General features: G+C 42.6%; 2 protein-coding genes across 2 annotated transcripts; one reads left to right on the plus strand and one right to left on the minus strand.

Annotated features, from left to right (window-relative positions):
* The first annotated feature begins 7,984 nt into the window (after window positions 1-7,984).
* On the plus strand, window positions 7,985-59,235 carry LOC147610403 (uncharacterized). Its single transcript, XM_086786312.1, has 5 exons — window positions 7,985-8,923; window positions 9,053-9,111; window positions 9,304-9,432; window positions 9,532-9,667; window positions 58,729-59,235. Exons 1-5 carry the CDS (start codon window positions 8,219-8,221, stop codon window positions 59,074-59,076), a joined length of 1,377 nt encoding a protein of 458 aa, XP_086642438.1. The 5' UTR covers window positions 7,985-8,218; the 3' UTR covers window positions 59,077-59,235.
* A 56,702-nt stretch (window positions 59,236-115,937) lies between these two features.
* Window positions 115,938-118,055, minus strand: LOC147610404 (uncharacterized). Its single transcript, XM_086786102.1, has 2 exons — window positions 116,685-118,055; window positions 115,938-116,424 (listed from the first exon to the last, which is right to left on the minus strand). The coding sequence occupies exon 1, from the start codon at window positions 118,044-118,046 to the stop codon at window positions 116,862-116,864; it is 1,185 nt and encodes a 394-aa protein (XP_086642228.1). The 5' UTR covers window positions 118,047-118,055; the 3' UTR covers window positions 115,938-116,424; window positions 116,685-116,861.
* Window positions 118,056-144,179: the final 26,124 nt, after the last annotated feature.

The raw sequence follows: 144,179 nt of genomic DNA on the forward strand, positions 1-144,179 counted from the left end.
GATGTAGATCATAGGACTTCTAACCAACCTACATGGTATGTGTAACCCGTGTATAGGTCAGTTAGAGTCTCTGTGTGTAGATCATATTCCCAATTTTCATTGAGAAATATCCCATCTAGACTTGGTGTGCCAAACGGTTCTCTTGAAGTGGACGCAATGTCACTTCTTATGGATTGGCTTCTAGGGACCTCTACTTTAGGAAGAGCATCAGAATGTGGTAGCTCAGTAGGGCCCGCATTAAACGAAGTGGGTAGAATATCCACATGGACACTCTGTGGGAGGGTAGGGTCTACATAAGATGTGAATGGCGAATCCACTACCCCTCCTTCTTCATTTACTTCGCTTGTCGCATGTTCAGAGCGTGTAGCTCTACTAAAGGTCTCTATTAAACGACTAAACATGCTAGATCCGGGTTGTGGGACCCACACTGGCATGTTTTGGCTTGTCTCCTCAGGGTTCTTGGTAGGGTGCCCTTCCATGGCTTCTGAGTCAGAGGACGAGTCACTTCTTGGGTTGCACTCCCTTGGGTTCCAGCCGAAGGCCAAGATGCTAACGTGGAGGGATGGTGTGAGCTTGCGTAGACTGAAACGCTTTCTAGTGGCTCAGACTCTAGCACCCGACCAAAACGTAGATGCATGTGACGTGGGTACCCTACGTGCGTTGGTAACTACCCTTGAAACTCACACAAGTGGTTTCTTAGGTGTTTCGCACCCCGTTTTTACTTGTTTTTAGATTGTTTTTAACTCATTTTTGACCCCCTTACTTACGGTCGAACTTGGACTAGGGCGTGTGATAGCTCGAAACGAGCGTATCGTTCAAAGGGTCCTAGCGTGCTTTACAGCACCGTGTTTGCCTATCCGGAGCTCTCATGGTCCTCAAAACAGTCCGTTTCCCTATGGGGGAGGGGCAAAAGCCTATTTGCTTGTGGAGGAAAGGGTGAGGGCTTTATCCCACATGCTCACTTTACTCCTTGGGGAGTGGGCTACATATAGGGCACGACTTCCCATAAGCTCTCACTTGAAAGAAGGCTATGGAGGCTCACTCTCATATATATATATATATATCAAAAAATCGAGACCGAGGCCGGGGTCGTGGGTCAATTGGGGTTCTTTCTTTTCAAAAAAAAATTTTCCAATTAGAAAATCTTTCCTCTCCACACGTTTGGTTCTTTCTTTAAAAATAAAATTTAATTCTTAATTTTTTTATTTTTCATATTTTTTTTATATTTTTATTTTTTTTGAGATAAGTTTTCTAGGGTTTCTTTAGGGTTCGGCCTTGGCCGCGGCGCGGTTCGCACACAGCACAGATCTGGGGATTCAGAAATCTCCCCCACACGCAGAAAACCAGATAACAGAACGCACGCCTATACGCGGAGCGGAAAAATAACAAAGGAAACAGAAATGCAGAACACAAATTGCAGAAACAGATTGCAAAACACAAAAACACCTCAACAACAAACACACAGTCGCTCTCCTGCAATGTAGATTAAACTTCACGCAGCAGCCGAGCTGCAAACTGGAGCTTGGTGCAGGGCAACTCCCCGGCAACGGCGCCAAAAATGTGCGCTTTTGCCGCACAGATCGTAGCTAGGGACTTGCCAAACACCGTATGCGAGCCACGAATGGCTGCAAGCATACAACCAGGGAAGCAAGCTCAAAACAGAATGCAAAAGGTGTGTCACTCACCGCTTAACTGCCGCCTTGAAGGATTCCCGTGTCGCAGCCATGAAGGAGGAGCCGTCGTCGCCGCTCTACCGCCTCGCCGCCGCCGCCTTGCCGCTACACAGTGCTCGATCGCTCTCTCACTCTCTCTCTCTCTCTCTCACACACACACACGCAGGAGAAGGAAACCAAGGAGATAAGGCAAGAGCACTCTTGTATTCACAACACATGAGAATGAGGATTTTAGTGTTACATTTGACTCTTATAGGTGACTTGGCCGTTCACACTTGGACGCCCATACATGGCCGGCCGATCCTAACCCTTGCCTTGCTGATATTCAAGGTGCGCCTCTCATCGGCGATCACCCAATCCCTTTATCCTTAACATATGGTGCCGACAAGCCCGGCCCATGACTTAGAATATTTAAATTAATGACGTAAAACATAGTACGTCTCAATGTCCGCCATGGGTTAACACTCCTTGACACTACCCGCGCAGCACGCAAGGAGAAGAGTTTAAAAAAAAAAGAATTCAGTGCACGCCTCCTGGAATTTTTGCGCAGCCTGAAAATTTCTGCCCTCCCTGAATTCGTAGCGATCACCGTCGGGTACGAAGAAGGGAGAGAGAGGGAAATTATATATATTATATATATATATATTACTCTAAGATTTGCGCCCAGTGCATCAACTGAGGAGGAGAGGGAAAATAAAAATTAAAAGTAAATTTTTTTTGAAAGCAACTCTTAAAGAATTCTCATCCCTCTATTATAGAAATTGAGCAAAGGAAAGGTTTAGCAATTCTGCTTATGGCTCTCCATGCTCCTCTGCTTGCTCTTTCAATCCGTATGGACAGATTAAGAAGAGGATTAGTGAAGAAGAAGGTGGTTTTATGGTTTTGGGAAACCCACTAATGGTTTTCCACCTAGTTTTATCCTTTGGACAATAGATTGATGGAGATTGATTACCCAATGGTCAAAAACAAGCTTTATTTCATCCATACATAAATAAAAATCCCTAAACAAAAATCCCTAAACGTGTTCTTCTTCAATTTAAATTCAAGAAAATTACCAAAATCACCTCTGTTTTTGTCTCTTTCACCTCTTTTGACCGCCTTCAAGAAAATTAAATTACACCAAAGCTCTGATACCACTGCAACCGGACCCTTTAATTTTCTTGAAGGGAATAATCAAAAACTCATAAAATTTATATCTAACATCAAAACAACTACTTGAATTAAATTGAAAATTAAAACATATAACAAAACATAAGACAAGAGAAAGAAATACATCACCATCAACACAAGGCAACACAAGACTGGGTGCAATCTTCCCCCCCAACGTGAGTGGCTTCTTCTCGCGTGGGTATTTGTGTTATATTCCAAAGTAGGCTTTCAGCCAAAAATAAAGTACACATCCATATTTGGACTTTGCCATTTAATTAGCCTTTGTCCTCAAACCTTCTAAGGTTTGCACAATTTTTCTAATTCAATAATCTAACTTGTGCACATATGCACATTACAAAATAAATCAACTAATGCTCGTATGCACACTGTACAATAAATTGACGTGTGCACACACACATATCACACTAATGTCAAAATAATATCAAATGCCATAATATAGCCACAAAATATTGTGAGATCGGTCCACACACCATGACTCAATCCACCATCCGTGCGACACCTAAATCGGTACCCTCCCACTGTACAACACCTAAATCGGTACCCTTGCACACCTCATCACCTAAACTCATAAAGATAAACCACGTTAGTAGTAACAATCAATTGACATCGCATCAATCAATCCTAAATTGTTCATGAGAAATAGGCATCATAAAAAATATATAAATCAAATATTAAATGACCATGATTATCATTCGTCAAATAACATGGGTCATAAAACTAATTGTTCTAATTCTTTCCAACCCACCTCAGTCACATCCCAACGATCATCTAGCTTTTTCAAGCCCCTGTTATTCAACCTCTTTGCAGAATAAGTATCCAAAAGTCCCAATGGTGGGTAAGACCTATGAGACCACCATAGGCTTAGACTAAGTAATGAATTTCTTGAGGCCCTATAGTTTCCATCCCAATTCATTAATCTTAGAGCCTCTTTCCAATTGCTACACATCCTCTTACACAAGGAAGAAGCTATCACCTTTAAAGAGGCATAAGAAAATAATTTATCTTTCCAGCTCAAATCCAGCCAATTGCCTTTATATAAAACCAAGGAAGCCTCTACCAGTTCTCTTACCATGACAGTCCATGTTTCAACCTGAGCTAGATATTTTGGAAGAAATTGAGCCACCCTTGCCAGAGCCTAAGTAGGTAAGTGCACAATGCCTATCCCCCCTTCAGTCCTTGGCATGGCTAATTTATCCCAAGCTAACCAAGCTAAAGCTTTCCCATTACCTTTACCATTCCTCCACAGAAAGTCCCTTATAGGACTCAAGATCCTCTTCCGTTGACTTTTGTCAAATTCTAACACTGGGCATAAAAACATTAAGTAGGCATTCAACAATGTATTGTCAATCACCACTCTGTCATGGAAATGCATTCGGACTCCTTCCCACTTCTTCATCTTTATTAAGAATCTGTCCAAGGCCAGTCCAAGGCCCAATCAACCAACTGTTTATTTGTGACATCAACCCCAAGTTGAGCTCCCAGGTGCCTTACAAACTATCCTCTTTTAACAACCTCACATTCCCATCTTTGCAAGTCAAAATCATTATCTTCAGTCAAGCTGATGATTCCTAGATTTCTGTAAATTGCATCTGGAGCCAGAAGCCTCTGCAACAACAAACTCCTGGATTATGCTTAAAGCGTGTCTCAAGTTCTCATTGTCTTTCAGAAATAGTAAAGAATCATCAGCAAAGCATTGGATTATTAGCTGCTCACTGTACCTCAGTTTTAAACCAATAACAATGCCTCTTGAGCAGGCATCTTCCAAGGCAACAATTAATGGGTGTGAAGCAATAGCAAACAAAAGAGTGACCAAAGAACAACCCTGCCTAACAGATCTATTAATGGCAAATCCTCCAACAATTCTACCATTTAGTAGAACATTAAAGAAGCTTTCCCCAGTGAGAGTATAGATGCATGATGCCATTCTGGGTCCAAACCCTAACTTCTCCATCACTCTAGCCACAAAAGACCAATGTATTCTATCATAGGCATTTTCCAAATCCAGCTTAAGCATAACACATTTTTGTTGAGTCTTCTCAGCAATATCTTTTCCTATCAAAGTAGCAAAAATGTTATCATAAATTGACCTCCCCTTAATAAACCCATATTGCCTCTTAGATATCACCTTTTGTAACATCGGGGTGATTATGATAGCAATGACCTTAGCCAAGATTTTGTATATCACTGTTAACAAAGTGATTGGTCTCCAATGACCAAACTTGTTGTAAGTAACTTGCTTAGGTATCAGTTTCACCAAACCTTCCTTGAGGTCTTTATCCAAGTCTCTAGTCTTGAAAGCCTTGTTGGCAAGCTTTCCACACAATCTCCTTCAGGGAAGGCCAAAATAATATAAAAAACTCAACAACCAGCCCATCCCAACCATGGGCTTTTTCTCTTCCTAATTTAAAAAATGCCACCCAACACTCATAAATATCCAAATCTCTCTCAAGCGAATTGGATTTATCAGGCTCCACACTGTTATTAATTAACTCAATCAACTTGTTCTCAGCCTGAACTCTCCTAAGAGATTGGTCTTCATCAAGACTAAGAATAGAGCCAACAAGAAACTCAACCCATTTTTTTGCAATCAGATCAATACCCTCTATCCTTTCCCCTTTTTCATCTAGGATCTCCCCAACTACCTCATTACTACCCTTCCTCCCTACAAGCTTAAACAAAAATTTTCCGGCTTTCTACTGTTGTTGAATGTTTTCTTTCTAATCCAATTCAATTCCTTCCTACGCTCCCACTCCCGCCTCTTCTCCTCAGCTCTCAATTTCCCTACAGCCCTAATGACCCCTTGCATCTCATTAGCAAATTTTCTCCATGACTTTGAACCCATTCCTCTATCTTTAAGTCTCTTGATGGCTTGTTCAGTATGCTCCACAAAGAGCTTATCCTTTAACAAAAGATTGTTAACTCTCAATTTCCTAGTTGGGAACTTCTCCAGACCAGCCCTTCTAGAGTCTTCACATACCCAACTCTGCTTCAAAGGCATACGTCTGATATATATTGAATTGAAGTCAATATCCACCCTTAAAGTGTGTGGTACCCAAGTAGCATGCTGACTGAAGAATATTCTATCAATCCTAGAGGAGGAGCTCAAGTATTGAAGACTAAAATAAGTATGTCCTGGGTTATCTCTCTAATCCCCTAAAGGCCATCCATCCACCAGACCCATTTTACCTCTCAACTCATCCCATTTCCCTTTCTCCTGTCCCATCAAAATGGAGCTCCCTCCACTCCTATAGACCTGATTCTCCACCATATTAAAGTCCCCCAAAATAATACAGCAATTTAACACATTCATCTTACTAATCCACTCCCACATGCTACTCCTAATTTTATAATTATGGGCTCCATAAATATTAATTATCCAGATTTTCTCCCCATTGACCACAATTTCCACCACCAAAATCCTACCATTAGGATGATTGGCTATAATAGTCGAGTTTAAATGACTCTTAATCACACACATTACACCACTATACCCCGAATTAACACCCCGTACAGCACCGACCAATCCCTAAACCTATCCTTCCTTAGAATTTTGGCCCCAAAAAGATTATGTTCTTGTACTGCATAAACCGATAATCCCCTCTCTTTAACATCTCCCCAAAACAAGGCATTTTTCTTTTTGTCTTTAATGCCTTTGACGTTCCAGGTACACCCCGAAGAAGCCCTTTTGAAAACTCATGTAAGAGCTGTTTTTGGCACCATCTCTTCCTCCTCTTCTCCCCCTTGAATATGCTCCTCTCTCACTATTCCCTTCTAGGCCTCTTTAACTTGCCAGTTGAACTTTTGCACAGAAGAAGTGCCACTATCACCTGTAACCAATTGGCTATATGGATTTGAATATAGAATTGGGCTTAGGTTACTCTGATATTTCTCCCCTCTGACCCCCTTCTTCGATTGGCTTGTCCTCTATCTAGCTTCCTCCTTAGTTTGTTTGAGATTTAACTTGATCCACTTCCCCCCCCAATGACCCTTCCTCTTTTTAAGTAATCTTATGTATACCTTTCCCCACTTCTCCTTGATCAGGACAAGGTTGAGCTTCTTTAATACTCTTTTCTCCCCCTACATCATCAATTGGTTTTCTTCACCTTTCGGAATTTCAGACCCAGGGTGTACGCAGTTTCTAGCAATATGGCCAAATCTCTCGCATTTGAAACAAGCACCAGGAAATGGACCAAACTTCAAACCTAAATCCAACTTACCTAGCTCACCTAGATCAATTTCAATGGACTTAGGAGTCTCTACCTTTGTATTTCGTGAGACACACACATTGTTCGCATGTCTACCCCCCACATCATCACCAAGAAGATACAACACACAGCCCAATGTTTTAGCGCAATATCTCTAAGAGCTGCTAGGAAGGGAGACCCAATACTTCTACCCAGACCGGACAAGCTTCCTAAAGGCTTTTATCCACATCAAACAATGGGTCAAAGGGGAAGACATGCACCATCTTATGGCCCATGAAGAGAGGCGCCCTCAGAAACAACTCAGAAACAGATTGTGCCTTAATGAACAATATATTGAAAAAACCTTTTCCTAGATAAAATACATTTGATACCACCCTGTCATGCACAATCTCTTCTTGCAACCACCTACCTATCTCCGCCTTTGTAGGAGGTTTGCCAAGATAGAACAGAATGGCGACGAACATGTGACATGGCGAGCGAGCGAGTGCTTTCATCAATCTTAGTGGTGTAGTGGGGAGTTAACTCGACACGTGTGAGGATGCATGTCCTTATACGTAGAGAGGGCCTGCTTGTGCGTGCATGCACGTTGGGGAGAGTGGGGTCTCGAGGATTCGGAGGACATGAAGAGGTACCGGGGAAGAGGAAGCTAGAGAGAGGGAGAAGAAGAGAAAAGGTATGCATGATTAAGCGTCCTGTTCTCCAAGTGTAGTGTGGTTGGTCCTTCTATGAAGAGGTTGACACTTGAGAGAGAGGAGTTTTTTACCCAATGGGGAAGGGCTCTTAGTAAGGGGAAGAGCCATTATTTCCACTTAACCCTCTCTCTCCGTCTCTCTCGCAGAGAACACGAGGATCTCGCCGCGTGGAAAGTGTAAACGTACATGGCACGCGGATAGAGGGAGCGGGGTCGAGAGCACTGCAGCAGAAAAGTACGGGAACAATCCACGCGAGTTTCTACTCACCTTTCTTGGATTGCTGCTTGGGCCTGCACGCAGCCTTCACTTTGTGTATCCTTTACTGCAGATTCCTGTTTTCATGTTTTCAGTATGAGCTGATGTGGACTTCACCCTGGTCGAACCTGGTTACGATTGCAGAAAACCACGCTGCTTTCTCCTTTGTTTTGACGTTCTGGCTGCTCCCAAGTGGTGAAGGCCAGGAGGGGGTTTAGGGGCCATGTCGCTGGTCCTGGGTGTGCCTGTCCTGGAATGTGTTTACCTGCTGGCATGTGCTCGCTGGGCTTGGAAACGCTGTGTCCACTCCGGCTCGCAGGACAGTGAGCGCTGGGGCATTGCCGAGTCTCCGGACTTTGAGCCTGTGCCCCGCATGTGCAGACTCGTCCTCGCTGTCTATGAGGAGGATCTGAGCAATCCCCGATGGGCCCCCCCCGGCGGCTACCGCATTGACATTGCCTGCGTCCAGAAACGGGCCGATTACAAGTACACCCGTGGACGTGCCCCTCCTTACCTCATCTACGTGGATCACCAGGCACAAGACATTGTTGTCGCCATCCGTGGCTTGAACCTTGGGCGTGAAAGTGACTACGCTGTATTGTTGGACAACAGACTGGGGCAGGAGCTCTTTGATGGTGGTTACGTGCATCACGGCCTGCTTGAGTCGGCTGCTTGGCTCCTGAAGAAAGAGTCAGAGACCTTGAAAAACCTCCTCCTCAACCACCCTTCCTACACACTCACCTTTGCTGGACATTCTTTGGGCTCTGGTGTAGCAGCCATGCTTACCATGCTGGTGGCAAAACATAGGGACAAACTTGGTGGCATCTCTAGGGAGAGAGTCCGTTGTTATGCAATCGCTCCAGCCCGGTGCATGTCTCTTAACCTAGCAGTTCGCTATGCAGATGTGATCAATTCAGTGGTTCTACAGGTGAGTCTCATCATCTCATTGAATGCTTCACATGATCACCCTTATTCGCCTGTGTCTTCAGGGTTACTGATGTGGCTTGTTACACACTGTCCACCTGAAGTGCGTTTTAACAAGCAACCCCCATTGCAGGATGACTTCTTACCTCGGACTGCAACACCCTTAGAGGACATCTTCAAATGCATCTGCTGGTGAGGTAGTTATTTGTTGATAAGTGTTTTTCTGTTTGTTTATGTTTTTCAGCACATTTCATCTCTTCTCCAATGCAGTATTGTCTAAAAGCAGGTGTAAGCATGTATGGGTTTTCTGCACTTATTGTTAACGCTCTTACCTTCAGCTGCATGACTATGGTCATACATACGCCCTTCATGTTTGTTGGACAGCTTACCTTGCCTGTTATGTGTCCGTTGTATGAGAGACACATGCATTTCTGAAGAAAGGATGCTAAAGGATCCAAGACGGTTGTACACACCTGGCCGCTTATACCACATTGTAGAGAGGAAGCTTTGCAGGTGTGCATTTTTGAGTAGTACATTTTATGATTGCCAGGAGTTTTAAATTGTGGGTTTTTGGTGCTGGTTGCTGAAACTGAGAGGCAATGCTATACGTAGGTGTGGGCGGTTCCTTCCTGTGGTGAGGACTGCAGTACCTGTCGAGGGCCGCTTTGAACACATTGTCCTTTCTTGCAATGCTACTACAGACCATTCTATTGTGTGGATTGAAAGAGAGTCTCAGAAAGCATTAGAGGTATGTTCAAGGCCTACTTGTTGCCATGGCATTTGTATTTTTAAGCTCTTACTAAGTTTTGTGATGCTTCAGTGGCCCCGAAGTATCCTTTTTTTTTCTTTCAAATAAGGCTCACAAGTCTCAAAGCTAGCTGCTTTTATCTCTCAGAATAATGTTCACAATGCTGGGTTTAAGCAATCATTCTACTATGTAAGGTCTCCAGACGGTTCTGGAATTATGATACACAGATCATATAAGGCACTTGAGAATAGATGGCTAAAAAAGAACATAGCAGCATTACAAATCAAAGGACCTTTAGGTGGGCTCTCGTTATGGCTCAGTATTTTGCCTCCAAATTAATGATTTTAGACTAGTATATTGCTCAAGAGGCATGCCATGCAAAGGACCAGATACAGGCTGGAGCCTTTTGTGAGAAATGGTTGAAATGGGTGTTCCTTGCTTGTGGGAGTACTGGTCTTGGGTCCTTTCACTTATGTGTTTAGTCTACTTACTGGGCAAAAGAGTTGTCACTGCTGGCGTATCCGAGCTTAGAATGTGCATCTTTCCCTTATGTGTTCAGTCCACTTACTGGGCAAAAGTGTTGTCATTGCTGGCGTATCCGAGCTTAGAATGTGCATCTTTCCCTCAACAATACCCTAGTTCTCCTCAAGCTCTATCTTTCTCTCAATGATACCCTAGTTTTCCTCAAGCTCTTCAACAAGCCTACCCATCCCTTGGGCATCTCTTCTCGAGCAGCGATAACTTGGTTCTCTAGAGCTCTCATTTCCCAAGCCTTGGGCATCTTCTCTTCAGCTTGGATAGCTTGGTTCTCCAAAGTTTCGATTGAAGGATCAGTTGGGCAGCTCTATGCAACTTGGAAGCCCAAAGCCCAATGGTTTAGACGATTCTTCAAAGGGGCTTTAAGAAGCTCTCCAAAGCTTCTAAAAGTTTTTAAGGGCCTTTATTGAACTTCTTCAAGAGTTTTCAATGGTGTTCACCCAATGCACATGTGCAGTCCTAACACATGGATCTGCTAGAATATTGTGCATCTCAGTGTATTGGGGCCCGGGGATGTGCCCATTTATTGGGTATTTATGCTTTTTCCCATGATTATTTGGGTCGTGGAGGAGTCAGCCAGCTCCTTGCTTCCCTATATAATGGGCCTCCTCATATTCACTTGTTTCATGATTCATCCATTCCTAGCACATTGTGCTGCTCTCTCTTTGCTGGTCTCTCTTTGCTGGTTGTAAAAGCCTCATGCTATAATAAAGGTGATCTTGTCAACAAGTGCTCTCTCTCTCTTTACTGGCCTATGCTTCTGCTTGTGCATACTCCAACATGGTATTAGATGACTAGGTCCCGGCTGCCCTCTCTGCGTTTTGCTTCCCTCTCCTATTGCGTTTCTGGCTTCAGAAGGTGGCTGTGTTTTCTTCTTTGCTGGCTGTGTTTTCTGCTGAACCTTCGTTTTTTGCCTCTTCACATCAGCTCTTTCTTTTTTGGAGGTGCTCTTGCCCTGTGCAACCCTTGTAAGGTGCCAAGATGCAAGTCCAAGTGGCTGCTGTTTTTTTACAGTCAGGACAGCTTCTGGAGGCGGTTTATTCGCATGTAGTGCAACCCGACAAGCGGCCCCAACATCCCTACTACTTCCCCAGCTTACCCTCCCTCCGGTTGGGAGTTTCCGGCATGTTTTGGTGGATTGTTTTGCTGCCTCCAGCCTCTTTCTCTCTCAGATATGAGATTACCATTCGTGATAAGTCGACTGGTAGCATCTTGGCTCAAGGAGTCCAAGACAGTGGTCTCTACAAGTTGACCGCTCTGCTTTCTTCTGGTGCTTCTTCTGCTCTTTGGCATGCTCGGTTTGGCCATTTGAGCTATCAGCGTTTGCAGCGAGCTTCGAAGGATGTTACAGGGGAAACAACACTGAGGCGACACACAGATCTTTGACATCACTTGCTCTCATTCATGCAAACTTATGTGGTCCTATGAGTACCGCGTCTTTGAGTAAGGTGTTGTACATGCTCGTGATGGTGGATGATTTTACCAGATATACTTGGGTTTTCTTTTTGAAGACCAAGGATGAGACTTTTCAGGACTTCTGTGATTGGAGAGCTGAGGTGGAAAAAGAGACCGGTCACTCGGTCAAGACTCTCAGGACTGACGGAGGGGGTAAGCTCACATCCCAGGAGTTTAAGCAATATTGCAAGACCCATGGCATTCGGAGACAGCTTACTACATCATATACTCCATCACATAATGCAGTTGCCGAGAGGAAGAATAGGACCATTATGGAGATGGCCCGTGCTATGCTTGAGCATTCTTCATTACCTTGACGTTTCTGGGTTGAGGCGGCTTCCATTGCTGTCTACATTCAGAACATGTCTCCTACTGTTGCTCTTCTAGATAAAACTCCATATGAGGCTTTCCATGGTGAGAAGCCCTCTGTTGTTAATTTCCGGATATTTGGGTGTACGGCGTATGTTCATGTGCTTAAGGAGCATTGCTCCAAGTTGGACTCGAAGGCTCAGCGCATGACTTTTTTGGGATACAGCACTGTGTCCAAGGCATATTGTCTTTATGATCCTCAGGCCGGCAAAGTTGTTGTGAGTCGTGATGTGGTGTTCGACGAGACTCCTACATCTTCAAAGGGGGGTGGTGAGCTTCTTCTTCCTCCACCTCCGTCTCCGTCTCCTTCTCCTCCTCCTCCTACTCTCGCTGCTTCTGTTACACCTCCAGCTGAGGATACTCAGTCAGATGATGATGACCCTGCTCCTCCTCCGGCGAGTTCGAGCAGATCTGTACCTGGTTGGTATTATCAGACAGTTCGTGATACTGGGTTACGTGAGCTTCCTTCTGCTCCTCCACCTGGTTCTCTCTGGCGTTCTTCCAGAGTTACAGGGAAACAAATTCATGAGGGCAACATGTTTGTTAATTATGCTCTTATGTCTACTATCATTAATGGTCCTTTTGATCCCACTTCTGTAGGCGAGGCTCTTTCACACGAGCCTTGGCGTCGTGCTATGCAGGCAGAGCTGGATGCTATCGAATGGAATGGCACTTGGATTTTGGTGCCTCGGCCACTGTAGCGTAAGGTGATTGGTGTGCGTTGGATCTTCAAATCAAAGTTTCGAGCTGATGGCAGCTTGGACAAGCACAAGGAGAGGTTGGTTGCCAAGGGTTATGCTCAGTACCCTGGAGTCGACTTCGATGAGACCTTCACTCCGACGGCCCAGATTGTTATCCTGCTTGAGAGGGGATTGATTGTTATCATTGTGGTCTATGTTGATGACCTCATCTTTACAGGTTCTTATTCTGTGCAGATCCGTTCTGTTATGGATGCTTTGGAGACAGAGTTTGAGATGACGGATCTTGGCCTCTTGCATTATTTTCTTGGCTTTGAGATTTGGCATATCTCGAATGGCATTTTCTTCTCTCGGCAGAAATACACACGGGAGATTCTCGACAGATTTCAGATGACTAGGTGCAAACCAGTATCTTCTCCTATGGATATTGGTGAGAAGCTTTCTTCACTTGATGCTTCTCCAGGGACTGATCAGGGACAGTATCGGGTTCTCATCAGCTGTTTGGTGTGGTTGATCTACTCCCGATTGGACATATGCTTCGTAGTCAGTTTATTGAGTTCTTTCTCATCCAAACCCCGTCAGTAGTATTGGCAGTCTGCTCTTAGAGTTCTTCGGTATTTGCGTGGCACTCTGGACTTTGGCATCTTCTATGGCCAAGGATGCACTCTTGTTGGATGGTTTGATTCAGACTGGGCTGGAGATCCAGATACTCGACGTTCGACCATTGGTTGTGTTTTTACACTTGGGTCAGGAGCCATTTCTTGGAGCAGTAAAAAGTAGCCTACTGTGGTACTTTCCTCTACCGTGGCGGAGTACCATGCAATTTGTTATGCTGCATGTGAGGCGATATGGTTGCGGAGATTATTGGAGGAGCTCGGCTGTCCTCCTTGCTGGAGATTTGCATTTGGAGTATTGTCCTTCTGCGGAGAATGCTGCAGATTTGTTCACCAAGCCGGTTTCTCAGGCTTCCTTGGCTCCTCAGCTTCGGATTCTCGGAGTTTGTTCAGCATCTAGCACATTCATCCTCAGATTCTGCTCATTTATGGTGCCCATTTGGTCCCTTTTGCATGGCCCTTGCTTGTGGGCTGGCCACCCCTTTTTCCATTATTTTTTTGGGATTTTTCCCAGCTTTTTCGGCATTTTCCAGTCGGCCTGTCCAATAGCTCCAGTCGGCCATATTTGCAGCTCCAGTCGGCCAACTTACCTCTACTATAAATAGTGGGTGCTGGCCTCTCATCATTCATTCAGTCTTGTACATATTTTGCTGCCTCACTTATGAGACTTGTAGTGTCTCTTGCTTGGGACTGTTTTGCTTCAGTATATTCAGCATAGTTTGCTCCATATTTCTCTCTCTCTCTCCCTTGCACTCTCTGTTCAGCACATTCTAGTGCCACTCTGCTTCCGCTCTGTGCACTCTTTCAACACTATGAACCTTTCTGAATCTCTCGTTTAGCTTGGATATGGCTAATGACCGAAAAGTTAGGTATCCCTACATCACAATTTATGATCATGATAACCTTGGACACATTTCGGGTAATCTGGAACGTGTGATGTTGGCAGTCCAACATTTGGGGTAAACTTGTGAAACCACTAGACCGCTAAGATAATGTTTGCACCTACAAGAGGGGCAACCATGAAATCTCGCACAGTGCCCTAAATGACTAACTTAGCACGACGAGCTTCAAACTTCATGCTCGTTGTCATGTCTGTGCTAAAGCCCCTCATTTCGCTCATAATCCTCGCCATGGTTTCCCTTCTGCTTATCTTTCGAGCTCCCGACCAACAATGGCGCCAACCGTAGAAGTGGGAGATGGAGGACTAGCGACAACCTAGCGGGTCGGTGTGGGAGACAAGCTCACCACACAAACTGTCGAGGCCGGGGTAGTGGTCTATGTAGGGGTCTTCTTAGGGCATGCCTTGGAAGTATGTCCTTTTGTATAACAAAAGAAACATCGCCCCCCCTTATACTATTTTTGCTTACCATCTGGTCCCGGAAGGCGCGCCGCAAAGCATCCACATTTAAGTGGCCAAAACGAAAGTGCCACAAATCTCCGACCTGAGAGCCTGTCAGTGAGGAGAGTGCAGAGAGCTTGTAGATGCCGTTCTCCACACCGCCTTCCCAAACAACTTTGCCTGTCTCACGGTCCCTTAGAGCAACTGAATGCTCCTCAAATTCCACCCGAAAGCCAGTCTTGCATACCTCATGCACTGACAAAAGATGAAAGCCCAGAGCAGGGACATAAAGAACACGGGAAGCATGCTTGCCCCCCTTGCCGTCGGGAATGATCTCCATCCGGCCCTCACTATGAATCGGAATAGTGGAGTTATCGCCAATAAAGATACGACCTGACTGCCGTTTCAGATCTAGAAAGAAGTCACGGGATGGAGTCATGTGCCTGGAAGCACCACTGTCGAGAATCCATTCCCGAGTATCCTTTGCGGTGAAGCCAACTGCCTCCTCGCTCGAAGACGATGAATCATCGGAGTCCACCATCTCCAAGTGCACAAATGCCGGAGTCTTGGCAGCTGAGGCTGAGGACTCAGCACTCTTCCCTGTCCGCTTAGGGCACTTCCTCCAGTAGTGGCCTTTCTCGCCACAATCATTACACGATCTTTCGGCCTTCAGCTTCTCTCGTTCTGGATCAGGCTTCTTCTCGGAAGACTTATCTGGTGAAGCCTTCCCTTTGCCCTTGTTGGTATTACGGCCTTTCGACCGTTGGCCAGTTAAGGCCTCCGAACCTCCGCCGTGAGGCGGGTTCGTGAAACGTTCCTCCTGGTCCAAGACCATTGGCACAAGCTCCTCCCAAGTAATGGTGCTGAGCCTGCCACTCGTGATCAACGAGGAATAGAAAGCGGAATACTGACCAGGCAAGTGGGAAAGTAATGTGATGGCCATATCTTCGGACGATATCTCTTTCCCAGCTTGAAGGACTTCCCTGAAGGGCCTGCAGCTTGTTAATGTGTTCCCGCATTGTCGAAGACTTTGCAGGGTTCATAACCCGCATCTGCACTTCCAAGGATATCCGCTTCATGGGTGACACCCTGTTGTACAAAGAAGCCAAGTGCTCCCATATGCCTCTCGCCAGCGTCATGTGCTTCACATGGTTGATCACCTGTGGTGTGCAATTGAGGAATATAAACGACCGGACCCTGGCGTTGACACGGTCCCATATTTGTGCCTGTGCCTCTCGGTCCTTCCTCGTCGATAATAACTCCCCTTCCTCAGCTTCCGGCCTTGACACCCCTTTGATAATAAAATCAGCAAGATCATATGACTCCAGAACTGACTCCATCATGACCTTCCAGATGCCATAATTGGACCCGTCCAACTGCCGATCCACTGGGAACGTGGGGAGAGTCGGAATCTTCACGTGCTTCTCAGCCATCTCGAGTAAATCCGCCATCTCGGAGAGTAACTTGAAAGGGTGGGTGGGTGGGAAAAAATCAGAAAATCAGAAAATATGCAAGTGGCTGTCCAGCCCCTTTGCCCGCCTTCCTCTTGCACCTTCACTTCCCGTTCAGCCCGAAACAGTCCACCGATCAGCAACCTGTTGCTCCCCCTCTTGCTCAAAAAAACGCCCAAGATCTCCTAGAGCCTAGGGCTCTGATACCATGTCAGAATATGCAGCGGAAATGATATCCAAACTTGGGTAGACAAGAGCAAGTAGACTGCAGAAAATAATCAGCACAAGAAACACAGAGAGATGTGTGTAAACTCTTCTCTATACACAAGATCCCGGAAATACTGAATGAGAAAGTGGAGGAGGATGAGGGGCAATATATACAAGCCCATGAGGGCAGTCGGCCAGCACTAGAAAGGGCCCACGACTGCCCTCATGGGCTTGTATATATTGCCCCTCATCCTCCTCCACTTTCTCATTCAGTATTTCCGGGATCTTGTGTATAGAGAAGAGTTTACACACATCTCTTTGTGTTTCTTGTGCTGATTATTTTCTGCAGTCTACTTGCTCTTGTCTACCCAAGTTTGGATATCATTTCCGCTGCATATTCTGACACTTTGCACATGGGGATCTTCATGCAAAAACTTTAACTCTTGCTCTTGAGCCTGCAAAAGTTTTCTCATATGTTCCATTTCAGCCCTCATAGCATCAGGCTCTTGTTCAAGCATAACTGTCTTTCCTGGAGACAGTTGACTCTTTGATTCACTATCAATAACCCTTTCAAGGGGCTTGTGTCTTCCTCGCAGGGCATCAGACCCACGAGAGGCACTAGATGGACCCCTCGAATTTGGCACTTCCAAAGGGTTGCCTTGGCTGTCCATTGTGTTTTAAGTTTGCTAAAAGCGGGATGTCCAGTACACAGGTTCGTTTCCCCACTAGACAGAGGGAAACAACCGTGCTCTGATACCAATGAAACCGATCCCGTCAGGTGGGAAGACTCCGTTGGACACCCTCACGCTTAATAGCATAACTTTAAAACCACAAATTTGAAATGGACAACTTAATACAACTTGAAATTGAAATGAAATGAAATGGAAAGATGGACACTAGTACTGGGGCCGGAACGGGCCGACCCCCCCTCAATATATGATATATTTATTGGGAGTATTTAACAAATACAATGCTCCATGGGTTCCAAGAACCAGATGATGTCCATGTACATATGAAAACAGTACCAAACAAATAGGCTCGAAGTCGAAATTCGATGTAGATGCTCGAAGCAGAATGACCACTAGCGTGGTCCAGTCTCTACGGTCCTGTGCTTTCACTGGACTCTGCGGAGAGCGCCTCACTGGTGTTCCGAGACCACGCACAAACAGGCGCTCTCGTACTAATGCCTGGCTCTCCTGATCTCAGCACCTTTGGACCGAGGTTCTCCAATAGAGCTTGGACAACCCGGCACCGAACGGGTGTTGGCCGTATAGGGAGTCGGGAATCCCTTATCAGATTTAAACACAAAATACTTTACTTAAATCTGAAATTCACTTGTGGATGGCTGATAGAGAACCAATACCCGTGGTATTTGTGTAGAAGATGTAGCCACCCAGGAGATGTGAAGTCTTCTTGTAGTCACCAGTGGAGAAGATGTGCAATCTTGTTGAGATGACACAGCCGCCTTGTAGATAAACTTAGTGTTGCCACTAGGACAAGTACCACCGCAAAGATCACAGCCGCCTGCTGTGAGAGAAGGAGTACCCACTTGCAAGGGAGAAGAGGCCTGGCTGCAGCGTGGAGAGAAGATGGAATGGAAGAGCATAATCTGAACTGTGGCAGCCGCCTATGAGGATGGTGGGCAGCCCTGCAAGTAAAACAGGCGCAGCCTGTGAACTGTAGAAGGTGGGTAGCCTGCAGGTAACACTAGCGCAGAGGATAGGGCAGTGCAGCCTGTGGTTGTGCAACCGCCTACTGATGGAACCGCCTGCTGTCTGCCAGCCAGCCTCCTGTAGGAGTGCATGCGCGACCTGTTATGAAGAGAGAGCACACACACACGCCTGGCTGCTGAAAGGAGAAGAGATGCCTAGTCGACTGCAGTAAACAGGCGCAGCCTACTGGACAGAAGAGGCGTGCGTAGTCTGCTGAAGATGGCAGCCGCCTGTAGGAGAACGAGCGCAAGAGATGGTTGCCGGTTGTCTTACGTAAGAAAGTGGAAGCGGGTGATCATCACGCTTGAAGGAGAAGGTTTTTTTTATAAAATTAAAGTGGGGTTCAACCTTAGTGATTTCCACGCTTGCATGTGGGTGACCAGTGTGAGTAGGTGACCATGCCCACCCCCACACTCACTTAAGTGGGGCTCCCCACCTTGGCCCCTAAGTGGGTGCCCAAAGGGGGTGCCCACTGTTAAATGAATGTGAACACTTAACCTTATAAAACAAAAGGTTAGAACTAAAATATTAAAAACAACATGTGCAATATACTTACCACCTGTTCACATGCACCAAAACTCGTCAGAATACAGAGCAGACTTCACGACTCACTGACAGGCGTCCCCGCTCAGTAAGTAACACGTCAAGCAGGCAAACACAAAAATACATGTCATGCGAAAACAGTTTCAAACATGCAAATCATGTGTGCATGTGCAAATAGTAACATGGACATATCTCCCGTTCATGGAACAAGTACAAAATATCTGTCGGCACAAAACTGGCACGACATAAAAACATAAAAACCTGGTCTTCCTATGGAGTGACAGTCCCATAGGTAAGACACAGTTCCAGGCACGAGTCTCCCTATGGTGTGACAGTCCCATAGGCAAAACACGGCACGAATACTGGCTCTTCCATGGCGTGACAATCCCATGGGTCGAACACAGTCCAGGTCATACACGGGTGGCACCAGTTTGGCTCCCGTCCTGCTAACACACGGGTGGCACGAGTCTGGCTTCCGTCCATGTCAGCAAAATACTGGCCTCTTCACATTAGACACCGGCCTGGCCTCAAGTGAACGAGACGCCAAAATTGGAGATGGACCAAATGGTCGGCCAATTGGTGACAGGGTGTATGGTTTGAAAGCTAAATCAAATGCATTTTCAGCTTTCCAACAATTTCTCGCTATGGCTAAAAATACTTGCAGCCATAAGCTCATGACATTGCGTCCAGATCAAGGGGGGGGAGGGATATTTGTCACATGAATTTATAGCTTTTATGCAGTCACGTGGTATTTCTCATCAATGTACTACTCCTTATACACCACAGCAAAATGGTGGTTGAGTGCCGTAATCGTACACTTATGGAAATGGCCAGATGTATGCTTAAAAGCAAGGATTTGCCATCTAGATTTTGGCTTGAGGCGGTCATTTGTGCTAACTATGTGCTAAAAAGCGTTGAAGTCTATGACAGCCTATGAAGCTTGGAATGGCAGAATTCCTATAATTACTCATACCTATTTTTGGATGTCTGGCTTACATGCATGTACCAACACAACAAAGACAAACTTGAAGCAAAAGAATTGAAATGTATTTTTGTGGGGTATAGCAGTGAGAGCAAGGGATACAGGCTTTACGTGCTTCCACCAGGAAGATTGTTGTGTCTAGAGATGTCATCTTTGATGAATACGCATCTCAACCCATGCTTTCATGTAGGCTACAGCTATCAATTGATGCCCCATATGTCTTTGATACATTGTTGCCATTATTTGGTACAGGTGTTGAACCTATTGAGACTGCTTTGGCTCCAAATCAGCCTCCTGTTGTGCTGCTGAAAATCAGTAAAATCAGCAGCCCAACATTCCCCATAATGCTCTAGATCTACCACACTTTGACCAAGATGCCATGGGTGATGTAGTGGTTGAAGAGGATGCAGTAATTCGTGACTGCCCTGCTGGCTCATTGACACCTTGCGTGAGAGCAGGCTGCCTTCACTTCTGCCAAGTACACGTGCTGCCTCCATGCATCTCATTTTGTTGACATAGCTCTTGTTGCTACCGTATGTAATGAGGAGCCACTTTCTCATTTTGATGCATCGGAGAATAATAATTGGGTTACAGCCATGTGTTCGGAGTTGGCCTCCATTGAAAAGAATGCTACATGGGACTTATGTGACTTGCCTGAAGGCAAGTGTGCCATAGCCACAAAGTGGGTGTATAAATTGACACGCAAGTCCTCGATTGATTACTATAAGGCTCATTTAGTCGCCAAAGGGTATGCCCAGCAAAAGGGCATTGACTATGAGGAAACTTTTGCGCCTACTTCACGTATGACTACCATACTGACTATTGTTGCATTGGTTATGCATAAAGGTTGGAATGTGCATCAGTTGGATGTCAAAACTACTTTTTTGAATGGTGATTTGCAAGAGGAGGTTTATGTATCACAACCTCCTGGCTTTGTTCAGAAAGGTGCAGAACATAAAGTATGCAGATTGCGTAAAGCACTTTATAGTCTTAAGCAGGTCCCTCGTGCTTGGTATCAAAATATTCATGCGTACTTGATCTCTCATATTTTTCACAATAGTCCTACTGAGAATACTCTCTATGTTCACAAACAAGGGGATGATTTCATAATCCTAAACCTTTAAGTGGATGATTTACTAGTGACTGGCCCTGATGAAGGGCAAATTTAAGCTTTCATAGCTGAATTACAACATGCATTTGATGTTACAGACATGGGGCTTTTGCATCACTATTTGGGTATTCAGTTTATGCCAATTGAGGGAGGCATCATGCTATCTAAGGAGAGATACATTGAGCAGCCCTTAGAAAGGTTCCAAATGACAGATTTGCTTATGACTATCACTTGAGGACTCTTCCAAGCCATTTGATGAGGGATGCCTTATTTACCAGTGTCACAGTTGCCCTGGCACTAGGCAGTGGCAAGCAGCGAAGCGTGTCGTTTGTTACCTTAAAGGCACTCAAAACTTTGCATTGTCTTATGGCAATGCGTCTTATTTATACTTGACCGCCTACACTGATAGTGACGGGGAAAGATATATTGACACTCGGGTGTCAACTAGTGGTAACTATGTCCTTCTTGGAAGTTCATGCATTTCATGGCTCAACAAGAAGCAACCGACAATGGCCACTTCTAGTTGTGAGGTTGAGTACACGACAGCATTCAAAGCTACTATGGAGTTGTTGGAGGTGGCAATTCTCGTAGCTACTTTGGGGTTATCGCATGACTGGAAGTTGTGGTGGATTATCCCATATGCAAGAGCATGGAAAGTCGAAGAGCCATATATAGGGTGTGGTGGCATCTTGTCATAGATATCTCCTCTGGCCGGGTTTTTTGGGGGGACCAACGGTTGGGAGATGGGAGCCCAGCCACCGACGTTGCTCAGTGCCCTAGGGTGGTGTGCGTGCTGCTGCTACGTGACTTTGATAGGAGTGTGTATAGCTCCGCTGTCTATTGGCAGATCTTGGTATTAGACAGATGTCTTCTACCACCATTTTCATTGACACCCAGAGTGCATTGGCAGTGGCGCAGAATCCGGTTTTTCATGCGCGGACAAAGCACATTGAGGTGCATTATCATTATGTCAGGGAGATGCTCCATGCAGGAGAGAAAGCCTTGACTTACGTGCCTACATAGGCCAATGTGGCAAATGGGTTTCCGTTTACCAAGTCTCTTTCGAGAGAGAAGTTTGAAGCTTTCCACAAAGCTTTAAACTTATTATCTCTACCAAGGTAGTCTGCTACACCCTGTACACGTTCACACCATTCATCCTGCACGTATTGTACAAATATGTCCGCATGGCATCCAAGTACGGGATGCACATGACAATATTCATGCCTTCTTCACAAAGAGTCTTATACGTCTCATCCCGAAAGGGGGGGGGGGGGAAGACAAATATAAGCCAATCCGATTACATTGTGATAGGGGAGTCACACACTCACACTTGATGAGTTGACTTATCCCCACATGTCTCTCTCTCTCTCTCCCCTTCTTCTTTGTGTGTATGTCTCCCACATGAAACTCTAACCCTAATTCTCCTCCCATTCAACTGGTATCAGAGCAGCCAGGAGTTTTCTTGGGTTCTGCAGAGCGCAACAGGCAAGAGATCAGTTAGAAATACGACATCAACTCTGCAGCCTTAGAAGGGGCTACTTTACATTTTGAGTTATCGCAGGCAGGCGCCCTTAGCACGCCTCGTTTCCGTTGTTTGCCAGATTTCATGACAGGTCACGTGCATAGCGGAGCCTGTCAGCGATGATGAAGGCGAGCTCGAGCGACTGGGAGGCGTTGAGACGTGGGTCGCAGTGAGTGTGGTAGCGGTTGTGGCTGGGAGGCGTTGAGACGTGGGTCGCAGTGAGTGTGGTAGCGGTTGTGGCTGGGAGGCGTTGAGACGTGGGTCGCAGTGAGTGTGGTAGCGGTCGTGGCTGCCTCGATAGCGCAACTCGTCTCCCGAATCACTAGCGGTGTGGGGAGCCCTCATGTTATAAGGAGGCTTTACAGAGGGCAGACAAGGCTCTTTGGGAGCGTGCCATGAAGTCAGAGATGGATTCTCTGCACAAAAATGGAACATGGAAGTTGGTGCATTTGCCTGCAGGCAAGAAGGTTTTGCCATGCAAGTGGGTTTACAGGCTCAAAGTTGCACCAGATGCAAAGCCAAGATACAAAGCCAGGTTAGTGGCTAAGGGCTTCAAGCAAGAATATGGTGTGGACTTTGATGAGATCTTCTCTCCAGTGGTCAAAATGACCACACTTAGAGCTGTATTAGCTTTGGTTGCTCATGATGATCTGGATTTGATTCAGATGGATGTGAAGACTGCATTTCTTCACGGTGATCTCCATGAGGAGATATATATGCAACAGCCAGAGGGTTATGCAGTGAGTGGAAAGGAGAAGCTTGTATGCAAGCTGAAAAAGAGTCTTTATGGGCTCAAACAGGCACCAAGGAAATGGTATCATAAATTTGATACATTCATGAAATCCCAGGATTTCAGGAGAAGTGACATAGATCACTGCTTATACATCAAGAAAGCTTTGTATGGCAGTCTATTGATCCTCATCTTGTATATTGATGATATGTTGATTGCCGGGAAATCTCGTAAAGAGATGGATGCCTTGAAGAAGAGGCTGCATCAAACCTTTGATATGAAGGATTGGGGTGATGCAAATCACATTTTGGGTATGCGGATACTTCGGGACAGAAATCAGCATGTGTTGTATTTGTCTCAGAAGGAATACATTGGCAAAGTTTTGCAGAGGTTCAATATGGACGGGGGGAAGAAGACTAGTACTCCTTTGCCTCCATATGTGAAACTCAGTGCTATGGACAGCCCACAGTCAGATAGAGACAGGGCTGATATGGCCAAGATTCCGTATGCTTCAGCTTGTGGCAGTCTCATGTATGCCATGGTTGCTACTAGGCCGGACATTGCATTTGCAGTGGGAGTGGTTTCTAGATACATGGCCAACCCTGGCAAGAAGCATTGGGAAGCAGTGAAAGGTGTCATGAGATACCTGAAGGGCACACAGGATATGTGCATTTGCTTTGGCAAACAGGATGCATTAGTGCATGGTTACACGGATTCGGATTATGCCGGTCATCCAGATAACCGGAAGTCTACTACCGGTTATGTGTTTACATTCACAGGGGGTGCTGTGTCATGGATATCCAGGATGCAGAAGTGCACTGCCTTATCTACTATAGAGGCCGAGTATATTGCAGCCACAGAGGCTTGCAAGGAGGCATTATGGCTATCTCGGTTAGTGGTTGATTTGGGCTATACAGGGGATATTCCATTGTTGCATTGTGACAGTCAGAGTGCCATCCAGTTGGCAAAGAACCCTGTCTTTCATGCAAAGACGAAGCATGTGGATGTGAAGTATCACTTCATCAGAGAGGTGATAGAGAACAAGCAAATTCAGCTTGTTAAGATTCATACGGATGACAACCCGGCTGATCTGTTGACAAAGAGTTTGCCTCCGGAGCGGTTTGCTCATTGCAGACACTTGATGGACATTGGATGAGGCCAGTTCAGCCTTGATATGGCCTTGTATATTATCATGTACATGCTGATTTTTCTTTTCGTTTACTTAAGGGCACTTTGCCTTTAAGTGGGAGGTTGTTGGGGTAAAGGCATTATGCCCACCCTTTTAGTGTGTACAAGCCCATAAGTTATAGTACATAGTACACTTAGTACTTTTAATGTACTAAGTGCGCTATGTGTACTAGTGCAATATACATGTGTGATAGGGGTGTCACACACTCACACTTGATGAGTTGACTTATCCCTGCATGTCTCTCTCTCTCTCCTTCTTCTGTGTGTGTATGTCTCCCACATGAAACTCTATTCCTAATTCTCCTCCCATTCAACTTAAAAGTACTAAGTGTACTATGTCCTATAACTTATGGGCTTGTACACACTATAAGGGTGGGCATAATGCCTTTACCCCAACACATTGCTTAGGATTGCATATAAAATCCTTGCTTACATTGCTTAGGACTGCATATAAAAGCAGTTAGCATAAGGTTGCAACCAATCTTGCAAAATGTGATCCATGTCACTAAGACTACGTTCCTTCAAGGGAGGACATCTTTGATAACATTTTTCTTTGTTTTGGGAGGCAGTCGAATGGGCTGAGGCGAGCAACCAGCCCTTAGCTATCCTACTCCTTGATTTAGAAAAAACATATGATAGTGTTGATTGGGGCTTTCTTTAAGGAACTCTTAGACGCATGGGATTCTCTCAGTACCGAATCAGAGGTGTTTCATGCTTATTTAGAGATACTCATGGTCGTATAATTGCATGTGGTGACACAGGAGAGCGATTCCAAATCTCTCGGACTGTACGTCAAGGATGCCCCTTTGCTATATCTCATAGTTGTTGAGGCTATGATGAGTATATATCTTAGATCCGCCGCCAGAGTTTCTGGTTTGAGTCTCTGCCCTTGTGCTAAGAGGAGTTGTTGTTAGACACTCAGCTTGCACATGACGCTGCTATGTATCTCGATGCTTCTCACAACTGCCTATTCTATTTTCAGATTGCCTTGGAGCAGTTTTGTTTAGCAATTGGAGCTCTTTTAAATTGGCATAAGTCGATGGACTTAGTAACTCAGAGACAGTCAACTGGGGTGCAAAGCTTCAATTTACTTGGATTGAAAGAGGCAACACTGCAAGATATTTGGGATGTCAGTTGGCATTGATATACCTACTCAAGTCAGAGGCTTTTTCTTGAGCACTCAGCCTGGAGGTACTTCTATCTCTACCAGATCTCTAGATGTACACCTTGTGTTGGTAGAATTTGGATGCCCAATACACGCTTTATGAAGTCTACACGACACCCTCTTCCCTGCTTCTGTCAAGTGTTACCAGAGCTTGGATCGAATGCAGCTGCAACCAAAGATGTCCCTTCTTGAGGCAGAGGCTTCCGAGATCAAAGGAAGAGGCAGACAAACAGCCCATCATGTGGAATGATCTTAATAGAGATGACCTTGGTCCTCCCCTGGGTGCTTCTGATTACATGACAGTGGGAGAGATGCGCACCAGCAATTAGATCTTGGAAGATTTCCTATGGATCAAAGAGAGGCCTCCACTCTACATCTCGAAGGGAGTCACAAGAGGATTAAGCATATTGATGCAGTTATCCATCATGTGAATGGGAGAGTTAATTAGGGTTTCATGTGAGAGAAAAACACACAGAGAAGAAGGGAGAGAGAGAGAGAGTTGTGGGGATAAGTCAACTCATAAGATATGAGTGTGTGACTCCCCTATCACACATGTATATTGCACTAGTACACATAGTGTGCTTAGTACTTTTAATGTACTAAGTGTACTATGTACTATAACTTATGGGCTAGTACACACTATAAGGGTGGGCATAATGCCTTTACCCCAACAACCTCCCACTTAAAGGCAAAGTGCCCTTAAATGAAGGAAAAGAAAAATCAGCATGTACATGATAATATACAAGGCCATATCAAGGCTGAAACTGGCCTCATCCAATGCCCATCAAGTGTCTGCAATGAGCAAACCGCTCCGGAGGCAAACTCTTTGTCAACAGATCAGCCGGGTTGTCATCCGTATGAATCTTAACAAGCTGAATTTGCTTGTTCTCTATCACCTCTCTGATGAAGTGATACTTCACATCCACATGCTTCGTCTTTGCATGAAAGACAGGGTTCTTTGCCAACTGGATGGCACTCTGACTGTCACAATGCAACAATGGAATATCCCCTGTATAGCCCAAATCAACCACTAACCGAGATAGCCATAATGCCTCCTTGCAAGCCTCTGTGGCTGCAATATACTCGGCCTCTATAGTAGATAAGGCAGTGCACTTCTGCATCCTGGATATCCATGACACATCACCTCCTGTGAATGTAAACACATAACCGGTAGTAGACTTCCGGTTATCTGGATGACCGGCATAATCCGAATCCATGTAACCATGCACTAATGCATCCTGTTTGCCAAAGCAAATGCACATATCCTGTGTGCCCTTCAGGTATCTCATGACACCTTTCACTGCTTCCCAATGCTTCTTGCCAGGGTTGGCCATGTATCTAGAAACCACTCCCACTGCAAATGCAATGTCCGGCCTAGTAGCAACCATGGCATACATGAGACTGCCACCCACAAGCTGAAGCATACGGAATCTTGGCCATATCAGCCCTGTCTCTATCTGACTGTGGGCTGTCCATAGCACCGAGTTTCACATATGGAGGCAAAGGAGTACTAGTCTTCTTCCCCCCGTCCATATTGAACCTCTGCAAAACTTTGCCAATGTATTCCTTCTGAGACAAATACAACACATGCTGATTTCTGTCCCAAAGTATCCGCATACCCAAGATGTGATTTGCATCACCCAAATCCTTCATATCAAAGGTTTGATGCAGCCTCTTCTTCAAGGCATCCATCTCTTTACGAGATTTCCCGGCAATCAACATATCATCAACATACAAGATGAGGATCAATAGACTGCCATACAAAGCTTTCTTGATGTATAAGCAGTGATCTATGTCACTTCTCATGAAATCCTGGGATTTCATGAATGTATCAAATTTATGATACCATTTCCTTGGTGCTTGTTTGAGCCCATAAAGACTCTTTTTCAGCTTGCATACAAGCTTCTCCTTTCCACTCACTGCATAACCCTCTGGCTGTTGCATATATATCTCCTCATGGAGATCACCGTGAAGAAATGCAGTCTTCACATCCATCTGAATCAAATCCAGATCATCATGAGCAACCAAAGCTAATACAGCTCTAAGTGTGGTCATTTTGACCACTGGAGAGAAGATCTCATCAAAGTCCACACCATATTCTTGCTTGAAGCCCTTAGCCACTAACCTGGCTTTGTATCTTGGCTTTGCATTAGGTGCAACTTTGAGCCTGTAAACCCACTTGCATGGCAAAACTTTCTTGCCTGTAGGCAAATGCACCAACTTCCATGTTCCATTTTTGTGCAGAGAATCCATCTCTGACTTCATAGCACGCTCCCAAAGAGCCTTGTCTGCCCTCTCTAAAGCCTCCTTATAACATGAGGGCTCCCCACAGTTAGTAAGCATCAAGTAGTCAACCCCTGGAACAAACCTGTCAGGGGCTCCGGAGGGTCTTGTGGACCTCCGTACCCAATGACCATCATTTGCAGGTTGCTGTCCAGCGTGCATATCACCTATTGGTGGCTCCTGTTCCATGCCATAAGGTTGAAATATCATGTCCGGTATCTCCTCTAACTGTGGTATATCCATAGGGATATCTTCTGCCATCTCTGGCTGTCCATTTGGACCATTTTCAGCACCATTTAAGGGCTAGTTTTGTTGCTGTAATGGCTGATTTACAACCCTTGGATGTTGTCCATGATGTCCATCATCATCAAAGATGACTCTGCTAGGCTCTTGTTGCCTTGCAGGCTCCTTATACATGCATGTTTCATAAAAAATGACATCATTGCTGCGTATAATCTTTCTATTCACGGGATCCCAAAGTCTATACCCCATTTCACCTCTGTCACCATATCCTAGGAATATGCATTTGTGAGACTTAGGATCAAGTTTGGTGCGCATTTCCCTGCGTATGTGCACGTACGCAACGCAACCAAACACTCTCAAGTGCTTGTAGGACGGAGGCTTCCCTGTCCATACTTCCTCTGGCACTTTCCCACCAAGCCTCGTGTTAGGTGACCTGTTTATAAGATGAACGGCTGTCATAACAGCTTCAGCCCAAAAACCATGAGGTAACGCAGCATGTGACAACATAGAATGGACCTTCTCCTGAATGGTCATGTTCATCCTCTCTGCTGTCCCGTTTTGTGGAGGAGCATAAGGAGTAGAGAGCTCCCTCTTGATGCCTTTAGCATCACAAAAGTCCTGAAACTGTTTGGACATATACTCTCCACCATTGTCGGAACGCAAAGCCTTCAGTGTTTTGCCAGTTTGATTCTCAACAAGAGCAACAAACTTCTGAAACACTGAGAATGTATCACTCTTCAAACGAAGAGGATAAACCCACACCTTGCAGGTGGCATCATCTATAAAAGACAAAGTATTTTGCCCCTCCCAAAGAAAGCTGAGGCATCTCACATACATCTGTATGCACAAGCTCTAACTGAGCATCTTTCTGTCCAAGAGCTTTCTTGTGGGGGCACTGGAGTTGCCTGCCATATATACAATGCTCACAAAATTGAAAACTTGAGAACTTTAGAGAAGGCAAGTAACCCAAACGAGACAATTGCTCCATTCCTTTGACACTCATGTGTCCCAACCGGCTATGCCACATAGAGATTTCCGGCAGCTCGGTTGCATTTACATTAGCATGGTGACAAACACCTGCATGCTTGAAGTAAAGAGTGTCCACCTTAGAGCCTCTGGCAACAACCAGTGAGCCCTTACTAATCTTCCACTTTCCACGACCAAATGTGGTAACATAATCAGCATCATCAAGCTGTCCAGTAGAAAGCAGGTTCTTCTTAATCTCAGGCACATGCCTGACATCATGGAGTATAAGCTGTGAGCCATCTGAAAACACAAGCCTCACATCACCTCTGCCAAGAATCTTGCATGCATGGTTATCACCCAAATAAACTACTCCTTCATTGCCAGCAGTATACATGACAAACAAGTCTCTGCAACCTGTGACATGAAAGGAGGCACCTGAATCAATGATCCATGAGTGCATACCATGACCATCTCCTGTAAGAAGTGAATGGGCATCAAGTGAAGACGTGAATAGGACCTCATCCTCACTGTCACCTGCATGTGACACATTGATTTCTTCAATCTTGACTCCACTTTTGCCCTTTGGCTTTACATCTTTGGCTTCATCTTTGTCTTTGTCTTTGTCTTTTCCCTTTTCCTTTGGATCATTTTTCCATTTGTAGCATTGCTTTTTGATGTGTCCCTTCTTGCCACAATAATGGCATTCCAAGTCCTTTTTGGAGCGGGACTTGCTCCTTCCCCGTTCTTGGCTTTTACCCCTTTGCTGGGATCTCCCACGTGCATTCGTTGCATTGGACTTTCCAACAGAGTTGTTTTTCCTGTTCGTCTCCTCTTGAAGAAGAGCACCCTCAACATCTGCATATGACAGCATAGCATTTGAATTGCTAGTGGCTGTTCTGAATGTGTCCCAACTCTCTGGCAAAGTGCATAAGAGAAAGGTGGCTTTGAACTCATCGTCCATTGCCAACTTTTGATTTATAACTTGGCTGACAATACCATTAAACTCATTTAGATGGGCTGCTATAGACGCCCCTTCCTTCATTTGAAGACCTATGAGTTTCTTCAACCAATACACTTTGCTTGAGGCACTTTGCTGAGCATACAAGTCCTGCAATCTTTGCCACATTCCCCAAGCTGTCTTCTCTTCACGAATGCTGAAAAGTAAAGTGTCTGACACAAACAACATGATGGTGGATCTTGCTAGCTCATCCATATCTTCCCACTCTTCAGCAGTAAGAGAAGCGGGCATTACACCCCTTTCTTTGATAGGCTTGTGCTGCTGCTTCTGGAGCAACACATTATAACACTGGGTTTGCCAAATATTATAGTTATGTGAGCCTTCAAGCTTCTTGATGTGAAGCAATGAAGAGCTCTCACCTGTGGTTGCGATAGCAATATGCAACCTGTCAATGCCTGACTCCCTGCAAAATGTGCAAACACTGTACCAAAAGCACACAAAGTGCTCACAGTTGTTCTCCCAAAGTTTATCTCCCACTGCGGAAGCACAAATGCAACTCTACTGCCACTGTATGTGATGAAATCACAAAAATCTGGTTGCTGCAGATTTAGGACAGCACCTTAAATGTGCTCTGTTCCCCTTCCAAAGTACTGTACAACAGTACCAAGTGCTCACCAATGATGTACCAAATCTGTACCGACAAGTACAGCAGCTGAAAATGAACCTTTTCTTCACTCAAATCAATGTACAGTCATGCCAAAACTTGCACAAAGTTGTACCAAATCTGTACCAGCAAGTACAGCAGCAATAAATGCTCTCCTGGCTGTCCAAATGAGTGAAAATCAGACTTTTACAGTCCCTATCACTGCATACAACAGTCCCGAACAGAAATTGGGCAAAAGCCCCTTGACTGCAAGCTGATTTCTAAGGATTCAAGGCATAAAAGTCTTGCTTGCTCTTTGCCAAGCTCAACAAGCATAAAATCTTGAAAAGCCCCTTGATTTAAGATCAATTACTGATCATACATGGTACATTAACGCACATGAAGGCATCCAGAGTTTTCACAATGCTTCCCCCTGGCCACATATACATCCGATACATAAAAGCCCCTTGATTTACAGGCACGTTGAGTGCTTGACAGGCATCAACACGTTGCCCAAAGCATCAATGCGAGTGCCTGCATGCAAATCAATCCAATCGGCACAAAAGCCCTTTGATTTGCACATCAATTTCTTGCAATTTTGGCTTGAATGTGAGATTGCTCACATCATACAGCATGTATGAATGCCCAATTGCACAATTACATCAAAAGCCCCAAATTTCGACATCCAATTTCCTGCAAATTGACTCTGATTGTGACCAATGTCACCCAATTTTGCCAATTTTGCTCAAAAATTGAGCAATTTGGCACCTGTACCTGCTCAATTGATGATTGTACGTGCTCAATTGCAAATCCCAAAAAAAAATTGAAGCAAATACCTTGTAATTTCTGAATTTTTGTTGCAGGAAAAGAGGGGGGTCGTGTTGATGCTGCTACAGTATGAAAAACTGCTTGGCCTTTGAAAGTCGCAGGAGAATTAGGAAGCTAAGCTGTCTGCAGCTGTCCTCCGTCCATGCCTCTGCTCTGCGTGCATGTATTCGTGCAGGTCTTTGTAGTCGGACAGGTGCAGGTGTACAAGGTGATGTTGGATGTGCCGGGCGACACTTGAGTCTAGATTCTACCGCGCTGCCTCCTCCTAGCACAAATCGGCCGTCAAGCACGCTGACGTCGCCGATAGCCTTGTCAACGCAGTTTACATTTCCGTCTCGTTCCGAAGTACAGAACGTGGAGGGTCAAGCCCTCGACGGCCGTCATCAACTACTACAAGTTCCAGTTCCGGCAGAAGTTCCGGCGGCGTGTCTCTACCTATGTCGCCGACGGGACGGAGGCTCGGAAACTAGCATCACATGACCGTGCACCTGGTCTTGGTAACCGAGAGGCCAAACCGGGTGCCTGGGTGCTCTGATACCAGTTGAATGGGAGAGTTAATTAGGGTTTCATGTGAGAGACAAACACACAGAGAAGGGAGAGAGAGAGAGAGTTGTGGGGATAAGTCAACTCATAAGATATGAGTGTGTGACTCCCCTATCACACATGTATATTGCACTAGTACACATAGTGCACTTAGTACTTTTAATGTACTAAGTGTACTATGTACTATAACTTATGGGCTAGTACACACTATAAGGGTGGGCATAATGCCTTTACCCCAAAATCATGAGTGGCTTACTGGCACAGTCCATGATGAGTATCACCCCAAATGATTGGGTACTTTCTCCAAGACTGGTGTACCTCTTCAGGTACTAGCCATGCCAGATCAAGATTAGGACTCAGGAGGGACGCTTTGTATTCTACACTATCTGTCATGTGCATGCACATGGACATGCCTAATCCAAAGCTAACCCCTAATTTGCAGCAGGTAAAACATAAGGTTTAGGGTACTAGCCAGGCTCAGAAAAGCTCAAGTTGGGCACAACTCACATCGGTCAGACATCGCAAAGGTGTACCTCTGGTCAGGAAGGTTTATGAGATTTATTTGTCCATGGGAGCTGGCCAACAGCAGCCGGCTAGGTAGTCTAGCTGCCAAGAGCCTATAAAAGGCATAGCCTAGATCATTGTAGATTATCTCTCTCCCAAGTGGAGATTGGTCGTAGTTAGGCTTTTTGTTATCCTTTTTGGGAAGGCCAAAGGCCACAAAAGATGTACCTTTTTGTAATACTGAATATACAGCAGCCATCTCTCTCTCTATATATTCTCTGTCTATGTTGCTTGTTCTAAGCATCAAGTGTTCCTATGCAGTGTTTAGGGCTGAAAGAAGACTACCCACAACTTCCGCATGTTACACTATCGTGGCAAGACGGAGATTGATCAGATGCAGTACTCTTGAGTTTACTCCAGACAATGTCATCTATCCTGTGAGAGTAGTGGGTCGCTCAAGGAAGCCTTGGTCCAAAGACCAATGCTGGAAATGATGGAATGAAAGTGACCCACATGTTAGACCAAATATCCACGTTTAATAAAGGGACTTGTGGAAGCTGGGAAAAGCCTGGATCACCTCTTGGATTCTAGGAGGAACAGAGCACGGTCGAGTGGTGAAATGAAAAAGGCACATGATTATGGGGTATAGCTAATCCCATACCTTAATGTATCCCATGGCCAAGTCCTTATAGCTCCAATCCTACAAAACCCACCAAGCAGTAGTAAAGATCACATTTAAAGAAGATTGATTAACAAAAGATTGACAGCTCATTACCCAGCCATAAATCCAAGTCCATGGATCACCACAATCTCACGTCCCATAGCACAAGAACCCACCAACCCAGGTGTTCATGCACTAGGCATAGGCCTACTCTACGCCTCGGTGTCATAGGGATTCCCTTGGAACCATATAAAATGAGCTAATAACTCATATATGTAGGCACACCACTAGTGGTGCTCCATTCTTATGAGAGTTTCACATGGTTATAACTATTAAGTCACTTTATACCATCGATAATAAGTCCATGCTTGGACCTAGCCATATCATAACGCTAGCATCTAATATAGCCTAGAGTGATTACAATCTCCCACCGCAAAGAAACCCCCACAAGAGAAAGTTGTTAGCAAAATCATTGAACTGTCGTTGTCATGATGCCACACTCTGCCACGCATTATCATCATCAGATCTAGCTTTCCACTTTATCAGTACCTCATATACAGCTGGTTCTCAAAGGATATTTTCCTATGGCTTAGCACCTTTTGGTTCATGAGGAACATACACAAGTAGACCCTCTATGCAAACTAGTTCTTGGATACAAACTAAACTAGCATCAACTCCCAATTCCTCTCCCTTTCAATCACCTCACATCAAAAACTTGATATAGCTTCATACTTGTTGGGTGTTGGACTCACACACTCACACACACAAACCTGCACATTAGGGTTCCTTAAGATATCGAAAAATGCGTTTGATTGGTTGCCAATGCTTTGTGCCTGGGCTGTGCATGAATTTGCTCAACAAAGACACCCCAAAAGATATGTCTGGTCTCGTGTTACACAAGTAAATGAGGCATCCCACTGCCTGGTTGTAAATGCCGGCCTCAAAAGGCTCTCCAATATCATGCATAGTAAGCCGTACACCTGGTTCTACCGGAGTAGAAATGGGCTTACATTCATCCATGTGAAACCTTTTTAGCAAACTTTTTATGTACTTAGTTTGCTGCATAACAATGCCATCATCTGTATGCATAAACTGTATGCCGAGATAGTAGTGTAAAGGCCCCAAATCTGACATATCAAATTCAGCTTTCAAATCAGCTTTGAAATCTGAAATTTGTGCTTTGCTTGTACCTGTAATGAGCATGTCATCTACATACAAGATGACTATGAGAATATCGGCATCGGTTTTCTTCACATACAATGTGCTTTCAGCTGGACTATTCTCATAACCTTGGCTGGTTAGATGAGCATGTATCTTATCATACCAAGCTCTTGGAGCTTGCTTTAACCCATACAATGCTTTGTGCAACCTGCATACTTTATGTTCCTCACCAGGAACTACAAAACCAATGGGCTGATTTACATATACTTCCTCTTGTAAATCCCCATTTAAGAATGCAGTCTTGATGTCCAATTGATGCACTTTCCATCCTTTATGGGCAGCCAATGCAATCACTGATCGTGTTGTGGTCATTCTCGAAGTAGGAGCAAAAGTCTCTTCATAATCTATTCCCTTTTTCTGGGAGTAGCCTTAGCCACAAGTCTTGCTTTGTACCTGTCAATAGTACCATCAGACTTTCTTTTGACTTTGTACACCCACTTTGTTCCAATTACATGTTTGCCTTTAGGCAATTCCACAAGATCCCATGTATTGTTCTTCATGATAGAAGAAATTTCAGCTTGCATAGCTTGCAACCAATGCTCATTCTCATGTGCTTCTTCATAAGAAGAAGGCTCTTCTGAATCAAAGAGACCACCCATCGCGAATGCAGACTCCCCACGATGTACATTCAAAGCATGGTTGGAACTAGCCCTTGTTTTACCTGTGAGTGGAGCTGCAAGTTTGCTTTCTTGCAAAGTTTTCAGCAACCATCTTGGCACTGACTTGGCTGTATCTATGGCTGTTTGCTCTTCCCTGACAAGATCTTCCACTTCTTCCATAGAAGGGGGCTGAATGGCTGGCTGGTCCACATGTTCTACATGTGGATTTTCTTGTGTAGGGGCTGGCTGATCTGAATCCCCCCTAATTGCAATGGGTAAAAGTCCATCAAACATGTCTTGTATGCCTGTATCATTGCTTTTATACAAGCTGTACATGGGCTGTTCTGAATTTTCAGCAAATACCACATCTCTACTGACAAAAATCCTTCGTGTAGTTGGATTATAAAGACGGTATCCTTTGCTCTCATTGCTGTAGCCCACAAAAATGCATTTAATTGCTTTGTCATCTAGCTTTGTTCGGAGTTGTTCTGGCACATGTGCATATGCCAAACACCCAAATGTACGCATATAATCCACTGTTGGCTTTCGGCTATACCAAGCCTCAAATGGTGTTATGGTTTTCAAAGCTTTTGTTGGACACCTGTTCAACACATGAGCTGCACACATTATAGCTTCCATCCAAAATTTGTGAGGCAACTTTTGTGCTTTCACCATGCATCTTGCCATCTCCATGAGAGATCTATTTTTCCTTTCAGCTACACCATTCTGCTGGGGTGAATAAGGCACAGTACATTGGTGTTTGATGCCCTTTTGAAGCATATAATCTTTGAATGCATTTGACATGTATTCTCCACCTCTATCTGAGCGGAGTGTTTGGACTTTACATCCACACATATTTTCAGCCATTGCTACAAAGTGTCAAAAGCATGTAAACACATCTGCTTTCGCTTTCAAAGGGTAAGCCCAAGCAAACCTGGAGTAGTCATCAATGAATGTGACAAAGTAAAGATGACCCCCTATGGATGGTGTCCGCATTGGACCACATACATCACTATGTATGAGCTGTAATTTACTTTCAGCTCTAACAGCTCCATCTTTGGGGAATGGTTTTCGTTGCATCTTCCCAAAATACACCCCTCACATACATGTCTTGGTGGAGACTCAAGAGGCGGTATATTATCAACCATATGATGATTCTGCAAAAGCATCAAACTCTGAAAATTTACATGCCCAAAACGAGCATGCCATAGCTCTGCACCATGCATAGGAGGAGTGTGGGCAGCCACTGTATTTGCATCATAAGTGCGCTTGTCATAGCTGTCCAGCTTATACAAGCCTTTGTATCGTGTTCCAAAAGTGACTATTTCATAACCCTTTGATGGGTCTTTTACCAAACACTTCCCATCTTCAAATTCAACCTTTAAACCTTGGTCGTTTATGGCTGAGACGGAGAGCAGATTTTTCTTTATCCCTGGAACATACAATACATTTTTCATATATATATTGGCACCATTGGCTGCAATAAGTATGACATTACCAATTCTCTTTACTGGATATGTGGTATGATCTGCACATGATACAGTGCGGCCATTTGAAGCATAAACAAGTGCTGAAATACATCTTTGCATGAAGTGATGTGGCTCGAAGCACCACTATCAAAATACCATGATGCATGCTGTCTGTCAGATGCAATGCAAGACATATCAGTGTCTGAAGCACTTGGTGTGTCACTAGTGCATGTGACCAAAAAAGTGTACTCTTCGTGGATTACATTAGCTGATTGCTGTGCTTTGTCATCAGAAGAGTCTGCTACTGCATTGCCTGCTTCTTTCCTTTTCTCTTTTGCAATCCGCTTCCTACATTCACTGATATAGTGTCCAGGCTTATGGCAGTAGTGACATTTGCCCTTCTTTTTGGGCTTGTTTGCATCCCCTTTGTCAGACTTTTCACCACTAGAAGAGGGCTGTCCATGACCAGCCTTGCTAGACTGTTGTCCCCCATGCCTAAAGCTCTTTGCTTTACCCTTATCCTTGGCTGTAAATGCCTTTTCTCCACCATGGTTGCTCGATATGTTTGCTCTTGTTTGCTCTTCTTGCAAGAGTAAACCCACGAGCTCTTCAAAAGTGACGGGATCACCACCTCCTCTCATTGAGAGGTTGAGAGAGGTGTGAAAGCCCAAATAGGAAGGCGGTAAAGAATGAAGAGTGTTGGTGACCATCTGTCTCTCTGGGATAACCTCATCAATGTAACGCTAAGCAAACTAGAATAACACCAATCCTAATCATCTAGCAAACACACAAAAAACAAGAGATGTAGCCCTAATCTACTTGCAAAAGATGATGATACAAACAATAGTTCTTGGATCTGACCTTAGATCCTACTCATGCATGCAAATCTATTGATACATACCAAAAGGTACATGGCTGTGCAAAAAGTTCTTGGCTGTCCTCCACTTGTGCATGCTCTAACGCAGACGAGGGTTGCCGGTTCTTGCTGATTCACAGCTGCTTCTGCTGATCCATAAGCCTTGGCTGCATGCCCTTGGCCTTTGCTCTGCAACCTTTATCTCTGAACGCCCAAGAACAACCTTTGACCTTTCATCTAATGGTAAGTCATATTCAGGTCTGCCATTCATTTTCACGTCATAAAACATCATCAAAAAGGTTATTAAACATGTTCATCCCGACCATTGTGCATGTCCTCGGCACCTCCGCAAGCCTACAGGGATATCAAAACTTCCCAATCGGTCCATACTCTTCCTCAAATCTTGCCTTGAGGCAGCTGCAAGTAGGAAGCATGTCCATGTGGCACTCACTTGGGTGATGCGCATGGCATCTCCTCTTGCTGAACTTGGAGCACTGAGACAAGTCATGCACCTTTGCTTCACTTCTAATTCATTGCTCCACTTCTAATTCAATCCATCTTTAGGCTCCACTAGCTCTATTTCCAAGCTCTGGCTTGGTAGCCTCATCCTCCTCATTGGATTCAGAGAGACTCTCTTGAAGCTCCTCAAGGACCGATAGGGCTGTCCCATTCTCCTACTCTCAAGACTCCGAAAGATCCTATGGCTCTCTAATTCAGGTTCGATTTTTAATTTAGGTTTAGGTAAGTAGGAGCAATTTCTGCCTTCGATTCAAGCAGCACTTAATGACTCTTTTTCTTCGTCAATTGGCACGACACGGTGACACCTAACGAGGTGGCTTTTGGATGGTCTTTTTGGCCCTTAATAGCATGGATCATTTCAAAGGTCACACATGCCAATAAAATGACGAAGTCACCACCACGAGATTTGGAGTCTGTCAAGATGAGATTGGCCAAAGCGCTGACACAAGGCAAGCCAACAAGCATCGCAACGAAGTCAAATTTTCAATACAAGATTTCATATACCTCAGAATAATGAAGCAACAGCAAAAACAAGTGGGAAAGAGCTACCCGAGCTGTCATTTAGGAGCTTTGGTCCATTCCTGATCATACAAAAATAAATTCTCTTATGTAACTCCGGCTACCGCCTAGTTCAACAATGCACAATGTGTTCCACGTCATTTTATTGAGACACTTTATGAAGCCTCCACCTTTGGATGTAGCATATGAATCTCAAACAAACCTAAGCCTAATTGACAAAGCACTAGGGTGCCATGTGGACATTGTTGGAGTATGCACATGCGGAAGCATAGACAAGGAAACATAGAGAGAGAGCAAAGGAGAGAGCACTTGTTGGCAAGATCACCTTTATTATAGCATGAGGCTTTTACAATGGAAATAGCCAGCAAAGAGAGAGTAGTACAATCATCAATGTGCTAAGAATGGATGAAACAAGTGAAAATGAGGAGGCATGTTATATAGGGAAGCAAGGAGCTGGCCGATTGCTCCTAGGAGCCGGCCGACTGCTCCACGACCCAAATAATCATTGAAAAAGCATAAATACCCAATAAATGGCACACCCCCAATACACTGAGATGCACAATATTCTAACACTCCCTCTGCAACTCAGTGTGTGCAAGAGTTTGAAGAAGATAAGCCGCTAAAAATGCAACCATGGACCCTCCAATACTGCAGATATCGGAATCGCCTAGGAGACAGCACCCGCCAACCTGTTTTCTCGAAACACAATGCCACCACAAATAGCAAAAAACTTTGCTTGGCTCCGAATTCCCACATCAGTGTGCAATGAACTCTAAGAATAGAATGATAAGCTACCAGACACACCACGCCCATTATCCCCCAACAGTGGAATGTCAACACATCGCATCCCAAAACCTTTAACAATGAACTTGGAACAGATCCGGTCCATAGTCTCTGCTACACCAAAGCTGACGTTGTCCTACCAGGTTTTTAATGCTTGGAACTCCGACTCACGGTTCCCATGCACTAGAAAATGAAGCTGCATACAGCCCCCTCTCCCACCCACAAGCCTCCTCTGGCTAGAAGCACATGGGGGAAACTATTTGTATACTAGAGAAAAACACCATCTTGGTCCTCCCGAGACGGAAGCGCCCTGGAGTCCTAGAGGAGTCACTAGAAGTATAAGTATCATTGTCTTGTGTTGTGTCTTTTCCCTTCTTCTCATATGAAGACTTGCCCTTGGTCTTACCCTTCTTCTTGGACAAACAGTCCTTAGACAAATGTCCTCTCTTCCCACATTAGAAGCACCGACTCCGACCTTTCTTATGTACTGAAGCAAGTGCCTGATTTGAACTATTAAGTGACACCTTGATTTTACCCTGAGAAACGAGGACCAACTCTTCTTCCAAGAGAAGGGAGTGAGGTCATCAAAATCCAGTTAATTGGTTGTGACCTGGTACCTCAAAGCCCGAGAAACCACATCATACTCCGGGGGAAGCTTAGTGATGATAAGTGCAGCTAACTAAGCAGAGAACAAGCCGGCCCCCATTGCCAGTAACTGGTCATGGATAACCTTGGCCGTCATGAGGAAGTCGCATAGAACTGCCAATACGAAATAACAGACCACAGAGTTACCCTTGCAAAGCAACTGTTCGCATCAATGAATCTCGAGTATAGAGATCCTCTAATTTGGCCCAAACTTGATGTGCATTGGTAAGAGTTTGCACGGCTGGTGAGACCTCCCTCGTAATGGCCCTCAAAAACACTGAGTGCGCCTTCGAATCACAATCCTGCCAGTCTTGTAATTCCGCAAGGAATTCATCCTCCTAAACGTGGGTCCAATGCCTCGAGTTATGAGGGCGCTCACGATTCTTCTCACTGCCCTGAACAATCTCCCACAAACCCTTATGGATGAACCAGATCTGCATATTCAAATTCCAGTGGGCATAGGTGGTTCCGTCCAACTATGCCCACAAACCCTTATGGATGAACCAGATCCGCATATTCTGCTTTCAATGGGCATAGTTGGTTCCATCCAACTTGTCCTCCTTGTTCGTAAGGGGGGAGCCATATCCACAACAACAAAGTACACCAAACACAAATCTCAACACTCCAAGACTCCTCTTGAGCACTTTCCAACGAAGCGAAGCATGAGGATCATTCAACCCCCTCTCAAATATATCAATCTGTGCCTGAGTCACACCACCGGAAGCAAGGGTGGGAGGGGTGGCATTGGCCGGTGTAACAAGCCAGTCCCAAAGATCCACGCCACGCAAGGTCGATTTCACCTTCACCTTCCATAGGGTGTAGTTGGCACCATCCAGCTTGGCAGACTCTTCAAACATATGAAGAGAAGTCGGTGCAGCCATCACAAAAGCTTGGGCTCAATCTCAAGAAAAAAAATGCACAAACTTTGGAGTAGAAGTGTCCTCCACAGGTACCAAGAGTGCCACCAAAGCGTGCAACACCAAAGACCCCCTCTGCAAAGGAGCAAGCCCACGGGAGAGGAAAGCGCAGCAAAAGAAGCTGCTGTCCTGAAGAAAAACAGGCTGCCTATGTCCCAAACTCCATGTGGAATAGAATGAGAGGCCAGTACCCACTATTTATAGTAGAGGTAAGCTGGTTGACTGGAGCTGCAAATATGGCTGACTGGAGCTACTGGATAGGCCGACTAGAAAATGTCAGAAAAGCTGGGAAATTCCCAGAAAAATACTGGAAAAAGGGGTGGCCAGCCCACAAGCAAGGGCCATGCAAAAGGGACCAAATGGGCACCAGAATCTGGGGATGAATGTGCTAACAAGTGTGCGGTGATCTATGTTCAAACCACCCAGACGGTTACCTAGTGCTTTTGAGAAGTACAAGGTCTTGCATGATCCGTTCCAAAAGATCTTTCTAACCGCATTCCGAACTAAATGGGCCCACCACGAGTTTGTGGTCATGCCCTTTGGTCTGACAAACACCCTAGCTACATTTAACCGCACGATGATGCGGGTATTCAACGACATGATAGGAAAGTGTGTCTTCATCTTCTTGGATGACATTGATTTTTTCAGCTCTACAGTATTGGGTAGGAAGGAAGCTAGCCTGCACACACACTCCAATAGACATCACATAAGAGAAAGCGTCTAGCATAGACCAGCATAAGGGTCAACAAGCATAAGTGACCATGAGGCATCACCAACTGCATGTGGGCAAGTAGAATCCCCCCTGAAATGCATCTGCCAGACAATGCATACCATGGAGTACATACTATAAAGCATAGTCATCAAAAGCAATGGCATCAGAAGACATCTCTGCAGGCAATGAAGATGTAAGTGTCAAGGCTGATACATGTGTAGCCAAATTGGCCTGATCTGCACTTGTGAAAGAAGATGCTAGCTTCTTCTTTTTTTCACTCTCAATACGCTTCCTGCATTCCTCTATGGTGTGCCCTGTTTTCCTGCAATAGTTACAACGCTTTTTCTTTTCAGGCTTGTCCTCTGTCTTGGGAGGATTCAATGGGCTAGGTTTAGGCCCAGATCTATTCCCACGAAAAGGAGCAGCCGTTGCTGACTCAATAGACATCATGTTGTTCCTGTTGGAACGAGATTGCTCTTCACTGAGCAAGAGAGTCACAAGGTTGTCAAAAGTGACCGCATTAGGTGCATTGCCAGCCAACAACCGCAAAGTGGTGCCAAATGTCTGATAAGAGTCAGGCAAGTTGCGCAAAACTGTCTGAATAAGATTAGCTATCTGTCAAAACCTCATCAATGTTAATGAGCTGCTCTCGAAGGTCCTTCACATGCGTAAGGTACTGATCGATAGAGTCACCTTCAAGCATGCAGTCAGTCTCAAGCTTGCCCCGAAGGTAAGCTACACGAGCCTCATTGCGACCTGAATACAATGCCGCCAAGGTATCCCAAGCACCCTTTGCAGTGGTGCAAGATCGAATGTGCGGAATGATATGCCTGCGGCACGAGAGAGCAATCAATGCATGGGCCTGAGCATCCCTAGCATCCCAAGTACGCTGCTACTGAGTAGGAGGAAGACGAGGAGGTGGACCTGCAGGAGGATGAGCAGGAATCACTTCACCTTCCGCTGGAGCATGTGCGAGAGGACGCTCCTCAGTGCCATCCACATACAACCATACATTTTTGGCAACCAAAACATGACGCATCATATAAGCCCACATAGGGTAGTTGTCCCCATTGAGCTTGTCTCCTTGAGATAGCATTCCAAAGAGGTCATTATTACTGTTGGCCATTATAGGACAGCAAATCTGTCACAAGTCACCACGAGTATGCAATGTCCAGCAAAACCGTAAGAATGCGGGAGATAAATAGCAGGATAACCAATGGACTGAAAGGGAACTCCTTCACTAGAAGAAATACATATGCATGCCCCAAATCTGCAAGTGTACTGCACGTTGATGCTAATCTGTCAAAGTGTCCACAATGGCATACATATACTGCAGCAAACCACAAATGTATACATGTGCCGTGAAAAACACAATCAGCTGACACCTGTAAGAGCTGCAAGTGCTCAAATCCTAGCAGATCAAATGTAAATTGGTCGAATGCTCCAAAAATGGACTCAATGTAGAAAAGCCCTAATTTTTAGGCAACCAATTAGACCACATTTGAACCGGATCTGCACCTGTAAATCTGCTAATGCGATTGTCACGTGTACCAAGTGCTGCAATGCCCAAAAATTGAGGGAAATGCCCCAATGCCAACTAGATGTGTCTGTAATACCCAAAAATTTGGGGGAAATGCTCCAATGCCAACCAAATGTGCCTGCAATACCCAAAATTACCTGCAAATAGTGCCAATTTCTGCAAAATTCCCAAATTTCTAGTGCAATTATGCACCAAATCTGCTGAAATCAATGCCAATGTGTGCCAATGTTGCAATTGCAAGCTCAATGGTGAAAAGCCCCAAATTTCAAGAGGCAATTTGTGCAATTTCAGGTCAAAAATTTGCAATTTTGAGCTCAATGTTGAAAAGCCCCAAAAATAATGCTGTGTATTTAGCAATTTTTGAGTATTTGAAAAAAAATTGCAAAAATATCCCAAATTGTGAGCAACTACAATCGTGCAGGTAGATCTGAGGCAAGGGCATGCAGATCTGACAGATCTGAGGCAAGGGCATGCAGATCTGACAGATCTGAGGCAAGAGCGTGTAGATCTGAAGCGGCAGTACAGGGTGGCGGCGGCGCAGGTACAGGTCGGCGGCAGATCTGAAGTGGATCAACACCGTACAAGCGATGGCGGGTAGGCGACGGCGATGCAGGCGGTGACTGGCAGATCTGAAGGCGGCGATAGGTGCGAACGCAGATCTGTTGGACGACACAGTTTTTAGCGACGGCGGCGGCGGCAGTGGCGCACGCGGATCTGAGAGGCAGTGGCGCACAGCGGACCTGAAGGCAGCTACGGCTCACGACGGTGGCGGCGGCGGCGGTTGTGAGGGCGATGGCAGAGGCGGCAGCAGGTCGTGAGCAGCCGGGCAGTACAGGTCGGGAACAGCAAGGGAGAGAAGAACACGATTGTTTTTTTTTAAATTTTAATAATAAGAGAGAGTGTGGTGTGTAAAGTGTGCAATAGGCTGTAGCAAGGGGTAGACACTAACCCTAATGTTTGGGAGCAACAGGGTGTAACCCTAACCCTAACCAGGCTCTCATACCAATGTTGGGTAGGAGGGAAGCTAGCCTGCACACACACACACAAACACACACAACCTCAAGCACAGATAAACGTGAGAGTGCTGGAAAAGATGTACTCAATAATAATATGAAATGAAAGTACAAGTGAGTACCAAAAGGCCCAAGGCAAAGTGCCCAACACACATAAGTGTGTTCACACGGAGAAAAAAACGTGTGTCTAGTCACAGGGAAAAAGTGCCCGTGAGTAAGTTGGGTTCACACCTGAACTAGCCGGGAGTGGACATGACCAACATACAGAAGAGCAACATTGACGTAGAAAAAGTGATGAAATTGCTGGAAAGCAATGAGCTGTATACCAATGAGAAAAAACCAGAGTGCAGGTGGTCACCCCGATGCGATTAACATTGCTATTAGAGCGGTCTTGCAACAAAATGGGCACCGAGTTGCTTACATGTCTAGTAAGCTGATTCTTGCAGAAAAAAATTACTGGGTCTATGACCAAGAAGTTAGAACTCCTCGCGGTGATGCATGCTCTAAAGCATTGGAAGCATTTCCTTTATGGGTGCGACTTTGAGGCTCGCACAGATTGTTGGGATATATCGGTGCCTCAGTGTGTGTGAATAGCCCCTCAAAAGGCTTAGATGTGTGTCATAGTGTGTGAACCTACCCTTATATGGATAAGGATGCATTGAATAAGGGTCAAAGGGTTTGGCATATTGATGTTAGCAGTCATCTCCTATCTGTACACTATACCAGGGCCTCTGTTGTGGGTGTGCCCGCCCGTTTTAGTGTTTTCCCATTTTCCTCACTCTCCATGTATTTTCCCATTTTTCCCTGAGGTGTGGATGACTGTCGGCTGTCCTCAGAAGCTGGCCGATTGCAGTTCTAGTACCTAATCTATTCAGGTGTGTTGGCCGACTTCAGGCACCTGGCTGACTGCTTCATTTGCTAGTCGTGGGCATTCCAGGGGTGGTCGTGCTGCTGTCAGCATGTTTAAGACTTGCCGACCAGCAGCCTAGGGCCATATAAAATGGCCCTTTGCCCCCGCACTTCCCATTGTATATTTCCAGGATTTTCTCTAGTGTATATAGCAGAGTTACATAGCTTCTCTCTCTCTCTCTCTCTCTCTCTCTCTCTCTCTCTCATCTACGTTTTACTCTCTACAGCAGTTGTCTTCATTTCTGCTATGTATTCTAACATGGTATCAGAGCCCTAGGTGGCTTGAAGCTTGGAGGCAATGGGACGTCGAGGGTTTGCTGATGTGAGGTGCTGATTGGAGATTGTTTGGGCTGTACGGGACTTGAAGATCGGGCAGAAGGCGGCCATCACCGTTGGACAGCTACCTTGCATATTATTTGTAGCCTCTTCTTCTTCTTTTTTCCCACCCACCCTCCCTTCACAAGACCTTGTGAACCCTTGAGATGGCAGACTTGCTTGAGATGGCTGAGAAGCATGTCAAGATCCCAACACTCCCCACGATCCCGGTGGACCGACACTTGGACGGGAACAACTACGGCATATGGAAGGTAATGATGGAATCTGTTTTGGAGTCTTATGACTTGGTTGATTTCATTGTTGTTGGGGTTCCACGGCCGGAGTTGGAAGACGGGGAGTTTCCCTCTATACGGAAGGAATGGGAGGCATGGGCGCGGTTATGGGATCGTGTCAATGCCCGCGTTCGTTCTTTCATCTTCCTAAATTGCACACCATAGGTGATTAATCATATAAAGCACATGACGTTGGCCAGAGGGATTTGGCAGCATTTGGCTTCTCCGTACAACAGAGTATCACCCATGAAGAGGACCTCCTTAAGTTCTGATGTGGGTGATGAATCCTGCAAAGTCGTCGACGATGCGGGAGCACATCAACAAGTTGCAGGCTCTTTAGCAGGAGGTTCTCCAAGCAAGGAAAGAGATATCGTCAGAGGATATGGCCATCACGTTGTTGTCCCATTCGCCCTCTTAGTACTCAGCATTTTACTCCTCTTTGATCACTAGTGGCAGGCTCAGCACCATCAAGTGGGAGAAGCTTGTGCCAATGGTCTTGGACCAAGAAGAGTGATTTACGAACCCTCCATAGGGCGGAGGTTCTGAGGTTTGATTGGCCAGCGGTCGAAAGGCCGTAACAACAACAACAAGGGCAAATGGAAGTCTTCATCGGAGAAGTCCTCTGAGAAGAAGCCCGATTCAGATCGTGAGAAATTGAAGGCCGAGTGGACCTGTAATGATTGTGGCAAGAAAGGCCACTATTGGAGAAAGTGTCCCAAGCGGAATAACGGGAAGAGTGCTCATTCTTCGGCTTCAGCTGCAAAGACTCCAGCCTTTGTGCACTTGGGTGCACTTGGAGATTTTGGACACGGATGCTTCATCTTCTTCGAGCGAGGACTCAGGAGGCAGTTGGCTTCACTGCCAAGGATACTCGGGAGTGGATTCTTGATAGTGGTGCTTCCAGGAACATGACTCCTTCCCGTGATTTCTTACAGGATCTTAAACGGCAGTCAAGTCGCATTTTCATTGGCGACAATTCCACCATACCGATTCACAGTGAGGGCCGGATGGAGATCATTCCCGATGGCAGAGGGGGGAAGCATTCCTCGTGTTCTTTACATCCCCGCACTTGGTTTTCATCTGTTGTCAGTGCATGAGGTTTGCAAGACTGGCTTCCGGATGGAGTTTGAGGAGCATTCTGTTGCTCTACGGGACAGAGAGACATGCCAGGTTGTCTGGGAAGGCGGAGTGGAGAACGGCATATACAAACTCTCAGCACTCTCCTCTCTTACAGGCTCTCAGATTGGTGACTTGTGGCAGGGCCTTTGTTGTGGGTGTGCCTGCCCGTTTTAGTGTTTTCCCATTTTTCCTCACTCTCCATGTATTTTCCCATTTTTCCCTGAGGTGTGGATGGCTGTTGGCTGTCCTCAGAAGCTGGCCTATTGCAGTTCTGGTACCCGACCTTGTTAGGTGTGCTGGCCGACTTCAGGCACTTGGCCGATTGCTTCATTTGCTGGTCGTGGGCATTCTAGGGCTGGTCGTGCTGTTGTCGGCCTGTTTAAGGTTGGCCGACTAGCAGCTTGGGGCCATATAAAATGGGCCCATGCCCCCACACTTCCCATTGTATATTTTTGGGATTTTCTCTAGTGTATATAGCAGAGTTTTGCTCTCTACAGCAATTGTCTTCATTTCCGCTGTGCATTCTGACAATTGAAAGGGCTATATATGCAAAGACCTTGTACTTCATTTTACACATCAATCAATATCAAACGAAGCATTAATATTTGAGTCGTGTAACTTAGAGTCTTTGTCTCTCTACAGTCGTCTCTCTCTATCCCTTTTCGTTTCTCTCTCTATCCCTCATGAAGCGCTTCCACCCTCCATAGCTTTGATCCTACAAACCTTGGACTTTCAGTTGGTATCAGAGCTAGCCATTAAGGGTTTTCTGCGCTCTTGCCTGTGTGCCTGGCACCAGTGCTATCCGCCACGTCACTAGCCACCGTCGCTTCATGCGCCACCTCAGTCGCTAGAATTTCCTAATCGTTGCTCTTGCGTCTTGCCCATGTCCTTTCTCTCTGATGTGGCTGGCAATTCTCTGCGCTTGTCAACCACCTGCACGTTGCCTTTCATTGGAGCTACTTCCCAATGCCGTCTTCTTGCATCAACACATGCCCGTCATCTCCTTAGCTCCTGTGCTTCTGTCTCACCAGTCGACGTGTTATCAATTCGTGGCTGCGTAAAGGCTTAAAGCCTCACGTTTAGCATAAAAGGCTTTTCAAAGCCTTATAAAAGGCCTTATTTGACAACAGCTCATTTCGAAGTAGACAGCTTGTCCTCTCATCATTTCGAAGTAGGCGACTAGGTGAGCACCTGCAAACAACAAATCAACAAAAATCGACTCACTTTACCTCACATCAACAATTGGCATCTCCAACAGTAAGAAAAATTTGGGGCATTTCTGCATTTTTGCCTCTGTTGAAAAAATGAAGCCCAACACTTCAAGAAAAATTGGGGCATTTTTGATTTTCAACAAAATCAGCAAAATTGGTAAAAGTCGAAGTCTCTACAAATCCTAAAAATTGGGGGTTTCTCTAAAAATCAAAGAAGTTGACCTAATTGAAGCGTGCAATAGCCGGAGAAATTTAGGCTATTGTAAAAACTAGCCCCCTACAACAACATTATGGCTCTCAGCATTATGGCTCTATCAACCATTGCAATTGACAGGTTCTATGGTGCTGGGTTCCCTATCGGCAGACCAAGATGTAGCTTCTCTTGATGAGGGAGGGCGTCTGGAGCATAAGCTCTGGAGATGATGAATACCAAGGAGCCAACAAGCCAAAAAATCAGAAGCTGTGGTGACAATGCAACGACAGAGCTACTGCACTAATCTGCCTCAGTTTGGCAGACACTCTTTTTCATCACATAGACTCCACGCAAACCACCAAGCAAATTAATTGGAGACTCTTTTTGGTAACAAAATCACTAATTCTAAGGTTTTCTTGAAGTTGAAGTTCTATGATTTGAAAATGCTAGATAATGAAGAATTAAGTGATCATCTTTCCAAGTTCTACTCTCTAGTTCAACATCTCACTAGCCTTAAGACTGAGCTTGATGATGAGGACATGGTGGCAGTTCTCACTAAAAGTATGCAAGATGTTACCTAGTTTCAACAAACCATCGAAGTCATGCACATACCTTCAACATCATTTGAAGATATGGTAGCCTTGTTGCTTGAAAAAGACAGAAGAAACAAAGAAAGTCAAGTAAGCAGTAGTGTAAACTATGACAAGCTTTTGTGGGAGAACAGAAGTGGAGGACCAACAAGAAGATTTAGTGCAGGTACTGCAAGAGAGTGGGGCATAAGGAGGCCTGCTGAAAGACCAAGAGAAACAGCATGCAAATCTTGCTCTTGAAGATGAAGAGGAACCTGCTGAAGAGGAGAACATATTTGCAGCAATGGCCCAAGTTTTATCTCGATGAGGTAGATGATTAGTGGGCATTCTAGTTGCCTTTCAATGTGTGTATCAAATAAGGGTTCTTTGCCCTGGGTAGTCTCCCTAAAATTTGATTGTCTCTATGTGTGTTTGCCTTTAGTTATAAAAGGCTTCCTTTTTTTTCTCGCTATCCCAGTTAGGAACCAAGGGGGTGACTAAGTGCTAGCCTCGCTACCTTGGTCTTACCCGAACTACCATGGCACGGGAGGTGCAGACGGTGAGGTAGGGTGGATGGGGTAGGTGGTAGCAGCTTCTTTTGCTTTCGGGTCTCACCACCTTTGCTCTGAAGGGGGGATTGTTGGGATATATCGGTGCCTCAGTGTGTGAACACTGAACAGCCCCTCAAAAGGCTTAGTTGTGTGTAAGTGTTTCATAGTGTGTGAACCCACCCTTATATGGATAAGGGTGCATTAAATAAGGGTCAAAGGGTTTGGCATATTGAAAGGGCTATATATGCAGAGGCCCTGTACTTCATTTTACACATCAATCAATATCAAACCAAGCATTAATATTTGAGTCGTGCAACTTAGTGTCTTTGTCTTTCTACAGTTGTCTCTCTCTAGTCCTCTTCGTTTCTCTTTCTATCCCTCATGGAGCGCTTCCACCTTCCATAGCTCTGATCCTGCAAACCCTGGACTTTCACAGATCACCAAGCTTTGTGTTGGCTTTTGACGATGCAAAGCATGAATTGGAGTGACCCTCGGCACCGTTGGAGTGTGATTTTCGAGCAGTTTGGTGGAACGATCGAGTATAGCAAGATAAGTAAGAACAGGTTTTACCTTTAATATTTTATAAGGGCGTCATCCTCCCTGCCTGAAGGTAATTGATTGACGTAGTCTTACTAGGAGATTTTTGAGTCTGTGAAAGATAGGTTGGCTAAAGCGTAGGAGGCCTATACTTGACAGGAGGAGATTAGGTATACCTATGGATGTTGCATGCGCGGAAGCCTTTGTTGTACTGATGCACAACCGTAAGCTTGATTAAGAACATTGATGCTGAAATAAACATGATTAAGACAGAGGAGAGAAGCATGATAACAATCCTCTGCCTTTTGTTACATGGAATGCTGCAACTCACAGCCCCAACAGTGCAAAGAGTTTTTGAGATCCAAAGGGCATCATGGTGTTTTTCATGCTCCCACTCAAGTGCCGCTAAATTACACCCGATGTCCCTCTCATGGTAAATAACCTGTCTCCTCATGAGAGCCACGTGATGATTGAAGTCACTCTTCAACTGTATGCATAAGCCACACCTTGTGGGCCATCAGAAAAGTCGAGATCTCCAAATGTCAATCACTTGACGGGAGTGCTTGTCATATGAGTAAAAGCGTTGAGGAATGCGCACATGGTGCGAAGAGCCATGCTGCCAAGGCCCTTTGATTCTCAGAACCACTGGACAGTGGCCGGCTGATCAGCTGTAATGCATAAGCCACACCTTGTGGGCCATTAGAAAGGTCGAGATATCCAAATGCCAATCACCTGACGGGGAGCCCATCATTTGAGTAAAAGTGTTTAGGAATGCGCACATGGCGTGAAGAGCCATCTTGCCGAAGCCCTTTGATGCTTAGAACCACTGGACAATGATCGGATTCAGAAGTGCCATCTGCAGTGCATATAAATCCTTCGTGTCAAGAACCCAATCATCAACATAGAAGTGTGTGTATACTTTTGTGTGTGTGTTTTTATTATTATTTATCTTTTAAAGTTTCTTTCAATCATGTAAGTGTTTTGTTTTGTTTTCTTGTTTTTTGTTTTTTGTTTTTTTGTTTGTTTTGTTGTGTTTGTTTGTTTTTGTTTTTTGTTTTTTTTGTTAATGTCTTAATTAAAAGTCTTCGTTTGATATTATCTTTTGATTTCCTCTCCTTAGTAGCTAGGTTTGTTAGTTAGGTTATTTTTGATCTTTCAAATGCTTTGTTTTTGTGTTTGTCCTTCTTCATTATTATTTCTTTCTCAAATCTCTCAATTCGTACGTTCAGATTTTTCTGACCTTAAGAAGGTATATATATATAGAAGTGGTCTAGGCGGGCATGAATACATCCTGCATCTCTCCTTCTACTAGGGCAAATGTTAATGAGGGAGGTGGGCTTCCTATGTATGTGATCCTCAATCCAGCAGTCACTGCCATAGATTAGAGAGGATGTACCTTTCCCAAGCAGCTCTCTCAAGAAGGTGTACCACACACCCTGATGTCCACCTCTTCTATCAACCATATTAAAGTCTCCCAATGATTAGCACGAGGAAGCCATTTTGTGAGGATGAGATCCTTTTTCCCCTATGGTTACGGGCATAGATGTTCAAAAGGTCAAGTGTTGGCAACCTGGGCAATGAAACATGTGTTGGACTCTCCTCATTTGTGATAGCGTCACCTAGGAGCTGCTCTTGCCTTGGAAACTCCCCCTCACTCAACCCTAGGCGACTCCACTTTGATACTTGTTGATGTCAGCCATTGACATCAACACCTCATTTTCGGAGTCCTCTTGCGGTCTACATCCTTACTGGCAGGAATGGTTTCGTGTCCCTCTGCTAGTCTTTGTCCATGGGCTTTGCGAGTTGTCAACTTGGCACCTTATGCTTTGATCCATAGTTGTCTGTAGGATGCATACTACAGCACTGGTACTAAAGTACGGGATTGGGCGAAACGACAGGAGTAGAACGTTGGCGAAACGGTTTTTTGGCCGGCGGACGTTTCGTTGAACCGAAATGAAACGAAATGGTTGTTTTGTACCGTACGGTATGGTACGAATGCGAAATGGTCCTGAAAAAAAAACTGGCCGTTTTCACTGTTTTTGATTGTTTTTTTTTGCGCCCGTTTTTTCTCTTGTTTCTTTTGCCCGTTTGTTGTAGCCGTTTGGGCATGTGTCATGGCCTTGGATTCCTTTCACCTCCATGCTTGTATAAGAGCTCTCAAGGTCTCTCCCTCTCTCATCATTCAAGCTCAAGCTCTTAAGCTCTCTCATGCTCAAGCTCTTAAGCTCTCTCAAGCTCAAGCTCAAGCTCTTAAGCTCTCTCAAGAGCAGGGGGCGTCGGGTTGGACAGCAGCTTTGCCCATGCATTTCTCTCTCTCTCTCTCTCTCTCTCCCCTCCCTCCCGCCAGCAGCCCCCTCTGCGCCCTCTCTCCCCCACCCCTGCGCCAGCCCCCTCTGCGCCCCCTCCCGCCAGCCCCTCGCCCCCCCTTTCCCCCCCCTCCCGCCAGCAACCCCCTCTGCGCCAGCCCTCTCTCCCGCCAGCCGCCAGCCCCCTGCCCTCTCTCTCTCTCTCTCTCTCTCTCTCTCTCTCTCCCACTTGCGCATCCCCTCCCACCTCTCTCTCTCCCCCCGCTGCCCACCTCTCTTTCTCTCTCTGTCTCTCCCGTCGCCTTCGCATCTCTCTCCCCGTCGCCTCTCTCTCTCTCTCTCTCTCTCTCTCTCTCTCTCTCTCTCTCTCTCTCCCCCCCCGTCGCCTGCACTTTCTCTCTCCCCGTCGCCTGCGCATCCCCTCCCCGTCGCTTCGTTTTGGTTGTCCCCTGTGCTGCTGCTGCCGCCATGTGAAGCCCAAGTCCCAGCCCAATCTAGGTTATGTTCGCTACCCTTTCCTCATCCACCCTTGCTCAGGCCTCCAAGGCAGCAACATAAGTGTTAGGGTTCTATCTCTCCGAGGTACATCGACATGGCCAAGGGTGCAAGCAAAGAGGAGATAGTCAAAATGGAGGATAAGCTGAACATCTCCATCATAGAAAACAAGAAGACGACGGACTCCGCCATCAGCAACATCATCAATCGACTTTCCAAAGTCGAGAAGGAGATCAAAGCTTTACAAAAAGAGAAGGAAGCTTGGAAAAGGGAGAAGGAGACTTGGTAGAAGGAGAGGGAGAAAGAGAAGGAAGGAGGGAAGAAGGAGAAAGAAGCATGGAAAGAGGAGAAAGAGGGATGGAAGAAGGGACGGGACACTATGAAGGAGGAAATCGATATCCTCAAAGCGGAGGTGATTTCTCTACGGGACTGACCACCACGGGAGGAGGGGGAGATTGTGGAAGTTGACAAAGAGGCCATCAAAGAGGAACTCACCAAGGCAATCAGGAGGCAACAAGGGAGGGTTGGGTAGAAGTGGTGAAGAGGAACATCAGAAAGGAAGTGTGAGAGGATGCCCAAAAAGAAGGGCTCCAAATCGTCAACATCACCATTGAGGAGGAACGGATGCGATATGCTCGTAGACTCAATGTGAGAGTCACGGGGATTCCCGAGGTAGCCGACTCTACTCCCGAGGGGGATGGGCGGACACTATGCACATGACTTGGATACTCACATGAGGGACCCCCCCCCCCCCCTCCTCAAAGCTTGGAGGGCTAGGAAAGACATGACAAAGAAGAGAGCTCTCATCATACAGTTACGGGATGTGGAGGCACGCACCATCTTCATGAGAAAGAGGGTCATACTACGAGGCTTAGAGGGAGCTCCTATTTTCTTGGATGATGATCTCACGAGGATGCAACTAGAGCATAGGAGAGCTTGCATCCACGAGTCTTACACGCGAGGAGAGAAGGCAAGAAGGCCTTCTATCGAGATGGTCGGGTTGTCATTGATGGCCGGCCCATGGATTAGCGGTTTGGGGCCTATGGGACACAGACCAGGCCACTGACAGAGCTACACATGGTAGTATGGAACTGTAATGGTTCACTATGGGTGCAGCCTGGACGACTGGAGCATGGTGAGGAGAGACATCATACTTCTGACAGAGACACATCAGAGCCCAGAGAGGGGGCTACCTCGAGTAGAGGGATTTTGTGGGAGACAGCATATAGGAGGACCACACGCCAGGGTACCTCGAGAGGGTCGGGGGGAGTAGCAGTTCTATTCAGACGAGATATAGGGGAGACTGAGAGCGGTAGCACAGGATCCAGAGGCCAGATACATATGGATCAGCTTAGAGCTCTCACAGGACAGGGTTATATACATAGCCCTATGTTACTTTCCTCCATCAGGATCCTCCTATGTCATTACAGAGGACATGCCACAAGAGGAGGAGACAGGAGCCTCGCCATACACTTGTCTGTCAGAGGAGATTATGCATTATTCTACACTAGGGGAGGTATTTCTTACGGGTGACTTCAGTGCCCACACACAAAGCAGACAGTGTGAGGTGTATGACTATGATGACATGGACATCCTCCACCCTATGGATCCAAAGGAGATAGGGGCTAGTCGGGCATCAGAGGAAAATGGACCAGACAGAGGACATTATGGGGACCACTTACTAGAGTTGGGAGCCATGCATCGTCTCGTTATTTATAACGGGATGCTACAGTGGCCAGGATCAGGAGGGCTGACATGCTTCCCACATGGGGGTCATACACGGACCGGAGGCACGGTGGTAGACTACATTATGGGGTCTTTGGAGGCATCACGGCTTGTCACCTCATTCTCCATCCCACCTCGTCCTATTGGGGCAGATCATACATACTTGGCATTTTCACTAGCCGGATCACCAGTATCACCAGCCCCCCACATACTGACGCCACACACTACCATCTACTTCACACATGACATGGCAGACATATACACTGGCAGAGTATAGGATGGGCTCCTACTCATGGATCCCCTCGCACCTATGGATACCATTAGAGCCCAGCTGGCATCACTCCTACATAGGGCTGCATTACAGAGCTTCCCACATCGTGTCCACTCAGGAGAGCTGCGAGATCTGGGACTATGCCCCATAACAGATGGTATGATGACGAGTGCAGAGCCCTATACTCGTGGCTCCGCATACAGAGAGCCTTGGAGCCATCATAGATTTGGAGTCGAGGAGAGAGATGAGGAGACTTACTCGCCGCAAAAGGCGGGCCTTCGCAGAGTTTCAGGAGCTAGAGATCTTCCATTTCTTCATGAGTAGAGATAGCCCTATCTCATGGTGGCACTTCAGAGAGCCCCGGATACCCATTGCAGACCCACAGACATGGCACACATATGCAGAGGGCCTATACCACGTCCCACAGCAGCCACCTATACCTCAGCCACAGGAGCCTCGACCTACCACAGCTAGCTTCTTTACCCACTCGATGGTAAAGGAAGCTATCCGCCGCCTACAGCATGGACGGGCCGTCGACCATATGGGCCTACAGGGTGAGCATCTCATATATGCAGTAGATTCTTTGGCTTCTTTTCTTGCGCACCTGTTTAACAGGGCACTAGCAGAGGATTTGCTTGCGGAGTGGACGATGCACACCATTGTGCTGATTCACAAAACAGGGGATATGCTCGATCCGAGCAACTACAGGACGGTTATGGTTGGCCACGTGTTGGCCAAACTCTATGGTACAGTGTTGGAGCAAGAGCTTAGCTTATATGCTGAGCGAGCAGGTTTACGCTCATCAGGGCAGGCAGGCTTCAAGAGAGCTTTCTCTACCACTGACCATATATTCACTTTGAGATGTATGATTGATCAGGCCAGAGTGAGGAAGAGAAAGCTCTATTGTTGGTTTGTGGATTTCTGCAAGGCATTTGACACAGTACCACGAGAGAGGCTCTTTCAGCGCCTGCAGTCTCTTGGGATACCAGCATATATGACATGGGGCATCTATGCATTATATGAGCAGGTTTTTGGGAGAGTCAGATGGCGAGGAGGTATGTCCGAGACTATTGCTAGCACCATTGGTGTGAAGCAAAGGATGCCCACTTTCCCCCACGTTATTTGGGTTATACATTGATGAGGTGGTTGACTTCATTACACGGGGAGGCGGAGATGGAGTTGATCTAGCAGGTACCTTAGTACATATTATGCTTTATGCTGATGATATTGTATTAGTGTCTGAGTCTCCAGGAGGTCTACAACAGCATCTACATGCACTCGATGATTTCTGCACACAGAGGGGTCTTACTGTGAACCTTGGGAAAACCAAGGTTATGGTCTTTCATACATCGAGACAGGGCACGAGTCAGCTGACATTCACTCTCGCAGGACGCCAGGTGGAGGTGGTGACATCATATGTGTACCTGGGGGTTACCTTCTCTGCAGCAGCCACGCGCTTCACCATGGGTTCAGCAGCCAGAGCTAGATCGACACGGGGATATGCAGCATTGGCTATGCTAGAGAGACAGTGCCACCAGGCGCATTTTCAGGAGCCCCGGACGAAGGGGTGGCTATTTGACACATTAGTCACACTGGCACTGATGTATGGAGCAGTGGTATGGGCGTCAGGCCTTGCTACCCATTGGTGGACACAGATAGAGAGACCACAGGCCCTCATGATGGCACACATGATACGCAGCAAACCGTTAGTACCTCATGACATTATCCGAGCAGAGTTTGCTGCGTCTCCTTCTATGATGCATATAGTCATCATAGGCAGCATATTCAGCACATAGTTCATCATTCCTACCTCCTACATAGAGGGAAGCCGGCATTGAAGGGTGGACCTCAGCATTGGAGCAAGGAACAGTCCTCATCATCAGCATTCACCATATCCCTCTCATTCCGAGAAGGATCTTCATCTAGGACAGCATCATAGATCTATTTAGATCTCATTGTAACCCATTCATCTAATATAGCTGCATTGCATTGCATTGACACTATTTGTCTATCTCTTAAGCATCATTAAGTGAAGTTTAGTCAGCCTAAGGTTGTGATTACTATGATCAATCCCTCACATGTCACATTGGTATCAGAGCGTTACAGGGTAACCAGCCTTGGATCATTTTCATTCCATCATTCATTTAGTCAGTCATCATGTTAATCGCTTCCGCACAGTTAAACCCAGTTCTCAAAATCTTGCAGGCCATCCTTAGGGATTTCCCCTTAGGCATGCATTAGTAACCCATCCATCTGCATTCTTGCAGAGCATATAGGGTTGCACATGGCTTGCATAGTAGTCATCCTAGCAGTCAGTCTTGCATCTGCAAGGCATATATGTTTGCCCATGAGTTCTCTGGGGAAGAATGACATCCATCATCAAAGGAGTAAATAAAGTTTTGGGCTTCGACTGGCAGTAGCAGGGGGTTCTCTTCCACATAAGAAGACGGAAGTTTGCTCCAACATGGCCTCAGGAGGTTTAGAGGTTTAGGAACGACGGAGATGGTGGGTGAAAGGATTCCACAGACAGGTCAGGGGTGACTCAGGTATTTCCAAGCAGTTTTAGCAGCATTTGCCATTCAATTCCCGCAGTAGACAAGTCTATGGCTCAAAGGATTCAACTCCTACAGTCGACCTCAATCCCGGCAGAAGAAGTCAGAAGGGGGCAGTGGTTTCAGTGGAGAAGGATCACCAGAGGAGTCGAAAGGTTGCCAGGTATACCGCATAGCAACAATTTAGCAGAGGGGAATGTCACGTGCACACCCATCAGGTGTACAAGTGGCATGGCATCATTGTTTAGCCATCTTCAGCTTATAAAGGCATTTAGAGCATTTATGGCATGTGGTCGGGGCTGTTATGATCAGCCGACGGCACCTCTACAGCAGCCGACAGCATTTATGGCATTTATGGGCAGGTTGTGAGCATCTAGGAGCTGGCCGACAACAAGGCTGGCCGACCAGCAGCATCTCACCATATATATAGAAGCGCATTATTCTTCAGCAGTAAGGCATCTTTCCCTTCAGCGTTTCCACCTTGGGAGCATAGGGAGTCTTCAGCATCAGCATATAATCAGTGTTAAGGCAGTTTCCAGCACATCATCATCATGAAGCATCAGATTCAGTCCATCATCTCAGCTTCCCTTCAGCGTTTCCTTCCCAGGAGATAAGGGAAGTCAATGGGACAGCAGTTCACTCAGCATATAGTCATCATAGGCAGCATATTCAGCACATAGTTCATCAGCATTGGAGAGCAAGGAACAGTCCTCATCATCAGCATTCACCATATCCCTCTCATTCCGAGAAGGATCTTCATCTAGGACAGCACCATAGATCTATTTAGATCTCATTGTAACCCATTCATCTAATATAGCTGCATTGCATTGCATTGACACTATTTGTCTATCTCTTAAGCATCATTAAGTGAAGTTTAGTCAGCCTAAGGTTGTGATTACTACGATCAATCCCTCACATGTCACATCAGAAAAGGATAAGAAAGTAACGGGGGCCTTGGTCGGGGATGACGGAGTGGCTGCCATGGAGTCCTCTTGAGGGTGAAGATTAGTAGGAAGTGTCGAGACTTGCCAAGTGAAGAAAGCCCCAAGAACTGAGAGAGGTGCTCGACAAAGACGGAGGGTGCGAAAGAAACGGAGGAGAGGCTCGGAGGAGGAAGGGAGAGACACGGGAGGAGAGGGGGGGGGTGGTGGAAGCGGGCAAAACAGGGGGTGATACGGGTAAAGCGGGGGCTGGAAGGGAGAAATGCGAGGCAGAAGGGGGGGAAGGGGGGGAGGGGGGGAGCTCAAGTTCGCACTACCAGACCATTAGAGTGTTACACTCTTTGGGGGGGAATTTTTCTCCTTCGTGGAGATGCCATCAACAACACAGTCGGAGCCTCTACTAAGGTGATTGCCTTTGAGGTTATGTATGGTGAAATGTGTCAATTTTGGGTGTGTTGCAGAGGCTTCTGCCATGGCAGGCCTGCACATGGGAGTTCCGCTTTTCCCAGCCTGCGAAATGGGGGTGCCTGATGATAATGATCAGTTGGACCAACCCACTCTGGCTGTCCTCTTGGGATTGTCGCTCTTGAGTACTTTGGCTGGTCTTGCTTTGCCAAACTGATGGGAGCAAGGGTAGGAAATGTTGCTTGGTATTTCTAGGGTGTCTCTAACGCTTATATTTTAGGCAGACAAGATGGCCATTCTCAATCAACATGCAGGCGATCTGATGGAGCGGTGTGCTGCAAACCTTCCCGTGCCATCATCAATATGCCGATTTTAGTTTATTACTGTACACATCAAACATGTTTTACCCTCTTATCAATGTGATAGGTACTCTCAATATGGCATGCTTTTGCTTGTCATGTACCTATACAAGGTGGAGGCTTTCTTTCTTATGGAGTTACAGAAGGTCACAAAGGGCACTGCACACATGTTGCAATGCGTGGGCTATGGCTGCTGCACAAATGGTTTCTTTGTTACTTTAATTTGTTGTAGTAGCAACTCTTGACTGTTCTAGCTTTCTTGCAGCTGATGATTGAGAAGGAAAATGCAATGGAGATCCCAATGCCGCAAAGGATGGAAAGGCAAGCTACATTGAAGGGAGAGCACAAGGAGGAGCATAAAGCAGCCTTACAGAGAGCAGCCTCCTTGAATGTGCCCCGGGCATCATCTTATGGAACCTTCGAGTCGGACAGATTTGACTGGGAGGACAAAGAGGAGGAAGGGTCGATTGCCAGCGATTCAGGCGAGTCCTCACAAACTGATGGAGGGGGATCCCGTGGAAGGACCAATTGGGATGTTCTCATAAATAATCTGTTTGTAAATGATGGTTTGGAAAAAACTCTTGAGAAGAAAAGAAAAGATGTTATTAATTAGTTTTTTTTTGATATTGTTATTATTAGTATATATATGCGTGTTGTATCATGGACTATTGTATATTTTCCACTGTGGTGCAGGGTTGCATTGAGAAAATGGCTTAAGAATTTTTGTATTCTGATTGGACCCTCATGAAAGGAGTTACAACTTTCAGGGAAAGCCTGGATTTCGAGTTATATTACATGCGTTAGAACTTAGGATGACCTTGGTTGAAGAGTTTTTCCTGTCTCTCTCTCTCTCTCTCTCTCTCTCTCTCGGGTCATGGAGTATCCAGATCAGCATTGTCTCGGACTCTTCTTGTTGGAGATCCGACGACACAAAGAGTTGCTATTTAGAGATCCTTGACCCTGGCACCCACAAATTGACTTAAAGATAGGTTTGATATTGTGCTTATTTTTTCCATATTTAGCAGTGCCATCGTCTCGTGGGTTGACTACCATGAGTATATAACATGCACGTTCCTAAAAGGTGAATTTGGGCATGTTCTTGGATTCATCTAGGTATATATAAATAGGCTTGAATATTGTTTGGCTAAGGTATGACGTTTTACCTCAAGATCAAAAGGACAACTAGTCACAAGCACGTCCCAAGCATGACAAAGAGCCACTTGGATATGGCTAATTAAGCATTTTATAGATTAACACTTACTCTAGGATAGAAAAAGCCAAGAAAGAGGATTTATGCTTTGGTTGTTTGGGTGAGCAGAGAGTGTGATGTCCATATATGCAATAGGCAGTAAGAATTATGATGGTTGTGTCCTTTAGATTGAGATTATAAGGAGACATATCCTCAATATTATCATAAGAATTATGATATGTAATGTTTGGAGGAAGGTTTGTATGGTTGTGTTATTCTTAGAGTCTAGTCGTGGACATGAGCTCTCAAAAACATATCTAATAGTTGTGAGAAGGTATGATCGTAAATGTTAGGAAGAAGGAATGTATGATAGTAAATGTTACGAAGAAGGTATGTATGATTGAGGATGTGGTGTTATTCATAGAATTACGATAGTAAATGTTTGAAGAACGTATGTATTGAAAAGATGCACGGGAAAAGAGAGTTTGAGCCCTTGTAAGCACACACACTCACACAAACCCTAGAAGAGAACACACATTTTTTTTCACCCAACAAAAGAGGTCTACAAAGAAGATAAAGTGACTAACACACATAATAGAGTATATACAAGCGGTCCATAATGTGAACACACTAAGAGGAGTGGCTAGGTGTGGACTAGTGGGTATAGTCCAGATGTAGAATCTCTGGCGAAGATATATCGGTGCCAACTACCAAACCCGCTAGTGATGTAAATGTTGAACGGTCATGCAAGTGTCTTGTGAGTGTCAGCTCATGTTGAGCTTGACATCTCAACACTCTCTCTCAAAGCTCAACTCCAGCTCATGAACTCCAAGCATATCTTGAAATTTGGGGAGCTTCTTAGCTCCCAAGGCCTTCGTGAAGATGTCAGCGACCTGATCCTGTGTGCTGACGTAGGCCAAGTCGATGTTGCCTGCTAAGACTCTCCCCGATGAAGTGGTAATGTACCTCAGTGTGTCTCATTCGCGCATGGAAAATTGGGTTCTTGGCCAACTGTATATTGCTAAGATTGTTACAATATATGACAACCTTTCTTTCTGAATGCAACCCCAAATCAGCAAGTAGCTTGCGTAACTAAGCTACCTCATACGCTACCACTGTAACTCCTCTATACTCTGCAAGGCAGCTGTGGGTTGCTTCTCGTTGCTTCATTGCACATCAGCACTCCCTAATGAAAACATAAATCCACTGGTAGATCTCCTGCTTGAGATGCTATTTGTCCAATTTGCATATGTGTACCCATATAGCTCCAATGGTACACTTGCTACGTAAAACAATGCATAATAACCAGTGGCTCTCAAATACTGAAGTGTGCGTCGCACACTGTCAAGATGTGGTTTGCGCATGGAACCTACATAAATTGGCTTTCTAAGCCAACAGTGTAACTCAAATCTGGCCTATTGATCGTGACATAGATCAAACTCCCCACAATCTTCCTGTACATAGTGGGATCCTCCAACGCAAAACTTGCAACGGCACTAAGCTTTCCATTTTGATCTAATGGTACCGAGATTGACTTGTAATCAGCCATCCCATACTTGGATAATATGTCTAATACATACTGTCTTTGTGACAGTCAAATATCCTCGGATGTGCGTATGACCTCAATTCCCAAAAAGTAGCGTAGATCTCCCAAATCCTTTATCTCAAACTTCCTTTTCATCAGTAGACTTTTCATATGCTCAATCTCATCCAAGTTGTCACCCCCACCAATAAGATCATCTACATATATGATGATGATCACAATACCCTTATCACTCTTGCGTACTTACAAAGAGTGATCTGCATCTGCCATATGAAAACTAATAGTGATAAGATACTTAGCAATCTTGTCATGCCATGCTCTTGGAGCTTACTTCAGCTCATACAAAGCCTTATGAAGCTTACATACATACTCTGGGTGACCTGTATCCTTAAAACCAGGTGGTTGATCCATATACATTTCTTCTTGCAAGGTGGTTGATCCTTAAAACCAGGTGGTTGATCCATATACATTTCTTCTTGCAAGTCGCCATGCAAGAACACATTTTTTATATCCATCTGATGTAAAAACCAACCTTTAGCTGTAGCCACCGCAATCACAACTCTCACAGTTGCCATCCTTGCAACTAGGGTAAATGTCTCCTCATAATCAATCCCATGTGTCTGCGTATATCCTTTGGCTACCAATCTAGCCTTGTATCCACTTATGCTACCATTAGTGTTATGTTTCACCTTATACACCCACTTATAGCTAATAGCTTTCTTGCCTTCAGGCAATGGCACCAAATCTCAAGTCTCATTTCCATACAAGCATCTATCTCCTCATCCATAGCTTTCTCCCACCAACACACATTTTCAATAGTCTCATCAAAACATGTGGGTTCTACAACCTGCACAACTTTTGCTATATAAGCATAGTGATGTGCTACATAACCATCAAAAGTCAACCTTTGTACAGGGTTTTTGACTCTTTTAGATCTTCAAAACTTTGCATTAATGGCTTCCATAGACTTCTTCACACCAGGTGTCCTCATTGCTGGAATATCAAGATCCTCATCAAGGCTCATCTCTCCGAGCCACTAGACTCTCCATTACCAAAGAGAGTGCCTTGCAGAAATATCAAGCATACCAAGGGGCTCAACCATTTTCTCTTTGCCTTTATGTCATGTACTAACTACATTTTCAAGATTGGTATTATAACGGAGCCTGTCACTCCATGGTCTATCACAACAGAACCGCTGGATGAGGACTCTCTTGGTTCTCTCAATGACTGTGATTGCTGACTTGCATTATGTGTAGCCACATTTCCACTTACATTAGTCCCAACAACAGCATCTTCAGTAGCATACTAGCTACTCATCTCATCAAATATAACATTCCTGGTTACCCTCAATTCACGTGTAGTAGGATTATAGCATCTATATCTCGTTTGCTCAAGGGAATACCCAATAAACACACATTTTTCTGTCTTTGGATCTAGCTTGATACGCAACCCATCTGGCACATGCACATATGTAATATATCCAAGAACTTTCATGTGAGACAAATCAGGTTTTCTACCAGTAAACTTCTCCTCTGGCGTTACAGCATATATGGCTGTAGTAGGAGTCCTGTTCATGATATAAACTGTTGTGGACATAGCCTCAGTCCAATAGCTATGTGGCATATTCTTCTCTGCCATCAATGCGCGTGCTATCTCTGTAATGTGCCTGTTTTTTTGCGCAACTCCATTTTGTTACAGAGTGTATTTACATGTAAATTGTCTCTGAATGTCATTCTTTCTCAAGAATTCAGAGAACTCATTGGAGAAGTATTCTCCCCTTCCATCTGACCTTAGTAGGCACTTCACATGCTTTCCTGTCTGTTTTTCAGCCCATCACTCTCTGAAATTTTGAAAATGAGTGAATACTTCACTCTTCTCCTTTATGAAATACACCCACACTTTTCTCGTGAGGTCATTAATGCTAGACAGTCTTCGCGAGATCCCATACATCTGAATGCATAACATCTAGTACATTCCTGTATACCTTCAACTGTAAACTTAGGCAGCCCTGTCACAATTTCTTTCGTATGCATAGACTTCATTCTTTGCACATTTACATGCCCAATTCTCTTATGCCAAATGTCTGTATCTACAACTCCTGAACCATTTGCAAACATTGTAGCACTCACTTCAGGCATATTTACATTTAATGTAAACATTTTATCCACTCTATTGCCTTTTGCAACCAACTTGCACTTATCTTTAATTTCTTCTACATAACAGTCAATCGAGGTTAAACTGGACCTGCAAACCTTGCTCAATTATCTGGCCAACAGAAACCAGATTCTTTGTAATGTTCGAAACATGAAGTACATTATAGCACTCACTTCAAGCATATTTACATTTAATGTAAACATTTTGTCCACTCTATTGCCTTTTGCAACCAACTTGTACTTATCTTTAATTTCTTCTATATAACAGCCATCGAGGTTAAACCGGACCTGCAAACTCTGCTCAATTATCTGGCAACAGAAACCAGATTCTTTGTAATGTTCGAAACATGAAGTACATGAAGTACCAATAGATGCAAGGGGTTTCACAATGCCCTTGATCTTCAAGGCATAATCATCACAGACATATTTTTCTTCTTCACAGTATGAAGCTCATTCTTCAATTGAATCTTTGTCTTGGTGTTAGTTTTATACAGCTTCACCAAACTATCCCAAGCCTCTTTAGGTGACTTGGCATCCTGTATATGCCCAATCATAGTGTCCTGTATGTTGATAGAAAGCCAATACATGACTTTCCTTGCTCCTTGAATTCTTTTACATCTGTAGCAGTTAGATTAATCTCTGGTATCTCTGGTACCTTCTCATGTTTACCTTCAATGTAGTCCCAATAACCTTTTCCCATTAGAAAATTTATCAATCTAAACCTCCAAGCATGGAAGTTATTCTTGTCAAGCTCCTCTATAATAATCTGGTTTATTCCATTATTCGACATCTTGTCTGCAACACAAATTTACCAAAAATAGCACTCTGGTTTGACTTGCATAAACTGATGTGTTCCCTGCATAGCGGTACTATACTGCACCCAAACTATCACAACCAGTGACCTCAACTTGCATACGTACACCCAATGGTAACTTTAAGACCTCTTTGCAGTACACATAGTGTCTGCACAACCAATCGCCCTTTTTGCAGTTCCAAAAACAGAGTTCTGCAAAGAATTGAAACTTACCCGCAGTGCTCGTAAACGCATGCGAACAAAAAAACGGAGGTCCAGATGCTTGAAGCATGTTTTCGACCCTAAATTTTTTTTTCAACGGACGACAGAGTTTCCCTGTAGCTTTGCTCATGCGAAGAAATCTCCTCAATCGGAGTTCATTTGCCAGTGCCTCTCGAAGTGCTCTCGACAAGGGTGTAGTAGCCAATACAAAGGGAAAAGAGTAGATGAAGCTCTTACCCTCGTACCGCTTCCTGTGCTTCTCTTGCTTGCCGCTCAATCATGAACTAAGCTCTGATACCATGAAAAGATACAGGAGAGAAGAGAGTTTGAGATCTTGCAAGCACACACATACTCACACAAACCCTAGAAGAGAACACACAAGGTGAGAGGCTGAAAATTCTTCTTCTTCTTCACCCAACAAAAGAGGTCTACAAAGAAGATAAAGTGAGTAATACACACAATAGAGTATATACAAGAGGTCCATAATGTAAACACGCTAAGAGGAGTAGGTAGGTGTGGACTAGTCGGTGTAGTCCAATTGTCTGTAGAATCTCTGGCGAAGATATGTCAGTGCCAGCTACCAAACCTGCCAGTGATGTAAATGTCGAACGGTCATGCAGACACCTCGTGAGTGTCAGCTCATGTTGAGCTTGACATCTCAACATGTATGGCTATGGATGTGGTGTTATTCTTGGAGCCTAGTCATGGATATGAGCTCTTAGAAATAGACCTAATAGCTATGAGAGGTGTAATGTAATAAGGAAGGAGTCTTATTCTTGGAGCGTAGTCATGGATATGAGCTCTTAGAAATAGACCTAATAGCTATGAGAGGTGTAATGTAATAAGGAAGGAGTCTTATTTGAGAAAGAGTCTTATTTGAAACCAGGTCTCCACTTTTCATGTCATTAGTTCAAAGCTTGTTTCAATCTTAAGATGATGGCTGTGTCTTTTAGAATAAGATTATACGGGAGAATGAAGAGGATAGGCTTGGTGATCATTGTAATACATCTTCTTAGTATTATCATTATCGGAGAATTATGATAGTAGATGTTAGGCTGTTGAATCTTGCTTGGCTTGATGGATGCATGGTAAATAGGTTTGATTATAGATTTTCTTCTTGTATTAGCTTTTTCTTCATTCCCCACCTATTGTGAGAGACCCAATGATATATGCTTTGGCATGGCTAGAGTAATCTCTTCACTTGAACATATTTGGCGCTACTGTTGATGACTAGCTTAGGACTTAGCTTGGTTTATGCATCCATTCTAAGCTATTGGGATCACCCAATATTGCTTAGTGTTGATTAGGAGGTCACACTCTGAAAAACATATGGTTTTGCAGCCTTGGATGTGTTTAGTTACTCCTTTTGATTCTTCTTTGGAGTTTGTTTACATTAGGGCATTCTATTTTTCATCTATTGATAGGGCAAAACTGTGGTTCTTTGGTAATTTACATGAAATTGGAGCTTAAGAGGCTTAGAATCATTGCTATGATCCAAGGATTAGCTTAACAATTGTGATTAGGAGTGGAATCCACTCCGAATATGAGTATTAAGCTTTATTAGGTTGAACTAGAGTGGGATATTCATTTTTTATTCATGCATTTCATAAAGTTTATTCATGTATTTCATAATTTTTCTTGCATTGTTGGATCTGAAAGTATAGAAGAATGCTAAATCCTAAAAAAACAATCAAAAAACATTTCATTACTTGTATCATAACTCTTAATTAAGATTAGGATCATTATTCACATCCCATCAAGTCTAAAAAATCTAAAAAACTATAAAAAATCAAGACAAACGAACTCTTGTGGAGGGAAAGTGAGCTCATGGTCCCACACAAAAAGACATGACTCTGGACATGTGAGCCGTGAGTTTGGACACATGAACCTATAGACGTGATCCTGGAGATGTGAGTCTAGAGGGAGGTTACCTAATATACTATGAACCAATTACTATTGCCATAAAGACTCGTATGGACGTACCTACCCAGTTCCTTGGAATATTTTCTTGTTATGCAATCTATACCAGTAATAAATTTTAAGGAAAATTCTTGTCCTTTGTAATTATTAGAAAATTAAGTACACTTATTATCCAATAATTGCACACCGACCTTAACATAGGCCCAGTTCCTAGACTTTTGTGTATGATCATTTCATACAAGGGAAAGATGTGGGTCAAGTTCATATAGAAAAGGCATGAGCCTATAGATGTGAGCTTAGAGGCGTGAACCCAAACACGTGAACTTGCAAGCATGAGCTTGCATACGTGAACCAGTATACATAATCCTCGAGAAGTGAGTCTAGAGGTGTGAACATGGAGACATGAACCTAGATACGTGAGCCTGGTAGCATCAGCATTAAAAAACCCATTATTGTGTTTTTTTTCTTTTTTTCTTTCTTTTCTTTATTATTTCAAAGAAACCTAAAAAAAAAACTTTTAGGAAACCAATTCAGACCAGCATAAGAAACACTAGGACGTTTGATGGGAATTCCATCTGAAAATGATAATATACTCAATTTTAGCGCATTAAACCATACTTCCTTAAACCCACCAAGCCTTTGATCCCAACAAACGACTTGCACTCAACAGAGTGCTCCCTTGTTAAGAAGGCTAGACTCCTTCAGATCCATCTCAAGCAAGGAGTTTTGGGACGAAATGAGCCAAAGAAACAAATACGTGAGTGGAGGAATAAGAGAACCCCTAGAAACAATAGCCACCCACCATGGGCCTCTGACCTCTAGATTCACCAACTAGCTCTGTTAATAGCACCTTAAATTTTATAAAGCAAGCATTCAATTGCCCTATTTTTGGGCATAGCCCTAGTGAAGGAGTAGGAGCAAGACTAAGAAGCTCAAGGTTCACTCCCAAAGGAAGCAGTTGAACCATGTTCGATGCCACAATGTTTCAAACATTTGGTATCGATTTGGAGCTGGGTTTATCCTAAGCAGACTATGACCGACCTAGCAACCCAACAATCGTAGTAGTCATCACCATGTCTTGGCCACCATGGACACAAATCGAGCACACTAAGTGGGTGTTGTCGATAGTGATCATTCCCAAAAAGAACGGAAAGCTTAGAGTGTGTATGAACCTCAAAAAGGTTAATGCTGCCATAGTTCGTCATCACTACCCCTTGCTCTACATAGACCACATGTTGGGAAGAGTTTCCAGTTTAGAAGCTTACAGCTTCTTGGATGGCTCCTTTGGATATAACCAAGTGACGATCCACCCAGCCGACCAACACGAGCTGGCATTTGCTACGGAATGGGGAACCTATGCATATCATGTTATTCTATTTAGCTTGACCAATGTCCCCACCACCTTCCAATGCTTGATGTTTACAATCTTCAAAGATCTTCTTCAGAAGATCTTGGAGATGTTCATTGACAACCTGTGCATGCACTCCAAGTTGAAGGAGCATCTTGCACATCTTCGGCTACTCTCCGACTAGTCTATAAGAGGTCTAGACTCTCACATCTTGTTGAACCCACTTAAATGTCAATTTTGGGTTAAACACGGTGTCATCCTTGGACACATTGTCTCCAAGAATGGTATCTCCACTGATGAGAATAAGATCTGAGTGATCTTAGTTGCCACCATGTGTCAACTACAAGGGGATGCAAAAATCCATGGGGCACATAGGCTATTATTACCGAAGATGCATCTTCTTGTATGTCACTGTTGCCAGACCTTTGTATTGTCTTCGAATGGACAGACGAATGCCAATGGGCATACAAAAAATTAAGAAAGGCATTAGCAAGCACACCTATCTTGAGATCCCCTAGTTGGGATCTCATGTTTTATATGCATATCGATGCTTTAGTAGTTGTTGCTATTGGATGCATGTTAGCACAACCAAGGGAGCACAATGAAGTGGAGTTCTTGCTCAAGGAGTTCCTTGTGTGGTTTTGAGAAAGTTGACACCTTACTACCCCCATAAGTGAATGGCTAAGCCAAAATCACAAACGAGCATAAGTTGCACTCTGCTCTATGAGCCTAGTGCAACATACAAGGTGGCTGTCAAAGCGGTATGCCTTTTTAGCTTGCATTCGGGCTTGACACAGTCATGCCAATGGAACACTTTGTTCCAAGCCTTTGAACTGCGGCTAGACATAGCCTTAAGGGAAACCCTCTCATAGAGAGGTTAGTTGTCTTAAATCAGACTTAGTGAGCAAAGACTACGATATGCTTATGGATTGATGGTTGAAAAACTATGGCATAAGCAATAGTTTGACGACCAACTTAAGGTTAAGTGTATATATGTTGGAGACATGGTGCTAATTTATAGTGTCAAGAACACCAAATGGAAACTTAAGAGTAGAGGACAAGGTCCCTACCGAGTGATAGAGATTACTCCTCAAGGCATAATATAGAGACCATGGATAGGATTAGGATGGAAGGATACTTCAATCGTAGCAAGCTTAAGTGTTACAATGGACCTTTCACCTACGATATGCTCTTCCGAATCCACAAGAAAAAGAGGAGAAACGAGAGGCTGATAATGTAAAGAGGAGGGCACGCCTTGAGGCACTCACAAAGAAGATCGAGAGATGCCATCGACCCCAAGCGTACATATCTCTATACATGCAACCAATCCTCACAATGTTATTGAAATAGAAACACCCGTGGAACTCGCTTGCCTTGAGCTGGAGTTCCCTCAAGAAGACCATCTAGCGGTGTGGCTAGCCTTGGTGGACACTAGGGTTAGCCGTAATATTTTATCTTGGGAGACGCGAGCCTCGTTAAACCACCCACCTCTCACACCTTCCACTGGTGTGACCATTCATGATTGTCGTGATTTCTTTGAAGCAGAGTTTCTTATTGGATCTAAGCCTATGTCGTGCAAGTTTTACGCAATCCCCACCACAGGTACCATGAGAGCATCATCCTTAGAAGGGGTTGTAATAGAAGTGAGCAAAGGCTATGATCCACTTACGGGTTGATGGTTGAAAAACTATGGCATAAGTAAGGGTTTGACGACTAACTCAAGGTTAAGTCTATAGAGGTTGGAGACATAGTGCTGATGTATAGTGTAAAGAACACCAAATGGAAACTTAAGAGTAGAGGACAAGGTCCCTATCGAGAGTGATAGAGATTACTCCTTAAGGCGTAATATAGAGACCACATAAAGGATTAAGATGGAACGATACTTCAATCGTAGCAAGCTAAAATGTTATAACGGACCTTTCACCCACGATATGCTCTTCCAAATCCACAAGAAAAAAGAGGAGAAACGAGAGGGTGATAGTGTAAAGAGGAGGGCATGCCTCGAGGCACTCACAAAGAAGACCGAGAGAGGCCGTAGACCCCAAGCGTACATATCTCTGTACATGCAGCTGATCTTCACAATGTGATTGTAATAGAAACACCCGTGGAACTTGCTTGCCTTGAGCTAGAGTTCCCTCAAGAAGACCATCTAGGGTGTGGCTAGCCTTTCTAGACATCAGGGCTAGTCATAATATTTTTTTTTGGGAGATGCGAAACTTGTTAAGCCACCCGCCTCTCACAGCTTCCACTGGTGGACCATCCATGATTGTCGATTTCTTTGAAGCGGAGTTTCTTATTGGATCTAAGCCTATGTTGTGCAAGTTTTAGGCGATCCCCATCGCAGGTACCATGAGGAAGATCATCATCCTCAGAAGGGGATGGATCATGGCCATAGATTGCATCATCAGCTCGCAAAGAAGGATAAGAACACTTGAGCTTTCCTACAGAATGGTTATTGTATCTTTGGTGAACAAGGTCACCCTGAACCTACCAACATCCCAAGCATCCTCATCCATTTATACAGCATAACACATGTGTTCGTGTTAGCCACCCCCTCCAGCCTTATGGGAGAACCACAACCTCACCGACAAAGATGAAAACCACCCCTCAAACCTCAACCTCACTAGCCCTTGAGGGAGGTCACAAGAAGGAATGGGTATCCAAGAGTACCCTATAGAGCCAAGGAAAGTATAACGCCCATGCATGGACATGGTATAGCCACCATTTGGCCCAAAGCCTAACCATGAGTAGAGATCTGCCAAGCAGGAGTCTTATACAACAAAGCTCTACCCAAACTTGAGCTTCGTTGTTAGATTCCTAGAGTACCCTGGCGAGCTAAGGAAAGTATAATGCCCATGCATGGACATGATATAGCTACCATTTAGCCCAAATCCCCGTGGGGCTAGGATACCCTTGCGCGTATCACTACAACACCAACTCGCCAGCTAGAAGGCCAACGTCTTGGCAAACGCATTAGCCAAGTTGAATGCGGCGGTGGCATCCAAGCTTTTGTCATGGATGGGAGAAATGATTCTCCACCCTCTCCTATTGAGTGTACTCATGGTAAGCCTCAAATTCTAAGCCCATGTATACATATGTAATGTAGTCCCCCCGCTCAAGTGTATAATCACGACCTTCATCGAGAATGAAAAAAATGTAAAAAACCCAAAAACATAACGTAGTCCCCCCGCTCAAGTGTACAATCACGCCCTTCACTGAGATTGATAAAAATATAAAAAGCCCAAAAACATAACAAGAAAGGTTAAAAAACATGCACATTTGCACCTCTCATGCACGTGCACCCATTTATAAACTTACATTACACGTGCATGCACATTCGCTTGCACATACACACGCATGTGCATGTATCTTTGCACCATCTACACACACGTTTACACTCATTTGCCCATGCACACGGCACACATATTTACACATGCACGCGCTTGTGCCCACACCTTTTACCTTGTGTGTGCACGTGCATCTCACATGCACATTCACTTGTGCTCACACTCTTACACACACACATCCACATAGCACATGCACATGTACACATCGCACATGCATAATCGCACATGTATGTTGTGAGGTCTCTAGATGATGGCCTCTATAACACCACCAGACACCACACAAGAATGAGATATACATATACAAAAAATAGGGGCTCACAAATCACCTGCTCCAAAAGCACTTATCAACTCAAGTGTTACTCTCTGAACCCTTGTGAATAAAAAAAAGTCCAAACCAACTGCTATTCTCCCTTAAGAGGGGGACAATCCAAACTATGGCACCTCACTAGTCCCCTGAGCCCATAGATTCTCACTCTCCTGAAACTTCAGAAGAACCTTATAACGACAGCTCACACTTTGATTACCTTTGACCCTTTACCTGCCTCCCTACTCAAATCCAAACTTGTCCTGCTCCCCAGTCCCCTTGACAGTAGATCTGCCCTAGGTTAGCTCCCCTTCTGGCTGTCTAGAATATCCTATCCTTGCTCTCCCTTTGGGTACCTAGATTCAAAACACAAAATGGACCCCTAACACCTAGAGCAATTCTTAAAAGGTTCTTCATCCAGATAGCCCCTATTCATTGATCTCCCAATGTCTGCAGTTCCACTCCCCCCTCCAGCTTCAAAACAACCTAAATTGACGGTTCCCCTGTCGGACAAACTCTGATTCAGTACAATACCTCAATTCAGGTCCAGATTTTTTTAGTGATCCAAGTTGCAGACCATTTAGCAATTTTTTGCATCTCTCACCTAGCTTTGTCGGACTAAAACATGAAACTCTTAAGCTATAAAAACATGTCCACAGATGATTTCCCTCAAACTGGTCATACAAACCAGAGTCTCACTCTATGGCTAGCACACTTTGTTCAATCACTGAATTCCAATTGAATCCATTTAGTTGATGAAATCAAACCTGTATAATCAAACACTCACTCTAGATGATCAAGTTACACATAATCCCAACATACAAGATACTCAGAAAATAGTCGCCTATCCTAGCTTTGATCTCTCATACATAGTTCGCTTTAGATACCAATGACAATCTGCTATTGAAGGATTCAGAAGCAGCTTGACTTTGAATAAACTTTCATAAACAAGATAAGAGCTAGGACAATGAACTCACACTTAATTCTACTCAATTGTGAGAAAGCACAGAGGTAGAAGCATACAAGGGTGAATTACCCAATCAGAAGCCACAAACTCTTCAAAGAGACAAATCTCAAACACTAGGACACCTGAGGAGAAGGCCAAGTTCCAACAGAGCAATTCCCTAAGGTACAAAGGCTTATCCAATCAAACTGGTCCTTTTCCTGTCTAATTCACTCTGCTCTGGTATTTATCCCCAGTATTATGATGTTTAAAATCCTTCATGACCCTCCACACACAGTGTCAGACTCAACCACTTGTCCATCTAATTGGGCCCTATATGTCCTCTTAGTCATTCAATTCACACCTTCCTCCTCTAGCTTCACACTCACCATCTAACACAAGAACCTTGAGTCCAATTCACCTTTTCTCCAGCTTCTTTGATCCTCTTCCATCCAAGCTCTCCTCTTTGTGTAAAAAAACTCGTCATTTTTCCTCTCTGTCCCCTGCTACTGTGCATCATGCATGCCCCTAATTAGCAATTCACCAACTACTTTTTTCTAACGAAGAGTTCATTTGGCCCTTCCTCGACTGGTGATACTTTCTCTCTATGCCAAGCGGACTAACACCTGTGTATAGATGTACATACCAATGCATCATCCCCATGCACATGATTAACCATGAGTCATTCTTAACACCTTCTTATATACACTCATTTATTTTCCATCATCCCTGCATCATGGACATGCTATGATTATTTATAGCCATCCTCTCTTAGACTTGCACTCCCAACAAACCTATGTTACCATGTGAACAGATTCCATGTAGATTTCAGATGTAGATGACCATGCATCATCATCATGCACATCACCCACCATAGATCTGTCACCACTTTCTACATGCACTCGATCAGCTACCATCAAACAACATACTATCAAGATCCAAGGACTACCTAGAACTACTTCTTCTCATATTCACACCTACCATGTATTGTTTGCTGTGGTTTTGATCCCTCTTGCAAGCATCACTAGAATGCTCCTCACATATTTCCCCAACCCCAGAGAGGAACACTTTCAAGTGTTTACCATTTTGTGTACTCACATGATCATGATATGATAAGGCCTTATCCTGAGGCCATTTACTCTATTGGAGGTAGTCTACCATCCAGGTCCTGGTAACTTCCATTGAAGAAGGCTTGATGTACACATAGGGAATCTCCTCTTGGCTCTTTCTTCCATATTTGCTACTTCAGATTCTAACCTTTGCAACCTTGTCCTTTTATTGGCTATCACATCAAACTCATCTGTCTCCTCTGGAACAACTTCCAAAATGTTCACATTGCCCAAGGGACCCTAAGCCTGACCCTACACTGGCAACTGATTCCCATTTCTCATATTTCTATGGTCCCAAGGTCTATCCCCTTCCTGTCTCTGAATCACTGGGTATATCCCACATGGCTCCCTTCTAGGCTGAAGACACTGAGGTGCTATGTGACCTCTCTCTCCACAATTGAAGCAATGTACCTGTTCCAATCTATTTCTTGGTTGCCTCTCTCTTTGTAGTCTTCTCACTTGATTCTGAATCCTCCTGAACAACAAGGTTAAGATTGCCAATCTACTCTGTAAGTCTCTGGATCTCTTGATGTGCAATCCATCCTGAGCCCTATTTGATTCCATCAACTTTGGACCTGCCACTGGGATTCCCCTTTCCAAATGCATGTCAATATGTGGAGGATGCACTACATGGTCATGCTGTACACCTGCTCTGGTTTGTTTTGCATACCTGCTTCTCTTTCCTTCCTTGCTAGCTCCAACTTCCTCATCTTCTTTCTCCATTGCTCTATTGCTATCCTTCAACAAATGTGTCTGGGTCCTTCAACTCCACCTTCTCTTTAATGCTGCCATGCAATACACCAACAAACCTCTCCTTTTTCAAGAATTTAGGTGGTACCTGGTTCTCTCCCAAGGCTTTGAGTATCCTTCTCCAAATAGCCTCAGATCTGCCCACAAAGGCTGGCATCTCTTCATCCTCTCCTTGGTACAACTTGCTAAGCTCCCTCCATATGTCTTCAAGACTATCTACCTTCCCATATTTTCTACTCAATGCCTCTTTCAACCTGTCCCAAATCCCCTTTTTTAGCATGTATAACCACATCCTCATACCATTCCCTGGCTGGACCTTCTAAGAGAAAACTCACCATCCTCAGCTTGTAGCATTTTCATCCCTGTTGCCAGTCAAAGCTGCTGGCTCAATCCTCTTGAGAAATTAGTTGACCTCCTCAGTCCTTTTCCCTCTGAAAACTTCATATCCCCATACCTGCCATGGTCCTCAGTTGATCACCAAGTGGATTCCAACCTGCATATTAAAGCCCTTATCAAGAGCTCTCCAATCCTCTGTGGAGGCACAAAAACATGTGAGGTCTCTGAGCGATGGCCTCTATAATACCACCAGACACCACACAATTATGAGATATACAGATACAAAAAATAGGGGCTCACAAATCACCTGCTCCAAAAGCACTTATCAACTCAAGTGTTACCCTCTGAACCCTTGTGAATAAAAAAAAGTCCAAACCAACTGCTGTTATCCCTTAGAGGGGTTAAATCCAAACTATGTCACCTAACTAATCCCTTGAGCCCATAGATTCTCACTCTCCTCAAACTTCAGAAGAGCCTCAGAATGACAGCTCACACTTTAATTACCTTTGACCCTTTACCTGCCTCCCTGCTCAAATCCAAACCTATTGTGCTTCCCAGTCCTCTTGACAACAAATTTGCCCCAGGTTGGGTCCCCTTCTGGCTGTCTAGAATATCCTATCCTTGGTGTCCCTTTGGGTACCTAGATTCAAAACACAAAACAAACCCCTAAAAACTAGAGCTATTCTGTAGAGGTACTTGATCTAGATAGTCCCTCTTCATTGATCTCCCAATCTTTGTAATTCTACTCCCCCCTCTAGCTTCAAAACAACCTAAATTGATGGTTCCCCAGTTGGACAAACTCTGATTCAGTACAGTACCTTAATTTAGGTCTAGACTTTTTGAGTTCCTCAGGATACTCTGATCCAAGTTGCAGACCATTCAGCAAATTTTTCCATCTCTCACTGGCTTTGTCAGATTAAAACATGGAACTCTTAAGCTATAAAACCTATCCACAGATGATTCCCCTCAAATTGGTCGTACACAAACTAGAGTCTCACTCTATCCTTAGCACACTCTGTTCAATCATTGAATTCCAATTGAACCCATTCACTTGATGAAATCAAACCTGTATAATCAAACATTCACTCCACATGATAAAGCTACACATAAACCCAACATACAAGATACTCAAAAAATCGTTGCATGCCCCATCTTTGATATCTTAGACACAGTATGCTTTAGATACCAATGACAATCTCCTATTGAAAGATTCAAAAGCAGTTTGACTTTGAATAATCTTTCATAAACAAGTTAAGAACTAGGACAATGAACTCACACTTAATTCTACTCAATTGTGAGAAAGCACAGAGGTAGAAGCATACAAGGGTGAATTACCCAATCAGAAGCCACAAACTCTTCAAAGAGACAAATCTCAAACACTAGGACACCTGAGGAGAAGGCCAAGTTCCAATAGAGCAATTCCCCAAGGTACAAAGGCTCATCCAATCAAACTGGTCCTTTACCTGTCTAATTCACTCTGCTTTGGTATTTGATCCCCAGTACCATGATGATTAAAATCCTTCATTACCCTTTGCACACAGTCTCAGACTCAACCACCTATCCATCCAATTGAGCCCTATATCTAGCCTCTTAGTCATTTAATTCATACCTTCCTCCTCTAGCTTCACTCTCATCATCTAGCACAGAAACCTTGAGTCCAATTTCCCCCTTCTCTGATCTTGTTGTATTCAAGCTCTCCTCTCTGTGTAAAAAAACTTGTTGTTTTTCCTCTCTGTCCCCCCTGCTATTGTGCACCATGCATGCACCTAATTAGTAATTCACCACCTACTTTTTTCTAACTAACAATTCACTTCGCCCTTCTCTGACTGGTGATACTTTCTCTATGCCAAGTGGACTAAGACCTATGTATAGATGTTGGATGTACATACCAGTGCATCATCCCCATGCACATGATCAACCATGAATCATTCTTAACACCATCTTATGTACACCCCATCATCCCCACATCATGCACATGCTATGATTATTTACAACCATCCTCTCTTAGACTTGCACTCCCAACAAACCTATGTTACCATGTGAACAGATTCCATTTGGATGTCAGATGCAGATGACCATGTATCATCATCATGCACATCATCCACCATAGCTCTTTCTCACCAGTCTCTACATGCATTTACCATCAAACAATAGACTATCAAGATCCAAGGACTACCTAGAACTACTTCTTCTCATACTCACACCTACCATGGATTCTTTGCTGGGGCTCTGATCCCTCTTGCAAGGATCATTAGAATGCTCCTCACACACAATGTGTACCCCACATTTGTGCATAGACTCCACACACTCGCACGTACACCCCACACACTCGCACACGTGCACATGTACACTCGCACATGCACCCATTTCCACTTCGTGTATGCACATCAGTGCCCCTGCATGCATGACACCCCTTCTCAAAATCCCCCTCTCTACTTTTTTGATTATTATAATTTAAATGATGTATATGATGATAGTGATGTAATCAGTGTTTATATCTTTTAATATATATCGTATTCCACTAAAAAAGCTTTTTCTTTTCTTCTTTTTTTTTCCTCTTTTTATAAAAATTCCCTATTTTCTTTTTTTAATTAAAAAAAATTAAAAGCAAAGAAACAAAAACATAAAACAAAAATCCCTCTTTTCTTTTTCTTTCCTTTTTTTTTTCCAATTTATAATTTTAAAACTATATATATATTATAAGTTCTTTTTTAAGAAAACCTACGTAGTCTCCCTACAACCCTGGCCAGTGTGCCCCAAATATTTTTTTCAAAAATAAAAACCAAAAAAACAAAAACAAAAGCGGACCATACTTAGCCTCACCCCCATGTGCGTGGCCACAACACCCTCCCCTCTTGATTGCAAAACAAGACTTCTCCTCTTCAACACTAGATTTCACGGGGCATTTATGGAACTAGAGGTGGGTTGGAAGTCTCGACACGAAACTCGCGCAAACCAGGGCCGTCAGATGGTTTGCGGGTGTCAGATTTTAAAAAATGGGGCCAAGTTTACTATTTTGGTAAACTAGGCCTAATGGTGGCCACTTTTTTACGTGCCGAGCATGCGATTTGTCGCATCATTGCACATGCGAATCATGAAAGGCATACCATGGTTCGTGCATAAACCATGCTAAACCAAGTGCGTAGAGGCGGGTTGGAAGTCCCGGCACAAAGCTTGAGCAAATGAGGGCCGTCGGATGGTCTAGGAGGGTGAGATTTTTAAAAATGGGGCCAGGTTTACTATTTTGGTAAACCTGGCCTAATGGTGGCCGCTTTTTTACGTGTCAAGCATGCAATTTGTTGCATCACTACACATACGAATCATGCAAGGCATACCATGGTTTGTGCATAAACCATGGTTTGAACAGTGTTAAACCAAGGCAAGGGATCTGTGTGGGCTTCTCTCCACCTTCTATGTTTTTCACCCAGCATTTACATTGATTTGCGTTAACTTCTCTGCACCTTCTACCCAGCATTCTACCAGGTGATCAAGTGAGGTAAGCCCCAAATCTCAAAGGGCCCTCGAAAGCGGGGTGAGAAAAACCCTTTTTTGCCTACGTCACCAAAAGCGAGATTCAAGAGGAAATTGTTGATCAAACAGCAAGAGAGGCGCATTGTTGACAGGGAGCAAGAAGAGATGGACAAAGAGTTGGAGGAGAAAGCCAAAGAGTCAGAGGAGAACAAAGAGTTGGAAGAGGAAGCGTTATGGACAGGGGATAATGACATGCTGCAACAACATATAGAAGTGCTGGGGTCAAGCAAGAAGTGGAACAATTGGTAAGACAAAAAATGAAAGGACCTATTGAATCGTGAAGTGCAAGGGGTATGCATCGATCTACTGTACTTTACATAAAATCCCATTAGTTTTGTTTGTGATAATGAATGTATATTTTGAATGTTAAGGCACAATGTCCTTACATTAAAGTTCATTTGGAGGACAAGAGAATAGCCCTCCTTTTCCGAGTAGATGAGCATTTCCCATCACGTGATATGCACTTTTTAAAAAGAGCTCGCATGGAGCAACATTTGTGACCACTCTAAAGAATTTACATGAATCGGATTACATTTCATCCCTACTTGAAGAAGAGAAGCGGCTAAAGAATGGAACACAAGGTACCACAAGGGAACAAGCACTCTACACCAATAAGGACACAAAAGAATTCTACCATTGTGGAAGGAAAGGACACTTCAAAAGCGTGTGCAAACTCAAACACAAGCCTAAATTTGGACACTACAACAAATTCGAGCATAAAGAAGAGGAATGCAGACTGAAGAACCACAAAAAGCCAACTACGTGGAGTCTTCATCAAGCAAAGAGAAGACCCCCGCCTCGAGGATCTCTTCTAAAACCAAAGCTACATTAACAAGCCTTACCACCTTAGTCCATGATTATAAAAGGTCACTAAATGAGTAGACCTAGTCTTTTATTCTTTATCACACCACCTGAGCACTTGAGAGTAGGAACTTATGTACCCAGGGAGGGTGATGACATATTGTACTACCACACTTGTTCACCTTAAGTTGCACTAAGGGGGAGTGATGGATCTTTTGTAACTCACATCCAACCACCTTGAAATAGCCTATATACATCATGGCACCAAGGAGGGGTGTTGAGATTTGTGGTACCATTGAGTACAAGGTAAGAGCAAGGCATGAGTAGAGGACTAGGATCCGGAGTATGTAGCCACATCACACTTGGACATTATCCCACATGAGCACATTTGTAAGAGGTGTACATCCCTCATATAAAAGGGGTCATTTTCAAGAAATGAACACATGCTGCTCTCAAGTCTTTCTATGAGTATAAGCTTCCATCTTGTAACCTAACTGAACCTTGTAACCTAACTGAACTTGAGTCAAAAAACTTGATTCGTTCAATTAGTTCATCATTATGTTTTGAATTAGGCTTCATCCTTCATAGGATTAAGCGATTATGTTTTGAATTAGGCTTCATCCTTCATAGGATTAAGCCATTAATTAGGCTCCATAAATTTCATCAATCTAGGCAAATCCTTGTAGGTTTGGTCTTTTCCTCCTCTCATGATCGTTATGCATTCTACCATGTGGATAGGTATAATACCTCTCCTTTTATTTTCTTAAGTTGTTGCCCAGTAGAAGATTATGCAGGCAAGTTTTACACTCTATGTGCAAGACTCTCTCTAGTTGACAGACCATTCGAAACATTTCTTGTGTACTATTTCCTACATGGTCTCAACAAGAAACTAAAACCAACGGTGGCAGCAATGGTTCACGTAGTGAACGTTCTCCTGCACTTTCACGTGCTCAAAAAATTATGTACCCTTAAGGCTAGATTCCCTCTTTTTGGTATAATACACTTTCCTTAACCGACCCTTGTGGCCTTAGTCTTTTGAATCATTGGTTTTGGCCTACCTGTGAATCAACAAAAAATGTTTCACGTCGTGAAACAGTAAGGGTTTCACGCCGTGAATAGCTTCAGATCATTTCACGTCGTGAACACCTTCCTCAACTTTCATGTGCTCAAAAATTTTGACAAATTGCAAGGTATCAAAGGTGCCAGGATAAGGTTTTCTATTTTTGGAAAGGTAATCCCGTGATTTTTGCCGTTAATCACAGCACTGATTTCGTGAGCGATTCGTAACATGAAACTGCAAGAAATGGTTCACGCATGAATGACTTTTCTGCACTTTCACGTGAAACTTCGCTTGTCGAATTTGGTGACTTTGGGTGCGTAATACTTATCCAATTGATAGCAAATCGACTGTGCCACTCTTAAGGAATGAAATGCAAGTTCTTGGCACATTCAATGGTCCCTTATGTTTTTTATTTTGATGAATTTTTTAAAACAGAAAGAAAACAACACACCAACCTGCTCATTCACACTGGTGGTTTTAATGACAAGAACAAATAGTGAAGCCTTATCTTAGAAACACTCCACTACAAACACACACATACAACCAATTTCTCACAAATTTTTTTACCACACATCTTATCCATTCATTTTCCACACAATGCACTACCAGAATGCAAGGGAAATAATGAATCCTATGCAATTGGAGCTGAAACTCTAAGAAGTTGAAAGAAATAAAGGTGTTTCCCCAGCGCAGCGGCACCAAAAATGTTATGGGCTACTACACCTTCAAGAGGGAACTCTACACATTCTCCTAATGTGTGAGTAATAGATCACAACTATCATAGGGTACTTACCAATTCTTCGATCTTGAGTCCCTTGAGGCCTCCAGGCTTGCTCATTAAGCTCCACCTCCATGCTATCACCATGGAGTCGCTCACACCCTTACATAGGACAATCTCTCTCTCTCTCTCTCACTCTCTTTACAAGCATAAAAGAGGCACAATGCTAGAATTCTCCCACTCCTTCAATCTCTCTCAAGACACAAAGGGAGAACTCTCAATAGCACAAAGGCGATTGTGTCTCTTCATTATATGAGAAAATGCCTTATATACAATAGGCCCTTATTCACACTTGGGTGCCCAAAACTTACTTAGGAGGCCTTCTCATAATGTACAACTTTTATAGTGCTGTTTCATGACACTTATTAATGTCCTCAATTTAGGATCATGTTTGTTAATCTAAAATGGGATTAACATTCCCCCTTTCCTGATTAACATCTAGCAGCGGCACCAAAAATGTTATGGGCTACCACACCTCCCAGAGGGAACTCTACACATTCTCCTAATGGGTGAGCAATAGATCACAACTGTCGCCGTAGGGTACTTACCAATGCTTCGATCTTGAGTCCCTCGAGTCCTCCAAGCACCCTTAGGTTCTGGATAGATTTTCCCTTTGGCAAAAACATGCAATGAAAGTGTGCCTTGTTGTCTCCCATAGCTAGCCATAATCATTTCCCATGGGAAACGTGGGTCTCTCTAGTCAAATCATCTCTTAAAATTGCCAATGCCAAAATTGAGTTGCTTGGTGGACAATGCATACAAAGCCTTGGGTCCTTTACACAAACTTTACATATTGCATCTAACCCATTGTCTTGTAGGTTTAATGTGGTTCCCATAAGTGAGACAAAGGAAGCAGTCGTCCTTTTGGCGGAAGTTAGGTCGAGAACAGTACAAGTACAATCAACTCTGCTGACAACACAACTACCCTAAGGTAAGAATGATCCTTTGGGATAGGGAGTGCATCGACTCTGATCCTCCTCCCCCACCAACTACTTCCACAAAGGGTATTGTCACTCCCCCACAATAACTGGTAAGTCTTCCACTGCCCTTGAACTACCACTAGAACTCAACCCACCAAGAATATGAATTGGTGCTCTTGACCGAGAATGGTCTACAACGGTGGCAAGCCCACATATATCCTATGGTCCACACCAGTCTCATATTCTTGGAGATGTGGAAAACTCTTGGAAAACCCACACTAATAGAAGAAAACACTTACATTCAAATCTCACATGAAATTCATCTAACGAGAGTTGGGTATTTCATTCCTCAAATTTCTGTAAGGAAATAACCAGTTGGAGTGCAAATTTCATGTTATCGATGTAGGAGCACTCCAAGGCTGAATAATAATTAGAAAAGAGTGGATTTATGCCACTCACTTCCAAATCAATTGGCACGAAGAAACGATTGCCATGGAAATCAACGGCAACAAGGCCATTGTCCCCTCAACTGCCCTTCCCCCTCATGCCCCATCCTCATCATCGGCAGTTCCCCCTGTTACCACATCCCATGCCTCACTAAAGCTGGTCGATCAAGCACTATCACACCCTCTAACAATGATAATCAAGCTTCGTCATTGACCATCCCCCTAATTCTACATCCTCGACTATCCACACAATGAGCACGCTGACCTCTTACCTTTATCATGACAATGGGTGCCCAAGAATATTCTTACCACTCAGGGCTTCTATAATGGCTACATAAAACTATGGATCCCCAAATAGCCATCTCCACCATCCAAGTGCAAGAAGCCAACTGAGCCAACAAAAACCAACCCTAAGCCAAAGCTTCAACATTGGCTCATTCTCGACTGCCTGTCACACACGAGCACAAGGCTAGTATCAAGGAAACACTCACCTATGGCTACCCAGGCATGCCTCCTGTGCTCATCCCCCAGAAAGCCGCGACAAAAGGCCCCATGGCTGCTATCGGTTAGGCAACCCCAAGCACAACGAAGCACCAACACTGGGTGCCTACCAATGTGCTTAAAGCACAAGGCTTCCATGAAGGCAACACACAGCTGTGGCCCCCCAAGCCACAATCAAAATCCTATCCGTCACGTCGATAACCAAATCATAACTCAAAGCCTTGTCAACAAAAACCCATAAAACCTTGATAGCCAAGGTCCTTCGACAGCAATGGGTGCCAACGTGTCTCTTAGATTCCCAAGGCTTCCAAGATGGGAACTCCATCATTTGGCTCCCATGGCTTAACCCTCATCAGTTTGCCCAAACCACACCAACCAAGCCAATAACCATCCAATCTATGAATATGGTTTGGCAAACCAATGGGCATGCAAGTGTTAACAATCCTAAAATGGGATTGATCATGGTGATAGACATAGATTAAGCAACATAATTAAGGTGGATTAAACCACACTAAGAACTCCATAAGAGCGAGAGAGAGATTGCACACTCAAGACACAAGCTCTATTGCATATCTCAATTGAACCATACAATGATATAGGCTTTCTAGCCTTATCCCACTTTACATCTCATCATCCATGAGGTAACTCCTTTTCCACTCTTTTGGTCAACACTCACACACCATACAATATTACATGTGGCATTCTTATCTTACCACAATATGTTGCACCTCTAGGGTGCCTTCTCACATACACATAACACCGTGATTACATCTCTTAACACCCCTCTTAATCGAGGTGTTCCTCCACAACTCATCCATCACCCACCATCACCCATGTCAATGTAGCATTGTACAACTGCAATTGCTTTCTCCCAACACTCCCCCTCAATGATGTAGTGGAATGTCAATAAAACAAACATGTGTGCATGTGTCTACCATCTTAGACACCTAGTCCATTTTGAGCCAACTCGCTCTCACAGTGGAACCACTGAGTCCGATTTGAACATAGAAGTTCGGGTGGAAACCAACCCATGTGCATGCACCTTGCACGTGCATCGCTCATGCACACATCACGACAACCATTTTGAGCTTCTCGGTGAGCTCCGACAAGGCACCCCTTATACCAATGTGGGTGAATTGAAAAATTTCTCATTTTGAGCACGCAGGCTTGGGTACGATTACCCCTAAGTACATGGAAATTGTTTTACAACTTTCATTTTGACCATAGTAGTCGGGCAGGGTACCCATGTGTGTGGATACATATTTTTTACGAGAATTAAAACTTAGGTTCAACACCAAGATTCAAGATAAAGCACTTGATGTGTAGATGGACCCTTTAAATGACTAAGGGTTAGACTTATATATAAAAAAACTCTTACTTTAAAATTAATGTTCCACATGATGCCAGCTGCACCTTCCACCATCTATCCCTCCAAACGGCATTTTACTCCCTTTCAATCTCATACCCCCATGTTAAGTGAAAGGTCCACATAATTCCAACACTTTTTAGCACTTGTGCCTTCATGCAGTTACCTTCTGTAGGTTGGGACTATTTTTCGTCTCCTCTGGACCCACACCTGCCACGCACCAAGACTTTACACACAGCTCTGCTAAAATTGAGTCCCTCAAAGTCTTCTTCTTCTCTAAGTTAATCTGTGCAGCTGCGCTGCTTCTTGCTCATCATTCTGCCATAGCCAAAACTAGAACATGGCTCATCCCCATTGGCAAAACTTCCACATACACTTCTCTGCTATTTGTTGCTGATGTTCACATTGCTTGCTGATTATTGTGTAAGTTCAATCACGTTACTGTTATTTTCTTGAAATCGCTTGCCATGCAACTTACCTGACTATCATGACTTGGACTATACTGAATCTCAACTTGTAGCCTGCTACCTTGTAGTTTTTGGCCATCTTTTTTGAAGTGTGACCTGCGCTGGCACTCTCTAGACCACCTGCTCTACTGGGCAACTTCATCTATGAAGCTTTATACTACATCTCGTTAGCTGCCACATTCACCGCCTCAGTCTTTCTATAGATGTCTAAAGTTGCATGACCTAGTACACCAGCATCCGCCTTGTGGTCTCTTATCTCTATAAAGGAAAGCTTTAAGAGACTCTCTTGCAAGTTTGTGCTCTCATCCAAATGTGTATGTGTCTCCATGTTTGAAGCTCAATGTAACTAATTGTGCTTCTTTCTAATCGACAACCATAACTGATGTCCCTCTAGTGCTAGTTGCTCAAGAAGCTCCTTTGCAAAAAATGCTTTCCTCGATTAAGCCTTCTTTATGAGGTATGCATAGAAATTTGAGATGTCCATCACCATGAGCTCTCTAATGAACTCCAAATTTGCATGCTCTTCCTTTGCATGCAACAATTCAAGGGTGCTTATCCAAATAGTTTCCCACAAGAAACCAAGGTGCCAAACATTTATGTGAAAGCCCTAGTCACTTCCACCACTTCATGATCACCTTCATGAGCATACTAGGAGCCATGCCTCAACTGACATGCTTCAATATGGATTGTAACTAGCCTATAACCACTTGCCATTGACATAGACATAGACAAGCATGCACCTTTAATATGCTCCTTGCCCAATATGGATTGTAACTAGCTTATAACCACTTGCCATTGACATAGACAAGCATGCACCTTCAATATGCTCCTTGCCCAAAATGCAAGAGCCATGAGATCCACAAATCTCATACATAGCAACCCCTTCAAAGGAGCATCCATTCATGCTCTAAACACCAAAATTTGAGGTAAAATTACCAAAATACCTTCACAAATCTTCCTTAGCAACTTCCTTGTTTGACACTGAAGACTCCATAGCCTTCATACTTGCTGAAATCTCCATTTTCAACTTCTTGTTGATGAGCAGGCTCTCCATGTTACAAAACTCCCATTTGCAACTCTCTTGGGTAGCTTCTATGCAGCCTCCTTGTTTCAAATCTCCTCTCAAACTTGAGAATGGCAGCTCCAAATCTCTCTCAAATCCTCACAAATGCAACCAATGGATAGGCAAGTGTTAACAATCCTAAAATGCGATTGATCATGGTGATAGACAGATTGAGCAACATAATTAAGGTGGATTCAACCACACTAAGAACTCCATGAGAGAGAGAGAGAGAGAGAGAGAGAGAGAGAGAGAGAGAGAGAGAGAGAGAGAGAGATTACACACTCAAGACACAAGCTCTATTACATATCTCAATTGAATCATACAATGATATAGGCTTTCTAGCCTTATTCCACTTCACATGTTATCATCCATGTGGCAACTCCTTTTCCACTCTTTTGGTCAACACTCATATACCATACAATATTACATATGGAATTCTTCTTTTACCACAATATCTCTCACCTCTAGGGTGCTTTTCCACATACAGACAACACCGTGATTACATATCAGCAAGTCTCCTCCTCCTCGATAAAATCCTACAAACTTGCCCACACCCCACCCATGGGCATGCAAAAGCTTAATTCACCCAGCCCTTTCAACCCATGGAGCCTCATCCATGATGCTCCAACCTACCCCTCGCCTTCCTCACCAAACCAAGGGGAAATGCTAGAAATGGCCGAGCTTATCCAACCACTCAAAGATAAGCTCAAAGGTAAGCTCAAAAATCTAGCCACATGAGCCACTCAGTACAAAACCCTCCTTAGGGGTGCTAATCAATAAACACATTTTTTAAAAAAAGTCTCGAGGTGATTAGGATCATGGGCACACCTTTTGGCCTCTCCCATGAACGACACCTACAATTCTCACTGGGCTCTTTCCTATGTGTACACACCACACAAAGCTTCATCATCATGAGTCATCCAAAGTACATATCTAGATGGGGAGACCATGGTGGACACAATCCTGTTGGTCCATGGTACAACCCATCGCACTGGATCTTCTTAATTACCCTTGCTTCACCCGAATAATTGTGCTTCATGCCTAATCAATCTTACCCTTAACCTCTTCTTTAGCTCCACGTGTCTAGATCCTCATCATGGACTATCATTCCTATCACCACAGGATCCCATAGCTCCAATAACAGAAGAAGACAAACCACCAAAAGAAAAAGAGAGAACACCACAAATTGATACCTCCACGAGAGCCAAGATACCCATCACGATTTCTTGACAATGATGCTAGAGATTCATGAACATTGCCATCGCCATACAGCATCTCGGAGCACAAGCAATTTCAATAATGTGCATTGCTTCCTTGTCCCTCTAGAATTCCCCCCTCACCTCTTTCTTATTAACACCGTTATTTTACTAACCCCTCACTCATCATACCACCTACCACTTGGATGCTGGTATTAAGTATTTTGTGCTAGTCTCCTCAGTCAAGTACTATGATCCCCTACTAAGGATGTCCCACCATAAAGGCAAATAAATAGAAAAACAACAAAAAATAAAATAAAGAGTAGTACTTGGTTTGTACATACACAAAAGCAAACTCATAAGAGCCCATACGACTAGCTGGATACTTAATCACTCAGTACTCCACTAACTTCTTTCCATCTTACTAACTCCCCCAACCCCTATCATTTTCGGAGAGCTAGCAGAACCAACCAAGTGTGATACTTTCCCATGTGCCTTGACAACCTCTTACCAATCACAAGGACACGATCGACTTTATGAAGGGGACATTAGGAGAAATGTGGACTCAATTTTGGGCCCTGTAAGAAGTGCCAACTCAGCTTAGAGAGAGAAAATAAAAAAGGTTTAAAACATATCCAAATTTGCAATTTGACTAATTTTTTACTATTATAATAGTAGGTTTAAATATATTAAAATATACATATTCTTTCAATGAGGTTTCATCATGAGGCGTCATTCTTTGTTGGATGCACATAAAACTTGTCAGAACTAAGATTTCACAGACTTGAGGTAGCTATGCATTTAATAGATTCGAGGAAAGCTTTAATCATCATCTCGACCGTGGCGGTTTTCCTACTGAAACTTAAAAAAAACGTCCTTCTTGCTTCAATTCTTTAATATGTTTTATGATGACAGAAAATACTAGCTTTGTAAATGAGAACATTAATCCAAATTTGGGGATTCCAATTAATCCACCTTCAACAACACATGGAGACACTGAAATTCTCGATAACAGTAGTAGAAATGGTGCATGTAAAAGAACATATGATACTTACCATCTTCATGTGGACATACAATCTGAGTACCAGCCTTTGAAGAAACAAAATAAGAGTTTTTTTTAATGTCATGAGCAAAAAGAGAAAAGGAGGAATAATGGAGAGCGTCATTTGGACTTGTGGAACCAATGGGTCAATGTATCCCAAGGATCCATTTACAAATGCACCACCTCCATTTTACAACATTACAAACCTACTACATTTCACTGGTGAAGGTAGACAAGCTTTGCTGGGTTATGCCCAACACTTGGAAACAAAAGCGATGGTTGCAGAACAGCAGAGGAATTTTCTACAGATAGAGAACACTGAAAAAAAAAACTAAATGGGTTGTATGCAAAGAAGCTTATGGCAAACAAAGAAACAATTCAAGACTTGGAGAAAAAGATTGATGCTTTAAGGAGAAATTTCACAGAACTAGAGCCACGTAAAAGAAGAAGGCAACTTTGCAACATAGAGAAAATGAAAGTTGGAAGTGGAGGGATGAAGAAGGGAGTACAGGCTGTAAGGCAATGTTAACTCTTGTTTCATATATATTTCTCTTTTTAGATTAGGTTCTTTGTTTGAAACTAGACATAATCAGATTTGATGTTATTCTATTTTTAGATCTTTACTTCATCCAGAGTTCAAGGTACATTCTGAAGCTGGAGTGCATTATAGTCATTTGGTACCAAAAGGAATAGTGGAAGAGATGCTGTATCAAAAGAAGTTTCAAAAAATCAATGAGAAGCATGTGTCTTCTTTTATGAACAAGAACCAGCTCGTTGCAACTTAGGTGCAAGCAATGATGGATGAGGCTGGCATCTCTTAGAAAGCATATAGTATACTGTTTAAGGCACTAGTAGAGAAATGTCAAAGTAAGAAGCATAAAGGTTCGTTACTTCCAAAACCAATGGAAGTAAAGTCTACACGCCGACATGTGAACTCAAAGGTGTTTGAGAAGCTTGGTTCACCAGTACATATTGAAGCAACATTCATTGCTTAAAGAGAAAGAGGTGTACGGAGTTTAGTTCTTTGAGATTAGTTAAGAAGAATGTGAAGGAGCTCTAAAATTTGTTTTGAAATTGGATGAGTGTGAGATTTTAAAGAATAGAAAAATGGAGAGGGTTACTATCACTCTAACGAATTGGGCCTTAGACACATCAATTACAAAAGATGATGCAAGATATTTCAGTGTTCAATCGGAGAATAACAATCTTTTTATATAAAAATTTAGAATCCTCTTAAAATCTATGTTTAAATTTTGTGAATAGAAGTGATGAGAATATGAGGCAAATAGATGTGATGAGATAAGATGTGAATCAGATAGATGATTGGATGGATGGGTGTGATGTGAATAGAGGTGATGAGATGTGACGTGAATAGATGTGATGAGATAAGATATGAATCAGATAGATGATTGGATAGATGTGATGTGAATAGAAGTGATGAGAATATGAGGCAAATAGATGTGATGAGATAAGATATGAATCAGATAGATGATTGGATAGATGTGATGTGAATAGAAGTGATGAGAATATGAGGCAAATAGATGTGATGTGATGAGATAAGATGTGAATCAGATAGATGATTGGATAGATGTGATGTGAATAGAAGTGATGAGAATATGAGGCAAATAGATGTGATGAGATAAGATGTGAATCAAATAGATGATTGGATGGATGGGTGTGATGTGAATAGAGGTGATGAGATGTGAGGTGAATAGATATGATGAGATAAGATGTGAATCAGATAGATGATTGGATAGATGTGATGTGAATAGAAGTGATGAGAATATGAGGTGAATAGATGTGATGAGATAAGATGTGAATTAGATAGATGATGATTGGATGGATGGATGTGATGTGAATTAGATAGATGCGAATGGATGGATGGATGTGATGTGAATAGAAGTGATGAGAATATGAGGTGAATAGATGTGAAGGGAATTAGATAGATGAGAAGAATGGATGGATGGATGTGGTGTGAATAGAGGTGATGAGAATATGAGGTGAATAGATGTGATGACATAAGATGTGAATTAGATAGATGATGATTGGATGGATGGATGTGATGTGAATTAGATAGATGTGAATGGATGGATGGATGTGATGTGAATAGAGGTGATGAGATATGAGGTGAATAGATGTGAGATGTGATGTGAATCAGATACATGGAAATGAATGAATGGATGGATGTGATGTGAATAAAGATGATGAGAATGTGAGGTGAATAGATGTGATGAGATGTGATGTGAATCAGATAGATGGGAATGAATGGATGGATGGATGTGATGGATGAATCAGATAGATGGGAATGAATGGATGGATGGATGTGATGTGAATAGAGGTGATGAGATGTGAGGTGAATAGATGTGATGAGATGTGATGTGAATCAGATAAATGTGAATGAATGGATGAGATGTCATGTCATGTGAATAAAAGAAAGATCCTGGTTTACCCTGTTTTGGCCTAGAAAGATCCTGGTTTACCTTGTTTTGGCCTAGACTATAAGGAACCCCAGAATCATTTGGATCTTAAGAAAAAGAGTTATCCTCTAATTTTGCGAGATGAGGACATCTCGCGTTTTTTAAGTGGAGTAGGACGTAAGATTCCTCCCTCCAGCTTTAGAGATGATGAGATGTGAGGTGAATAGATGTGAGATGTGATGTGAATCAGATACATGGGAATGAATGAATGGATGGATGTGATGTGAATAGAGATGATGAGAATGTGAGGTGAATAGATGTGATGAGATGTGATGTGAATCAGATAGATAAGAATGAATGGATGGATGGATGTGATGTGAATAGAGGTGATGAGATGTGAGGTGAATAGAGGTGATGAGATGTGAGGTGAATAGATGTGATGAGATGTGATGTGAATCACATAAATGTGAATGAATGGATGAGATGTGATGAGATGTGATGTGAATCACATAAATGTGAATGAATGGATGAGATGTGAATCAGAATGTTAATGAATGATATGAGATGTGAGTGAATGTGTATGTGAGGAATGGATGTGAATGAGTATGTGAAAGAATGGATAAGGATGTGTATGTGAAGAATGGATGTGAATGTGTATGAGAAGAATGGATGTGAATGAGTATGTGAAAGAATGGATAAGGATGTGTGTGAAAAATGCATGTGAATGTGTATGAGAAGAATGGATGTGAATGAGTATGTGAAAGAATGGATGTGGATGTATGTGAAAGAATGGATATAGATGTGTATGTGAAAGAATGTGATGTGATGTAAAGAGATGAGATGTGACATGAAGATATGTGGATATGAAGTGATAGATATGAATGTATGGATAGATGCGAGTAGTCGTACATGTGAACGATTGGATGGATGTGGATGAATGAGATGAGATGTGTATGAATGAGATATGATGTGGATAGAAGTGATGTGATATAATGGTGATGAGAATGAATGTGATGGATATGAATGAAAGTGAATGTGATGGATATGAATGAATGTGATGTGATGGGATGTGAATCGGGATAGATGTGAATGAATGAGATGTGAGGTAAAATGAATGAGATGTGATGTGGTCTGAATGGATGAGATGTGAGTGAATGTGATGTGGTCTGAATGGATGAGATGTGAATGAATGTGATGTGGATATGGGTAGATGCGAGTGGATGAGATCTGATGAGGATAAATTGAGGAAAGATGTGGTGAGATGAAAATGATGTGATTGGATGAGAATAGGAATACTTATGAAATGGTTGTGGAATTATTTAATGTGGTTTGATGTGGAGTAATGTGGAAAGACAAGAGTTCGTTATAGAAACTGTATTTTTGAACTCTTTTTAAATGAATGTTTTATGTCAAGAATGCTGGAGAAGGATTTTGACCGTCTTGTGAATGAGGTCGTGGAGACCTAATTTGATAAAGTTACAAACAGCTGACGGAGAGTCATTGGAGGACGTCTCGCGTAGCAAGGTTGGTCGAGGCCTTGACCAGCCTCGGTTCGATTAAAATGGAGAGCTTCCGGTATGGTGGATGAGGGACCAACGAAGCGGCCTATGAGTGAAGCGCTAGGTCACCTGTGAGAGATCCTAGAGGGTGCTGACTATATGGTGCTCGGGCTGCTCTGGGTCGCCTCGACCATACCCACACGTGCGTCATGGGAGATATTGGAACAAGGAGTAAGAGTTGTTTTCTAAATTCGGGTATGGATCTGGTTGATTGACCTTGCTGGTCCTCAACAACGGATGAGTCCATGGCTCTTTTATATGGATCCGTTGGGGTTGATCTTGCTGATCTTCAACGGAGATTCCATTTTTGATATGTGAATATATTGCCGGTTACTATGAGCTATGAACTATCAACGAAAAGGCCCCTGAGTGGATAGGTGGTGAGCGTTCTGGTTACCAATGATGCCATAGGTACATCGATGAAGGAATGATTGGAAATAAGGATTCAACCAAAGATCTTGAGGATTATGATTAGTGACACATTGGTTTTATTAAAAGATTATTTTTTGTGAAAAAGGTAAATTCATATTGGGTGTGTAAGTGGTGTGACTAGTTTTAAGTTTGCATGAATATCCGACTAGGGGGCCTGGGAACTCTTTTCCCTGGTACCCTCGAGATAAAACCTAACCCTATTTTAATTGGATCCCATCACTACAGTGGTTGGGTGGTTGGCTAACCCACGGGACTAGGCTAGACTGATGGATCCCTAAATTGAGACTCAATTCTGTTATAGTACGATAGATGAAGTAAATCCCGGATAAAAATTATTTTATGGAAAAGAATCAACGAATGTGCCTCTCAATGAGGAAAAAAGCGTTGGTCTCTCTATGATCCAAGTGCAATCTTTTTCCTGATCTGACTATGGGACTTACATGCTCGGTCTGATCAGTTCAGTTAGTTAAGGCTTTTAACTACGTTAGAGAAAAATTTATCCTGGAGGAATCGCACGTGCTTTTCGGGCAAGGGGAGTTTTTTTCGGGTTTGGTTTTGGAAGAACGGATGGATTAGTCTCTTGTCCGGATATCCGTGGGCGAGGCCTCGAGTGTGGGACGCTGCCCCGTGCAAGATGTGCTAGTTCCGCTGATAGTACTCTTGAATTTGTTGCACGGTGGGGACAGGGATCCTACAGCTGGTATCAGAGCGAATTGACTAATGAGGATCAACTGAGAAACCAAAAATGTCAAAAATTTATGAAGAAGCAGTAAAAGATTATAATTGCATGATAAAGTTCATACAAATTATTATTCAGACTGAAATTCATAAAGTAGTAATTGGGTCTTCAAATGGAAGTACCGCAATTACATGGAATCCCTGACTTGCTTGAGGCCTAGACATGATGATATTTACCTTATAATTCCAAGGATCCTGAGACTACCGGTATATATCGAGGGTATAACTGTAGCAATTCATAAATTAGTAATTGGGCCTTCAAATGAAAGTACCGCAATTGCATGGAATCCCTGACTTGCTTGAGGCCTAGACATGATGGTATTTACCTTATAATTCCAAGGATCGTGAGATGATGAATTTGAATGTGGATGATATGATTTTTAAATTATGGTTGAGAACTGATGAGTTGATTTGGATTCTCATTGAAAAATAATGATTCTTGAATTTTGATTGAAATATAATAAGCTGAGCAAAACCATAATGAGGATGAATGGGACGAGTCCCTGTGATGATGTTCATAACTGGAATGACATTAATGACTTGAGCAAATCACTATGAGATTAGTGGATTGTGCTGACAAATTGCTGCTATTAACACTTGACCTAGTAGATCAAGTTAAGGGATGTCAAATTAAAAATCTGTATAATTGAAAATTTCCATGGTGGAGGACTGTTCAGATAGAAAGTTCGGTCTAATGGACCATTATTGTGATAAGGATTTGAATGTTATAATCTGAGTGAATTGTTATTTAATGATGAGTTCTATATAAGGGATCTTTATCCCAGGATTCTGTTGGGTTCACCAGACTATAAGGAACCCCAAAATCAGCTGGGTCTTAAGGAAAAGAGTTATCCTCTAATTTTGCGAGATGAGGACATCTCGCGTTTTTTAAGTGGGGTAGGATGTAAGATTCCTCCCTCCAGCTTTTGAGGTGTACAGGTGTAAGAACCTCCCCTTTTGATCTTATAATTATTCCCCTCTCTGAAATAAAAGAAAGATCCTGGTTTACCCTGTTTTGGCCTAGAAAGAGAAAATGTCTAGAGGGAGGTAATTCCAAATTGAGATATTTTTGGATATAAAAATCCTCCTAGTGTTTAAAATGATTTTCCTTGAAGCGAAAATTCAAAAAGAACTTTTCGATGTGTAATTGGAATTAATTGAAAATAGGTAAAAAGGACCTTATCCTGAGGGTCCAGATTTTTTGAAAATTTTGGATTAAGGTTTTTATGGACCAATAAGATTAATCCAAATGTAGGGAGGAGATAAATTGAAGAATAAAAGAAAATCCCAAAAAATGAGTAAATACTCACATAAGATGAAGAGTTGACTAAGGACAAGGTTTATTAGTTAAAAAAGAAGAGATATTTAGAGGAAATGATGCATTTTTGACACCTCAGTGTGGGGAGTGCCCCTCATGAAGGAGGCGATTATTTCATATGTGTGGATGAGTTTTAAACTCATAAATAATGAGATATTTTTATCTCTCCTCTCTCTTGTTTCAAGTAGATCCATAAAGTAAGCTAAATTGACCTAAAAATGGTCAAAAAGTGAACAAACAGATCTGGAAAATTCTAGAATCAGTTTGCTTGGTTAGAGGCTAACTTTTTCCTATAAATAGAAGCCTCCTCCTTTGTAAAAGCTTAATGGTGTTTATGCACTGTTACTCTGCTTCTGTCCTAAGCCATTTAACATTGAATTTCTTGATAATTTAATTATTTTTTGGCCTAATCCTCCCCAAGTGAATTTGGTGGCCACTCTTGCTGCTGTAAACAAGAGTAGAACCCTCAATCCCTCAAGCCAAAGGAAAGCTTACAAGCCCATGTAAGCTTAATTCTTACTTATTGGTGTGAATTTTTAAATCTATGGTTTTCTCAAATTTTATGCTTTGTAAATGTTGAATTAAAATTTGATGCTATGCCTTGATGGAAAGGCCATCCCCTTCTCTTCTTTACAATTCAGCCCTTCTCAATCCTAGAAAGTTTAATTCAAAGATTGATTAAACTCTTTTCATTGTTTACTCTCTTGATTTTTAGAAAATGAAGTAGATTAGAGATATTAGAATTCAAATTGGATTAATTCAAGTCATAAATTGAATGATAAAATTGAGAAATGGTCAGCCATACAAAGGAGGTTATAGCAAAATTTTCTTAAATTTTGTGAAACTAAAGTTTATCATTAGGTTATTCTAAAAGAGTAATTCCCTCCATTTGTGCATTCTAAAAGATTTATTTTTATATCAAAAGTTTTATTCTCATTAAAATTGAATTTATACATAGAAAGATGCATAAAAGATTTATTTTTATTTCATAAGTGTCATTCTCATTAAAATTGAATTTATGCATAGAAAGATGCATAAAAGATTTATTTTTATTTCAAAAGTGTCATTCTCATTAAAATTGAATTTACGCATAGAAAGATGCATAAAAGTTTTTTTTTTCAAAAGAGTTATTCTCATTAAAATTGAATTTATGCATAGAAAGATGCATAAACGATTTAATTTTATTTCAAAAGTGTTATTTTCCTTAAAATTGAATTATGCATAAATAGATGCATAAAAAATCTTTTTATATAAAAAATTAGAATCCTCTTAAATTCTATGTTTAAATTTTGTGAATAGAAGTGAGGAGAATATGAGGCAAATAGATGTGATGAGATAAGATGTGAAAACCACATAGATGATTGGATGGATGGGTGTGATGATGAATAGAGGTGATGAGATGTGATGAGATAAGATGTGAATCAAATAGATGACTGGATAGATGTGATGTGAATAGTAGTGATGAGAATATGAGACAAATAGATGTGATGTGATGAGATAAGATGTGAATCAGATAGATGATTGGATAGATGTGATGAGATAAGATGTGAATCAGATAGATGATTGGATAGATGTGATGTGAATAGAAGTGATGAGAATATGAGGCAAATAGATGTGATGAGATAAGATGTGAATCAGATAGATGATTGGATGGATGGGTGTGATCTGAATAGAGGTGATGAGATGTGAGGTGAATAGATGTGATGAGATAAGGTGTGAATCAGATAGATGATTGGATAGATGTGATTTGAATAGAAGTGATGAGAATATGAGGTGAATAGATGTGATGAGATAAGATGTGAATTAGATAGATGATGATTGGATGGATGGATGTGATGTAAATTAGATAGATGCAAATGGATGGATGGATGTGATGTGAATAGAAGTGATGAGAATATGAGGTGAATAGATGTGATTGGAATTAAATAGATGAGAAGAATGGATGGATGGATGTGGTGTGAATAGAGGTGATGAGAATATGAGGTGAATAGATGTGATGAGATAAGATGTGAATCAGATAGATGATGATTGGATGGATGGATGTGATGTGAATTAGATAGATGTGAATGGATGGATGAATGTGATGTGAATAGAGGTAATGAGATGTGAGGTGAATAGATGTGAGATGTGATGTGAATGAGATAGATGGGAATGAATGAATGGATGGATGTGATGTGAATAGAGATAGATGGGAATGAATGAATGGATGGATGTGATGTGAATGAGATAGATGGGAATGAATGAATGGATGGATGTGATGTGAATAGAGATGATGAGAATGTGAGGTGAATAGATGTGATGAGATGTGATATGAATCAGATAGATGGGAATGAATGGATGGATGGATGTGATGTGAATAGAGGTGATGAGATGTGAGGTGAATAGATGTGATGAGATGTGATGTGAATTAGATAGATGGGAATGAATGGATGAGATATGAATCAGAATGTAAATGAATGATATGAGATGTGAGTGAATGTGTATGTGAAGAATGGATGTGAATGAGTATGTGAAAGAATGGATAAGGATGTGTATGTGAAGAATGGATGTGAATGTGTATGAGAAGAATGGATGTGGATGAGTATGTGAAAGAATGGATAAGGATGTGTATGTGAAGAATGGATGTGAATGTGTATGAGAAGAATGGATGTGAATGAGTATGTGAAAGAATGAATGTGGATGTATGTGAAAGAATGGATATAGATGTGTATGTGAAAGAATGTGATGTGATGTAAAGAGATGAGATGTGACACGAATATATGTTGATGTGAAGTGATAGATATGAATGTATGGATAGATTCGAGTAGTCGTACATGTGAATGATTGGATGGATGTGGATGAATGAGATGAGATGTGTATGAATGAGATGAGATGTGTATGAATGAGATATGATGTTGATAGAAGTGATGTGATATAATGGTGTTGAGAATGAATGTGATGGATATGAATGAAAGTGAATGTGATGGATATGAATGAATGTGATGTGAATGAGATGTGAAGTAAAATGAATGAGATGTGATGTGAGTGAATGTGATGTGGTCTGAATGGATGAGATGTGAGTGAATGTGATGTGGTCTGAATGGATGAGATGTGAATGAATGTGATGTGATGAGATGTGGATATGGGTAGATGCGAGTGGATGAGATCTGATGAGGATAAATTGAGGAAAGATGTGATGAGATGAAAATGATGTGATTGGATGAAAATGATGTGATGAGATGAAAATGATGTGATTGGATGAGAATAGGAATACTTATGAAATGGTTATGGAATTAATTAATGTGGTTTGATGTGGAGTAATGTGGAAAGACGAGAGTTCATTATAGAAACTGTATTTTTGAACTCTTTTTAAATGATTGTTTTATGTCAAGAATGTTGGAGAAGCATTTTGACCGTCTTGTGAATGAGGTCGTGAAGACCTAATCCGATAAAGTTGCAACAACTGACGGAGAGTCATTGGAGGACGTCTCATGTAGCAAGGTCGGCTGAGGTCTTGACCAGCCTTAGCTCGATTAAAATGGTGAGCTTCTGGTACGGTGGATGAGGGACCAAGGAAGAGGCCTATGAGTGAATCGCTAGGTCACCTGCTGCTGCGAAGGATCCTAGAGGGTGCTGACCATACGGTGCTCGGTCGCCTCGACGATACCCACACGTGCGTCGTGGAAGATATTGGAACAAGGAGTAAGAGTTGTTTTTTGAATTCAGCATGGATCTGGTTGATTGACCTTGCTGGTCCTCAACGGATGAGTCCATGGCTCTTTTATATGGATCCATAGAGTTATTCTCATTAAAATTGAATTTATCCATAGAAAGCTACATAAATTATTTATATTTATTTCAAAAGTGTTATTTTTCTTAAAATTGAATTATGCATAAATAGATGCGTAAAGAATCTTTATATCAAAAATTATCCTCTTAAATTCTATGTTTAAATTCTGTGAATAGAAGTGATGAGAATATGAGGCAAATAGATGTGATGAGATAAGATGTGAATCAGATAGATGATTGGATGGATGGGTGTGATGTGAATAGAGGTGATCAGATGTGAGGTGAATAGATGTGATGAGATAAGATGTGAATCAGATAGATGATTGGATAGATGTGATGTGAATAGAAGTGATGAGAATATGAGGCAAATAGATGTGATGTGATGAGATAAGATATGAATCAGATAGATGATTGGATAGATGTGATGTGAATAGAAGTGATGAGAATATGAGACAAATAGATGTGATGAGATAAGATGTGTATCAGATTGATGATTGGATGGATGGATATGATGTGAATAGAGGTGATGAGATGTGAGCTGAATAGGTGTGATGAGATAAGATGTGAATTAGATAGATGATTGGATAGATGTGATGTGAATAGAAGTGATGAATATGAGGCAAATAGATGTGATGAGATAAGATGTGAATTAGATAGATGATGATTGGATGGATGGATGTGATGTGAATTAGATAGATGCGAATGGATGGATGGATGTGATGTGAATATAAGTGATGAGAATATGAGGTGAATAGATGTGATGGGAATTAGATAGATAAGAAGAATGGATGGATGGATGTGGTGTGAATAGAGGTGATGAGAATATAAGGTGAATAGATGTGATGAGTGAAGATGTGAATCAGATAGATGATGATTGGATGGATGGATGTGATGTGAATTAGATAGATGTGAATGGATGTGATGTGAATTAGATAGATGTGAATGGATGGATGGATTTTATGTGAATAAAGGTGATGAGATGTGAGGTGAATAGATGTGAGATGTGATGCGAATGAGATAGATGGGAATGAATGAATGGATAGATGTGATGTGAATAGAGATGACGAGAATGTGAGGTGAATAGAGATGATGAGAATGTGAGGTGAATAGATGTGATGAGATGTGATGTGAATCAGATAGATAAGAATGAATGGATGGATGGATGTGATGTGAATAGAGGTGATGAGATGTGAGGTGAATAGATGTGATGTGAATTAGATAAATGTGAATGAATGGATGTCATGTGAATCAAAATGTAAATGAATGATATGAGATGTGAGTGAATGTGTATTTGAAGAATGAATGTGAATGAGTATGAAAAAGAATGGATAAGGATGTGTATGTGAAGAATGGATGTGAATGTGTACGAGAAGAATGGATGTGAATGAGTATGTGAAAGAATGGATAAGGATGTGTATGTGAAGAATGGATGTGAATGTGTATGTGAAGAATGGATGTGAATGTGTATGAGAAGAATGGATGTGAATGAGTATGTGAAAGAATGGATGTGGATGTATGTAAAAGAATGGAAATAGATGTGTATGTGAAAGAATGTGATGTGATGTGACATGAATATATGTGGATGTGAAGTGATAGATATGAATGTATGGATAGATGCGAGTAGTCGTACATGTGAACGATTGGATGGATGTGTATGAATGAGATGAGATGTGTATGAATGAGATATGATGTCACAGTGGATAGAAGTGATGTGATATAATGGTGATGAGAATGAATGTGATGGATATGAATAAAAGTGAATGTGATGGATATGAATAAATGTGATGTGATGGGATGTGAATCAGAATAGATGTGAATGAATGAGATGTGAGGTAAAATGAATGAGATGTGATGCGAGTGAATGTGACGTGGTCTGAATGGATGAGATGTGAGTGAATGTGATGTGGTTTGAATGGATGAGATGTGAATGAATGTGATGTGATGAGATGTGGATATGGATAGATGCGAGTGGATGAGATCTGATGAGGATAAATTGAGGAAAGATATGATGAGATAAAAATGATGTGATTGGATGAGAATAGGAATACTTATGAAATGGTTGTGGAATTAATTAATGTGGTTTGATGTGGAGTAATGTGGAAAGATGAGAGTTCATTATAGAAACTGTATTTTTGAACTCTTTTTAAATGACTGTTTTATGTCAAGAATGCTGGAGAAGCATTTTTGCCGTCTTGTGAATGAGGTCGTGAAGACCTAATCTGATAAAGTTGCAACAATTGACAGAGAGTCGTTGGAAGATGCCTCGCATAGCAAGGTTGGCCGAGGTCTTGATCAGCCTCAGTTCGCGATTAAAATGGTGAGCTTCCGGTACGGTGGATGAGGGACCAAGGAAGCGGCATATGAGTGAAGCGCTAGGTCACCCGCGAAGGATCCTAGAGGGTGCTAACCATACGGTGCTCGGGCTTTGGGTCGCTGACGATACCTAGAAGTGCGTCGTGAAAGATATTTGAACAAGGAGTAAGAGTTATTTTCTGAATTCGGGCATGGATCTAGTTGATTGACCTTGCTAGTTCTCAACGGATGAGTCCATGGCTCTTTTATATGGATTCATTGGTTGATCTTGCTGATCTTCAACGGAGATTCCATTTTTGATATGTGAATATATTGCCGGTTACTATGAGCTATGAACTATCGAAAAGGCCCCTGAGTGGATAGGTGGTGAGCGTTCTGGTTACCAATGATGCCATAGGTACATCGATGAAGGAATGATTGGAAATAAGAATTCAACCGGAGTTTTTGAGGATTATGATCGTGACACAATGGTTTCATTTAAAGATTGTTTTTTAAAGATAGCTGATTCTATGAAAAAGGCAAATTCATATTGGGTGTGTAAGTGGTGTGACTAGTTTTAAGTTTGCATGAATATCCATCTAGGGGGCTTGGGAACTCATTTTCCCTGGTACCCCCGGGACAAAACCTAACCAAATTCTTAATTGGATCCCATCACTATAGTGGTTGGGCGGTTGGCTAACCCACGGGACTGGATGGAGTTAGGCTGGACTGACTGGATGGGGTTAGGTTGGACTGATAGATCCCTAAATTGAGACTCAATTCTGTTATGATACGATAGATGAAGTAAATGCCAGACAAAAATTATTCTATGGACAAGAATCAATGGCTGTGCCTCTCAATGAGGAAAAAAGCATTGGTCTCTATGATCCAAGTGCAATCTTTTTCTTGATCTGACTATAGGACTTACGGGTTTGGTCAGATTAGTTCAGTTAGTTAAAGCTTTTGACTACGTTAGAGAAAAATTTATCCTGGAGGAATCGCCCGTGCTTTCCGGGCAAGGGAAGTTTTTTCGGGTTCGGTTTTGGAAGAACCAATGGATTAGTCTCTTGTCCGGATATCCATGGGCGAGGCCCCGAGTGTGGGACCCTGCCCCATGCAAGATGTGCTACTTCCGCTGCTAGCACTCCTGAAGTCGTTGCACGGTGGAGACAGGGATCCTACAAAAATTGTAATCATCATCGTGACTCATGTCACTGCTTGCTGTTATCAATTTTAAGTAAGTGTCGTAAATTGCACGTACCTTTTGATGATTCAAATGTCTTATATATTGAGCGAGAGCAACATCCTTTTGATGACCTGTTGACTTTGAAGTGGAAGCTCGGATGATCTTGAGCCTCTTGCTCTCTTAAGGAAATTGTCATCATATACAAAAACCTAGTACCAATGTAATATGTTTAATTGACACAATCGACAAAGTCCACGTAAATCAAATTCTTATAGTTTGAAAAATCTTTGGCTCTATTACCTGTTGATTTTTATCACCCTCAAGCATGGATCTTGTCCACAAAGGGATCGTGGACTTACTGTCTTCATGCAAAGTAGGTGCAGAAATTTGCCCATATCTGTCAAACCAAGATAGTCAGCAATTGCTGCAGGCTCCTCCTCTCGGAAGGCAATTGGGTTTCATATGTCCTAGCTTCATCGAACATGTTTAATATCTCCTTGCCAGGCAGGTACTCGGAGTCTTGGACTACAGAATCAACTGGTAGATAATTGTCAACTCCTTCCTCTATCCAACCCATGTCTGCTTCACTAAAATTTGCTAAGGCAGCCAAGCAATATTCTTCACGAATATTGAAATGTTGCAAAATGTTTGTTAATAATACATAATGATCTTCTTGGGCTGCCATAGTAAAGCTGGGCAAGGAAGGTAGTAACAACTCCCCCTGTTCATTCTCATTAGAAGGTGCTGCATCAAAGGGGATAAGGGATGCATTAGCCTGAAAGGTTTCCTTTTCGGCCTCTGCCCTCTCCTCTGCTGGGTCTATAGCCACCTCTTCCTCAACCCCATCATCCTCGATTGGCACTTGAGTGCTTGCCAAAGTCACTATCTCGGGCTATGAGTCCTCAGAGTAAGAAGATGCAAAAAACAAAGAAAACCATAATTAAATTGGAGCAGGCAACACTTCTTTGAGTGTATTGGGCATCTCTCCTCTACTCTATTTTGTTGCAGCTGGGAATCTTTTCAAGGCAACGGCTAAGCCTCCTCTTCATGACTTTGTATGTTGCAAAATTAGATGGATGAACATATTGTTCACCATCGGACATAATGATATTGTGGCAGAAACAGTGACTTCATACTCCTGTTCACTTGTCCAATAGAAGTGGACTGTTCTCTCTCTCCCTCTCTCTTGCAACTCTAATCCAGCATGTGTGGTGTGCTTGGGATTATGGTTGATTAGTGCTAATCACTTGTTCTCTCTTGCTTCCTCTCTCTCCCTCTTGCTTGAGTGATTAGACTACCAATGAGATCATTTCCCGCGGAGATCCCACACAATCTTTACGAGAGAGTTTTCATCACCCATTGGATTAGAGCAACCACCTCAGGGTGACAACAAGTTCGGGATGGAGCTCTTGAGCCTAGCTTGATCTCGATAGATAGGCAACTTTCCATGACATATTAGGGTAGGGTTTCCTTAACAATCCTTCTCGTCCTTGTCCTAGAAAACATGGACTATCTTATGAATACCTAAATCACATACATAAGAACATGTAATAGTGAATATATATACTTATCGAAGAATCTTCGAGCCGTATATCTTCGAATCGGCCGTAATCTTGCATATGCTTTATTGTGATTTGTCATAAATGCATAATTTCTCTCTTATATCTCTCACATGGACATCGAATATCTTGACACAAACACTCATACGGACTTCTCATAGGTGGCATCACTACAACACAATGCTGCCATACACGCGTTTCATACACGCGATAAATTACGAACGCGTGTATGGTCGCGCCTGTATTTGAATAGAATCGGGCGCGTGTATTTTAGCATTTAAGTTCGCGTGTATGTTTGCATTTATCAACGCGTGTATAAACGCGTTTATATACACGCAGTAATACACGCATCTATACACGGTAATATTCACGGATTAATACTCGCTATTATACACGGATAAATACACGCTACTATACACGGATTAATACACGCATGGCAGAGAAAAACTGAAGAAAAACTGAATTCCTTTACAAAATTAAAAACTATTTTCCTTAAACCATCTCATAGTACATTACAGTATACATCATTACACAATCCCACTACATGCATTTACAACAATGAAATATATTCAAAAATAAATCATGCATATGAGATGATAGAAATGTCATCAATTTAGAACATACAGTGACGGATTGGTTAGGGTTCGATCTCATCTTCAATAAGATCCATCCTTGCCAAATGATCAACATCAATATCCATTTGATCAATTGGTAAGGCTACGATTAAATTTATTCCACTATCGATATTCTGTACTCCATTGATAATGGTATCGATGTCCTGATCATCCTCATCAACATCACCATCATCCTCAATGGTAGGGTCATTCTCATGATCATGAGAAATGGCATGCTCATCCTCATTATCATGATCATCTCTTATTTCTTGATCATCGATCACATCTTCAATGGCATGTTCGACATCATCTTCATTGCGGCTTGTTACATCCTCCATATGCTCCATATCAGTGAATGTATTATACATCACTTTGGAACGTGGTGCAATAGGGATGACGTACCACCATTTGATGTCATGCACCATTGGTAGATAGATAACCTACTCAAATACACACAGTACAGTAATTAATTAGCATATCAAAAGTCAAGGGGTACGCGAGCTTAGATATATATGTACATGAAACACATTAGTAAAAAAATGCATACCTGCTCACATTGTTGTGGCAATACGAGCCTATCTTTCTTTGTTTGCCAGAACTTTGTAGAGTCAATAGTTACATATCCACTTGCATGGCATTTTATCGTTGCATCAGGCCCTTTTTCCACCACGTTCATTTGCCATTTGACATCCAAAACATACACAAATAAGCGACGAAAGTCAAGCCTAAATATGTCTTGGATTATGCCACAATAATCATCCATTTTTCCATTAGCTCCCTCAAAGCTACTAATGACACCGCAATCTTGTGTATTTCTCTTTTCATCAATTCTTTGTGTTCGAAAATGCTTGCCTTCACACCATATAGCATTGAACATAGTGCACTGGACCAAAATAGAAGCAATATTTGTGTAAGCAATGTGAATAAATATTAAAAGCAAATCACTTACAACTAATGCAAAACATTAGTTCTATGTACCTTTGACATGCATCCTCGTGCATACTCCCATTCTTCCGCCGTGATATGCAGCCCCTCATCGCTCTCTGCTCTCTCCATTTCCTCACGCAACCAATCAACATGGATATCATTCGGAAGTGTTGCTAGATGCTTAGGGTACGCCTTCCGAGAGCCATGTTGCCTCCGAAAGAGAGCTCTTTTTGCTTGCCTTTTTGTCTTTGCATCCTCATATCTTGTAACCCATCTGCTCATCACATCACTATTAAGGATACAAGTGAAATTGAGATCATCAATCAATGTTCTGTCAATTACTTTACTCTGTCCTTTTCCTTGAGGCACAATAGAGGTCATCCTCAAGTCCTCTTCATTGCTCCATAGTCGTGGCAAAGAGCTGTCCACCTGACCAAGAAATTCTGAAATATATACAAGAGACTCTTGTATCAACCAACCCTCGGCCATGCTTCCTTCAGGCCTTGCACTTTGCCTCACAAAGTCTTTTAAGGTCTTCATGAAGCGCTCTAGGAAGAACATCCAGCGTGCATGCACAGTACCACATAAAGCAATTTCGTCCACTAAATGCACAATGAGATGTAGTTGACTTGTGAGAATGGTTCGCGAAAAAGTCTCCTCTACCAAACAAACCGCCTCCACTACCATAACACGCGCATCATCCAACGTGGCTGGATCAATTGCTTTGGAACTAACATATCTGAAAAATAAATAAATAGTACGTTATACCTCATGCACGTTCATTTTGCAAGGTATAATGAAGGGTGATCTGAGCATGGGTTTTACATACCTCACAAGCTCGCCCATCTTATAAATACATTTTTTCAAACTCTTATTTGCACAATGGTCGATGCTAGTAGGTAGTATGAACTGCGCACATAAGAGCACATTTATGGTTTATGGCATTACAAAATTTAATTTCAACGTACGTACAAGACTTGGAAAACACTTACTTGAAGCATCTTGTGCCAATCGTGGGACTTCAACCCATATAGTTGCTCAACGCCTCTTTTCTTAGTGGTTGTAAAGGCTCCCTTCAATGATCTCATGCATCCAGTGGGAGTACGTAAAGTGGTGATGGCCTGCTTTACCTGCTTCTCCTCTTTCTTTGATATAATCCATGGTGCAGGCGGAAGACGAACGTGCCCACCCACCTCTTGTGGCCAAGCTTGACGCATACGTCCTGTGACCCGCAAGTCCTCACGTACGCTAACATTGTCTCGTTTACCAATAATATGTTCCCAAATACCAGATCCCACATTCTTGAAGATGTGCATGGGATCAAGAAGATGGTTGATCTTAAGATGGGTCCAATATGGCAGCCGAAAAAAAATGGAGTACCTACACAAGGGATTGCTCTATGTGACCTTTAATCCAATTAGAGACTACACAAAACAAGATTGAAAAAACATCACTATACCTGTTCATGCCATTTGGAGGAAGAATAGTTGTAGACTCCCAAATACGCTTCCAATCTTTTGCACGAAGTGTTTGTGGAGGAATGTTACTCTTACTAGCAACATATTTAGGATGATCTGAGGGGAGAAATCGATGATGATTATCGAATATAGTCTTACACAAACCGTCAGTATACTCATGTACTAACGAAGGGTCACAAACAGGACATGCATGTTTACCCGATGTTTTCAAACCTGTTAAAATATAAATAAAAGTTAGAATAATAAAGTCAAACTGTCTAATTAATATATATAGCCAATAGTAATAGAGTAGGGAGGTAATTAGAATTCTTACCAGAACAATCGCTGTATCCTGGAAAGTCATGCATTTTCCACATCAACACTGCTTTTAAGTCGAAGTGTCGAGAGGAGGGAGGCCTACTAATGTCCACCACCGCAACACCTCTCCATAGTTCCTCCAACTCATCAATCAGTGGTTCAAGATAAACATCCATATGCTTGACTTTATGTTTCCCTGGAATTAGAAGGGATAACATAAGATGTCCCTTCTTGATCGCCATTGATGGTGGAAGGTTGTAATTCACCAACACAACTGGCCACACGCTGTATGCGGTGCTTTTGAAACCAAATGGATTCACTCCATCCATACCCAGGCCAAGTCTCAAGTTTCTGGGCTCTGTTTTAAAGCTGGGCCACTCATCTTCAATATGCTTCCAAGCAGGAGTGTCTGCGGGAATTCTCCACATGCCATCATCCGATCGATGTGAGGAATGCCATGACATGAGCTCTGCTATGGATTTGCACTTGAACATGTGTTTGATGCGAGGAATTATAGGAAAGTGTCGCAAGACTTTACGAGGTACATCAAAACTCTTCATATCTGTTCTGTACCTTGCTTCACCACAAGTGGGACAATGTAGAGCGTCCTTATGCGTCCCACGAAAGAGAATGCAATCATTGACGCATGCATGTATTTTATCATAATCCAGTCCTCCAAGAGATGTCACATAGCGCCTCGCTATGTCTCTTGAGGTGGGTAGCCTATTTTCCTTTGGAAGCATGTTTGATAATAGCCTGCATCCAATATCATCAATTATAATTAGTCTTAAATCCTAAACCTTAAACCACTAATTCAAATTTGTAAGTTAGAATGCTTACTTCAACAATGCGTCAAGACTTGCATTGCTCCATCCATAAACTGTTTGTATATTAAGTAGTTCAAGTGAAGCACGTAAAACTGAGAATGTGCACCCTTCAAACACCGGTGTCGATGAAGCCTTATAAAGATGCTCTTGTTCCATATCATCATCGTCCATACCTTTGGGATCATCCTTAAAAAGATTCCGCACCATATCATCAAGCACCTCCTCTTCCACAACTTCGTGGGGTGCAGGGCTATTGTCATCCCTTTCCCACTCATCTCTGACAATAGATCCCGAAGCTCCAGCATCATCTCGTCGACGCTTTACGTGCTCTCGTCGCGCGTAGGGTACCATGTTAGGGTGTGGTACTGCATCCTGCTTCAATTAGAGTTTATATATTACAACTCTATTAATTTAATTTGGATACCATGAGTCATTTGAATACCATCAATTTACATCTACTCACCTCTAAACCTGTTTGATTCCATTCTCCATACATGGAGATGTGATTCAAGGTAATTCGACGTGCTCGTACAATGCATCCTTGACATCGGTTACACATACATTTGATCCGTTGTCCCAACCACACATCGCGATTACGATGACACACACATTGTCTCATCTTCCCCAGAACTGCTTGAAGAGGTTGATGACATCCTGTGTACAAATCAGAAAACACAAAATCATAATATGTTTCTAATGAAAGCACAAAAATCGCGTGTATTGACGCGACTATTTCCTAAAAATTGCGTGTATTAACGCGGCTACTTCCTAAAAATCGCGTGTATTAATGCGGATAATTTCTACAAAACGCGTGTATAAATGCAGCTAAAATCCATACACGCGAATATACACGCGTTTATAAACGCTAATATAAACGCGACGGTATGTTTAATCTAAAAATAGCCCGTCTTCCCCAAATATAGATTTTGAACTAACAAATCAACACTGCTTGCGTTTTCGCCTGTTTTCGCCTCTTCCAACAGCAAGGAGGGAGCAGAGAAGGAGCAGAGAAGACTCACTTTTTCAGAGGTGAGTCACTTTGTCCTGTGCCTTGTCTCTTTCCTCAGATTTGTTTATGCTGTTTGCTCTTTGCTCTTTGGGTTTGTCTCCGTCCTTTTGTTTATGCTATTTGGACACGATTGGGTGAATGATCCTGACAGGGGCGATAATAGTCCTTTTATAAGGACACTCTGTCTTTGTCGGGGGTTGGTCTTTTTGAAATTTTTTTTTCGCAGGTCGCGTGTAGAAACGCGTGTAAAAGCGCGTGTAATCTGTCTGCAGAGTCTGTTCACGCGGATATACACGCGTTTCTGGACGGGTGTATACACGCATTTTTTGACGGGTGTATACACGCGTTTCTGCAGAGACTGCGTTTCAGAATTCATGATTTGCAGGCAACACAACTGACTTGAATGATGATATTTGTGTGAGTCAAGAGATAGCCCATGATGTACATGAAGATGTTTGTTGCAGGTTCTTTATGGATATTCCAGGTTCTTCATCCGATCCATTTGCGTACAGCAATTGGCTGATGGAGATGCTGCATCATTTTGGGCGCCATCCTGGTCCGGTTGAGCTTACAGAGTATATGTATGCCCATCCCCCTCCTTCCCTGCCTGGTGTCTATACCCCTACCGCGAGTATCCAGGGCACTCCAGTGCCGTCTATTCCTCTGAGTCCGACGAGACGGCATGCAGCTTCTCCTCTTCCACGTCCACCGAGGAGACATACCTCGTCCCAGACACACTCACGTACACCCTCACAGCCACCATCACGTGCTCCCTTAGAGCCATCGTCACGTCAGGGCTCACAACCACCGTCACGTAGACAATCCCCCAGTCGTGACTCCACCCGCAGCAGTAGGAAGAGTGGGAGTGGAGGATGCGGCAGGTGCTTTGGTGGGGGAGGTGGGGGAGGTGGGGGAGGTGGGGGAGGTAGTAGGGCACGCGGTGAGAGAGGAGATAGAGGGAGAAGAGTTAGAGGAGACAGTTCGGAAGAGGAGGAGATGAGAGAGATGGAGAGAGTGGTCTACTATGATGAGAGAGATGGAGAGAGTGGTCTACTATGATGTGACGGATAGGGGCGGGATAGTGATGGATGCGAGGGGGAGGGAGGTAATGGAGTACATGCGTGGGGTAGTATCAAACTCATATAGAAATTGTTTTATTAAATTTAAAGATCAAAATAGCCGATTAGTTGGGGAAGTGATAGAGGCTGTACATAGTCGGTACCCCAATCCCCCACATGCTACATTCTCGGATGTATGGGGAAGGACGCGAATAAGGGAGATCTTAAGTAATAAAAGATCTCACCTTAAAAAACTCGCGTACGATGACCGGCTAAATGTAGCTGCGGGTGGCTATCCTGCCGAGAAACCTGCCACTGCGCACAAACGCGAGTGGAAGGAGGCAAAGAAACGAGCAGAGGGTGGCGTGAAGAGCAGGCAGCATGTGGAGGCACGACGGATCCAGATGGAGACCATTGGATCTTCGCATTTCGGATCTGGCGGCGTCGAGTCATGGGAGGCAGAGTTCGTAAGTATCTTGCCACTTTATTTGATTGTTTACTTAATTCATTGATTTTATGATTGTTTTAATCTTACAAATTGTGTTGATTATGATACAGCGACGTGTTACGGGGAGGAAGCCCACAACCCACGATACTGCGTATGCTCACCGGCATAGCAGACGTGACACATGGGCCATCTTCAGAGCCGAGGGACGTATTACGGACGCGCAGTTTGAGATGGCCATGAGACCATACGGTCGACAGGTACTTGAAAATTCTAAACGAATGGTTTTGGTTTATTGAATTACATATATATATACTTATATACTATATATTACTTGAACAGGCACAAGCTGCTGATGATCCACCGGCCCGCCGCTGCAGAGGGTGGATGTGAGCACTACTCATCGGACATTCCGACCGATGTGAGCTCATCTGAGCATGGAGGGAGCACCGAGTCATCATCTGGGTCTGAGTAGTACTCAGACTTATAGTATCACATTCCATATTGAGGATGTGGTTGTATATATTTTTTTGTAAACTCAAGCCATGGGCTACTTCGAGATATGGACTCCCTTGTATACATGTATGAAATTTTGATAGTAATATTGAATTGATTGATCGATAGTATTACATTCATGCCTGTCTTGAATCGTGTATTGACAATGTATGCATTCATGTCGTTCTTGTCTTAATCTCCCTCGTGCATATGTTCTTCGTGGATGGTCTAATGGGATGGTCTAATGCACAAAAAAAAAATCCAGAGAGTGCTATTGGGTGCTGGAATGCTGGAACAGTATTCAGGCACCAAATAGCACTCTCTGGATTTTTTTTTTGCTCTCTGTTCGCGTGTATAAACGCGTCAAAACTGCTAAAACTCGCGTGTATCTACGCGGATACCCTGTAAAATACGCGTGTATTAATGCGTCAAAACTAGTAATTACGCGTGTATAAGCGCCATTAAATTTAAAGAAACGCGTGTATAGACGCAGGTATAAACGCGTCTAAGACATCTGAACTGAACAGAAGGCGGCTATACACCCGTGTATAAGTGCGTCTAAAATAAGAAAAAGCGTGTATAGCCGCATGTATCAACGCGTCTGTAAAAAGAACGCGACTACACACCCGTGTATAAGCGCGTCTGAGAGGTGCTATACACGCGCTTTTACACGCATGTCTGTGGCCGCGATGATACACGCGCTAATACACGGGCCCGCTACTTTTTTTCACAAGTCATTTTTAGCGGCTAGGAGCACGAGTATGAGCCCGATCCCTTGTAGTGCATGTCATCCTCAGAAGAAGAAGGTAGCAAGTGTCATCTATGCATGGTGGGCGCCTGCAAACCAACATCCAGAATGCAAATATGCATCAACAATCCATTCCTTGAGCAAAAAACTACTCTCTGGAATCTTTAGAAATAGGGGGGGGGATTTTTTTCCCAGTACATGGCTATGGGGATGGCTATACCGATGCTAATAGTGACAATGTGGCTATGGGTGTGGTTGTGCCCATAGCCGTGTGTATAGCTGTGTACTATGAAAATAATGATACCCTAATCTTGCCTGCCAAACCCTAGCTAAGGCATGCCCTTGTACCTTATCCTAATCTCCCTCTTGCCCTTGCTATCAAGCTCTTCTCACAAATCCTTTTCCTCACAAGCCCTCATCTCCCTTCACAAGAAACACCTCTTCTCCCTTTACAAGCAAGAAAGGTATCTCTCCATAAGCACCATAAGCATTAAGGTAATCTCAAACTCTTGTCTTATTTGTTTTCTTTAAGTTGTTTAATTGTAAATAAACTAATTACTAAAATATTTTGTGTAGGTTTTACAAAGCTCTCACCTCTTCTCTCTCTCTCTCTTCACCCTTCACAAACAAACTCTCTTTTCTCTTCACAAGCAAGAAAACCCTCTCTACATAAGCATCACAAGTAAGCTTAAGGTAATCTTAAGCAAAACACAATGACTACATTTTGTATTTAGGGTTTGAGAGGTACCTCAACATGCTTTCTCTCTCTCTTTTCCTTATGTTATCCTCTTCTCTTTCTCTTATATGCATTCCTTAATAGTTCACTTAAGTTATTAAATAAAAGCTTTACTAATATTTTTATTTTTGTGGCTAGGTTAAGATAAGTGGCCCACATCTTTGGCAGGGATACTCGGATCTTAGGCTTCTCTGAACGCCCTCAATTGCCTGTGCAAGCTTTTAGAAAGCATAAGAGATAAGCCCTTGACTTGAATCTTTGCTATTTTGTACCTCTGGGTGTGTTAGGGATTTATTCTTTATTTGTATTTGTTTTCCTATACATAGAACTTATGCATAAGATTAATGCACAAGACTATGCATAAGCTTTATGTATGCATGCTTTATGAAATCATGCATGCATAAAGCTTATACATCAACTTATGCATAAGCTCTATGTATGAGCATTTGCATAAAGGTTATGTATAGAGCTTATGCATTACGCCTATGCATAAGTTTGATGCATAGAGCTTATGCATGAGCTCTATACATTAAGCCTATGTATAAGATCTTATGCATGAACCTATGCACAAGGTTATGCATAGAAGCTCATGCATAAGCCTCTATACATAGAAAATCAAGAGGATCTATGCATAAGCCTCTAACAGCATGAGATTTTATTCATAGAGGCTTATGCATAGAGCCTCATAAATTTCAACTTATGCAAATGCCTCTATTCATAGAAGACTCCATGCATAAAGTCTTATGAGTTTCTATGCATAGAGCCTTATGCATAAGCTTCTATGCATAGAGCGCTTATGCATAGAGTCTCATGAGTTTCTAGGCATAGAAGCTCATGCAAATTCAGAGCTTCTATGCATGCTTCTATACATAGAGGCATCAGTGCATAGAAGCTCATGCATATAGAGGAGATATAGAGGCTTATGCATATAGCCTCATGAGTTTCTATGCATAGAGACTTAGGCATGAGCTTCTATGCATATAGGTAATCATTAGCCTCATACATTAGCGTAATGCAAGGATAATGCATGGGCTAATGTATAAGCCTCATGCATGAGGCTTATACATAGATCCTCATGAGTTTCTATAAATAGAGGATTATGCAAGAGCTTCTATGTATATAGGCAAGAAATAGCCTCATACATTATGCATAATCTTCTATGCATATAGGAAAGCATTATACTCATGCATTAAGCATAAGCCTCATGCATGTCTCATGCCTAATGCATGAGCCTCATGACTAAAGCATGAGCTTCATCCATGAGTCTCATGACTAATGCATGAGGCTTATACATTATATGTATAATGCATATGGCCTCATGCTTCTATGGATATGGCATAATTCATGAGGCAAATGCATAAGCCTTATGCATGAGGCTTAAGCATAAGTATTGTGCTTAGGCTAATGCCTTGATGTGTTGTGTTGTCTTTACCAATAGGTAGAGCATATCATAAGTTTATGTTTTATTTCACCTAGTATTTGAACTTTCATATTTTTATAGGATATTTTCACATAAAGTGAGAAATCCTCTCCTCCACCTAAGATGAGGAACCCTCCACATAAGGTGAGTAACCCTCTCTCTCATTCTTTTGCTATAAGCTTTATGTTTATGGTTTATGTGTTTGTAGGTCTTCTTCTTTTTTTGGTCCATGCCCTTTCTATATATTTCTAGGTAAGGTATAAACCCTAAACCCTTCTATTAATTGTACACTCTTGTGTGCTATGGGGTTTTTTTTTCATGTTACTAGTATGCATAAAGTGCTCTATACATAAAGAGGCATCTATGCATAGAGGGATCTATGCATAAAGATACCTCTATGCATAGAGATATTATGTATAAAAGGCCTATATGCATGCATATTAGAGCATAGACATATATCTAATATGCATGCATACATATGTATGCTCTATGCATGCATAATAGAGCATGCAAAATGCTCTAATATGCATGCATATGTATGCTTTATGTATGCTCTATGTAGACTATGCATAGGAGTTTAAAGTATTTATGTTTATGCATGGATAGATGGCAAACAACTTGCAACACAATGTTACACGTCAAGGAGGAGTAGATATCCCAATTGTTTTGTAAGCATATTACCTGAAACTTTATCTTATCTTTTACGAAAAAAAAGATAAGATAAGATGGCAAACAACTTGCAACACAATGTTACACGTCAAGGAGGAGTAGATATCCCAATAGTTTTGTAAGCATATTACCTGAAACTTTATCTTATCTTTTACGAAAAAAAAGGTTGACTTATAACAACATAAAATCAATGTTCATTTATTTATATGTGTATAGCTTGAAGCAGTGGACCACCTCCCTACTTAGGATAAATATGATGTTAGATTATAAAGGGGGTTTATAAGCTCTCTTTGAAAGGGTGCAAGATGAAGGATGGATTGTTATTTATGGAGGTTCATGCTTGGCAAGCATGGAAAGTAGGTACATTCCTATGCTTTTTCAAAACTAAGTTTCACTTATGTTAGTTTTGTTGTGTTTTAGTAGCATATTACTATAAACTGTGTTATTGCAAATGGTTCCCATGTGCAAATGAATAGTAATAAAAATGTGAGAGAAGAGGGTGAAGCTGCAAGGGGCGATGATAATCAAAATGCGTGAGATGAGGACCTCGATGCAGCCCCTAACTCCATAGATTTCAATTGTGCTTTATTATGTATATGGCCTTTTTGGACTCAATCAACTTATGTAATTTTTTGGGGACAGAGAATATGTAATATAATGATAATTGCCAAGTATTGTAATACTTATGTGTATGAATTATAATTGTTTTTTTTAAATATTTGTAATGTTTTATATGTGTCAAAAAAACGGGGGACAGAATGGGAGAGATGTGGGGACACATCTCTCCCATTCAGTCCCCTTTTTTTGTTATAGATTATTGCGCGGCTATAGGCACGGCTACTACACGACTACAGTCCTGTGCCCCTAGCCATGTGCATAGCCACGTGAGGGATTAATTTTCAACCTACTATATTGTTATGTGACTCTGAATGCGGCTATGATGTTGTGATATTTACCTCTCATTAATATTTTTAAAATTACAAAGGCTTGGGTTCCAAACAAGTAGCAACACAATAGGCAATAGTAGTAATAATCACTAATCATCATCGTCATCATTGTCGTCATCGTCATTAGGGTGTGCATGAGAGAGAGAGAGAGAGAGAGAGAGAGAGAGAGAGAGAGAGAGAGAGAGAGAGAGAAATTAGGGCATCTGAATGACAACAAAGATAGATAGAGATAGAGATAGAGAGATAGAGAGATAGAGAGACAGAGACAAATTAGGGCATCTAAATGCCAACAAAGCTAACATATAAAGATGCATGGAATCCTTTGAGTTTCAATTTCCTAGTAGTCATAGTTGCTAGTGTGCATGAGAGAGAGAGAGAGAGAGAGAGAGAGAGAGAGAGAGAGAGATTAGAGCATGTGAATGCCAATGAAGCTAACATATACGAATGCATGGAATCCTTCCAATTTCAATTTCCTACCCTATGAAGTATATCTCAAGAATCACAATTCTTTAAGAAATCTTGTTAAATTTGTTTCTTTTGCTTTTTGGTAGAGAGAGAGAGAGAGAGAGAGACAAGAGATCCTAGTGAAATGTTCTTTCATGTGCTATAAAGATACAAGGGGCTTGTCTTGGATTCCATTTGTTCTCTACTTTCTACAACGGATCTTTACACATGGGACATGCATCCAATAAAAACTTTCTTTATTACCAATGAGAGAAGAGATGTATGTGCATGGTGCTCTACACTAAATTCATCACTATGTAGGGAAAAAGTATTCGTTTCATTTATCTAAGTTCTTAAAAATAAAGCAATGCAAAGAGGTCTGAAGTGTGAGCTTTTGGTGTACCTTTTCAAATGGAGGCCTTTTTGTTATGTTAGATACCTTATGGCTTTATTATATGCAGAAGGAAAGAAGCCTAAATTGTGAATTTCAGGGCATGCGGCATGCCTTTACAAAGAAAAGCATATACATGTGTAAGGCATATGTGTTATGATAGATGCCATGTGGCTGAGGTTAGTTATACATAGAAGGGTTGTTATTTTGAGCTACCCATCATTAGGTAGATGCTGCCAACTAAAAAGAGTGAAAAGGTGGCACCTTTACACAAACCTTGGAGGTGCTCCCAACAAAGGGCTCAGTGGTGCACATCCTTGTCTACCTAAAGTCTTCTTTTAATGATATTCAAATTGCATGCCACAAGAGTAAGGCATGGGCACTAATGCTATAAGCCTAGGAGGCTTATTCACCTAAAGTCTTCTACCATCTTACACACATTCATGGATTTGTAATCAACAAAGTGGTAAGTGGGTACGTTTAATGCATGTTACTAAAAGAGGAGCATCCATCCTATCCAATGCCAACCATTGAAAGCATGAGAAAGCAAGCAAGGCTATGACCCATCATGCTAAACACACATCATATCCATAACAAGTACTTATTATACATATCTTTTTATGGTCTCTTTTACAATAATCATGGAATTCTGCCAAAGCCCTTGGGAGACTTCGCTTCCAATAAAAACATGAATATCACAGAAACAGGTTTATTTTGGGTGTTTCTTGTCTCTTGTAATAAGTATATCATGACACTTAACACTCCTATTGTAAGTCAAACACACTAAGAGCTAATAAATCATTAACACTTTGAAGTGACCTAATGAAAGAAGACACACTTACTGCTTAAGAAACGACGGACCTACTTCTGCTGCCATAGCAGGAGAGACGAAAGGGCATTCAGCTTATTGATCACTCCACACTCTTCACTCATGAGAAGCTTATGAACGTAGCGTGCAGCCCAAACTTGATTCTTCAACAAGGCGAGGTATTTCTCGCAATTTTGGTTGCATGTTGACATAGCCTTGGACGTGCCTGCGCAAAACCTAAGTATAAGTGCCTGCAGGATTGCAAATCAAAAGATGTGTTAAAATTGTCCTTATGTCGTGTAGACCTTTACTTTATTGAAAGACAAAGCACAAAGGAGGAAATGGCCAAAAACGAAAAGAAAACAACACAACTGTGCATTGCTTGAACATCCATGGGAAAGTCATCACCTTTAGAACGACAAGGCTGCCATGTTATGATACTATTATTGAAGGCCAGCTCCTCTTTCTTAATTGGATTAAAATGCGAGTTGGATTAGGGAAGCGCACTAACCTTAGTAGCTTTCAAAGATTAACCCTAATTATCGAGCAGCTCGGTTCCGGCTTGTACTACTCGAAGGAAGGCTGTCTCTGCGCCCCAACTTAGCCGATCCAAAGTCGCACTAAACCATCGCAGAGATGGCCATCTTAAACCGGATTAATCAAATTAAGCCAGACTTAACATCCGGATTTATGTTCCATCCTCGGATTGCTCTGCGACACTGGGTAGAGAGACCTTAGGATTGGCATCGGTTGTGGTAGAGGAAGACAAGGACCGAGTAGATAGAGGATTTACTGCAGCGGCAGCATAAGAGCTACTGCTATCATTCACTCCCAGTAGCTGCTGTAATGGTGTTGAAGATGCCCCCATCTTGAAGAGAGGAGAGGAAGACGTGGGCGAAAACGCCCAGATCTGATCTGAGAACGAGGCACTGGATTGCACGTTAGGAAGCATCCAAGTGGGCCTGCCACTGGACGCCGCCGCCATTACAGCTGTGTAATTGTTTGCTGCAACAGCCGCTCCACGTGCACCACCTAGGAAGTTGCCTGCAGCTTCTTGTTGCTGCTGCTGCAGAAAGCTGCCCAAAGAGGTTGTCACATGTTGCCCAACACCACTCTGCATCTGCACCATCCGTCTGCTTGCCTCCATAGCTGTATTAGCTTCCATCAACAGCGCCCTTCTCTCCACTGCTCCCAATTCTTTGCTCCCACCAGCTTGCATCTGCTGCTGTAGAGCTGCGCTGTAACTACCAACTGGGCTGCCTGTGTTAGGCAGCGCCGCTGCTGCTACAGTAGTAGCGGCCGCCGGCGCCTGGAAGACCTGTCCCTGGGCGCCACGCAGAAAGGGGCCGGACATGGTGAGCATGGAAGCTGGGATGGTGCCCGTACCTGTGGCCGCTATGATGGATGGCTCAGCGTGCTGCAGCAGCCACTGGATGGTCTCTCCGTCGGACTTGTGGCCCAATTCGCGAGTCAACTGAAATATCCGGGCGGCGCACATGGCGGGCATCCGGATGCGCCGCCCACGCCCGTCGACTTTGGTGTGGCGGTCCTTGTTGGAGGATCTCTTCGGGGGCGGCTTCTTGGATGCGATGGTACCGGCTTGTAAAGCAGCTTGCGGATCGGAATGGTGTGATGAAGCTATTTGAGAAGCCTGTTGAGCAGCGGCAGCAGCGTCCGCCATAGCCTGCAGTCGAAACCTTAGCTGCTGCTGCTCCTGCTGCTGATGATGATCTGAAAGCTCATACCCAATTGATGCTTTTGATGATGCTACATAAGTGGCCTGTAATTGGGCGATCACACTAGTGTCAGAGTGACAACGGGGGCTGAGGTCTCGTTGAGTTTGTGATCGGGAGGCACCATCTGATCCATCCATAAGTCTACAGTACACAGGCGAGAGAAAGGCAAGCTAAAAGCTGGAAGGCCATCGGGAGGGGAGCGGCTATTTAGATGATCTCGGGGAAAACCCAAGAGAACACAAGGGAGCACATCATTATGATCTGGTCGTGGAGGCACTACGGCAGGATCGAAGAGAGATTCATGGTAGGTAACTGCTCTCTATGTGTGTGTGTGTGTTTGAGAGAGAGAGAGAGAGAGAGGGGGGGTGTGTGTTTTGCTGCAGCAACACTGACGGCACACGACAACGTTCATCTTTCAACTAGAAAGCTCCATTTAAACCTCCTTTCTGGCTGAAAGTGAAGGACGACGTGCCACGGCGGCGCAATGGTGTCTAGACTCTAGACCATCAGAGAGCGGGGAGCTCATCGTTTATGATGAAGGAGTGGATGTTAAGTCAGAGCCTACAAGTGTACTTTTTACCTTGTCTTTAATCATTGATCCCGCAGCAACTGTTGGAGACAATCTCTCTCTATTATATCTACCACGCATGGCTGAGGGCTTTCTTTTTTGTAGTAATTCTTAACATTCAAGCTGATAAAATAGTTGTCGTTGATTTATCAGTTTTCATCTTCAAACTATTACTAGTATTTATACAATAAGGTGTAACCATTGTAGAAAACACCGTCCTTTAATATAATAATTTTCACAACGTAAATTGAGAAAAACCAATAGTAATTTTGCCTAACCTTGAATTTTAAGATTCAAATATTTTTTGAAATTTTAGTTATAGAATTGGTTAACCTATGCATTTTTTCAATAAAAATTGCTTGAGCTTGAAGGTCGTCCGTTTTTCACTAGTTAGAAAAAAAGTTTATTTTGAACATTGAATGGAACAACGACCTACAAGAGTGAAAGTAGCATTCAATATGTGAGTCTTGCTTGAGTAATCTACAAGAAAACACAATAGTTGAAACAGGATCTTCACAATACAAATCACGGAATCACAGAAAGAAGTGGAGCCTATAAACAATGTCACTACTTAATTGATGGCTATCCACCAACTTATTTGATTTGGTGGCAATTCGACTTACAAGACTGCTTTAACACAATGAACTCAATGATAAACAAAGGTAGCCAAACAAGTTTGTATATAGTGCCCAGGGTCGGCATGGACGTAGGTCGGCCATGTTGGTCTTAGTCGTCCAAAATGGCCATCTGTCCATATCATCTGATTCTGGCCATATTAGACTACAACAAAGTTCTTTAGGGAGCTTGCATAGCTCTTACAACCATATAAGAGTATCTGAACCCTCAAATAGTACATTGTGTCCTCAGTTTTCTATCTAGTTCTCACTAATGCGGTCACATAGCCAGCATAAGCATGCACCCTACTCGGTAGAGTGCCAAGTCTACATAAGCAGCCTCCTAACTATCGGGCCCCATTTGGCCACCATCTACTATCTAAACTAGATCTGTCGAGTGCTCGAGTGCCCGAGTCAACTACTCCTTATATAAGGGGCCTTACAAAATAGGGCACATCCGTTACTCACATCAATTGTGAATTGTGGAATTAATCTGTGGAGTTATTTGATATTTTATGTCGTATTTATAGTACGCTCATTTGCCACATGGTCGTCTCGTGACTGGCTACGTGCGAGAGCATGGAGAAGTGGTCGCATAATTGTGATGGGCGGATAAGCGGGATTTAATGTGTCTTGTGTTTTTGGTGAGCAGATCAGTGCATGGAGTAGCATGGGTGCGATGGATTTTGACCGATGCGCAGCCGTTAGGTTTTGGTGTGCGCCGATGGTCACCCGCCCATAGTTTCATTTCATTAAATTTCTACCATTTGAATGTAAATAACCGAGCTTGGAGACCAAGTTACTTTTTGATATTAACAACCCAAAGTGGAATGTATCAAGCTATTTTTGAGCACTTGCTTTTTGCTAGTAAATAAACTCATGCATGAGGAAGCGTGCTAACTCATGCATAGGGGGAGATTGAACCCGTTCTCTTTGTCGTGCATATCTTGCTATTTATATTCTTCTTGTCTATTTGCAAAGCTTTAGGCTATGATGATGATGGTTAATACATAGTAGCAGTAACCACACGAGGGTGGAGCATTGAGCATTGAGAAAATGCTTTTCTAACATAATCAATATTCAAGCTCACTTGAATTTAATTATCTTTTGTTTTTAAATTAAAAAATGTTATGATTTTGGCCTTCTTTTGCAAGACAAGTCTAAGTCATGTGATCTTGACTTCTGGCCATCTTACGCTTCTAAGATAATATTAGGGACTTTGGGAAATTTCCAATTCCCACTTTGTAAAGATTCACAAATGGGGAGCACGCTGAGTCTTTGGAAAGCTCTTGATGTGTAAGGCTCTAAATATATAATCACCGACAAATTTGGAATTTTACTCAAGATACTCTAATAGGTAGAATCAAAAGTTCCACCATTTGGAATTCCCAAAGTATGGGAATATTCCCAAACTCCCTAATTATATAGTCTTTTCTTCTTCTTTTTTGAATTCCCAAAAATATTATTTTAGCTCTCTCTCTCTCTCTCTCTCTCTCTCTCTTGACATACCACTAATTCATGAGTTACTAAGGCTTTTCTCAAAGAAGACAACTCCTCCAATTGAATGAAGCATCGCACCAAGTTTCTACACCACTCTAGAATGATCTTGTCAGTCTTCTAGTGTACTGTTAAATACATTTGTACTCACCCTTACCTCTTAGAGCTAGTATAATAGTATAATAGTCCACCAAAACTGGTGCCATTTACATTGGCTCTCATAGTTTGTGTAACCAAACTAGACACTCGCAGAGATAGTGGGCATAGCCTCCAATAGTCGTTAAGACCGTATTTGTTATAGTTGAGAACAAACACCATGCTTTACTTGACGAGGACATCAGAACTAGTTTCCCACAACTCTTCTTAGATCACTGTTGGATCACGACTTTCCACCCTCAATTGTAATAGATGATAATGCTCCTACTTTTTTTGCTAAGATACATGATTGACAAGACTAGCTTGCTAGTGCCAAAATGAACACACAATGAAATGTGCCAAGACGGGCACATCTCATTGTGTGTATCAAGAATATATAGATTTTCACTTACACACACTTAGTTAGATCTCAAACTTCATTAAGGTTCCACACTCTAGTCTACGTGCGCAGGCCGTCATGCGCCAATCACACTGTCGCGAAAATTAACAATATAGCGGCTGGAGCTGACGCCGCGTGACGCCACTCGGACCCTCTCCTTAAAAATGATATTATATTATCATTTGATTTCCTAAAACGCTAATAAGTGGCCTTTTAATACACCACGTCACTTGTGTCTACCTCGAATACGCATCTACATTTGATTAATCTCAAAAAAAAAGTGCACCTTTCACTCTCCATAAAAGGTAAAACAACTAAGTCTTGTTGGGATGGTGGATCTAGTCCATTAGCTCAACAATCGTGCCATTCATCGTGTCGCTGCCAGGTATCAAACCCGTCCCCAATCATGGAACCAGACAGTTCTACCAACTCAATTACATGCTCGAAGGCTAAAACAACGAAGTCTATATATGTTGTTAAATCTCATATTATAGTCTTCTAAATGATAACCTAAGTCATGTGGCAATCTTTTCAAATGTCCATTGTTAACATATCAAAAAGTATTACTCTTCTATTGATATTCCAACACCTAAAATATGGATTTTGATTTTTAAGAACAGGATACCATGTTCTAGTCTGATTGTGTGAGGGAATATTGCGAGTGCTCTCTCTCTCTCTCTCTCTCTCTCTCTCTCTCTCTCTCTCACACACACACACACACACACACACACACACACACACACACACACACACAATAAAGAGATCTCCAGTTCAAGTTCCATCCCCACACATTGGTGTTGTCATATGGACTATATGTGGTCCATTGGCTTGGCTATGCTATTCAAAAGGCTCATCTTATCATACTTCTCTATGTATTCACCCCCTTTACATTGCGGGTTTGATCTTACCCCTCTTACAATTACTTTATTGAACCACAAATTTGGTTTCTCAAATGTTATGAGTCACTTCTTGCCTTGATAGTGGTGTACAAGTGTTAGTTTTCAAAAGAAAATCTTTAAGAGGCTAATGTGTTAGTTATACAACTTGCACATTAATGGGGAATGTCATTATGCCATCTCATTATACAGCATGCATGAAAAGGAATGTGCCTCACTCTACAAGTTTGTAGAACCCCTTATTATAGTAGGGGACCATCTACCTACAACATGCATGAAAAGGACCATATTCTACCTACAAATCTACTGTCACTCAATCGGAATGAGTTATGCCACCTCTTTTACAGAATGCATGAAAAGGAGAATGTGCCTCACTCTACAGGTTTGTAGATCCCATTACTATACTAGGGGACCGTCTACCTAGAAATCTACATCCTGATGCACATGGCCTAATTTATATTGTAGGCTCCTACAATTTAACATGTGTGACTCTCTCTCTCTCTCTCTCTCTCTCTCTCTCTCCAATTGACCATAGACCTGTAGCTTCTCTTACTTTGGATGTGTGCAATGTGTGCAGTGCAAAGCTACTAGTTTCTTTAATATATGTTTCTTCTTATACTAGATCTATCTTAAAGTACTTATTTTGAGCATGTTGGTATGAGCTCTTCAATCATGATTAATGTTGTATATATCCATAAAAGTATGACTCCCAAGACTTCACCACACATGTAAAATAATAAATTTAAAAGTATGACTCCCAAGATTTCACCACACATATGTAAAATAATAAATCTTGTAATAGATGCCTCTAGACACACTTCATATAAGTTATTTCAAGGTAATAACATGTTAATGTGTACAATCATGAGCACCAAAGCTTCTTTAAGCCCACACCATGATAAGAAGAGGTTTAATAAAGATTCCTAAACCATCCCATGAACTTCTCATGTCATAAAGTTTGAAATCATATGCAAAATCAAATTATTGCTGCCATATTCTTTTGTTTCGTTTTTGCTCTCAAAATACATGTCTCGTTGTCATTTCATCAAAGTTCACGTGAATTTTTTTTTGAAATACTTTATAAACTAGGCAATTAAATTGACAATGGGGATATGACTTAGTGCAATGATGTTTTGTCTTGTTGAGTGAGTGTTGAGTGATTTTATTATTTCTAAATGATGCATAAAATCTGCCACGATTGTGTGTTATATGCAACAATATATTTTTAATTCACAAATCATCACCTTTTCTTTTCTTTAACCTTTTCTAAGCTAAAGAAATCAACAACTTGAAGCACTTTGAAACCCCACTATGTATAACATTTCTCCAAACTTCAAAGTGATCTACCAACTTGAAATAAAAAGAGTATTATACATTTACATTTCAACGAATAAATGATGTCTATCATTTCGATTCCTAAACCTCATTCAAAGGAATGCATATTCAATAGCTATTGTGAAGTACACTAAAAGGCATTCTCATACCTTGTTCTGTAATAATAAAACAATATGGGTCTTTGAACAAAGGGAAAAAAAGGGGTGCATGTATATATTGGGGGGCAAGAGAGAGAGATAGAGAGAGAAAGAGGGAGAGAGAGGGAATGTGCATGTATGCGCACACTGCACATGCACATGCACATGCACACATACACACACATCCAAATATGCACACGCACATGCACACACACACATCCAAATATGCACACAAGTATGTACAAACACACAAATGTACACACAAGTATGTACAAACACACAAAATGTACACAAGTATGTACAAACAAACAAATGTACACGTGTGCATGTGCACACATGCACGTATGCACGCACACATGTACACACCAAACACACACATGCATGCACACACACGCACACATGTACACACCAAACACACACACATGCATGCACACACACGCACACACACGCACACACAACCTTGGAAGCCAATAATTTGTTTTTGTGGGAATAGAACTGCAAAAATGATGATGAAATGATTGTAAACAAGATGCACACCATGAATAGGGAAAAGATGTTTATCGAGCTTTTTCAAGCAAGGTTTTTTTTACTTTGGTGAGCTTTTGTGTAATCCCCAAGTACGTTTTTGTTAGAGTTAATTTGCTGTAGGTCCATTAAGGCGAGCATTTTAACAATGTGATGAGCCAAGAAGACCCTCTTACATCCCAGAGGAAGTAGAATTTGTAATCTTTTGCTAGGAATTTTGTAGAGAGATATGTTGAAAGTTGTACAATCAATTCATTGAGAATGGTGAAATTTTATGAAAAGATACTTGCAAACAGCAACACAACAAAACAACTTTCAAACAGAGATAGGTTTTGCAAACCTACTGCTATAGAGAAGATGTCAAAATAAAATTCTATCGAACTAGACAATACCAAAAGGTTAAAAAACACTACAAAATAGGTGAATGGTTTCATCTAAGCAAAAAAGTTAAAGGAAGTTATAAAAGTGGTGTTGTGGCTCACCCTAATCCCACTTGAAACACATCCAACAAGAGATTACCTGGTGAACCACAACTATCGTGAGGATCTTTCCAATGGCCGAGCTCGTAACCCTTGAGTTCTCTAAGGTCTACAACTCCTTGAGAAGCAATTCCATCGCGCCTCCCTTGAGCATTGTCACATAGCCACGTTGCACTACGTGTACTCGTCCCTCCTCTCACCTCACATCACTCACACACACTCACTAGTATGCATTAGAGAGAGAGATTAGCAAAAAGATTAGTAAGAGCAAGACTCAATTGCACAATGGGATAGTATGTTGTATTGTGAGAGAAATTCACTTATATACATGGCCATAAGTGTTCACACTCACTTCAATTGTGGCCGGTCGGGCACTTTAGGCTCATAAGAGGCCTAATGCTATTACAATGACTACTCTTATAATATATCCATGAAGTACATCACTTGGGACTTCATCCTGCATGCTACCACATGCTCTTAAAGCAAAAATCGCCATAAATACTCCGTAACACCATTATGAGCGCCTGTCCAAGTTGTAGATTTGGATGCCATTGTTTCATATCTTGAATGTATGACCTTTTGGTGTATCTACCTTGACTCCTTGATATAAGATAATGGTAGTAGCTCTTGTTAACCCTAGGAATAGGTTAACATTCTCCCCTTTCTTGATGGGGCGATTGCGTCCTCATGATCACATTGAAGACCTTTGTGTGGGGAGAATTGACAAGCTTGTATATGGTTTGTGATGTAGAGTGATATTCAATGGTCTTTGTTCCTTCGGAAGGAAGAAGAAAAGCTAGTTAGTAAAGGAAAAGGTTATTTATGTATTGGGAATTCCTAACGGGTTGGGGGGGTGGGGTTTCTGTAAATGATTGCATATTTATATATTTGTGTGAGCATGTTTTCTTTTTTCCTTTTTTTTCTTTCTGGCTCACTTTGTTTTTGGCAATCATAAGCAATGTTGCATGTGAATTGTGTTAGTGGGAAAACTAAGAGATGTTAATAATGGGGGAGAAGAGAAGGAAGGATGGATTCGGAGGAACGTAGAAATAATCATCAGAACGAGATTGTGTTTCTCAGTTCCTCATTTGTGAAAGATCCCTATCCCCACCACGCAACGAATCCTAGAGTGCTAGCAGCAGCAGCAGCGGAAGTAGCACTTCTTGCGCAGGGCAGGGTCCTTCACTGGAGACCTCGCCCATGAATATCCGGACAAGAGACTAATCCCTTGGTTCTTCCAAAACCGAACCCGAAAAAACTTCCCTTGCCCAGAAAGCACGGGCGATTCCTCCAAGATATTTTTACTCTAACGTAGTCAAGACCCTTAACCTACTGAACTGATGTGACCAAACCCGTAAGTATCATAGTCAAATCAAGGAAAAGACTTGCACTTGGATCATAGAGACCAACCTTTTTTTCCTCATTGAGAGGCATAACCGTTGATTCTTTTCCATAGAACAATTTGTATTTGGGATTTGCTTCATCTATTGTACTATAGCAGAATTGAGTCTCATTTTAGGGATCCATTAGTCCAGCCTAACCCCATCCAATTCCATGGGTTAGCCAACCGCCCAACCACTATAGTGATGAGATCCAATTAAGAATTTGGTTAGGTTTTGTCCCGGGTACCAGGGAAAAGATTTCCCAGGCCCCCTAGCCGGATATTCATGCAAACTTAAAACTAGTCATACCACTTACACACCCAATATGAAATTGCCTTTTTCACAGATTCAGCTGTCTTTAAAACAATCTTTTAATGAAACTATAGTATCACTGATAATCCTCCAAAATTATTAGGTTGAATCCTAATTTCTAATTTTTCCTTCATCGGTGTACCTATGGCATCATTGGCAACCATAACGTTCACCACCTATCCACTCAGGGGCGTTTTCGATAGTTCCTCGCTCATAGTACCCGACAATATATTCACTTATAAAAATCAAAATGGAATCTCCGTTGAAGATCAGCAAGATCAACCAACAGATCTATATAAAAGAGCCATGGACTCATCCGTTGAGGACCAGCAAGGTCAATCAACTAGATCCAGGCCCGAATTCAGAAAACAACTCTTACTCCTTGTTCCAATATCTTCCACGACATACGTGTGGGTGTCTTCGGTGACCCAGAGCCCGAGCACCGTATGGTCAGCACCCTCTACTAGGATCCTTTGCAGGTCACCTAGCGCTTCACTCATAAACCGCTTCCTTAGTCCCTCATCATCCACCGTCTTTACAGACATGTAGGTCTCGATGAAACTTGGATGTCCTGCTATAACGCTATCATGGGCTTCATTCAGAATTTGACCCTTAGTTCCCTCATCATTGGGAATGCATAGCCTGCTATTATAATACATAATTCCTTCATCCAGGTTGTACCCTTGAACTCAGTTCAACTCCTGAGGAGTTTTGCTTTCCTGCATAAGTAGGATAGCAATAGGGCCAAAGAATCTATCCTACATGATCTTCTCTCTTGCTTCATTAATCAATGGATTTGACACCACTGTGATTGCAAGCAAGGAGGCTTTTCTACTGAGGGCATCTGCTACCACATTTTCTTTGCCTCGGCGGTACTTGATTTCAAAATCAAATTCTTACAGGGTCTGCATCCACCTTCTTTGGCACATGTTGAGATCCTTCTGAGTGAAGATCCACTTTAAGCTCTGATGATCTGTCATCAAAGTGAATCTTTGACCCAGTAGGTAATGTCTCCACAACTTCAAGGCATAGACTACTGAAAGTAGCTCCAGGTCGTGGACAGCATAATTTCTCTCATACGTTCTGAGTTTTCGGGATTCATAGTCCACTGCATGACCTTCCTGCATGAGCGCACCTCCCAAGGCAAAACCACTAGCATCAGTTATACTACCTCAAAGGGTAGAGAGAAATTTAGCAACTTCAGAATGGGATTGGTTACCAAGGCGGTCTTCAGCTTATCAAAAGTGCTCTGACACCTGGCAGACCATTGAAACGGGGTATTCTTCTTGAGAAGATTAGTCAAGGGGGAAGCTATGAGAGCATACTTAGGTATAAAAATTCTATACCAATCCCAAGAATCCCCTCCCACTAGCCAATTCAACTTGCATAGGTTTCTTTGATTTTTGTTCTAAGACTAACTTACACAAGCATCCTGGGGAAATAAATGAATAAGTATTGCCTAAATCAATCAAAAGCTTAAATGGCTTACCCTTATACTCAGCTGGAGCATGGATGACAGAGAATTGATGATTTGGCCCTTGGTTTTCAATCGCGGCATAAATCTGACCTCTTTCCTCTTCCACTAATTCTGCTATCGTAACTGCTCTGGTTGCTGCAGATTGGGACGGAACTCTTTCTCTTTGGTTACCCCACTTCTGGGAGGGAGTTCTGAGATTACTCTAAACAGAGGCAGATGGATGAGCTGGAGTCCTGGTGGGATTGCCCTGATTTTGGTGAGACATTGGCTGATATGAAGGGGTCGGTCTCTGCACTCTGGGTCCTTGACTTCCCTATCCTCTTGACATGGCAGGAGTCGGGCAGTCTTTAAGCTGGTGACCGAAACCCTGACACCCAAAATACATGTTCTCACTCTAAGCTCATCCCTCTAAATCCTTGAAAGAGGTAGGGCTCCTGAGAAAGTGTTCTGAGGGAAGGGTCTTCTTTCACTTCTGAATTTCCCAGCATCTTGATTCTGATTAGGGCCTTGCTGCCTCCTCGGGGGTGGAAAGTTTAAAGCACTTCCCAGGGTTTGGAACCTTTTAAAGTTTAAGGGTGCAAGCTTCGGCAGGACCTTAACAACAAATGCTTTGGCAAAGTCCTTTGCCATTCTGACAGTTTCTTCCATTGAGATTAGTTTGGCATTTTTCACTAAAGTTTCCAATGGCTCGTTCATCCCTCGAATGAATCTGGCCATTAGCTGCTCTTCATCCAAAAGTGGAGAATATTTGAGGAGAAGGGAAAATGCCTGATGGTATTCTTCAATCGTCCGGCTATCCTGCTTCAGTTCCAAGAACTCATTCATTTTGGTTTCCAGGAATCCCGGAGGACAGAACCTCTTCCTGAGGAAAGCTTTAAGATCTGACCAGGTCTGGGTATTTCGGCCGAGAAGGTTTGTCTCACAATGGTTCCTCCATGCGACCTTGGCCATTTCCACAATTTTCAATCTAGCGAGAGCCATCTTGCTCTTCTCATTATAACCGGTTACATCAAAATACTCTTCCATTGCCTCGATCCATTTTTCCACTACTTCTCCTAACTGTTCCCCTTCACCCTTGAAGGGACCAGGTTGGGATCGGTGCAGGGCTTTATGAACGTCCGGATCTAACTCTTTATCATCGGTAAGAGGATCCGATTGCCTACCACGAGCCATTTTATTAACCAATATTCACAACCATGAAAACAATTTGGAATCTTTTCCAAAACATCATTTATTATCAAAAGTTTTTGATATATGCATAGAGCGTCTCGGCTCCAAAAGTCACCGCGTCAATCGCGTACGCATAAAAAGGAGATAGTGCGATGGAGACATGCTATGATATACACGATTCATCACTGATAATGGTGCTATAATTCTTCTCCTAGGAATAAAGCGGCTAAGAACTCTAAAAATAAGGCAAGAAATTCTAAAATTCCGGGGTGAGTGATTATAGAGTTGTACATAATGAACAACTCCTAGCCTTAACAAGATCATGGCTAGCGAGATATTTTGTCTGAGTCTCTGTCGCATTGATTGGTATTGACACGAATACTTCGCCCTCCCAGAGAACCACATATGCTGACGTCGCTCTACTGAATCAGGAAAGTATAGATCCTCAAAGTGACGAGCGAGTCTCACTCTGCTTCTTCCTTGGGTTGTAGAGCGGAGTTGATGAGATTTTCGAAGTCAAAGGCGATCATATCTTGACTTTGGGAGAGGCCAGGAATGCTAGACAGATTTGGGGTATCCATCTAGAAATCCAGTTCAATTTATGAGTTTTCAATTTATGAAGTTCATTTCAAACATAATCTTAACAAGTGAAAACATTATTTCCTAGATTTACTTTAAAATTTTAGGCAATTTCTGGTGTTGTTTCGTAAGTTTACAACAACGCTCCCCTCCGCGCACCGGATTCTCGGTTGCTAGCAGAAGTAGCTTCCTCTTGCGCGAGCAAGGTTTCCCACTTGGGGCCTTGCCCTCGAATGTCTGGACAAGAGACTAATCTAGTGGTCATTTCGAAACCAAAACCGAGAAAATTTCCCTTGCCCGAAAAACGGGGACAATTCTACCTTTTTTATTTTCTTAACGAATTTTTTAACGGGATTAAGAGACTAAACTATCCTTCACCTGATTAAACCAAATAGAAGGAAAACTATCACTGACTTAGTTTGAAGAAATCAATGCTTTTTTTCCTAACCGAAATCAGGCACAGCCGTTGATCTAATCATTTGAGGAAATCAACACTTTTTTCCTAACCGAAGTCAAGCACAGCCATTGATCTACTCATTTGAAAAATTCTTGAGGTTTTTATTTAACTACTCGAATTCTAAGCGTATTTCTATTATTTTAATTTAATTATTAAAACTCCACTGATTCCAGCCTAACCCCATCCGGCCCATGGGCCCATGGGTTAGCCACACCACCCAACCACTGGAATCGGTAGAACGATTTAATTACTCACCCACCCACAATTGAATGCCTTTCTTAACTTTTGCTTTCGAATACAGATACGCACACACACCTCTTTAAAACTTTAACATATAAAATAATCCATTGACAAATAGTTACTGGTTACAGATGTCATAACTCAAAAATTCCATCTAGTCCCTTGTTTCTCAAAAAACAGTCTCTTGTTTCTCAAAAAACAGTATCACTCAAAAATTCCATCCAGTCTCTTGTTTCTCAAAAAACAGTATCACTCTGGACTCTCTGTTGAGACCAACTAGTCAGGAATGAGATCTAATAACAGATTACAATAATCATTTCGTCCATCATACATATCTTCCACGACATACGCATGGGTGTCATAGGCACCGCGAGCCCATGCATCTCCTGGTCAAAACCCTCCACGATCCTCCTTAGGTCTCCTGGCACTTCACTCAAGGACCGCTTCGTCGGCCCTCACCCATCGTACCAGAAGTGCACCATTTTTCAACCATACCGAGGCTTTGCCGTGTGAGCCGTCCTTTGAACACTCCCCGCCAGCTGTTGCAACCGAACTTCCCTTAGAAAAACATATACCAAATGCTCTCTCTAGCATTCTGGTGTAAGACAGTCCTTTAAGAAAATAGGGTTTTTAAGGAAGCTTTCAATTTGATTTTCTTTTGAATACAAGGAGTATTTCTTGAATTAGTATCCCCAGAACTTCTTGATCGAAATTCTGAATTTCATACCAGAATTCCTCGAATTCTATAACCTTGATCCACATACCAATTCAGAGGGTCTCAAACTTAGTTTCAGATTTGGTGGGAGTTTTGAGTGTATTTTTCTAAACTGGTCACACCTTCTTTCCTCAAAACTAACGAAAGAGTTTGGTCTTGGTCATAGTCTGATTCAAGGTTCGAGTCGGATAAGATTTTTCTCTCACAAAGGTTTGGTAATTCAATTATTATTTTACTGAATTTCTTTCTTTGAATATTCACTTAATTCTAAATTAGTTTACGAATTCCGATGAGAAATAAATTAATCATTTATCTATATATTTCGATCTCAATAGATTACATGAATTTTCTTTTTACAATTTGTGTGAATATAAAACGATAGAAATTTCTCTCTTAGAGTATTTAATTATTCATTTATCAAATACTCATAGAATTAAACATAGAATTTAAGAGAATTCTAATTTTGATATAAAAATTCTTTATGCATCTATTTATGCATAAAAATCAACTTCAATAAAAATAACACTTTTATTTAAAAAAAATCCTTTTATGCATGTATTTATGCATAAAATCAAATTTAATAGGAATAACACTTTTAAAATAAAAAGAATTTTTTAATGCATAAAAAATATTTTTTATAAGAATAACACTTTTATAATTAAAAAATCTTTTATGCATCTTTCTATGCACAAAAATCAAATTTAATAAGAATAACACTTTTGTACTAAAAAAATCCTTTAAGATCTTTAAGCATCTTTCTATGCATAAAAATCAAATTTAATAAGAATAACACTTTTATAATAAAAAAATCCTTTATGCATGTTTCTATGCATAGAAATCAAATTTAATAAGAATAACACTTTTGTAATAAAAAAAATCCTTTATGTATCTTTCTATGCATAGAAATAAAATTTAATAAGAATAACACTTTTGTAATATAAAAATTCCTTTATGCATCTTTCTATGCATAGAAATCAAATTTAATAAGAATAACACTTTTGTAATAAAAAAATTTCCTTTATGCATCTTTCTATGCATAGAAGTCTAATTTAATAAGAATAACACTTTTGTAATAAAAAAATATCTTTATCCGCTCCATAATCATGTGCTGCTGCGCTTCAGCTAGAACTCTCTACCTCAGCTCTAGAACTCTCTACCTTAGTCCGAGCCTATGCAAAAAGTAAAGCATAAAAATAATTGATTAGTGTCTCTCATTAGGTATTACTTAAGGAATTTTATAACTTAGGACCTTAATTATAACTCTTTCATGTACAAGAGAAACCTTCCTACTGGATGTCAAACTCTCGCATGACATGCCTCTGCATGTAGCTGCCTCTGCCGTCCACAATGTAGCTCTAAGGCAGTCAATCTCCTGAGTGAGTCTCTCAGTGGTAGGTGTGGGACCCTACGTGACACAATCAACCATGCTGCTCATGTAAAAATATAGAAAAGTACATATAAACATGTAAATAAATGACTAAAAAAACTTAAGAAGTAATAAATGTGTAAATACCTCGACGTCTATCGTCGATATCGATTGTGAGAATAAGCACACCACGTGCTAGATGCTCTCCGTATGGTACTCCGTACGTCGATGCCAACTTGGGTGCCAAGAGTCTCGACCGTCGACATAGACACAAACACCAGATCTGTAGGAGCTACACGAAGGGCTGGTGGAGGCCGCCTACCCTGGTCCTAGAGAGGGCCTCGGCCAGCACCACCACCAGGCCAATGGCTAGTGTAATCCACCTCCTCCCCTAAGACAAACTCTGCATACAATTGCTTTGCGAAGTATATCGACATCCTCCCATATGCGGCAACATATCGACTATAGATATGTGCCGCCTTGAGGATGCGAACACCACGAAATAGTAAGGGGCTTGTCCCCCTTAGGCCTCATCCCATGGCTATCGAGGAAAAGATCTAAGTAGGCTCCATCCCTAATCAGACCAAGACATAGACCTGACGATATGCCAGGCCATGTGACAAATGAGCAGTGCGATGATGGGCTATCCACTCATCTACATAAACAATATCGTGAAGGCTACGAAGGGACGATAGCATCACCTCCAAGTTTGCCACGATATGTAATGTAGACGGTGTGTCTCTAGCACTCCTATGGATAGCCGCTAACTCGTGGTCCATCTCCGCGATGAGATCCACAATAGTCCTCGCGGCCCTCCTCGTGGCCCTCCTCGCGTGACTCCATGCAAAATCCTAAGCCTAACACAAATAGGCAATGTGTAAGGTCCAATGCTTAGTGCTAAGTAGCACTAATGAAGCTATAAAAAAATTACTAATGGGCCCACTAATGCTAATCCAAATCAAGAGAGCAAGAAGAGTGAAAAGTCTTGTGAGACAATGAGGCAAAAAAAAAAATCCGGTTTTATAACCTCGAACGAGGTTCGGTGGCATCATGCACTTTAGGGTTTGCAAGATACACGTGTGCTCCGGATTTTAGGGTTAGTGAGACAAACGACCAAGATACGCACTTAATTTTAGGGTTGGTGAAGGATGGACGGTTGCGATTTGAATTCAGTATCTCGTTTGAGGTACATGGACGACTTAGATTTTAAGTCATTACAACAATCGAGGTATGTTTGATGGTCCAGATTCATTTAATACCTCGATCGAGATATTTAAACAGCTAGGATCACATCTTCAAATGTGCGTGAATGGACGGGTCGGATTTTGTAGATGTACCTCATTTGAGGTCTTTAAACGGTCTCGATTTCATCTCTATACCTCGAACGAGATATGTGGACGGATGAGATTGCATCTCTATACCTCGAAACGAGGTATTTCAATGATCGAGATTATATTTCAATATCTTGTTCGAGATATGTGGACGGTGGAGATGGGCTGATTAAATATGCTGAATGTACATTTGAGCGAGATGTCTAGGGGAATCCACCGTGGCATTGATGTGGAACCGAGTGGCATGAATATCTTGATCGAGATAGTGTGGTGGCGGTGACCTGTACTGGTGACATGGATGGTGACTTGAAACCCGAACCTGCTAGCATGACATTAGTTGGTATCTCGTTCGAGATATGTCGCTTTAGGCTTGGGAGGCATGTGTCTGTGTTTTAATTGTTGTTGTTTGCTGATAGCGATATCATGATCGAGGTACTCCACTCGAGGTGCGTCGATGTCCCAATTTTAGAGAGAGTGAACGAAAGTGAGTACCCTCATCTTGTAACCACCCGATTGTTTTCTCGCGTTGGATAAAGCTCTTCTTGGACTGTGGTGATTTTATTGGAAAGATCTAATCCAACAATAATTCTTGGTATATTCTTAGTAAGATATGTTATAGAAGTTCCAGCTCCTCCAAGGTGTCTTCCTCCCGTAATAGCAATTGCACAATGCCTACAAAAGTGTTCAAGGTGATTGTTTGCATAGATTCATCAAGCAAATACAACGAGTCACATATCCAAGTTCCACCAAGGACAACATCATACTCAAGGGGATCTGTGTTGAGATATCGAGGTCATCTAATGAGGTGGTGGACATTGATGACCCGCCTGGGGGGATAGGCCCGACTCTTACACCACTGGCATGGTTGGTGAGATCATGGGTGATATACGACCAGTGGGATGATAGGCTGTGTGACAGCCATTCTAGAGACTGGCATAGTTATAGTGCCAGCTCATTTAGTTGGGTTCACACTATAGAGAACCCTAGTATGTATTTGGTTGAGTACCTTTTCATATTGTGTGTACTCTTATCTTTGTATATGGTGTGTTGAGTGTTGTGTGAAGAAGAAGAAGATTTTCAGCATTTCACCTTGTGTGTTCTCTTTTAGAGTTTTGTGAGTGTGTGTGTGCTTGCAAGAGCTCAAGCTCTCTTCTCCCCTGAATCTTTTCAATCTGTGGTAACATGGAATCTAAATTCCACATCTTCTATAGAGATTATGTCTTCCTCTTGAAAGGGGAAGTGATACTCCTCTCGTTCTTGTATTTTGATTGCTTTTTTAGGATTGGCATTATTAGGTTCAATCACAACTGGTGATCTTGTAAGACACTCAACCATGCTAAGCATGCTCTCATGAGCTTGCTTTTTATGTTGTGCATATGTCATGTGATCATGATTTGCAATTTGGGGTGGTTGGGTGGGTTCTAGTTTCTTGATTGGTCTGTGAGGTGCACCTAGTGCCGAATCAGAACGAATCAGAACTTGTTTCATCCTTAGTAAGTGACATACTAGAACTTGTTTCATCTTCTGACTTTCTTTGGATCATCAGATTTTCATTAGGTTTGCCCATGCGACGAGAACGAAATTTCTTTCGAGATTTGGTATTTTGTGTTGCACATATGGGTGTTGTGGTTTGAGTGGTGACCTTTAAGGTGGATGCTTTTGCATCATGTGTAGCTTTTAGCTCTTTTGGGTTTATGTTTTCCATAGATTCCTTTTCCATGTCCTCTCTTTCAACTTTGGTTTCGATAGTTTGTTGTCCCTTGTTTTTCTTGGGTTTAGAAGGTTTTGTTTTCTCTTTTGGTTTCTGCTTTAAGGCATGTTCTTCTACCCATTTCAAAGTGTTATCTTTTGCATTCTTTTTTTCCATTTCTCGTGCCTTGGCTTGCAATCGTGTAAGCACGTTCAAGGGTAACATGGACAATTACCTGTTTTGTACACTTAAGATGTTTAGAGTTATTTTTTGTGAGATAGGTTGCAGTGAACCAACTCGACTTGGGCAATCTTGGAACATGTGATTGATGCCACAGCATTCACACACTGGGGTTGCAAGGTGTCAATGACCTTGGTGGGCATGGAAGTATTTCAAACTTTACAATTTGCCACCTTGTGCGGTCCACGACAATAGAAACACTTAAGTGTTCGATTAACAGCTTCCTAATTAGTTTCTACCCTTTCGACTATTTTTGCTTGGTGCACGGGAGATGGAGGTTTTGAGTTATTTGTAGATGAATTAGGACATTAGGTATTATCACTACCAAAGGTTTTACAATATATGCAGTACATAAAAATAGGTGCCTTGTATGCACAATGGGGATTGGGATGGTCGTAGTGATTTCACTTAACACAAGGCATTTCACTCATCACTTGGAGAGGCATTGAGGAGGTTTGGTTTTGGAGGATCTCATCCTCTCTTAGAGATGTCGATTGAAAGCTTTTAAGCAAGGCTACATAGAATTCAGGGAATGACAATTTCAAGATCAATAGTTCTTTAGCCATTGCTTCACTTGGCTTAGGTGAGTAACATCTCGTAGCATGATCATCTTCCATCATGTTATCATTTAAACGTATTGCTTCTTTATAGCATTAATCAAACATTTTTGGATTGGATACAATGATCAAGTTGTGTAAGCTGTTTTTCTTTAAGCCCATCATGAAACATCTCTTCAATTAAAAATCGTTTAATTTCTCCCATGACTCACATTGTAAGTCCAAGAGATTTATCCAAAGAATAAAGTCTCTAATGGTTTCATTTGGTTTACGCTCAATTGAATATAGTTCGCTTGTTGCACTCCACTGATCACCTTGTCTTGAAAAGCCATGGATAAAGGCTGATTTCAAGGTTCTAAAGTTTGTCTTGATTGTCGCCATCAATATGATGTGAACAATCGACTAGATTTTTCCTCTAAGCATAGATTCAACGCATGTACCTTGGTGGGATAGTTGGGATTTCCAAAGGCTTCGCATCACTATTCAAACCTTTGTATGAATTAAACAAAAGTCGTTTCATCATATTTGCCCATAATTTTGGAAATTTATACAGCAGTATTTTTGTAAGTGTCACTGAGGCCGTATATGAGTGCTCTTGTGGGTAGGGACTCACTTAGTCCTTAGGCAACCCCCCTTCCTAGATTAGTCAATATGTCTAAGGTGTGAGCATCCAGGGGTTGGGAGCCACATGGCTCACGGGTTTTTTTTTATAGGACGCGGACCCCTATGACGTGAACCCTTAAAGCGTGAGAGTGCAAAAATGGTTCACACCTGAACCGATTTTTTATTATTATTTTTTTGGAGTCTAATAGGAAATTCGAATGTCCTTCTTTGGGGGGGAATATTTTTTAAATTTTAAATTATGAACATATTGGCATCTTCCCAAAAAAAGGCAAGTGGGAATAAAAAAAGTCAACCTTTTTAGGATAGTCCCTTACACCCCTCATCAGTGATCCCCAAAATAGAAAATTTGAAAGCTCATGAGCATCTACTCATTTAATGCTCATTAGCCTTAATGAGTTATGTAAAAAAAAGTGATTAGTAATTAATCAAAGATTAATTCTTTCACTAATCTTTCCCTCTTTTAGACTAATTAGGGACTCTAATCAAGGACTCTAATCTTTCCCTCTTTTAGACTAATCAAGGACTCTAATTAACCACCACTAATCCATAATTAATTCACGCAATGAAGCACATCATTGGATAGAGCAAGGAATTTATAAGCTATGTACATCAACTAATGTGTAAATTAATGTATAATTAGAGATTAATTAAGCTCTTAATTTTAGTCTCTTCTTTTAAGGCAAAATCAAGCAAATGAGAGCATAAGGAGTAGCTTAATTATTGAAAGAATTTCTTAAAAATATAAAAAACTCTTGAAAATGACTACCTTAATCGATTGGTTTTTGTCATTAAGGGTGATTAATCTACTTTAAGAGGCCAAAAAATTAGAAAGTATGTTTTTTGGGGTCTAATTTGGTCATGTAACTAGTTGAAATTAGTGTTTTTGAGTGTTTTGAGAGCATCTAGATGCATCAAAACACCTAATTACATTATTTTCTTCATCAATTGGAGGAATTTGGCTGCTTGCTAACACTCTAATACATACAATTCCAACAAAAAAAACACATAATTTAAGCTAAAATTATTGATTCTAGTTCTATGTTTAACTAAAGAGAGCTAACATTCACTAAAAATTACATTCTATTGCATTATTTGATGCAATGGATGCAAACTAAGTCTAATACACTCTATGTGAGGCTTGAGCCATAAGAAAATTAAAAACCATATTAACAACAACAAAAACAATAAGATAAAAATCAAGCAAAAAAAATTTCTTTACAAAACAAAAAAGAGAGCTAATTCTTAGAGAATCACACACAAATCTCCATCAAATCCACATCTTTTTCATGAAAAACCATTAATCAAGACAATGGGAAATGGGTAATGCGTAAATTAGAGAAAAACAATAGAAAAGGCCAAGGGATGGATCCTTGGCAACGGCGCCAAAAATGTTATGGCTCACCTTAACCCCCCTTGAAACACACCCAACAAGAGCTTACCTAATGAACCACAACTGTCGTGAGGATCTTTCCAATGGCTGAGCTCATAACCCTTGAGGTCTCCAAGCTCTACAACTCCTTGAGAAGCAATTCCACCGCACCTCTCGTGATCGTTGTCACACCGCCATGTTTTTGTCACACCGCACCTCTCGTGATCGTTGTCACACCGCCATGTTTCACTACGTGTACTCATCCCTCCTCTCACCTCACATCACTCACACACACTCACTAGCATGGATTAGAGAGAGATATTAGCAAAAGGATTAGCAAGAGAAAGACTCAATTGCACAATGGGAGAGTATGTTGTATTATCAAAGAAATTCACTTATATACATGGCCATAAGTGTTCACACTCACTTAAACTCTGGCCAGCTAAACATTTTAGGCTCATAAGAGGCCTAATGCTATTACAATGACTACTCTTATAATATATCCATGAATTACATCACTTGGGACTTCATCCTACATGCTACCATACACTCTTGAAGTGGGAATTGCCATAAATACTCTGTCACACCATTACAGGCACCGATCCAAGTTGTAGATTTGGATGCCATTGCTTCATATCTTGAATGTATGACCTTTTGGTGTTTCTACCTTGACTCCTCGATATAAGATAATGATAGTAGCTCTTTTTAACCCTAAGAATGGGTTAACAAGAGGTTATTGAAAGGGTTATGGATCATGGATAACTTCTAGATAAACAATGAAAAAAGGCTTAGCAGGCTTGTCACTGATTACAATCCATATGCTAAAGGAGATCCCTTTCTTCTAAGGATAGGATCTTTTGGTGTCCAACTCTAATTTTTTTAGAAGAGGTTGGTGCATAAACATACTTAAGTTAGCATCCAACTTCAAAACCCTTAGAAAAGAAAAGTATATATGCTTGCAAGCTAGGTATGGTTGTGCTTGAGTTCCCTTTGCTGAAAAGTCTGGACAAGTGCAACAAGGGGTTTCCTTGATTGTCACTTCATATTTAGGAATTTCTTCAACTCTTTCTCCCACACTACACACTATAAATGTCTCATGCTCACCAGCCTTCACCACCCTTTCTTGAAAACATGTACCTTCAGTGATAAAGCTTGTTGGATCCTTTGAATAGAACTTCAAGATATCTTTGACCTATAATATGGCTTCCTAGAGGAGTTTTGATTGGCCTCTTCATGCATGTGTACATTTGTCCTAGCTAGAACTCCCTCCTCTAGGTGTTATGGTTACACTTGTCTCCAGCTTAAACCCTGCACTTGTCAACATGTCAACCTCTTGCATAAGAGCAGTACCTTCAGCTACTTGCCAAACACTTGGTACATTCTCAGGAATAGGGGTGATACTATCATCCACATTCCAAGTGTGTGTACATGTGGTGTTGCAAAACCACATCATTTGTGCAGCAGTAGGCCATCCACAAGGGTGTCTTCTTGTGGCAAAGAAACATGGAGGAGGTGTTGGAGTTCCATTTTTGAGAGGAGAGTATTGCACTTCTTTCTATTCGGTGTCCATCCTAGACATTTGACATAGATTCTTGCATTTGTCCTGAAAGTTGCCCAGAATGCCTCATTAATCTTCCTTTCAACCACAAATTGACCTCCCTACATAAGTGATCTGCTTTGAGTTGTTTTGGATGGATCAACCTCAACATACACATGTGGTGGTGGGTGTCATGTTACTTCATCATCATCAATTAGTATTTTCCTTGGGCGAACTCTCCCTCTTCCTGATTGGTTGACATGGTCGTACTCTGGTCTATGGCTACTTTCTTCTTCTAGTGTTGTCACTTCTATTCCTTTCCTATGCTTTCTAGTAGCCTCATTGTTGTCACCCTTCATGTGATCTCTTCTTGTGCTCATCGATGTTCCTGCAATGGATTCCTTGACAACGTGGACAACATGTGATGGTCTACTTACTTGAGCCTAGTTAGCCCTTGCTTTGCAAGCATTGATAAAGTCTTGGTCCTTGGCCAAGATGTCGGCCAGCCTCATACGCATGTTGCTTTGCATTTTGAAGAATATCATTGCATAATTCACTCTGCAGCATCATTCAAGGTGATTTTTAATTTGAATCCCTCTCATGCTAGCCAGCTATGACATTTACTCTCTGCCATATTCACTGTTGGTGTAGGAGTAGAACCTTTTTGAATCTGTGGGAAAAAATTCAAATCTCTTTAAACTTACAATTATATCCAATTAGAAGTAGTTATAAATAAAAGGAGAGAAACCTCAAGAACTCAAGAATACATTCACGGATAGGACTCACCAGTCCCTCATAATTTCCTAGTGATGGAGTCACAAAGCCCACCAACTAAGCCAATTTGGCATGGATTCGCAAAGTTTGGTCCCCATCGGAGCATGTTTGGGTACAACGGCACGAGGAAGACCTTGATTTTGCATGGCCTCTTAAGCACCAAGAGACTTGAAAAATCCGCACAACGGGTGCTAATTACTAACCCAAACATGCTCCGATCCACCAACGCCTCCCCCCACATGCTTGCAAAGTTTGGTCCCCATCAGAGCATGTTTGTGTACGATGGTATGGGGAAGACCCAGATTTTCCATGGCCTCTTAAGCACTAAGAGGCGCTAATTACTAACCCAAACATGCTCCGATCATCCTGACCAAACTTTCCAACCATGTGGGTGTGAAGCCCACCCACATGCTTACAAAGTTTGGTTGCCATTGGAGCATGTTTGGGTATACGATGGTATGGGGAAGACCCAGATTTGCCATGGCCTCTTAAGCTCCAAGAGACTTCTAAAATCCGCACCGAGCGCTAATTACTAATCCAAACATGCTCGGATGGGGACCAAACTTTGCAAGCATGTGGGGGTGGCCCCCCTCACATACTAACCCAAACATGCTCTAATGGGACCAAACTTTGCATGCAAGTGGGGTGGGCCCCCCCCACATGCTTGCAAAGTTTGGTCCCCATCGGAGCATGTTTGGGTATAATGGTATAAGTAAGATCGGGATTTTCCATGGCGGCTTGTTAAGCACCAAGAGACTTGAAAAATCCACACCGCACACTAATTACTAACCCAAACATGCTCCAATCTTGACCAAACTTTCCAACCATGTGGGGGTGGGGCCCACCCACATGCTTGCAAAGTTTGGTCTGCATTGGAGCATGTTTGGTCTGCGCATTGGAGCATGTTTGGGTATGATGGTACGAGGAAGACCCGGATTTTCCATGGCCTCTTAAGCACCAAGAGACTTGAAAAATCCGCACTGGGTGCTAATCGCTATGTTAAACATCCTCCAATCATGACCAAACTTTGCAAGCATGTGGGGGTGGCCCCCCCCACATGCTTGCAAAGTTTGGTCCCCATCAGAGCATGTTTGGGTACGATGGTATGGGGAAGGCCCGGATTCTCCATGGCCTCTTAAGCACCAAGAGACTTCAAAAATCCACACCGGGCACTAATTACTAACCCAAACATACTCCGATCCTAACCAAACTTTACAACCATGTGGGGTGCCCCCCCCACATGCTTACAAAGTTTGGTCCGCGTCAAAGCATGCTTGGGTACGATGGTATGGGGAAGACCCATATTTTCCATGGCCTCTTAAGCACCAAGAGACTTGAAAAATGCGCACCCGGCGCTAATTACTAACCCAAACATGCTCCGATCTTGACCAAACTTTGCAAGCATGTGGGGGTAGGGCCTCCCCCCACATTCTTGCAAAGTTTGGTCCCCATCGGAGCATGTTTGGGTACAATGGTATGGGGAAGACCCGGATTTTCCATGGCGTCTTCAGCACCAAGAAAGTTGAAAAATCCACACCGGGCGCTAATTACTAACCCAAACATGCTCCAATCCTGACCAAACTAAGACCCGGATTTTCCATGGCCTCTTAAGCACTAAGAGACTTGAAAAATCCGCACTGAGCGCTAATTACTAACCTAAACATGCTCCGATCATGACCAAACTTTGCAATCATGTGGGACTGGGCACCCCCCACATGCTTGCAAAGTTTGGTCTCCATCGGAGCATGTTTAGGTCTCGAGGGGTTCACCTCAAAAAATGTTAGTGTATCACGTGAGTTCAATAGGAGGGGTTTTTTTTAATTAGATACATTGAGAAAAATTAACAAGACTACATAACAAGAGGGGTTTTTAATTCAACTTTAGAAAAAAATCCGTGAGTTCATAAGTAAAGAGGGGTTGTTTTATTGGAGGAAAAATTATAGTTAAGGGGTTTTTTAAATACATCTTGAACGCATGTGATACCTAGGGGTTTCTAGTAGTGCACCCCCTGGGGTTTGGGTACGATGGTATGGGGAAGACGCGGATTTTCCATGGCCTCTTAAGCACCAAGAGACTTGAGAAATCCACACCGAACACTAATTATTAACCCAAACATGCTTCGATCCTGACCAACCTTTGCAAGGATGTCGGGGTGGGGACCCCCACATGCTTACAAAGTTTAGTCCCCATCGGAGAATGTTTGGGTACGATGGTATGGGGAAGACCCGGATTTTCCATGGCCTCTTAAACACTAAGAGACTCAAAAAATCTGCATCGGGCGCTAATTACTAACCCAAACATGCTCTGATGGGGCACCAAACTTTACAAGCATGTGGGGGTGGGCCCCTCCCCACATGCTTACAAATTTTGGTCCCCATCGGAGCATGTTTGGGTACGATGGTATGGGGAAGACCCGGATTTTCCATGGCCTCTAAAGCACCAAGAGACTTGAAAAATCCGGGCCGGGCGCTAATTACTAACCCAAACATGCTCTGATCATCATGACCAAACTTTGTAAGCATGTGGGGGTGCCCCCCCCCCCCCCACATGCTTGTGCAAAGTTTGGTCCCCATTGAAGCATCTTTGGGTACGATGGTATGGGGAAGACCCGGATTTTACATAGCCTCTTAAGCACCAAAAGACTTGAAAAATCTGTATTGGGTGCTAATTACTAACCCAAACATGCTCCGATCCTCCTGACCAAACTTTGCAAGCATGTGGGGGTGGGTCCCCCACATTCTTTCAAAGTTTGGTCCCCATCGGAGCATGTTTGGGTACGATGGTATGGGAAAGACCCGAATTTTCCATGGCCTCGTAAGCACCAAGAGACTTGAAAAATCCACACCGGGTGCTAACTACTAATCCAAACATGCTCTGATCCTGACCAAACTTTGGAAGGATGTGGCGGTGGGCCTCCCCACATGCTTGCAAAGTTTGGTCCCCATCGGAGCATGTTTGGGTACGATGGTAAGGGGAAGACCCGGATTTTCCATGGCCTCTTAAGCACCAAGAGACTTGAAAAATCCGCACCGAGTGCTAATTATTAACCCAAACATGCTCCGATCATGACCAAACTTTGTAAGCATGTGGGGGTGGGCCCTCCCCCACATGCTTGCAAAGTTTGGTCCCCTTCGGAGCATGTTTGGATACGATGGTATGGGGAAGACCCGGATTTTCCATTGTGAGATCCCAGTCTCCACCACGCAACAGATTCGGGGTACTAGCAGCGGAAGTAGCACATCATGCGCGAGTAGGGGTCTCACACTCGGGGCCTCGCCCACGGATATCCGGACAAGAGACTAATCCGTCGGTTTGTCCAAAATCGAAACCGGAAAAACTCCCTTTACCCGGAAAGCATGGACGATTCCACCAGGATAACTCTTTACTCTAATGTAGTCAAGATCATTACGGATCAACTGATCTGACTGCACCTTTAACGGTACTTGGTCAATTCAAGGAAGAAACTTGCACTTGGATCATTGGGATCAACGCTTTTTTCCCCATCAAGAGGCACAGCCGTTGATTCCTATCCATAGAACAATTTCTATTCGGGATTTACTTCATCTATCGTAATAATAGAAATTAAAATCTCGATTTACGGATCCATCAGTCCCCAGCCTAACCCCATCCAGTCCCATGGGTTAGCCAACCGCCCAACCACTGTAGTGATGGGATCCAATTAATAATTTGGTTAGGTTTTGTCCCGGGTACCAAGGAAAAGAGTTCCAAGGCCCCCTAGCCGGAAGTTCATACAAACATAAAACTAGTCATACCACTTACACACCCAACATGAAATTGCCTTTTTCTTAGCATCAACTAGCTTTAAAACAATCCTTTAATAAAACCATTATGTCACTGATGACA

Source organism: Cibotium barometz, chromosome 49, assembly GCF_041138505.1.
Source record: "Cibotium barometz isolate CiBa-2024 chromosome 49, ASM4113850v1, whole genome shotgun sequence".
NCBI classification, from domain to species: Eukaryota; Viridiplantae; Streptophyta; class Polypodiopsida; order Cyatheales; family Cibotiaceae; genus Cibotium; species Cibotium barometz.

Bases quoted from the DNA above. Each gene is read 5' to 3' on its own strand.
- LOC147610403 (XM_086786312.1), top strand. From the start codon at position 8,219: ATGTCGCTGGTCCTGGGTGTGCCTGTCCTGGAATGTGTTTACCTGCTG. The intron at 8,924-9,052 runs GTGAGTCTCATC...CCCCCATTGCAG, and splicing joins TCAATTCAGTGGTTCTACAG to GATGACTTCTTACCTCGGAC. The intron at 9,433-9,531 runs GTGTGCATTTTT...TGCTATACGTAG, and splicing joins GTAGAGAGGAAGCTTTGCAG to GTGTGGGCGGTTCCTTCCTG.
- LOC147610404 (XM_086786102.1), bottom strand. From the start codon at position 118,046: ATGGATGGATCAGATGGTGCCTCCCGATCACAAACTCAACGAGACCTC.